This window comes from Ostrinia furnacalis, unplaced genomic scaffold, assembly GCF_004193835.3.
Source record: "Ostrinia furnacalis isolate ACB-3 unplaced genomic scaffold, ASM419383v2 OfSCF0780, whole genome shotgun sequence".
Classification (NCBI taxonomy): domain Eukaryota; kingdom Metazoa; phylum Arthropoda; class Insecta; order Lepidoptera; family Crambidae; genus Ostrinia; species Ostrinia furnacalis.
This window is the reverse complement of record NW_021131019.1, coordinates 1,375,909-1,520,087: the sequence shown is the minus strand read 5'-3', so window position 1 is coordinate 1,520,087 and position 144,179 is coordinate 1,375,909. Positions and strand designations below refer to the sequence as shown.

The following is a 144,179-nucleotide window of genomic DNA, read 5'->3' as shown; positions in this document are numbered from 1 at the left end:
TTATTACAAGAAGAAGACATTTATTAAAATATGAAAATCGTCATTTTCAACCAGTGTTCATTGAGAGTTTAACTTTTTTGTAATAAGGCACCTCATAATTCAGAACGATGTAGTATGAAAATAGACGCTGATAAAGCCTTTAGGATTGAAATAGAAACGCAGAAGTTGGTAAATTACTTTATTCTCAGATTCACTTCTCAACTTGAAGGATGATACAATGTTGCTAACGTTTAAAATTGACACAAAAGGTAATAAATAAATATAAATTTAAAGATATCGAAAGCGTTTGACGTAAATTCATTTTACGCCCCCAGATTTGTTGGTCCCGCTCCCCGTTTCCCGTTTGTCTCTCCATGTACGCGGCGTACATGAGTATACAGAGCCGGCCGCTGTCTGAACGTGTCTCCGCAACCTTCACACAGGAACGAGCGCCGCGGGGAATGCGTGAGCTGGTGGCCTCGGAGCGTTGACAGCGTCTGTGGACACCATAGACTTTTGAACCTTGCGTTATGACAAAGTTAATGACGAATGAACACGACATTTTTATGAGCAAAATCAAATCAAAAAGTATGTATTTTGTATAGGCGCATCGCACACGTGTAGTACACACAGTAACGTGTGACGCAGTAATATCCGCGATTCTCCACATAAAATGTGGCGGCTTCCAGACACCGGTGGCTGTCGCTCGCTTCTGACACTCTTAGATATGTGGCGGTAGCGCGCGACAGCCACCGGTGGCTGTGGTCGGTGGCCCATTTGCACCGATATTAAGCCAAGCAAGAAAAGTAAGTAAATCATGTTTACTAATTTGGATAATAGAAGGCGCTGTGCTGCGTTAGGTCGCGGTATTATTTGCTTTTTAAATTTTTCCGGCATTACATAATATACCATCCGTGACGTGACATTTTAATCTGTGGTGATACCAGTGATATAGTTCCAAAATACTGAACTGTCCTATCCATGACATTGACAGTGGGGCGCCGCCGTCAGTACCGGATCGCTGGTTCCGATTTTTGCCATGTTGGAAACCATACAGTTGAACGATGGTAGCGCCCCCCTGTCATTGAGTTTGGTGGGACAGTTCAGCATGGGTCATCTTTACTTACAAAGAATTTCTTCCCGCAGATATTGCAAGTGTGGTCCCTGGGTCGACTGAGGCCATGATGTTTTTGTTTATGATTCTTCAAGCGCCAGTCAGATATGAACAGCTGAAACATCTTCATCATCATCATCAGGCTTTATAGTTCTTGCAACTCACGAAGGCGAGTGGGCTTTCCTTGTATACGGGCGGGAGGCAGTGGTTTTAAGGCACCGCTCCCGTGCCCGGGATATGCGGTCAGGAAGGGAACTAACTCCCTAGTGAGCCTAGAGTCCCTATTCCCTAAGACACTAAGTCCCTAGAGCCCTAGCCCTGCCTAACAATAGATACTTAGACATAATAAGGTTTGATAGGAAGGAAGCTGCTCCCAGGTCGCCCAGGGCAGCAGCGTTAGGACGGCAGGTAGGCGGCGGGGAGCCGCTGCCAGCCCGGCAGACTCACCGGACTGATCATAGCGACGGCTAAGGGTGTCTTGGCCGCAGCGGGGGGAAATGAGACACAACGACGGACTGTTGATATGTCTAAGTATCTATTGTTAGGCAGGGCTAGGGCTCTAGGGACTTAGTGTCTTAGGGAATAGGGACTCTAGGCTCACTAGGGAGTTAGTTTCCTTCCTGACCGCATATCCCGGGCACGGGAGCGGTGCCTTACAACCACTGCCTCTCGCCCGTACACCTTGTGTGTGTACGTGTACATGCACATAACGATAGAGTATAATGTCTATCAAAACTTTTGCAAAACGAACAGTAGCGAGCCACCACACATGTAAAGCTCACTCGCCTTCGTGAATTGCAACAAATATTGTCTTACACCCGTATTCACAAACATTACTATGAACATTACACACGAACAATCACAGAGCTCTATTCAACGCTGTGCGTTCGATTTGCTGCTTCACTTAAGCAAGCATCGTTTGTGAATACGGGTGTTTGTATCCAATGCACGACCCTCTCTAATTTACCAGAGCAAAGGTGTTTTCATAGATCACAGAAACTAAAGGTAGGATGTGACAAGGGGGCGTGGCCGGTGTCGCAGCAATATGCCCAAAAACAGAACACATTGCTCGCGACAGCAATGATGACAGCAGCGACGTCATAACCGGCCCCAGACCATTCTGGGGGCCCGGTCCTCCCGTTATTTGTATACGAGCTTGAATAGACAATTTGACACCATTCCCCAATAATTCTAAATCACAACTTTTCTAAGACACTTCATTCTGGTCTTAAAAACTTAATTAATTTTAAATTACATACATGTAAATTACGATTTTTGGTCGCATTGTAATTGAAAAAAGTAGTTTAATTGAGTTGACAAAATAGTGACGTCACTTGCTTGTAGTGCGATACAAAATCTATGGGAGAGTTTCGTTTTGACAGTTTTAAAAAGTACGTCAATTGATTGGTGGTGTCCACATGTCTATTACACTTACCTTATTACAAATATCACAGTTGAATTGTGATTTCTGCAGATGGTAGAAGTTGTAGTGTTTCTTCAGGTACACATTTGACACAAATTTCTTTTTGCACTCCGGACACGGGTACCTTAAACAAAAAATAAGATTAAACACTTATTCGGACACACAAGGTGGACCGACGACCTCATAAAGGTAGCAGGAAGGCGCTGGATGCAGGCCGCTACCAACCGCGCGATATGGAAATCATTGGGGGAGGCCTATGTTCAGCAGTGGACGTCCTGTGGCTGAAATGATGATGATGACTTATTTGTGCATCACACATCAAAAAATACGATTTAGACTCCGCCTTCATCCGAAACTTTTGAATCGGTTTCGGTTTCGGAAATTTTTATTTTGATCCGATAGTTTCGGTTACGGTCACGAATATCCATAACACCCCTGCTGGTAATACCACAGAATAATAATAAGTACTACGTACAGAAGGTTTACTTCGCGAAGGTATTCAAAAAATGTATGCTCAATGTCATTAACAATATGGTGTAATTTAGCTTGTCTCAAGAGTCAAGCACCATTTTGTTGACAAACGTCAGTGATCGGTACTGCGCCGAAGCTATAGGGCTGACTTCGGTAAAATGATGTGACGTGAGGTGCCAAACTGCAGAAAATGGCAGAGGAAATGCATGATTAAGCATGAATTATCATGAATAATATTAACCACATTACCTCTCAGTGTCTTCTTGAGGTAACTTAAAAAAGAACATTCTGTGTTTTTATTATTATTTAGGCAGTTAAATACTGCATAAATAATAATAAAATGCACAGTATTTAGTACACCATTTTCTTTATTTTTTTCCATCATACACAAGAATACGCGTGCGTGAATCAATGCTCACTTGTATGTGAGGCCTTTTCGAATAGTATTAATCCAGTAGGGTGCCATTATGCTTGTTTTGTTTTCGATGTAAACTCGCGGAGATGAACAGGCCTGGTAATACTCACGCCCTCTCGGAGTGGTTGGCGCTATTCTTCAGATGGTTTCTGTATACGTATATATTCTTATACTGAACTTGGCACGTCACACAGTAAGCGAGTTTCTTGGCGAGAGCCGCGTTATGTGTCACCATATGGGATTCCAGTCGAGTCTTCGTTTTAAAAGGTTTGTTGCATATGTCGCAGACGAACTCTCTTTTGACGCCGTGGATTCGACTGTGAATTAAACAAAATATATTTCTTACTAAAGCCCGGTCCGTGAGCACGTAGAATTTTGTCCAATGACCCCTAGCTACCCATCCTTATCGCTCGCGCGTAATTATATTGCTGTCGCGACTGTGAGACTGGCACCCGCAGTGAGTGTGCGAGCGCGATAGCAACATAATTACGCGCGAGCGATTGAGCTGATTTTGGTTTTAAAATATTTGTCGTAGTCCAGGGTAGGTCTAAACGGTGAACAAATACGCGCGCGATATTGTTTTTCTGTGACAGAAAAAAATCCACGCGGGCGAAGCCGTGGGCAGAAAGCTAAAGTCTGGTCCGTGAGCACGTAGAATTTTGTCCAATGACCCCTAGCTACCCATCCTTATCGCTCGCGCGTAATTATATTGCTGTCGCGACTGTGAGACTGGCACCCGCAGTGAGTGTGCGAGCGCGATAGCAACATAATTACGCGCGAGCGATAAGGTTGGGTAGCTAGGGGTCATTGGACAAAATTCTACGTGCTCACGGACCGGGCCGGACCGGGCATTGGAGTGCCTGAGATATGGGAGTGGCACGGAAGGGGTGACATTGACATATTTTATTATTATGAAGTCTCGCTGGCACTGACTGAGTTAAGCATACAAAAGAAAAACGACAGAAAAGAAAAGAAAAGAAAGGAAAAGAAAAAAGAATTTGAATGACGGATCAATAAGTAGGTAATAGCGCAAGATCGCAAATTCGAATCTTGTTAGAGTCAGTAATTTTTACCTAACCTAGCTGTCCATCTATCAGCAGTCAACGTAAGCGAAAGGTCTCACGTTCGAGTCTCCTCAGAGACAGTATCTATCATACACCCGTATTCACAAACGATGCTTGCTTAAGTGAAGCACCTATGCTCTACTACGCTATGCGAAGTCGAACGCACAACGTTGAATAGAGCTCTGTGATTGGTTCGTGTGTATCACTCCGCCACTCAAGTATTGTCAATGAATAGGTTTGTGGGACTGTGCGTCCACGCGCACTGTGAGATCTCATAGTAATGTTAGTTACTTAGACTATCTGCTTACCTGGTTTCCTTGCCACAGTGCGGGCAGTGTAACCGCCCTGTAGCATCTGACGCGTGCGTGACGCGACAGTGACGCGACGCGGCCCAACCCTCGCGCGTCTCGTAAGCGCAGAAGGTACACTTGTATCGCGCATAGTGAGACCTGATATGTCGAGAGAGAGGTCCCTTGTTCGAGTACCGCGAGAGACACACGGCACAGGTGTATAGGTTACTCTGGAAAAGTAATGAGAAATAATTTAGGCTATAGTCTGGTGAGCACGTAGAATTTTGTCCAATGACCCCAAGCTACCCATCCTTATGCTCACGGAACGGGCTTTAGTTTCCTAAAAAAAAACTAAGTCCGTCAACAATTAGGTACATTATCAAAAAATACTGGTCATATTTTTATTTGTCAATCAAACAAGTTATTACGAAGTTATGGTGCGTTGAAGTTCCGCGTGACGTAACAAAGTGCTACGCTTTTAAGCACGCCTTGACGTCACGCGCCACTTATAGACTTTGGCGCGCTTTATCTCTTTCAATTTTCAATAGTTTGAAAAAATTAAAAATACATATCGAGTATTTTTTGATAAGTTAACTGACGGACTAATTGAATCTTGCTTTTTTACCCAGGAAACATCCCTCCGTTATCAACCGGGCGATATGGAAATTATTGGGGAGGCCTATATTCAGCAGTGGACATCCTGTGGCGTTCTGATCTTAAAAACTGTATTAATTTTAAATTAACTGTAAATTAGGATAGATTTTTCGGTCGCTTTACTCGCATTGTTATTGAAAAAAGTAGTAATTGAGTTGACAAAATAGTGACGTCACATGCTTGTATTGCTATACAAAATATGTGGGAGTCTCGATTTGACAGTTTTAAAATGTACGTCGGTGTCTAAAGCCCGGTCTAAATGCTCACGGCTCGCACACTCACTGCGGGCGCCCGTCGCACATTCGCGACAGCAATAGGTACAATTACGCGCGAGCGATAAGGATGGGTAGCTTGGGGTCATTGGACAAAATTCTACGTGTTCGCAGACCAGACTATATTAATAGTAATGCTTACTTGATTATGATTCTTCTCCAAATGTACATCTAAGTTCTCTTTCTTCGTGAACCCAAGCACACAGCTCTCGCACTTATATGGTATCTTCTTAAAATTGGGATGACTTCTCTTCTCTTCTCTAAGCTTTTGCATTTCTTCTTCAGTGTACACAACTACAGCGAACTTTTCATTCAATTCTTCTTCATTAAATTCAACTTTGACAGATTTTCTTTTGACTCCTTTCGCTTTTACACTTTTATGTCGCTCTTTTTTTACTGTAAGTTTAGGCTCTAATGTATCAGCATATACTGTTGGATTGTCGTTAATTTTAGCTTCGTTACTTGAAACATCATTAATTCCATCGTAATCATCATTTATTGACTCAGTATCATTATTTATATCATCATTTGCTTTGCCTTCATACATATCAATTTCTGAAGACCCATCGTTTAAATCTGATTTCTTAACGCTCATTAACTGCTTAATGTCACCCGTTTTAGAGTCATTGACGCGAATTTCAGACAACTCCAGTTTGATGTCAGTTTTGATTTCGATGTCGGACGTGAGAGGATCGGAGTGATACACGAATTTGAAGTCATATCCCTTCTTTTTAACTGTTGAAAGGTTGCTATAACATCTTGATTCCTCTGTCTGAAACGTTGACGTTTTAAAATAAAATTGACTTCATTTTTAGACGGCAGATTTTTTGTCGGCCGATACTTGGGTCGGGCTGTTATAGTCTGGTTTCTGAGCACGTCGAATTTTGTCCAATGACACCAAGCTACCCATCCTTATCGCTCGCGCGTAATTATATTGCTGTCGCGACTGTGCGACGGGCGCCCGCAGTGAGTGTGCGAGCGCAACAGCAACAAAATTACGCGCGAGCGATAAGGATGGGTAACTTGGGGTCATTGGACAAAATTCTACGTGCTCAGAGACCAGGCTTTAATCAGTCAGTATGGACATGTATGAAAGTGAAGAACGCCGCACTGACGGCTGACGGAGTAGCACGGTTCTGGAGGTCACGTACTGGAAAGATGGTGACCTCCACAAGGCGGACCGTCGACCTCATAAAGGTAGCAGGAAGGCGCTGGATGCAGGCCGCTACCAACCGAAATAGTGGAAATCATTGGGGGAGGCCTATGTTCAGCAGTGGACGTCCTATGGCTGAAATGATGATGATGATTGGCATCGGCCGATTCTTCATACAAATTAGAGTCGGGCCCAACTATCGGCCGACGGAAAGTCTGTGTCTGTGTGTTATGTGCATTTTTCCTGTAATGCGGATTGTGAATTTACATCAAACGTCGTCACTAGTGAGCGCGTAAAAAAATGACATTAAATGGCGGATTGTACAGCGCCCCTAGCGGAAATTTTCAAGAACTAATATTTTCATCGGCCGTGTGGTGACGGCAGAGTAGAATACATTTGTCACCAACCCCTACTCTTCCCGCGGGTGTCGTAAGAGGCGACTTAGGGATTACACATCAAACAGAGAACGGGCAGCAGCGCTCTCTGACAAACATAAATCTTTTAAACTGCGATCTCCAACCCGCCTGCCAAGCGTGGGGATTATGGCAAAACCCTCTACTATAGTGGAGGAGGCTCATAGTCCAGCAGTGGACTGTAAAGGGCTGTTGATGATGATTGATGATGAATATTTTCATATTTTTAACGTGCTCACTAGTGAGGACGTTTTGATGTAAACTCACACTAAGCCCTCTGCCTCTGGTCTCTATTCTGTGGCGTGGTCATCACGCTGCTGGTTGCGTTTGTGAAGCGTTAAGGCTTATAGAAAGTTAAAAAAAGCTTTCCGCCCGCGTGGAATTTTGTCTGTCACAGAAAAACTTTATCGCGCGCATCCCTGTTTCTAAAACCGGGATAAAAACTATCCTATGTCCTTTCCCGAGACTCAAACCATCACCATGCCAAATTTCATCAACATCGGTTCAGTGGTTTAGGCGTGAAAGCAAGACAGACAGACAGAGTTAGTTTCGCATTTATAATTATTACTATAGAGTAGATTCGTGTACAAATTAAATAGTGGAAGACGGGATTCGAACCCGCGTTCCTCGGATCTCGAAATGACCAGCACGATAGAAAAGTTCTCGAGTGGCGACCACGGACCGCATTACGTTGTGGGCAGGTCACTCGGTGCACCGACGATCTGGTGAAGGAAGCGAGAAGCACGAGGATGCAGGTCAGGACCGCGGTAAAAAAATTTAACTTGGAACACGAACGAAATTCAGCTGTTCAAACAAAGCAAAGTTGTAACGTAAACGGAGCGCGACTGCGCCTTTGCGTAAAAGCTGACAGAGGAAAATTTTTTCTCAAACGCATCACGAACATTTGCTGCGTTTTATCAATTTTAGTTTGAAACATAAGGTGTTCGAAATTTTTAATGGAAAGTGTCCTTTGTTTTGTCTTTACAAAACAAAGGATATATTTTATGCACAAACAAAGGTTTGAGCGTGAACTTTACCGCAATACCGAATTGCACTTCAGCTGGAATGAAATTGGAGCGTGACTGCAGTGTGGACTAGAGATGAAATGCGTTACAAATTAGCGTAATCGGGGCCTTGCCCCTTGTCAAAGTAACATTCGTGCGTGACAGTTTAGCAGATTAGGTGGGAATCGAACCCACGAATCTTTTATTCAGTATGACAAGAAAGTGAATAAAACGTCCTAACTCTAGGTCTAGTGTTTAACGAGTCACTGTCTGAGGTATGGGAGAAACATCAGCGAAACTTCAGATATGCTTCAAAAGACAATTACGGAAATTGGCGTCTTTTTTTTCGCGCGGGAGGGACCAAACGTAAGCAAGTTTTGTAAGAAATTGCAACAAAATAGCAACATCTTTTTTTATTGCGCTGATTCTGCTCCACCCTGATGGCTGGAGCCTATAATGGATGGTATTGTTTGTTTACACATACAATGTCACTATTTTGTTGCAATTTCGTACAAAACTTGCGCGCAGAAAGTAAATCAAACTTCTAATGCTCGTAACTCAGTTCAAACTGAGTTTAGAGGTATACATGTCATGTAAGTTTGGTTTATTACACTATTTTGTAATCAAAAAATAAGGTTTGGTCGATGGCCGCGCGAAAAAAAAAGACGCCACCTTCCATACAAAATCTGGCATTGCCATTTTATGCACTGTCACGTCATAATTTATGTCAGTGTCACACTTCCAGTATCCGCTCGCATACCTCACACTGACTGAGTTAGGCCCTACACCAGCGTTGCCAGACATCCCGATTTTGGCGGGACGTCCTGATTTTTAAATCAAATTTAAATGTCCCGCGCGGGACAGGCTCGGTCCCGCTTTTCGGAGAGAGACCGTCACTTCACCAGACTATTGTTTGAAACGCCATATTATTCTAAAGAATTATTTTTTTTATTTCGATTTTTTTGTCTTTTAGTATTCTAAAGACGAATTTAACGATATTCTGATTTAAAATATTATTTTTTTGTTAAAATACATTTCCTATAGCTACTTTTGCTATCTATTGTCACGTAAACGTAATTTTAAGTCAAATAAAAAGAAAAATATTTGAATACCTTTGATTATATATATACGTTTTTTTCTATGTCCCGCTTCTGACAGAAGAATCCCGCTATTTTCACTCAAAAAGTACCAAAGTCCCGACTTGGCGAAAAAAAAAAACTGACAACGCTGCCCTACACCTTTAATATCTGTAATGACCAAGTTTTAGCAAATAAAAACAATTCTATTCTATTAGAAATCAATCGACAAAATTAATCTATTACTTCTATACCTACTAATATTATAAATGCGAAAGTAACTCTGTCTGTCTTGTTTTCACGCATAAACCACTGAACCGATTTTGATGAAAGGCATAGAGATAGTTCGAGTCCCGGGAAAGGACATAGGATAGTTTTTATCCCGGTTTTTGAAACAGAAACGCGCGCGATGGTTTTTTTCTGCGACAGACAAAATTCCACGCGGGCGAAGTAGCGGGCGGAAAGCTAGTCTCGCACACTCACTGCGGGTGCCAGTCTCACAGTCGCGACAGCAATATAATTACGCGCGAGCGATAAGGATGGGTAGCTAGGGGTCATTGGACAAAATTCTACGTGCTCACGGAACAGGCTTTAGTATAAACATATTTTTTGTTTTAAATAATATTAATTTGCATCTAAGCGAGCCTGTAGGTAATGAGAAGGATGTCCTTTCCCGGGACTCAAACTATCTCTATGCCAAATTTCATCAAAATCGGTTCAGTGGTTTAGGCGTGAAAGCAAGACAGACAGACAGACAGAGTTACTTTCGCATTTATAATATTAGTATAGTTTGTATGCCGACAAGGCTGATCACGGCTTGAACACATATTATCTTGTTTGTACATCATACTGCTTACCTGTGTTTCACAAATAAATTATTTGAATTTGAATTTGAATAGATTTGATCAGGAGAACGCGGAGGCATTTGGGGCCCCCAAAACCGGATGCCCCTTCCGCCCCCCTGTTAGGCGGACTAACTGTGTAACATTAGAAAAAACTCAGCACTGGCCCATTTATTTTCCCGAAGCAGTGGTAGGGTTAATGGAACGCGTAAAAGTGCTCTTTCACTTTTCCCAGTGCCTATTCGAATATAGAATTAATTTTATGACAGCTACAAACTTTGGGCTCTTTCCCATGAGAACATCCAGTTTTTTGCAGGATCCAGTTTAGTATGTATATGTTTTATATTACTTTTCTTTCTTTATTCAGAAAACCAAAGCTCTTGTTTTATAACACTGTATCCTGTTTTGCTGGTCCAGTTTAAAGACAAAACTGCAATTTGCTAGTATTATTACTAGCAAATTGCAGTGACTGCAATTTTTGATCTGTTCTTATTTGCTGTTCAGTTTTGTCTTTAAACTGGACCAGTAAAACAGGACACAGTTTAATTCCAATTTTATAGAAAGAAAGATTTATTGCCATGGACATCTCAAAAGACAAAAGAGGTAAATAAAAAAAAAGCAAATAAGACAGAGGTGACACATAAAACACAGTGGAAAGAGAAAGTAAACTGAGCAGTGCCACCCTGTCGCACAGCGATGCCCATCACAATGGGACCCCACTCAGCATATGCTGTGGCCCCTTAGTGAAGAAGGCCACAATAATAGATGTGTTCCCACTAACAGCTTCCTATTCATTGCAAAAAGCAGTATACTATTGTGTGAACACACAAGTACAAAATGCAGGATCGTGCAAAACTGGATTGGATAGGAAAGGGCCCTTAGCCTAGGCAGACCACCGACTTTTAGTTAGCCAATATGATTTTAATTTGTGTGAAGAATCACCGATAGCAAATTGGTGTAATGTGCGCACTTTCATACATCCCCATACTGATTAACAGCCCGACCCAACTATCGGTCAACTAAAAATCGGTGGTCTACCCCTAGGCTTAGATAGCAAGAAACTGGAGTGAAATTTGATAGGTAGATGATTAATAAAAAAGTTTTTATACAATCATTTATTCACAATAATTGTAAATTTTTATAAAACTAAATTATTTACAGCTGTAGGTTGTACAACCTCAGAAGACTCACCAAAAAGTGCATGGTTTTCTGGGCTTGGCAGACTTGCAATTTGAATCTGGAGAACTTTAGTATTATTTGGTAACACTCCCAACAGATGACGCCATTTTTATCATACATTATCTGTAACAAATTAATAATATAAAAAAAGCTTTAATAATAGTATTCTTTATCTGTAACACTGGCTGAGTGTGGCCAATACATTATTATATTTCATAAAACATTTGGGGAAACCTTCCTTTCTTTGCATTCAAGGTTTATAAGGCCATACATGTAAATAATATTTAGTTTGTTTTGTTTACACTGTACTAACCTCTAAAATATGGATGTCTTCCAACAAATCCTTGATTTTTTCCTGAGGGAACATCCGACGATCTTTGCTCAGACATGCTTGGCAATAAAATACTTCCATTCAATGTTTTAATGTAAAGATTTGCTGCTTTAAAATAAATTTCTTTCATCAATACAAATCAGGCTGATTGGCATAATATTTTGGCATAATAGTTTGACAGATAGGGAAGCAGCAATGCATCTTTAGGGCAGTTTCATCGATATCGAGTAACTGTAACAGCACATTTTTAATTATTACAATAGGCTAAAAATGATAAAAAAAATCAATTATTTATCTGTCAGACGGATTTAGAAAATATTAGTAACTTTCTTAAATTAAATAATAACAGTACTATTATACATTCGAGTTGAAATGGCGCGTTGCGTCACGAAGCCTACAGTCTAATTTTTTAGAAATCAGCAGAAATGTCATCAAAAATGGCCAACTGACATAAAAATATTTTTAGTCTGTGAACTAGTGATGCGACAAAACCTCTCGTTAATCGCGAAGTGAAATATTGTAGTACTTGCGTATCATCGCCGGGTGATCGTCAAAATACTAAAAATATGCAACAAAGTCGCAACATTGAATGTGAACTGATTATGAAATTTTCGAGAACAGGAAACAAACTATACAGTTTGTTTGTTTGCATACGCACAGACGTAATCAAAAAACACACTGGACAGTAAAACAATCAATGATAATAATATCCGTAAAGTTATTTAACTTCAAATAGTTGCAAAAAGTTCTGTTTGACAGTGTTGCTTCTAGCGACATCTCGCGCGCTCAGTTCTTTGTTGCTCTATTCCGCTAGGGATGTAATTTAAGATGCGAAAATCCGCCAGATGGCAATACGTAGACGCGAGGTCCAAATGCTGTATGATTGGTTATTTTTGACATGACATTGACAGATATGTCAAAATCCACCAATCGCGCAGCGCGAGGTCCAAATGCTGCATGATTTGTTATTTTTGACATGACATTGACAGAGTCAAAATCCACCAATCACGCAGCATTTGGACCTCGCGTCTACGTATTGCCATCTGGCGGATTTTTCAATCGCGAAAACCCTCACTGAAAGAATATTTTTATTTTCTTTTATTTTATTTACTTATATAGGAAAATAAGCAATGGAACAATACGTAAGCATAATTGCATAAAAAAGTAAAATAATTTCGTTTAAATAAAACCGACTAAAAATTAAACTGACTCCGAAAAAGTATACCATAAATAAAAGTAGAAAAATNCCCTGTATAATCCAAACAAAAAACAAAACGATTGATCTGGGTTCCATACGTGTAGGTAGGTTCGAAAGCCGTTGTAGCGACGAACGTTGTTGCGATATTTTTTCCACTGCCTCATAGGTTCGAAAGCATAAAGACTGCAATGTAGTCACGAACGACGCTGTCCCGAAAAACACGTTTTCATTTTTCAGTGCCTTCGACTTGCTTGTGACTTTGATTTATTTGTCTTATAATTAGTTATCTAGTTTTATTCATAATTTTGTAAAACTAGGTATTCTTTAAATTAAAAATATAAAATTTGGCAATTTCCATAGGTACTATTAGGATCTTAAGAACGTTGTTTGTTACAGTGAAAACGTTTTTCGAAACAGCGTCGTTCGCGACAACGTCATTCGAATCCATAATATGTAACTTACGAACCTATGAGGCAGTGGAAAAAACATCCGTAAAAGCGTTCGTCGCTACAAGGGCTTTCAAACCTATGTAGGGGCCCGTGTCCGACACATTTACAAGGAGTACCTACATTAGGTTAGGTATTTAAAATGTGTTTTTTTTACAAATTAGTTCGTAAACGTATACTTGCTTGGCTTAAGAAACAAAGCAGATGTTGTCTTGTGCTTTGTATGTAGGTACCTACCGCTATGCACCACTGTATTTATTATCGCCGTTGGTTTATTTCCGTAGCATCAAATGTTACGAGTTACGGCTACGCGCTACGTCTACAACAAAGCAACAAGCATTTTATTGTAATGGACCTTACTACGTCACAGTCTATTAGGCATTGACAGCTAAACTTTGGCTGGCAGTGGCAATGGAGCGGCGAGATCTTGGCAGCCGAAGTGCAGTTTCCTCGAAAAGTTATTTGAAACCGCCCCACTTTTCAGATTAAGAAAGAATGGCCTATGATCGCGCGTGCTGCGTCTATTTTGTATGGATTTAAAGAATTCGAGATGCATGAAGACATTAAAAAAATCAATTTTTGTCGTGCGATAGTTTAGTCGGGCTGTTAATTAATATGAACATGTATGAAAGCGCGCATAGGTACCTACTACCGATTTGGTATCAGCCGATTCCTCATACAAATTAGAACCTGAACAAATTATCGCCCGATAAAAAATCTTCTGCGAAGGCTCTAAGGTAGAGCCAAGTCACTTCTGTGGTTGTGCCTTTAAATAAATAAATATCCCTAATGATTTCAGAAAGGAAAAAATGTACCTACCTACCTATTGGTTTCCAGTTTGGTTTGGAAAGTTAATTAAGTATTGGCAATCAATCTTATTTTGGTATGCGGTAATAAGAGTAGGTAAAGTATAATGTAGCAGAAATCAAGGTTTTGACTTTAGTTATTTTTATGTGTATAAGAATATTCTATTTGATAATGGCCGGGCTAGGCAACTATTTGAATGCAGGATGTCGATCACAATGAGTGCCATATTTACACAGGCGAATGCAAACAACTTTTACTAAGACAACTAACATCGAAATGTCAAAGTATGAAGCCTATACCTAGTACTTTGGATGAAGAAGTCTCAGGTAAGTGATTTGTCAACAGATGCAGCATACTAGTTCCGGAAAACCAGCCTTTAACGATAGCAAATACGACTTAAAAAACCTACTGAAAAGTTTACGTGCTTTTGCAGACGCTTTTTTCCTCCTTTGGTAGAATAGAAAGAGTGAACATCATACATAATTTATTCTTCTAACTCAAACTGGGTGGGACATCTCACGACAGTGTCTTAGGCATTTGCACAGCTCCGTCGTGACATTTATTAATATAATTATAGATAGTTGGGTAAGTGCCTATAATTATGGCACGTTTCCGAGTCATACCTTCCTACAAATTCCTCAAACGACACACCTTTCATTATGAAGTCAGCGCTAGATCTAGGTTCGGTTTAAAGTTTGCGCGCGTTGTCTAATGTCTTTATGCGTAGAAACATTTGAGCGATCAAGTATTCTATTAAAGGCTATGAGCTCAACGGTCGTGGAATACATTAGAAACGCGTGAACTTTATGCTAAGCTTCTATCTTGGGCCTTTTACGGCGGTAAGTGCTCCAAAGAATTTAATTTATGCGTTTGTGCGTGCAATTATTATAATAAATGCCGTCTCTATGATTACAGGGCTTATTGATTGTTATGAAAGCATGAATAATTAGTTGGGTAAGTGCTAGTTAGGAGCTAGACTTCAATAGTCGTGATTTATGCAAGTGATGTATGGACAGCAACCTACAGTATGGTAGGTATAAGATGATAAATACGAGTAACTATGAACGTATTAGTAATCATTCGACATTTCGCAGCTTTTGGTCAAACGCTTTTTTATGAAAAGTGATAATTGATTAAAACAAAGGTGTCTCTAGGTAGTCTAGGTAGATATTTACTAACTTAATAAGTATGTAATACTCGTCTATCTAGCCACTTGTCCTACGTAAGTATTCAGAATACTCTTGACTTGTACTCGACGTGCATTCTTCCTGCTTCGGTGCATAAATAAATACTCAAGAATGCACTTGAATTTCTATTAGCACTTCTATAACGCGTAGACAACGTGGAGCCGATCTTCTCATACTAAGTTTATTATTTAATTACTTACTACTATCTGTGCTACTATGTAGAATGTATCTACTGTTATTTCAATTATAAACCACTGTAGCTCATAATACTTAATTTACTAGACTAGAACTATTAGACTACTTGTGTAGGTAGGTACTCACTTAGTTGTATTTTTTCAGGATGAATTTCCACGGGCGAACTCAAGACATGGACTGAATTTGTTTCAGTTTTTATCAGTAATTTACACCCTGTATAGTCTTTTAGACTATTTTTAAAACTTGTTGATATTCTGAAACAACTTAGGCGGAAATGGACAAGAGACTGACTCATACGAATTTATTTTTATCTCATGACATAGACTGCGTTTCATCTCAAGTTAGGTTTCACTAAAGGTTATCTGGAATAACTGCCGGTTGATAATATTGCGATTAAAATTATAATACTTTATCCTTGAACACTTATTGCGATTAAATAAGATCTAATTTTCAACGAAATAAGCAGCGTAATTTTGCGTTGCTTTAAACTTTAAAGCTTTATTTTTTTCATTAAGCTGGTTGGCAAACAGGACGACGATTAAGCTGGCAAACTAATGGATTAAGATAATTTTCTAAGAAGGAAATAAATTATTTTCTTTGTCTTGCATATTCTATTATGTTTGTTATAGTGTTAATAGTGTGTAAAATCCACGTTGGTAGGTACGTAGATAAATACTTACAAAAATAATTCAATTAATCCTACACTGCACTGCCCTTTGCACTGCACTACAAACATCTTTATTTAAGAAAACTTAAATTTAATTTTAAGTCGATTGGGGCTATTAGGGGTAAGCAAAGACAGGATTATTAATAAACGATCAAAATTAAAATTTAATAAAAAAGTAGTGCGCGCATCATAAAGTACTTAGCACGAACCTAAGAAGCTTTTAAAACTTTGTACGAGTCTATGTAAAGTGCCTTCGCACAAGCTCATCTACGAGTAGGTACCTACTCCACTGTAGTTCTACAATACTTATAGCATATGTATGCTAAAGCTTAGCTAAGTAAGTAAAGTATAATTCAGCTGACGTGGTCACGTGGTAGCGATCTTCTATATACTTAATTATTATCTAACTACCAACAAATGAAGATAATGACGTGGATGAGATGAGTCTACCAAAACAAAAGTATCAGAATTATGTCATCAATCTTGTGACGATAGTTGTGACGTCGTCACTGTGATGCATTCAAATGCGGTTGCTTGATAGTGTTGTGCTTTTATAAGTTATTGGCTTTGTCGATTTTATTTCACTGGCTGCAGAAGTTATGGTACACAATAAAGCATAATAATTATAACATGGAAGAAAGCTCTACTTCAGGATTTGGTCAGAGGAGATCATGTATGACATGGGGATATAAAATGATAATATAGGTGTAGAGATTTATGTAATTATTCTGTGGTACATTCGAGATCTTAATTAAAACCACGTACCTGTGGTTTGTTTAGACTAGTTTTAAAAATAAGATAGCCTGCATAGTTAGTTACCTTACCTACTCGAAGCTCTAGCTAGCAGATACTTAATGGAAAACATTAGTTATGGAGATTGACAAATGTAACTGCTTACTTATGACTGTAGGTAGGCGTAGGCAAATTTTAAGTTTATGCGTTTAAAAAAACCTGTTTAAATTACGTTGTCGATTGCTTATCGATATTAGCAACTCTTCTAACGTCACTAATCCGCAGGCAGTTGCGAATCATCGAATCAATTGCGCGGGCTTACATCATCGAAGGATTGAGTCACGGTCACGACCTGCTCCTCTCAGATCCTTTAGCCTGTGGGTTGGTCTTTAGTCATCTACGATACTGAGCGACTCACTACTAACCGCAATATAGTAAACAATCATTTTGTCCACGCGTTCTGACGTTTAGCATGATAAATGCACTCTGTGCGATGCACACAAGTGCGTTGTCACCCCCGCAATTCCGGAATAGCTTGCCCTACTTACCTAAGGCATTAGACCATCTTCTAACTATAAAGGTGTAATCTGACACTGGAGTGCTAAAGAACATTAATTTATCGTTTAACAAGGCGCTACACGAGTTTACAGGATATCTTGAGCGCCACAATCGGATTCAAGGCTTACTCATTCACACAATCTGCGATAAACAGATTTGTGCATTTCAATTTTGATTTTTTTTTTTGTAGGAAATACTTAGTAGGTACTCGTACTTATTACTCGTATACTGTGCCACAGTAAAATGGTATAATAAGACGTGAACTGACCTCATCAAAACTCTACTTACATACATATGTTTCTACAGTATGTTTTTCAATGAAACCTTACTGAAAATTAATTTATGGTTTCTATCCTAGAGTGCCCTAGAGTGGAGAACCTTGAAGGAGGCCTTTGTCTAGCAGTGGATGTCTTTCAGCTGAAACGAACGAACGAACCCTAGAGTGCATTTGATGATTTTATGATTAATTTATTAAGAATGCACGAAACTTTTTTTCAGGACAATAAAACTTAGGTACAGATTAACCACTCGAACCACATTTTATGCTATACTTTGCTAAAATTACAGCAAAAATCCCAGTCTCCACTTTACGTAGTTGTCAAGTACACAACGATATTCCAGCGGCGCCTGGTAGTCGCCTATTATAACAGAGTTAAGCGATCGTAAAAACGTTACGCAACGGGATAATGTATGGCACAAGGTGGCATTTGTTCTTGAATGGAGTTAACCTTATGTGTCGCGGGAAATTGGTCCTTATTGCAGTTGGTCAGAGTTTATGAGCTTTTTTAATTTCAATGTTATCATTTGTTAGTTGTAACTCGTCTACTGTAGAAAAAATCGTTATAAATGTAGGTACTGAGCGAATGATAACATGATACACCTGCATCCAGATGCATTTAGACCACATAATATTTTAGTTTTATAGTTATCCTATTTTTTATTTCATAATATTATAAATGCGAAAGTTCGGATGTCAGGATGTCTGGACGTTTGTTACTCTTTCACGCAAAAACTACTGAACGGATTTTGTTGAAACTTTACAGTATTATTGTTTGTAACCCAGATTAACATATAGGCTATAATTCATGCCGATTTGTGAAACTAAATTTCACGCGGGTGAAGCCGCGGGCAAAAGCTAGTTAGTCATATAGTTACACACAAAGTAGCCAAAAACTTCGCAACACGTCTTTGTTACAAGTGAAATAAAGGTTGATTTGTTAACTTTTTGGCCACTTGGGTGTCACGAACTATTGGAAGGTCCACTCTGCTGTTTTCACCATTGGTATCTATTCAAGATTATTTCAGCCTTGAGCTTAATGAAACTTAATTAGCCTTGTCCTTTAATTGGTAAGCGAGCCTGTGTTAAACTGGTAAAGTTATTTTAACATTAACTTAACGTTACTTAGTTATTTGAAATGTAGTTTTTATTGTGTATAGGTACTTATCCGTAAATCTTAAATTGAACTTAAGCCTTCGATCAATCATAAATTATTTATGTTATGCTCATTTGAGTTTTTATTATTTAACACTTTATGCTTTGAATGTGTTAGGAATATTGATGTGCTAAAATTATAAGCAGACGTCACTTTTGTAAGATTTTTTTATTTTCCTATTAAATTAAGCTTCAAAGTTAACTTTGCCTAATAACACGTATTATGTACCTATGTCATATAACATATTGCAAAAATATGGTCTAAAAGGTGTAATCGTGATACAACATGCCTCAGGGTAATCATGCAGATTCACTTTTACGAGTATAATCTTAAATTAACATTACAGTTTCAAAATCACTTTACATACTTTACCATTTTAAGTTGCATAAAGTGACAATATACGGTACAGTCCTGTTGTCCCCCCTGGTTGGCTTCCCTAGGGGGACAACAGGACTGCATCCAATATTATGAGTAAGCTTTAATTCTAAGATAATAAAGTAGAGTTTAAAGCTTTTATTTACTTCATGTAGGGTTTTGTTTATTGCCTCTACACTAGAAACTCATTGTTAAGTATTTTTTAACTATGAGATGTTTGTTCATCTCACGTGCCTCACGATTCCTGCGTAAGTATCTATTTATAGACATTTATGATTATAAAAATTATGCGGACAAAAAGTATTTACTTTACAGTTTTTGTTATAAACAAAAACGTGTTAGCTTTATGTCGAATCTTTGGCTGTAAGTAAACATTACGTCATTATGCAATAGTAGAAAAAAATGCATTTTCAGTTTAGGTAAGTTATCTATCATTACTGAATAATATGTAGATAGAGTTGATAATCCCTCATAGGACTGATTTATGTAATAGGTAAACAACCACTTTTCCATTTTCTGTAGACATAACAAATGATCAATATCAACTTACTAATTATTGTGGAGTTATTTTAATATAAGTGGTTTTAGATTGACTTAGTACTGTAATTAACTATTTTATTTGACATCTAGGCGCATAAAAGTTTCAAAAGATTGTATCTCTAAATTGCATTTCTTGACATCATTATCTAACAAATAACAGTTAGGTACGTGAATTAGGTAGGAAAAACAATGTTAGATGCAAAACGCAATGTTACCTTGAAGTATACTTAATATTATAACTTATTTACTTTGATAAGCGCATGCTATGTTTTTATTGCTTTTGCATGAGGACTCTATATTGGTATTTAAGTTTTATTAAGGTGTCGTAACTTTAAACGGCTTATTGGCTTACATTCAATAAGCTTTAAGATGTTCTATAATCCTGTTCGGACGCACCTACCGCGTCTTTTCATTGGTTAAATGCCAAGGTTCTGAAAGACAAATCAAGCAAGGTAAATGACCAAATAATTATAGAGCTTTTTGAATGTATAAAGTTTGGTTTTCAGTCTTCCAAATTATATTTGAATAATGAAACAATGAAAAATTTTTGTAGGTCGTGTCGAAATATTGCAATTATTAGGTACTTGTTCATTCATATGCTGAAGTATCCATTTATTTATTAAAAATATATTTTTGTAAATAATTTAAAATAAGTAAAGATAAAGATTGTTTTTCAGTCTTTCAAATGATATTTGAATAATTGAAAGAATGAAAATTTTTCAAATGTCGTGTAGAAATATTGCAATTATGATTTGTTCATTCATATGCTGAAGTAAGTAACCATTTGTTTATAAAAATATGTTTTTGTAAATAAGAAATATGTTCTTTTATTTTATCTAGTGTGTATCTAATACAAAACTGTATCAATAATATTCCATACAAAATGAGGGGCCGTTCAAGTATTACGTAAGCACCAAGGGGGGGGTGGGGGGGTCTCTGTTTTGCTTATTTTGGATGACATGGGGGGTAGGGGGTCTAGATGATGATTACGTCATCGTTAGTTATTTACGTTTTTTCGGGGATTCCCGCAAATAATACATATGCGTAGGCACTCGCTTTGAGAACTGATTAGGAAAATTACCGTGCGCTATTCCTTACTCTATGTGTATCAGTTAAACCTAATATTTTCATGAATTTTCCTATTTTAAAAATGACAATATAAAAAACATTTAGTTATAACTAAAAATGTTTACGTAAGCATAGGGGGAGGGGGTAAGTGCATTGCTTACTTTTGATGACAAGGGGGGCGGGGGGGTAAAAAATGGTAAGAAATCTGCTTACGTAATACTTGAACGGCCCCTGAGTCATAATTTGTATCCGTTTAGTTTGCCTTGTATCATTAAAAGCATCGATTAGTTTATATTGACGGGTTGAATGCAATTGAGGGTTAAGTAGGTAGGGCACAAATATTTGTACAGGATGTTTATTAAGATTGTAAATATTTTACTAGAGTGGCTTATAAGTATAACCTAGCAAGTATCAATAAGGTAAAAAATTACGGTAGACGTGAATCGAGCTTAACATTATTTTAATTTAAAGTTACTTGTGGATTCAGTCGGTAGAAGGTGGTAGAGAGCTTTTTCACCGTTTACCGTCGATGCTTTTTCAGCAAAATGCGATGAATACAAAACATTTTATGGCTAAGCATCTTCTTTAATTACTAAATAGTAATAAGACAGATACCAATTATAAGTGGGCAATGATCCAAAATGCAAAAGATGCAAATTAAACCTACCCAACGTCAGAATTAACCCCTGGACACCTTGTATAAAATTACAATATGCATGCATGCCAATCCGGCGTGGAACTCATAAAATCCATTGAATTATAAGTATTATCATCAACTACAAAACAAGCCGACGGCTTAGAAACGCTTGCAATTTGTATCATGCGTTGCTAAGTTGCTATCATAGACTTAATTGAATTCCTATCTAAAAGATACGGCTGAGCTGAGTAGAATGAACGATTGAATTAATATTTCTGAGTATTAGGTACTTACTTTACTTACCTATGTGACAAGATATTTGCATTTTATAAAATCTTTATACCAAAATAATACTTAGGCTGAGTTGCACCACCTAACTTTGACCGTAACTATTACGTTAAAAGGTCTATTTTGTATGGAGTTTGACAGATTTTTGACGTTGGTAAAAGTTAAAGTAAGATGGTGCAACCCACCCTTAGGTACCTACTTACTTACCTTAAAAATAAAATTCATTTTAACTCTACTAGTATTTTAAGCAATTAGATTATGATTAAAAGAATCAAGAACCCTTAAAAGCACAAAAAAATACGAAGTCTTGTAATCAGCATTATGGGATGGAGATGGGAAGCTCTTGACATTTTCTAATTGCTGCCAAACACCTTGAGTCGACAAGCCCTTGCTTCCTTCATCTTATTAGAATTAATAACAAAAGTATACAGCTCAATTATTCGTTGAGACGCGACTCACAATGCCAGTTTTTGGAGAACACTTAGTTCAAGCATTTTGTTTATTTTCTTAGAATTAGCGCATACGAAGGTTAGTGTAGTTTATTTTTTTATGAATCGTTAATTATACTAAGATCAAACATTTTTAGGCAATGTTAAAAATTACCTTTTTCGTAAATATTCATAACGTGCTTAATAATTCAATAACAATTAGGGATTTATTAGACAGAAAGAATGGCGATGCCGCGATGTAGTCATTTATTAAATGGTTTTGAGGTAGGTAATAATATCAATAATCGCGTGTATACGGCAAATAACTCCACGTTAGTCTCATCGTATTCACATTAATCAAACTGTTAGAGACCTTGGTTAATGGATATCGAATTAACACCTAAACTATGAAGGCTAAGAGAAACACGGCAATTTGTTTTGTCAAACTTCTGTTTGCTTAATCATTAGATTATGAAAATATAATCTCGAGAATGTGTGGTGTGAGATTTATTAATGTTATTTTTGTCTATCCGGTTGTCGCTTGGACATGTTAATAGGTATTCACGTATGAGAACTGTTCTGTGTTGTTCTAGCTATGTCCGCAACATAGTACTGACTAGCGGCCGCCCGCGACTTCGTACGCGTGAATCCCGTTGTACCTCCTTCATCTATCTTACGCGGTTTAGATTTTTTCATACAAATGTTTTTTTCCGCTAACTCCCGTTCCCGTGAGAATTTTGCAATATCCTGTTGTAACTAAGCTTCAAGTTTACTAAGGTACCTGCATGCCAAATTTAAAGTGTCTAACTTAAGCGGTTTAGATTTTTCATACAAATGTTTTTTCCCGCTAACTCCCGTTCCCGTGGGAATTTTGCAATATCCTGTTGTAACTAAGCTTTAAGTTTATTAAGGTACCTGCATGCCGAATTTCAAGCGTCTAACTTAAGCGGTTCAGATTTTTCATACAAAACGATTTTCCCGCTAATTCCCATTCCCGTGGGAATTCCTAAGTATCCTATAACCTGCCCAGGAGTATGAAGAATAATTGTGCCAAGTTTCGTTAAAATCCGTCGAGTAGTTTTTGTTTCTATAAGGAACATACAGACAGACAGACAGACAGACAGACAGACAGACAGACAGACAGACAGACAAAAATTTTACTGATTGCATTTTTGGCATCAGTATCGATCACTAATCACCCCCTGATAGTTATTTTGAAAATATATTTAATGTACAGAATTGACCTCTCTACAGATTTATTATAAGTATAGATGACGACTGAAGCTCTATTCATGGTGATATCTTATGTGGTTCGAATAGATGCGATTTTCCAACAAAAATGTTATAGCCTGGGGCGCTGTTGACTGTACGCGTGGAGACCTTTTTTCAGTCTGATATCCGTACTATTTTCCAGTCAACTAAGATCTCTCAATGTGCTTCATAAATCGACAGAGTATATCAGCGGAAATTGGTTTGCCTACGTAGGCAACTAGAGAGATTTTTTTTCTGATGTCATTTTATTAAAAGGTAAAATTAATTATTTATTAAATATAAAATTAATTAAGTAAAAGTTGTGTGGATTGTTCGTTCAGTTTCAAACGATATAGTTAGTCTGCATATAAGAACGAACACGTTGCTGCTGAAGGAAATATAATAATATTCTTAACTGTTGACTTCTTTTGTTAGTTACTTTTACAAAATAAAGAAAAAACTAAAGACGTCTCTTTAAGTTATGGAATCCATCAAACTGAATTGACTACAACAGTGCACGACAAAGAAATATACCTACATGCAGCACACTCTTTCAGCAGTCAGACACTCTTTCAGCAGTCAGTTACTCGAGTAGACTCATCAGCCTACAACATAACATTTCAAAATGTTCATTACTGAAGTCATTTATAAAACTCCACGTCCCGTCTACGAGTATTACTCAAACTCATCCGCCCATTTATACTTTTCAGAGGCGAAATAATCTTTATGTCACCCCATTATCAACGTGTCACGTGTTCGAGAGACATGCTCCAGAATCCCAGCGTTTGGTTATTAACGATAGACAAGGCACACCCTCTCTCTAGATTTACAGCCCAGAACAAAGGACATCAATTCTTATGTGACATGTGAACTATGGAACTTCTCTTGGGAAAATGGGAACATTTGTTGCTAGTTGTTGGAATAGTGTGGATAAGATTAGATGAAATTGATTTTACAATGTAAATTAAGCTCCCTTGATATGAATTGAAAAGATATGAATGATAATTTTCTCTGATTTTTTTAACCTGAATTTAAAAAAAAATAATTGAATGTTCGAATAACTTATTATTTCGAGATTATATTTACATTTAACACCGGTCATATAAAATTGACTACCTACCTAGATTCCTGGAACAGCGATCTTGATTAAGCAATGTTAAGACAAATGACTGAAATTGAAAACTTATAAAGATAGAAGAACTCTACATTGACCGACGTTTATTTGAAATGTTTTAGCCTTTTAGACACAGTGATTTATTTCATATCTGAAAAACAAAAACAATCATAAAATAAACTGCATATTTTTCGTGGTGTGGGAGGAAGTTGCTTTGAACTTTTCATTGAGCTTTCAATCACACTGACGCGATGTTGTTACAGTTTCTTTGACAGCTGCCTGATTGTAACTATTCAAGTATAACCCCAGCAATACTATTGCCAACGTATTAGTGGTAACTTGTAGCGGCAGATAAATTGAAACGGCATCTCTTTGTCCTGTCAATATGTCAGCCGAACGCCTTCCAGTGTCAGGGTGATGAAACAATATGGCCCGTCTCTAGCACCGACTAATTATAAATAATAGTGACAAAAAGTTAATAGCTCAATCAATGTTTGCTTTAAATGTAGCGTCAGCTGTTTTGTACAACCAATCGGGATAAAAATGAATCTACTCGTACTATGCGTCGTCATAGCTTTTACTAAAAATAAAACATATTAAATAATGATCAATATCGAATCGTTAATAGAGACAATGGAAGATCGATGATGTCATTCGCATGCTCAATTAGTTACAGCCAGTATTTGGAAATTACTGACCTAATTTTATTTGCAATATTTTGCAAAAGGAATACCATAATATATCTTTAACGTCTCAAACTCACGAAACCATTATGGTGGCTTAAGACAATTTCCTCTCAACTAGCGTCTATCTTTGCATTCTCTCATATTTTTAACGTGCATGTGCATCGTGATACGGAAAATGAAAACTTTCCTTGAATTCTCTTGAGAAATTGGTTTTCCATAGTCACTTAATTCCCCTATTTCGACTCATTCAAGGTTTTTCATCACTGAGCCAACATTGTTCTCCAAAGTCCAATTTATTGGTAAGACGTAAAAAAACTTGAAAACGTAATAAACAGAACATAAGCAGACAGATTTTTACGCATTTATAATTTTTGTAATCAATACATGTTAGGAGCTAAAGATTCTAAGGCTGAGTTGCACCACCTAACTTTGACCGTAACTTGGACGATAACCGGTGTATTTTGTATGGAGTTTGACAGATTTCTGACGTTTGTCAAAGTTAAAGTAAGATGGTGCAACCCAGCCTAACATTTAAGTTTATCTTGACAGTGTTTTCGAGAAGCTTCGAAGACAAGTCAGTATCGCCGTGACAACTGCCATTTAGCGAGGTGTGGTCTAGCCTAGCAGCCACGCCTTTTGTTTGCCAGTAGATTCAACCGGTTACCTGTCTGAGGTTCGATTCCGGTGTTGGGTGAATGTACTGATTTCTTCCTTTTTGGGGTTCCGGAGGCAAATAGATATCATTATTCTTTCAGGAAGTGGTTATTTATGTTATTTTTATTGATCATCTGGTACGAGTATTGAAGTGCAATGCATCTAATTGTGCAGTAAGTATTTAATTTTGGCAGGGACTTAACACTACTTACTAATTTCTATTTAGGTATGTCTATTTCCTAATATTATTAAACCTTTAAAAATAGAACACTATCGACTACAGACTGAATTAATTATACCGTATGTGAGTACGTGAGCCAATTTTTAATTGAATTGAAACTAGTATAAACTGGAATGTCCCATAGATTTGGGAAACCCAGTCTCTACCACACCAATTTAGTTATTGACAACAAGAGTAAGGATTATTTTTATTCTACACATCTCATGTGGATCCCTGCTTTGAATAAGAATAACCCTTGCTTAATGGTTTATTGCTTTTCAATATGTAAAATTCAAATTGCTCTATGCTAATTTAAATTACCTAGAGCTTGGACTAGTTTTTGCTACGGCTCCACACACTTGTCTTCACGAAGGGTTTGAGCTTTCAGGAAAATGAAACTCTTGAAAAATTGTATGATAATCAAGATATCATTAGAAGATCTCCTTAATCGATTTCTAGAGCCTACTATTCCTAATTAATTTTAATAATTTTCAGATACGTCCCATAATAAAAAAAAATTGATCCATTCTGAACAAAGTATAATTCTAGTATACAAACAAACATTTTGCTTCTTTATTATGTACATACTAGTATTGGTTGATGTAAAGTCTCAAGAAATGGATTTAGGTGAAGGGTTTGGCTTTTGATAGCGATAATTACTAGAGCAAACACGCAAGTAATTGAGACAGGAAATTAAAATATTTCTATGGAAACTATACATATTCATTCAGTCTTGGGAAGGAGGTCAAAGATATTTACATAGGTAAATTGGCTATACCAAGCAGAAAATTAAAAACAATAATTTATACAGCTGGTATGTTTTGGTATGGTAACATAAAGACAGATGTTCAAGCTTCAGACATATATTTAACTACCAATTAAATAACTCTTTATTTAGTTTTCTAATTAAGTATTTTAAGCAATGGCCACTGAAAAAACTTAGTCCATAAACAAACGAGGTTCTCTGGCAGTGTTTGTCCCGATCACAACCGGGCACGGCCCATCAAGGTAAACCTTATAGCATGTTATCTAGATGTAATAGGAGCTGCTTTGCAATAAAAATGTATAGCTTAAAGTGCTGTTGATGGTATAGCAGTGTTTGCCCCGATCACGACGGGCGTGTCCTCATCACCCGCGAACCAATGCAGCGTCGCTGATAGTGCCAATTATCGCGGGGATTATGTGAGACGCTATCTTGACATTTCCGACGGAAGGATTGGACGGAATCACCATTTGGACACCTTACTTATTTTTATCGTAGTCTATGTATGGTACGGTACAGGAAAAGGTAAGTACCAACAAAAGTATAGGCAACGTCAAGTGACGAATAGTCAGGCTTAGTGTGAGTTTACATCAACCGTCTTCACTAGTGACTGCGTAAAAAAATGACATTAAATGTATGACGGATTGTACAGCGACCCAAGCGGATACATGCCTACTAAGAACTTAAATCTTTATAAAAATTTTGACACGCTCATTAGTGACGACGTAAACTCACAGTCTCACACGTAACTTTTCTCGAAGCCCTAAAGCTCGTAAAATCCATTTTCAGGACTAATCGTGCCTGAATGTGCATCATTTTCAAAAAAATCCCTTATCTACTCACCACATCATGTTCGGACGAGTAAGATGTGTTATGTTTAGTAAGAGTACGAGTTTAGTACGAGTACGAGAAAGTACGAGTATATTCCAAATGGTTTCATACCCCCACGAAATTAGTGAACCTAATAATACTTCCTGAAAAATTACTATTATAAAAAGTATTTGGCTCTACAGTAGAAAAACCAATAGTGACAGATGTTATAGTTGCATCGTAAACAGTAGTTTATCGAGTAGGTATATCTCCTCAACCACCCACAAGATGGACCGACGACCTCATAAAGGTAGCAGGAAGGCGCTGGATGCAGGCCACCAACCGGCGTTTGTGGAAATCATTGGGGGAGGCCTATGTTCAGCAGTGGAACGTCCTGTGGCTGAAATGATGATGATGATGATTATGATGATCTCCTCAACCAATAACGAGTCGTTAGTTATATCTGGCAGTAGATAATTATTTATTCGACGTCTTATATTTTGAACGATCAAAGGTTCTTTTTGTTTTATAAGAATTAAAGTCCACGATGATCAATTATGAGTAACACGGAACAATAACATAAATATTTTCGTAATCTTTTCTCGAGCAATGCCCTATAATATTGAAGGTTAAACAAAGTTAAATTCTATTGAAATAAGTACGACGTCGCTTTTGTCTTGAAATAATTACACCCGTAAAACTTTTACGGTAAAAGGATTCATAATGTAAGAAGTTTGTAAAACTTGATTGCACTGTTGCTTGTAGAATGCAGTGAGTGAAAATCATTAGAAAACAATAGATATTTTGTACGTACGTACAATATTTACATGAAAATTACTATTTGTTAAGAAAATAAATTGTAAATGCCAATCTACTAAGTGACGAGCATCTACAGAACTCTGTGTCTACACTGTGCAGAACGATTCTGTCTTCTTACAATTTTGTTAACTAAAAATTTAAATTTTGACGAAAGGTCATGGTTTACCTTAACAATAAATTAAGTGGTGATTAAAATCTCAATCAAATTGTACAATAATTGTGTCCCTGCTGAAAAATGCTGCGCAACGTAACTCCAGTTTAAGGAAAACACTCGAGAATGTGTAAGTTTCAGTAAAAAAAAGAAAACTGTATAATTCAAATCATATTTCACCGACAACATAAAGACAGACGAAACTATTGTGTTTGAGTTCATTACATGAGTAATCGTTTCATTAATTATAACTAAATTCATCGAATTTAGGGTTTTTCCAAAACACAGGAAAACTTATATCAAAGCAAATACCATAGGTAAAAATCTTACCTTTTTGCTTCCTATCAATTAGGTACATAAAACTATTCAATAAAACTATAAATTAAAATCTTATCAAAGCCTACGTAATAATTATTACCAAATATTAATAATTTAATTCATGTAAATTGACATCGATATCAAATAGTGCAATTACGTGTCTTTTTATCTTTAATCTGTTTCCGATATCTACAGCTGTATCTTATAATTAATTAGTTATGCTCCAAAATCATAGTAAAACCACAGATTAATAAGTGAAACTATTGGTGTTGAAAAATAATATTAAAATGCTTATGCTCATAAGCGTATGGTTTCCGGAAATCTTCAAAGCCTTTGCAAAGCTATGAACGCTTATATGAGTTGACAAAATAAGAAGACATTATCGTCTGATTTTAAGCGACTCTATTTAATTAGGTACTTTCCATCACATAGATTCCATCAGCCCAAAGCTTCTTTAATTCTTTATCTACCTACTACGAATCGGTATTCGTGCCTCGATTAAGTTTCTTTTGTGAAGTAACGCCTCTGTTCTGTGGCTTGCGTTTACTGAGATAGAATCTTTTTAAAGTAGCTACGATAAAATTAAATAGTAAAAAAACTGTGAAGTTTATTTTTGCTAGCACTTTTCAAGTTGTATATTAGAAACATGTTTTGGAGACAACTCTACCATTCCTGATAGTAGGAATGAAATAATGTTGGGTGCCTATAGAGGCTCATAAAATCTGAATGTTATAACTGACACGAACAGTAAAATAGCAGAAGTAGATAAATAGAGGGACATATACCTATTTAACAAGCGGTCAATAGGCTTGCTTGAATAAAGTAACAATCGACCAACATTGGCACCGGATTTTCTATGCCCATATGCGCATAACCATAAGTACTCGCACGAACTCTAGCTAGAGTTCTTGCCTTTAAGTGGTTTAAATTTAAATTCGCTGGCCATCAGTATGGATAAAAAAACGAAGTAGTCTAGCCACTTTCGAGCTTAGTCCGTCTTAAGGCGTCTCTTAACAGTCCTTAACTGCTCGTCGTTTTAAATGACTGAACAGTTTAATTACAAAAGTAACTAAATAACAGCGGAAGTCTGACAAATTAGTGCTAATCCCACCGTGAATTACATAATTAAGTTAAGCTGTTTACACATTCAGTATGGCCACACTTTATCTCACATTGATAACGTCGATTTAATACGTGCACCATTGAGAAGCCGAGTGGGTGCGCCTTTTAACTCGTTATCTGTTCAAATTGTGCTCATAGTCAACTATGATTTGAATCTATCATTCGTAAATAGTCTTCGTTATGAATAAACGACTATAAAATGACTCTACATACATAACGAAATGTTCAATTTCACGTTTCCTTAATATCAAGTTTCGTAGCAAATCTCGTAGCAAAGCAAATAACTTAAAATAGCAGACGAGTTTTGAAATGATAAATCTTTATGAGACGTATTTCAAATGAGTTGGAATTCATATAGAGTTCCGTCTCGCTCTTAATCAAAGATGGCATTGTATTCAGTTAACGAAAATTCAAACAGCGCCCGTTCATAATGTTCGCGCGCAACTTAAACGCGTCGAAAGTTTTGAAGGTTCTGGCAGCTTCAAACATCTGGCAACACGCAAGCCGCTATCGATGGAGAGATTATTGATGAATTTACAGCTTGTATCAAATTCTCAATCTGTCACACGATATTGATATCAGTTAAGTTTTATCATAAACTTTCAGTTAGTCGCGAATTGAAATGCCTCCTGGCGAATAATCTATCAATGAAGTCTCAGCCAATGGGCGGCGGGTATGGCGTGATGTGGCGAGGGCTTGGTTGGCCGGCGATGCCGCGATGTCCTATTTTTAGCGGAGCCCGATATGCGCGCGACGCGGCGACGCGTGCGCGAGTGTGCGGCGCGCGGCTGTGTGCGTGTGTTGTCGAGGCGGCTCTCTGTTTACCGCGCGGTTGTGTGGCCGGCTCGCGCTCGCGCTCACGTGTTAGTCGCAAAATCGAGTTTTCCGGCGACCGCCGAGCAGCATTAGCGTCCCATGGTGTTTTTCTTTCAGTATATCGGTGCTAATTCGTGCCGGAAAACGAAAACATTCGGGAGCCAGCCGCTCGTGCGTTGTTTCGGCCGGGCTCATAAAAAATTCAGTGTTTTCGGTGGATGCGATGAATAAATTTTGCAAATCGAGTCTGTGCGTCGAAAAGGTCTGTGAGAGCTATGTTTTGATCGGCCGGCGAGTGGTGGATGTGCCGGGTTTTTCGGACGCGGTCCGCTTGGTGCTCCTGATCCTGATTTGCCTGCGACTGCGGCTGTGCAGGGTATACCGGCCTCTGCTGGTGCAAGGATCCTGTCTCTACCAAGACTCTCTGGACGCCTTGGGCTCCTCACTCTGCACGTGTTAAGGTACGTACCCGAAACTTGTCCTTGCTCTACGTTAGCTGTGATCGCATTTAAATTGATTGTGTACCTACCTCTCCGCATCTTGATGCTAATGTGTGTATATTCTATTCAAATACTAAGCTCCATTATTTTGTGTTTGGCTTCTTCGTAGCGATTTGTTTGACTTCTGAGGTGGCTCTACATTATGTTTGCTAAAATCTGCTTATTTACACTACCAATATTCCGATAATATTACTACTACTACTATAAAAAACAATGTTATCTTAATTAGGTAGCTTCAATATTTATAACCTAGTTAGACTAGGTTTGCCAGGAAACTAGTCCATAATGCAATAAAAGGACGCGATAGGTGCGTAGGAAACAGGAAGGTCGTTTTTCCGTCGCTTTCAGCGCGTATCAACATTAAACAGCTGTCAATGTGTTCGGCTTCACGCCATACATTTATTTACATTTCTCTTTCGCGCACTCGTTTTCGGAATTACGTAACGCATTCAAATGCGAATTTTATCGCAAGACGCGCACGTATTTATCTTTTCGGTCTATTGTTTTTATTATTCGCTCATGCAGTTTTTATTACAAGACCACACTATCAAGTGGCCACTTAAAGATAAATAGGTGCCTAAACGTTTATAATTAAAGAAAAAGGTTTTAGTCAATGTAGAGTCACAACGATAACCACCTCTAAAAGCAATTGTTACAGTTAATCATAATTAAGCAACTAGGTATAAATATTGAAAACAACTTTAAAGCAAATAAAAGTCATAAAACGTGTACATTTGCAATCTAACCGCACAGTATTATAATATGTCTACGTGTTACTTCTAGTCTTAGCCCGGTTGAAAACAGATGCTAACTAGAAATGTAGAGTCAAACTGGTTTCATTAGGATATATTTTTTATCCAACTTCCCATTTTTTTAAACACAATTGCCGTTTACAAAAAAATTCACGGTTACGTGAATTTATTAATCACAAGCCACAAAAACTTTATGTAAATTAACAGCTATAAATAACTTCAATAACTTCGATCGACAGTAACAAACCTGTTTTCCCATGATCTTCTTTTAACTATTAAAAAACAAAAGAGAAAAATGCAAAGGAGTTTGAAAGGGCACACGGATTTAAAAAAAATCCTTGCAAATCTTTCAGTAGGTAAAAATATTGTAGAGATTGCCTGAAAAGAAATGAACTTACTTCGGAAAACATTCAGTTGTCGGTCTTCAGTTCGATATTTCCATGGTCATGAATTCTGACACCAAGATGAGCAGTTACCAAAATCTAGGTACGTGTACATAATTAAAGAAGAAGAAATATTAGGTTTAGTTTTAGAGTGCCATTTATGGGCTGAAGAAAATTTATTCTATCGCAAATATCGTTGGGTTTTGGATATTGTTTTCTCAAAATGTATTTTTGTAATAAATTAACCATTAAAATTAAAGCTTTAAAGCCCTTACCTACACGCGAGTAATACCATACAAGTAACGTTTATTAATTTAAGTTTATGGCTCCAGAGGTATATTAATTTAAAGTTAATTAACCACGGATGTTTAAACCGTAATTAGCTGCGATGTTGCATCAATGGAATATTTTTTATTACAAGGACTGTCGTATAAATTGGTAACTAAAGACCATAAATTGATTTTATATCTGATAAAGGCTGTAATAAAGTTGTGTGTTATTAATTTTGTTAAGTTAATTTTGTTTAAACTGCATTCGAATTTTTTATTTTAACTGCTAAGTAGTCTTATCGCTATCAAATTCTTTATTATATTTAAGTTAAGTAATGTATGTAAAAACTGCTAAAACTATAAATGATTGAACAGCCTTGTCTACCAGTTAACTTAAACTAAACTTTACTAAAATCCAAGATTAACAGCAAGATTAGATACAATGCAATATTTTATGCAAATTCTAACATTTGTTTGTGATATTTAATATTCTTTTGAAGGCGCTGACGGCCGGCTCAGGTTAATAAATTAAGGACCGTAGAAGTTAACATTGCCATTAGTTATTAAATATGAATATTTTAACATTAATTTAAACAATAATTAAGATTTTGTGTTCCTTTTCTGGTTTATTTATATTCTAGATACTTATACTAGTGCTTAAACAGTAAGGCTGGGAACATCTTACTTTTTGTCAAAAGTCTTTCAAACTCCATACAAAAAACCCCGGTTATGGTTAAAATAAGGTAGTGCAACTCAACCTTACTCTTGCAGTTTTAGGAATATGACAATTTTGCATGACCTGTATTAATTGTGATGCTTGTTAACTTTATAATCTAACTAAAGTCTCAAACGATAAGCACAGGACAATAATTGTTTTTTACAATTGCTCAGGGTTAAAATCTTTTTGGGCAAATATTACGAAAGTTATTCACTCTTAAACTCTGGGCGAAGGTTAAAAGGCCTAAAAAGTGCGGTTTCAAACGAGTTTTGTGGGATATGATGCCAGTACTTATTGAATGAACTTTTTGAGTAACAAAACTGCATTAAAGAAAAAAAACATATCAACCGAATTAAGAACCTCCTTCTTTTATTAAAGTCGGTTACACATAATGGCGATGGTGCATTACGAAGGTTAGGTCCTTTATATATTATGTTTGTTGCCATATTGTGTTATGTTATGAAATAGGGGAATCCCCGAAAGGATGCGATGCTAAGGCATGAACTTGGAGCATTGCCAGTATTATGTATCACAGTGGGCATAATTATTATGGGTTACTCAAGGTGTTAAAAACTTAAAATGCCTATTTGTAGAATAAATAATAAAATATTACCTAAGGTTTATGTTGGGATTACTTGGGATGTATTACATAAATCCTTTTTATATGGGACAAAGGTAGTTCCACTACTATAAATTGTAAATTTTACCTTATGAGCACTTCATTACCTCATGATTTTTAGCTAACCAGGCAGACAAGAAAAAGCCTTTTAGCAACAGATGCTTTACACTTTGTAGAGTCAGATAAATATAAAATAAAGTCAACCTAATTGTTGGTGATTGAAGTGACAAGATAAATACGTCTGTAAAACGGATCAGACAGTTGGCAATTTTAAAATCTGCATAAATAATGTTGATATAATCGAATTAAAACTTACAAAATACAGCCGGCCGATTATACAATTATTGCGAGCTGCATGAATGAGCTACACCCACGCCCGAGGCGTTTTTTATAGCGACGAATGGGCGAAGGCATAATTGTTTATACAGTCTCAGTTCCGATAGAGGTCGCATATCGCCAGATGCCACTGTGCCTTGCCTTCTTATTGTGTAAAAAGACGACTTATTAATTTGAGGAAAATTCAGCCTGCAATTGAAATAAGAACGTTACGGTTAATATGAAGAAGATGAAATAAGCATTAAATGCAAATATAATCACTGAAAATGAAATTTAAGGACTTTCCGCAAGTAGGTTAAACAGTTAATTTCAAAGATAAATGAAATGATTCAAACGTTTGATATAATAATCGTCATAGGTCTAATCTAACATTTATAACATTGATAACAATCATCAAATTGATAATCTTTATTACAATTCTACGATATTATCTGTACATTTTGTAATGTAGGCACTAGGCTGAATAAAAAGAAAGGAAAAGTTAAAGCGCTAAAAATACAATCAACTCCAAAATCTAATTTATTGGGCGGTTAATAGAAAGAAATCTGCAAAATGCAACGGAGTAATTTAAAAATGCAAGCAACAGGTCCCGCTTTGAAGGTGCTCGCAGACGATAAGGCAGAACCAGTCAGCACGAACCGACAAGGCCTCCACACAAATGAATGGATGTTAATTAGTACATGTTTGTTTTTAACACTTCCACATTTACGCACACACCCACAAGCTCTCTTGATTAGAACACACACACGACAATTGACCATCGTAAATGTCTTTTACTTAACAATGTTTAAAATACACCCACACATTCTGTAAACGTGTTTTCTGCATTAGAACTCACGAATTCACACAGATTCGAACAATAACACGATAGCCACATAGTCGATTTCACCTTCACACATACGATTTCGGTAGGTGTTAGTGCGGTCGTGAGAATAAAATGTACAAACTTTTGTTATTTTTTATCGAAACTTCAGCACTTAATCACTTCCTACAGCTCAAAGGGCGGAAGTCATGCGTTTACAGAAATAATAAATTAACGCATTTGGTGTTTCAAAACTATGTGTTTCTTTAATGCCCTTGACAGAAGGTCAATTGGGCGTGTGCTTTTGTAGGAACTCGTTGCGACATGCGCATCACATTAGTAACAAATCGAATATTGTTTGTGTTTTTTGCTGTGTGCTCGATAATTTTCGAGTGACTGCTGGACATCTCGAGTAGGTATCGCGAAGGACGATCGACTCCCACGCACTCGAGCTTACGTGTCGACAATCGTAACCAATACAATGATCAATATTATTTTTAATATCACATACTTCGTAGCAGCAATAATATTTTTTTCGTAGCAACACCATTAATGCATTTTTTATCGGTCGAATGATTAAGTTATCGACTTGTACAATTAATCATATTGCATGACTCTATTGTTCTGTAGCTAAATTAATTCACGGCACTAAAACATCTCGCTTCAAGCACCATTATGCAACAATAGTGAACCGTGATAACCTCGTGCCTTAGTATGGAAATTAACACTTTTCTATACATTTAAAAAACCCTAGTATTCATAATTTGTGTACTCTATATCTTCTAAAAGATTGAATACGATTCTTTATATTGGCATAAAAAATAACAAGTGTAGGCAAATAAACTGAAACAGTGTTTGCCTAGTGGAGTCCAAGACATAGTTTTTAGAATTTTTAACCGCATGTATGTTATTTTATTTACTCAAAAACCGCAAAGCAAATTCTTTGTGTACCTACACGAATGATAGCACTTTACCCAACTAAAAATCAGTGTTTCAGTCTCTTAGGAATATAAGTCTTTGGAAAATTATTTTCACGCGGGCTCAGCTAGTCTAGTTAATAAAATTATGAATAGACGATCTATTTAGTTAGATCCTGTTACAGGAAAATTTACGTTCGTGACTCAGTAATGTGTTACTTAGTGGAATAATATTTGTGTGTTTATTTTAATATTCATAATTCAGGCATTTGTCAGTCAGGTATTCTTGGGTAAACAATGAATTTGAACGTAAAGATGCGAGACACGCCGTACATTGTACAGCGGCCATTGTCGAACAAAGAAGATTCACCTTTGAAACAAGAATTTAGGATGAAAAAGTTAACGAACTTTAAGAATTAAAATAAATTGATTTGTGATTGAATAACAATAGGTAGCTGTGCGAAAAGTTGACATTAATTTTCATGGATTACGAGCGTACTTAGTTGCGATTTTTCAAATTGATTACAGGGCATGTAGTTAGGTAGATATTACATATATCGTATACTTTGTTATACGATGTGGGGCGACGTAAACGGACTCTCGGATAAGGTTGTTTGCGCTCAGAGCCAATATTTGAGATCTCAAACGGGTCAGGCGGAGACGCACACGGCCATTTGCAAGTGCAAATTTCCAAGATAAAAATAATCTAGGAGCTTAATTAAGATTAACTGATAGAGATACGACCAATAAAACAGTTTGTGGAGTTAAAAACGCAACGCCTTGTATTACCCACTTGCAAACCAACCGAGTACAGTCATAAAAAGTAACCTTGAAGAGTCGTGTTTGGGAAGAGTTTTTTGGCCAGTCTGCTAAAGCATCTTTTTCATTTCGATAAGTACAATTTTAAAGTGGATCGCTTTGAACTGGCACATTACTGTCAGTTTTTTGAAGAACACTTTATAGTACATATACAAATTAGGCTAAGAATTCCAATAGAATTACAATAAAAATAAACATATTGATACTCGTAAGCTGTGCTCTATATGTATGGGCCATTCTTATTCTTACGCATTTTTGTGTGAGATGTAAGAATAGCATAATTATGTTTTTAAAGAAAATCAGTGCACTGTATATTAATTTAATTAGTAAAATACCTCTATTAACTAGGCCCAATATCATTTTCATCATAAAACTATTAGAAGAATATTAAAAAAAAGTTACAAGTCCAAAATGTCACGGACCGTGTAGTGTGAGATTCCCGGATTTGGACATACAATATTTTTTTCTGAAGAGATGTTATGTTATTTTGATAAATATTACAGTAATTATCCAAGATTAATACATGTTATATAAGACTGTTAAAATTTTATATCAATAATAATTACCATTTTTGATTTTGAACACCAAACATTGTGTGAGCAGTTTTTGTGTCACAACCACGTGCGCCACTTTAAATATGCGTAACTCGGTAAAAAACTATCTTTGATATTGACATCCCTTGCTAAGTTTTTTTAGAACAGTAACATTGTCATCTTATTAGATTTGCAAATGGCTGAACGTAGTGAGTGAGCCGCAAAAAATTATTTCCTATTTATTTGAAAAAAGGGACAACCATAACACGTCCATCCCGTGTACGGTTTTTAAAGGTAGGTATCAATGTCACGCTATTGTATAAAACATAATTATGTACCTCATGCAGTATAGTTTCAGATAATTGCACAAGATCTGCTAATTCACAGATAGTTTTTTGGATATATCGGACACGTTCCAAATTGTCACGGCCATGGTATTAAAAATGTGTCACTACCGCAAACTATTTAAGTACATGGTCGTGACATTACAACGCGTGGTTGTGACATTCTATTTTTATTATTTTAATAGTTTTTGTTGTTCTGCTAAATTATTTTGTGTATTGTGCAATTTTTAGGAGTAGCCTTTTAGTAAGTGTACTTATTTTTCGCTAGTATGATTTTCTAGATGCCACGAAGGAAAAATTATTGCACTTTCTCATTTCTGCAGTAATATCAAATTTTACTGAGACAGCTCCCGGTAAAGGCCCTGCAGAGGTGGTCGGAGTTGTTTTAAAAGGAATTGCTATTAACCATATTTTTAGTGGTACGGTGACTATGAAACATGTTTAAGTTGTCAAAACCAACTGTTATGTGAATCCTACAGAAATCTCATTTGATACTCAATTAGGTACCTACTGTGTTTAAGATTTACTAATTTGTTAAGCATATTATCATATTGAAACCATGTAGGTAGCATATCTGAAGCATGATCAGATAGTGCCAATAATAAAAAGTATTTTTTTTTATTATCTAGTAGATATATTAACTACCTGACGGTATTTTTGATCTCAATTTTAATTAAATTTTTGGATGTTCAGAAAAAAGTACATATTACCAAATAACACCTTTGTTGATGAAACGAATTTAGTGTATTTTATTGTTAATCCATTTAAACTATTATATATAAATTTAACAACATAAATATTATTATTTACAGTAAAAATGTAAAACTGTCACATCCGTGTCATGCAGTGTCACAGCCGTGTTTACGTAGGCTATTTTGTTTCATTTCCGAGGGCTTTAAGGTTGTCCATATACATCAAAAGTATGCTTTTGGTTTATACTTTCGATACACATCGCAAAAAGTTTAAAAAAAAAAACTTTAATTTAAAAAAAAAATTGGCACAAATTTAAGAATGGCCCGTATAAATGCTCCTAAAACACATAACTCTACATAAAATAATCTTTGTTTGTTGTAACTTTTCAAATAAACTCCTGAATTCCTGCACAATATTTCGTTGAACAAAGATTATTCCTTACAAAGTCCATTTTACTGCAAAGCTCAAAGGTCGAAATAATGTCACTGCATTTTTACGATTTGCACCAGTCTGGGTTATAACTTAGTAGTATGCCGGGCGCATCGTGCGTTCGTTTTTTACTTATTGCGTTAAGAATATGATGTTTGTTTTTCAGAGAATCTTTAATTTGAATGACTCAAATATTTTTATAAGACGTTACATCCGTATGTGTATAGCGATATTTTTCTAATATTTTAACACTAAATAGTAAACTGCCTTCAAGCGTTGCTGCAATTATTTATTATTTATTGAGTTTTTCACACTTCAATAGATCCGGTTAAGCTTCATATTATTCAAAAGTTAGGTGAAGGTGTTAATTGAGATTGTTCAATGACGATTAAGTTTTAAACTCAATATTTAGCGTAGGTAATATTTCAATTATGGATATTTTGTAGAAATGAAAATCGAGTTGAATTTTTGAATTTTCAGACGGTCATCGTATTGATAGCGAATTCCGTAGGGCGATTTCCATTGCTAAGTTCATGTTTTACCATCGTTCATGTTTTTATGTCCATTAACATAGAATACATCAGTGAAAATGTAATTAAAAAAATGTCTCGAGGAAAATTCCACTGATTGTCCATTCAGAAACGTGATATTCATTAATACTAAAGTATAGTTTTCGGCAATTTAATATCCTGTACAAATCACGGTCAAGATAAGTTGGAATTTGATTAAATTATTTGCCTCGTTTCCAGCGGTAATCAGGTTACAGGTCGCGGGAGGAATGCGCCATACTTATTGACGCTTCTAGGCGTAGTGCAATCATTAGCCTTGCGTGCTATTTAGATGTCCCGAAGAATTGTACATCAAGCCAGCTGTGGGGCATCTTGTCCAGTCGTAATAGGGACGATTTTGCTATAAAAATGTGTAGTGTGATATGCTGTCGCCTGTACCGTTCTCGAGTGTTCAGCTTTTGAAGGTACATATAGCTGGATTGGACATCAGGTCATTCCATCCATGTAGGAATCTCATCTCACTCATAAATGTCATCTTATACTAGCAGGTGTTGTGTTGAGAAGCTAAACTTACAACTTTATGTAATTCTTTTTATTGAGCAGGGGCCCATTTAAGATAAAACTATTTTATATGAAGGAAAAGAGATTACGACAAGTAAAGCATACCTGTATGGCCATCTACTACCTGCCACCAAGACCCAATTTGAAGCTGACTCAAGCCCATCCCATGTTGTTTTCTGCCATCAAGGCTACAAGAGGGCTATGATTATACCAGTCTTCCAAATCGATGTGTTGTTTATCCAAAAACAAACCTTGCTCTACATGTTCAATTTTCTAATTGCGTTTGGCAATATCGAAAACGATTAGCGATCGGGCCTTGTCCGAGCGTGTCTCGAAAAGCTAAATTGCTAATTGTGCGAACATGACCCTGCCGCCAATTTGGGTCTGGCTAGAACTTAGCAAGTAGCTTGGTTCAAGGGCGGAAACATGCGAATTGGGCTGATGGTAAATGCAATCCAAATTGATAGACGTGTCCTAGAAATATAGAGTTGCCAGTCACCTCACTGCAACCATACATTTTATTTTATTTACCCGAAAAATTAAGTTAGGCTTGATATTGAAACCGTTATCAACCACTCTTTTAGATCCCTGAATGACCGACCTTGTCTATTGTTGATTTTTGATTAATTATGTTAATTAAATTTCAACACGTCGGAGTTTCGAATCATCCTTATTGTCATTTGTGTTGTATTTTGTAACTTGTTACGTTGAACTAAATTGAATTTAAGTAACAAAACAGATGCGATCGTGATATCTTCTTTAAACTGCTTGAGTGGTACTCTCATACACTGAGTTTTGTAACACATTGAAATGAAAACGGGTCACACATTTAACACAATTCGATTGGAAATGTTTACTTTTGTTTTACCTATGAAAAATAAGTATATTCTTCTTTTCATATAAGTAATCATATTTTTTTAGACTTTTATGCACACATCTGTTTAATTTTGTTAATAAATTATCAATAAATTATAATAAAATTACACAAAAAAGTATAATAATTATGAGCTTAATTTTTTCTATTTGCTAAGATAGAGCGAGCGATCAAGCTCCCGCCTCACTTTGCTGTTATTGACACAAAATGTTTACAGCAATATTTATTATCATTTCACATTGTCTTGTCAGGTCTGAAGGCTGGATCCTTTTGAAAGTCATAGGCAAGTAGGTCGCTACTCGCTGCTTTTCAAATAGGCGTGATAAAACTGTCACCTTATACCGGCAAAATTGGCCCATCAAAGGCACCGTCGTTATTTGCAATTGATTGATAAAACGAACCTTATCAGTGTCATTTATAAAAATAACGAACAGTTTCAATATTTATGAAGTTACATAATGTATGACTGTAGCTTTAAGGCCTTCGTTGTCTAGTTCTTTAAGTAAAACTAATGACTCCCACTTTCATTCATAGGTGGAGGAACGTACGCGACTGAAAAAATACTTTGTGTAATTTCAATTTTGATTCAGCATTAGGCAGAATGGACAGATTTCAGGACATGTTTCAGTAGTTCATTAACTGTATGTATACTCATTAATATAGGTACTATGCTGTAACTATGGCTATGACCTGTTATTAAAGACAGCATCGTAGCAGAACACTATGAATAAAAAAATTGCAAATAAATATATTTCCAGAGACTATCTACTGTTGTCTCTACATTCCAGGCCGGATTAAAGTCAAAGTAAACAAATCACTATTGAAAGAAAACAAAAGATAGCTCTATAGAGGCGCAAGTAGGTCGCATGATAGCGTAAATAATATGTTATATTGCATGTAGTGATAAAGTCACCGTATGAATGCACATCAAACGAGCCGCGACTGGCAACGCGCAAATTTTGTACAGCCTGAGAAGAATGCCGCTAATGACGCGAAATGCTCAGCTTCGTCGTTCGTGATGATCGTTTTATATCGCTATTGCCAGACTTTTGGTTTTATTCCGCTGGAGATGGATATTAGATGATTTGTCTTGAGATGAGAATTTTTGGCATGTCATTTTTCAACCTTATGGTATAGTTAAATTATGTGTGTGTGGGCGATGTACTTTCAGTTTTAATATTCCTTACAAAGCTTTAGGTAGGAAAAGCTTCGGTCTGATCACGAAATTTCCTGTTGTGGTTAAAAACCATAAGATATCAAATGTCTAGAAATGTTAAAAAGACAGGACTTATTAGCAATCAGGCCACATAGGCGAATCTTTGTTAGTTACTCTATCTAAAGTTGGTATTCGGCAATAATTCCATCAGTAATGAAGTAAATAAAACTTATCATCTGGGCGGCATTGGTCAAAGCTCCAATCGAGCGTAATTGGAAAGCGTCAGAGTAGGCAGATATGAAGCTCCGAGTGGCTAAGGTCGCGATAGCGCTGCACCGACGTCTGAATGACAATTTGTCGACTGGATAAGACCTAGTTTACACTCGTCACTAATTGCTGATATAAAACGTAATTTCAGCTGTATATCAGCGACAGACGGATCTCACGGATTATTCAATAACTGGCTCTATCCGAAACAGCGTGTGGAAATTGTGTATGTAGAGCCTCAGTATTTCTAGTCTCAGTGTTTACATTGCTTGAATTTTCGTCATTCAGATCTCTCGTTTTATAAAGTTACGTGCAAGAGAAGAGTTCAAGAAATATCTAAATTATATCAATTTCGAAAGATGTTCGTGGAATTCACTCCAATTCTAAGTGGCTCTGGCCCAAATATATTATTTTTTCTGTAGAATTTACGTAAGCGATGATTATATTTTCCTAGCTCTTATAAGAACCACAGAGACAAAAAAGATAAAATATAAGTACAAAAGACCTAATGCAATCGCAGGGCCGAAGGAAACCCACGAGCTGTGACCCGGCGCGTTTGATAACCCCCCAAATTGGGTCGGAGCAAATGTTTGTTGATATCAAGTGCAAGGAGTGTGATAAGCTTGGCCAAGTAACGCTCATAAACCAAATATGTACTTATAGTACACGCCAATAGACTTTGGTCATTTGTAAATATTTTCCATAGAAACCAAAGACTATATATTTCATTCAAGAAACGGAAGAGAAGTTCGGCTCAGCACACCTTGTAAGAAGTTTTTGGTTGATAAAGATGCTATTTGTCTCAGTTATCTCAAAATTGTTTCACTTTGCAATATAAACATATTATGCTTTTATCAGTAACTAGCAGTGCCCGCGACTTCGTAAGCGTGAAAATAATTTTTGCTCTGCACCTATTACTCGTAGCGTGATGGTATATAGCCTATAGCCTTCCTCAATAAATGGGCTATCTAATACTGAAAGAATTTTTCAAATCGGAGCGGTAGTTCCTGAGATTAGCCCGTTCAAGTAAACAAACAAACTCTTCAGCTTTATAATATTAATATAGATTCTAGTAATCTGGAGACAGACAATTCTGTGACAATGTTATCAGCATTTGATTGTAAGGTTGCTAAAGTCTATTGGCTCGGAGTATACAAATAAAAATGTAGGCTCGTGTGACCGAAACTTATTTATGCTAATATTTATATTAGTTTACATAAATAAACATTCTTATGATTCTTTGTAGACATTGAGTAACTGATTCTATCAATCAACCAAATAAAACAACTTCTATGTAGGTAGTATAAACATTACAAACGGTGTAGTGGTTTAGTAAATAACCCATGAAAGATGTTTGAAGTCAACACGAAAACCTACGAGTTATTTTCGGTGGCTCTAAGATGTTTTGGCAAATACAATATTAACTCAAACAAAGTCGTGGACTTAGCCATAATACTTAATTAAACTTATATCCAATCAAAATTATAGTCATGTAAACCATAGATGAGTTGACGTAAGCCAATCAACATTTATTTAGTAACGCTTAATTTGTTTTTTAAATTAACAATTACAAATAAAATAAATCAACCATTTATGTTATCATAAAATCATGATTGACTTAGTCGTGTGCAGGAGTGGCCCATCACTTTAAAGCTCGACTACCTTGTCATTTTGAAATTATTCCGCTGACATACGAGTAATTTCAGCCCTGCTAGAGAAGGCTGTTCAACACACGTTTAGAACAAATTTTAACATTCACACACTGTTTCGATAAACACAAGGTCATTTTAACCAAATGTTCTTTCAAGTCAACACATATGGAAATTCTTGCATTTAAAAGTCGTTTCCGATGTTCTGTTGTTTCGATTAGATAAGACTGTTGTTAGGTATGTGAAACAGAATGTTGTGTTGTCTTTAGAACAGAAGACCAAGGTCTATGAGATTTTCTTCATAGAAGAGAAAAAGAAAATATTAAATAAGTAAATAATTAAATCAAATTAGCATAAACGTGCGTGCGAACTATCTGCAAAACAAATTATGCGCGATAAAACAAGAATATAATTTCAATGTGTAATTTTTTATAATAAGATGGTAAAACTGATAATACTAGATTTTAGCCATAACACCATGTAAATGATATTACTCGCAAAGAACGAACGAGTGGTTTTTATCTCGAATAAGAACATGTTACTTAATAAGCACCATATTTAAATAAAATCCAAATAAGTGACCACAAAACTCAAGTTAACTATAATAATATTGATTAACAATCGATAAAGAGACAAACCGTGGGATTGAGTTATTTTATTGACACCTTAAATATGTTAATAAATTAGCATTCGTTTTCAATAAAAATGTAAAGGTGAAAGATCAAGTTGACGTATAATCTTATACCAGCACTAAATCTTGTTAATTTTAAGTCCCTTTACTAAAAAAATATATTACATTCCTAGTAATATGATATTCTAACCAACCTGTCAGGCTAGTGTGGGGACTCGTGTAGGCTAAGGCTGAGTTGACCATCTTACTTTAACTTTGACAAAAGTAAAAAATCTGTCAAACTCCATACAAAAAGCCTAAGTCGTCCCTTTTGCCCTTGCCGTCCTTTTGCAGTGGAGACAAAATGACCTGATGATGATACAGATATTGAAATTACAAATTAAGATATCCAGCTACCAAATAAATAAATAATCTTTGATGACGCTGTTTTAGAAAACAAAACGTTACTTATAATTTTGCCGTGGCGAATGCCTGTCAGTGGCTACGCCATCAGCCTAATTCTATTAGGTCCCCGGGGTGCGTGCGGCCGGTCGGCAAACATCACGCTATTTGCTAGTCTAATTACCGCGGTTTCCTGCTAACGCCGAAATGTTTCATCTATTTTACACCTGCGTTGTTAAATTATAATTAATTAGTTGTTTCACTGGTATTAGTTCTCCTTTAATGTGCCTTGTTTTATTTTTACAATTGCCAGTATTATCTCTGTTAGTTATTTAAAAAATCTAGTTAAATAATGCGAATAACATTATTTATTTGTAAGTTAGACTCTATATTTTTTCTCTATTAAAAGGCACAAGTTGATGCTTATTGATTTTTCTGTCATCTTTAAAAAACTTGAAAATTTAAAAAAGTTACGAAAAATTCTGAAATTCATGTCATTATCACTACAAATCTTTTGATGTAGGTCATTAAATTTTACAGCAGTTCCTACGGTCTTCGTCTAGGTGCGAGCTATGTCGCAATTGTTAGCGTTTCTGTCACTGTCCCAACGGTTCTCAGAACAAATGAAATGCAAAGCATACCGGTACGTCAGAGCTTTTATAGCGCTAAATTATATGTTCCAAAATACTAACTCGGTCACTAATGTTACATAATCACACCGCGCATCGTTGGATTCAATGAATGAAACCAATGTAAGTTACCAACGAGTTGAAAGCGATTAAGTGTTTAGCTACGGAATTGCTGAATTTATTCAATGGCTATTTCAATTGTTTGTATTTTGTTTGTATCTACTTCAAGGTTTCACATTTTTACTCATTTTGTTTTGGTAAAGTTTTAGTAGTATTAAAACAACCTTCGAAAAGTTATTTTTATGTAATTCGAATACCTTAACTTACACATAACTATTACAAAACAAAAACACTATAAAACATTGGTTTTCTTTGAATTTTTGAACTAAAGACATGTTGCAAGTTAAATTTGAATACAAATTACATATTGTTTAGCCTCTAATATCTTCGTTTGTTTATAAATTTGTTGTAAATCATCTCAACACATCCAAATCGAATGTTAACGATGTTTTTGTGCGAGTTTTCAAATATAAATTAGTCAATTACCTATAAATAATATTATTGATATCTATTTATGACAGAAATTATAGATTCTGATGATTATAATAATCCGAATTCCTTATATCTTGAAATTCTTTGCATGATGCGTAGGCAAGTGTAGATTACATTAATATAGCCAGTTTAAAAAATGTTTTAGACTGTCTGAATAAGTGACACCTGACAAATCAACGATGAGCAAAACAAATGACTGTGATAAAAGAAGTCAGCGGCAGAGGTTAGTGTTAATAAAACAAAAATAACGAACCTTGGGCCATTATTTAATTTTAATGCGCATATCGGGTGCGCGCGTTTGTTGTGACACCCACAGCTCTGCACATGTGGGCTTTTTCTCAATGAAAATAAAATCTACGCGAATAAAAAAGAAATGCTCTACAAAACTATTTCTTACTTGATGTTGGCCACTGTTTTGAGAGAATCTGCTGCAATAAGATGCATTTTATGGCCTCTAATGCCATCATGAAGCTGGAGATTTTGGTTATTGCTTCACTAAGATATTAATACTGATTAATCGTGCCCACTAACCATACCAGCAGAATACAGAGCATAGAATCTTGCAGGTTGTAGGTGAAAATGCAAATTAATAAGATGGATCATAAAGCTAATAAGAGCTTTTTTCTTAATGAATGTCTAGTTTTTACTTGAGATTTTACTTTTGTAAGCAAAATCTCTAGTAAAAATCTTGTTCTCTATATATTTTTGTAGGTAATTAGATAGGTTATATTTTTGACATAGGTTCTAGGTTGCCTTCGCTTTTAACATTTGACACATTGCACGTGGCCAATAAAGATATTAGGTGTGTTTTCTTAGTTTTTCTACATCCTGGCATGGCGCTGTGCCAGTATTGAATTTTAAATCACTGACTTGATCCACTAATTAAATGTAAAAGCACGTATGTATCCAATAATCACTTATTTATTTTGTCATTAGTGTTTGAATCACTTATTTATTTGGTTAAAAAAACGTTTAATTTAATGTAATTACTTTTCAGCTCTAGATTTGAACTTCATTAAAACATAAGTTATCTCAATTTGTCAGGATGTGCCAAAACAATGTAGAAAAGACTCTAAAAAATAAAGATTATGAATAATTCTGTTTAAAAAGTAAGTTTAATTACTCTTAAAATGCATGTCAAAGAAGTTTAAACAAAATTGCTACTTTAGTGTTACCCAAGTCGCAACTGTCGTCAAATAACTGGATTCTGTTTAACAATGTGTCCAAACTTTAATAGTAGCTAGTTAACAGTTCAATAGACTTGCAGTCAGGTGTAACTTTGGGTGGTCTTACTATTGGCAAGGGGCCAGGAGTCAAAGGTGTGAACGTTGGGAACTATCGCGGAGTTTCAAGCGTATTATCGTAAAAAGTCCCACTGTTGTTGCTGTTAAAACTGGCATACGCCCGTAATTACAAACATTAGTATTAGGTCTCAAAGTGCGCGTGGACGCACAGGGTCACACACGAACCAATCAGAGCTCTATTCAACTCTGTGCGTTCGATTTGCTGCTACACTTAAGCAAGCATCGTTTGTGAATACGGGTGATAGTGTTTGCACTTTTCATTCCAACTGATAGCGACTACCATAAGGTAGAGCGTAATGTCTTGTATGATATTGGTTCTATTTAAGTTAAAAAAAAGTTTTAAAAAAGTGTTTGGGTTATATAGGTAATGTGTTATGAGTAATAAAGTATTCCTTTTACGAGTATGTTGCTTACACTCATATCAGTTTAATAATAAAAGTTAGTTTTCAATCTTAACGTACGTAAATGAATGCTGAGAAGATCATCTAACATAACATTAAAATTATTTAAATAGCGAAATCATTTGATTAACGACAAATGATAGCGAAATCATTTTGATTCAGATTCCCATTCCAGAATCTCACTCTAATTTTCGCGTCTCTACATTTGATTTCATATTTGCGATCGTAAGCGATAATCACACGGCTAGTTTGCATAATACAGGTGCGTCGTGGTACCGGGAATGAGTCCACTCCATCATACGGCTCGTGTGCCACGCTGAGATATAGGCTGTCGCTCGGTCAATAAGGAATGCTGTTCATTATCTCTCACTGTCTTTAATTAGGACGGCGAAATCCAGGGTTGTGTTTATTTGTAATCAATATTGATGCCTAGTTAATTCATGTAAAATATTTATCGATGCTGGATGGTATTGAACATTTTGGTTAAACTTTTAGGCAGGCAAACTAAAGAGTTTGTTCGAACGCGCTAATCTCAGAAACTACTGGACCGTTTTCAAAATTTCTTTCACTGTTGGATATGTTACGTGATTCCTGAGTGTTATAGGCTATACATATGTATATGTGCCACGGGCTAAGGCGGGGCGGCTAGTCTATACTAAACAGGCAAAAATGATTTTCAGTATCTTTGTAAGATAATCTCTGAAATTACTGAAACGATAGTGAAAATTGTGTCACAAGAAAAAGTCTACAATATTTGAGTAACATAGGCTTTACAATAAAGTCCACTTGTCCAAAGCTACGAGAAAAGCTAGTATAGTACTTAGGTACCATAATAACAACGAAGTGTTTTCCAAAAGAAAAACTACACAACTAATGAACGTCCACAGAGTAAGTTGTAACAAGAATCTCGTTTAATTTCATAAAGCGACGTAACTAGCCATATCGCGGTATTAATAAAGAATTGAATGATGTTTCCCGCGTCCTGTGGCGGCGGGCAGCGCGCCAATCGATTTGGGTCGGCGCTCGCGATCGCGATTTTTTTCATTCGAAAAGCTTTGTTTACAATTTTTATAGACCAAACAATTGTGTAATTTGTAAACTGTAAACTTTACGCGCTGATTCTTGATAGATTTTAAGTGGAGAGTAGTTAGAGCTTTGTAAACTGAATCAAATAAGCAAACTCTTTAAGAAAATGCTGAATCAAACGAATCGTAAAATCATTATCTCAGTTTACACGTTATTGTTAGAATATGTTTTGTGTTCAATCGACTGTAAATGTGACTTATCAATTAGGCAGTCAAAATCATTAGTCTTGTTAATGAACAAGTCTAAAATTAACAAAAACAGTGGGATGATGGATTCAAGAAATAAATCATTTTTAAACGTGAAAGCATTACGGAAAGACGTGGAACACATTGTCCAAGTTAATTTGTTATTGGCGTGATTTATCTTGGTTTTTTTCTGGCAATCCATTAGTACAGTAATGAGTTTTGGTTCCCTTTGACATAATAGTGCGCGGGCGTGTTGCCAGCACGAAAACAACAAATAATTGTTAAAATATCGCTCGGGTCCGTCCGGCAGTTATTTATTCCTGTATTGGATTAGGCCTATCGTTTATCTTAAGCACATTTTCTGGGCTTAGCCAAATTAAAATTGTTTCTGATTTACTAAAAGCAAAATTGCCTGTAAACAAAATGTATTTTTGTAATGTGCACTTTGATTGATCTTTGGCTGAGCTGCACCACCTTATTTTAACCGTGACTTAACCTTAACCGGGGCTTTTTGTGTGGAGATTGACAGACATTTGACGTTTGTTAAAGTTAAAGTAAGGTGGTGCAACCCAGCCTTAGTAAATTTAAATTCATGAACGTGCCTTAAATATTTAAAGATGTTTACAGAAAAATATGTTGACTCTGATTTAATCTGTTGCATGTGATTCAATTGTTACTACAAACTAAGGTATATCCTATAATCTACTAGATGAGATGATAAACTAAATATTTCAACACAAATTATTATTTATTTAGATGCTCATTGAATAATTCACAAGGAATTTTAAAATGTTCTGTATGAAAATTCGATATATCAACGTTGTTGACTGACATTGGTATGACTTTGCTTTGCCTTTGGCCAAACGGGAATCCATTTGGTTTTAAATCAAAATATAGAGTGTCTAAACCAGACACATGAGCTATAACTAAAGGGGAATGCCCTGTATTGTAATCAGAAACACGATATCATTATGTTATCGAAAACGTCAGCTGTGTATGATACTATTTGCTGAGAATGCACATTCGCTTCTGCACTTGTTTACATTTCTATGCATTCTCGTTTCATAACCATATGCCAAGTGCCAACAAAGAATTGCTGGAATCTTTACTAAGAATTCGTAGTGTGAAACTCAAATATCATGTAACATTCTTGTGTGATTTCTAAGTAACAGTCGTGTAAAATAAACTCTCATGTTATAGGTAAATAAGTTAACGTTTTATTGTTTATGTAAATAATTTTTAATAAATATTTCATTAAGTCTCTTGTAAACCAATTTCCATCGCATAACTACAACAACCCTTTTATTGTTTTCAACTGCTTCTATTATAGTTTACATGGAAAAATAATGGCGAACATGATTTCCCATAACATTAAAAACGTATTAGAGAAATAACCATGAAAATGAAACTGCAAGTGGTAATTATTGGGAGGCCATCAATTCTCTATTAGGCCTGCACGACTGACTTGCAAATTATAATCGATAAGCCTGAAGGTCATAGTTTGACCGTTGGTATCTTAAAAGCCTGAGTGCAGAATACTCGATACAAGGAAATGGATACACTTAAGATTACGATTGAATCGAATGTGTTTACCGCAAACCGCAAGGGAGCCGGATTCGATAAAAAGGTGTACGTTACTCCAGCTGGAAAGTAGCTCCTAGAGTGATATGAGTAGAACGTATAATTAGTTCCCAACATGGTGTAAATGTGCGCCGAATTAGAGATTAGTGCGTGCTGTCGTTTTGGTACAAAACGAAAAAAACGATTCCTGCTGGAGTAACGTTGTTCTAGCAGGAAAATTCTAAACGAATGATCGGAAAGAGAAAAACTGTGTACGAGCAGATAGCTTATATTTGTTCTATTATCTGAGCTGAAAATGTGATTTGTGCGTCTTCAGGTTTTCGAGATATTGCATTTCCTGCCAGGGTAACGTTTTGCAGAATGCTCTATCTCAATAACCGTTATATGTGCGCCTATAGAATAAACACACACGAGTAGCTCTTGATTTGTGCGTATATGTGAAAGAAACATGTTTATGAAAATATTTATAAATATCAAGTAATCGAGCTTTCTTCAAAATCCGAAAAAATCATGTAGCGCCTGAATAACAAAACATACAAGCTCACTGAAAACTGTATTCGATCCTTCTTAAGACGTATTATAACCATAGAAAGTTTCAAAAACGCACATTCATGGGTCATTGAATAATATCACTAAAAGTAATTACGACGGAGCTATAACTTTGACGTCAAAATACAAGGAATCAGCTANTTATGCATATCTTTTTTTAAGCGATACATTCTAAGTTGAATATTGTATTTTATATTTGTTCAATAAACGCTCTAATTATACGGTTAACATCCGCTCATCTTGGTGTAGCTGATTCCTTGTATTTTGACGTCAAAGTTATAGCTCCGTCGTAATTACTTTTAGTGATATTATTCAATGACCCATGAATGTGCGTTTTTGAAACTTTCTATGGTTATAATACGTCTTAAGAAGGATCGAATACAGTTTTCAGTGAGCTTGTATGTTTTGTTATTCAGGCGCTACACGATTTTTTCGGATTTTGAAGAAAGCTCGATTACTTGATATTTATAAATATTTTCATAAACTTGTTTCATTCACATATACGCACAAATCAAGAGCTACTCGTGTGTGTTTATTCTATAGGCGCACATATAACGGTTATTGAGATAGAGCATTCTGCAAAACGTTACCCTGGCAGGAAATGCAATATCTCGAAAACCTGAAGACGCACAAATCACATTTTCAGCTCAGATAATAGAACAAATATAAGCTATCTGCTCGTACACAGTTTTTCTCTTTCCGATCATTCGTTTAGAATTTTCCTGCTAGAACAACGTTACTCCAGCAGGAATCGTTTTTTTCGTTTTGTACCAAAACGACAGCACGCACTAATCTCTAACTCGGCGCACATTTACACCATGTTGGGAACTAATTATACGTTCTACTCATATCACTCTAGGAGCTACTTTCCAGCTGGAGTAACGTACACGATAAAAAGATTGCACCTGCAATGATTTTTCAATTATTTCTGTTTTTGTTTTATGCATTGTTTGAGAATATGGCATTAGGAAACCGTTTTAGTAGAGACAACACCCAAAATATATGCTAGAGCTGCTGAAAAAATTTACAATGAATTCAGAACTTATTTAAACACGATATTGTGTGTACCTAAATCTTTTTTCCATTATAAAAATCCATAAAAAAATAAGAACATGGTCAATGATTTTTTTTTCTTTAAATCAAAATAGCTTAACAGTAGACCAATAGAAGTCTGAAGTAGAGTTCGTAAAATGTTTAAATAATAAATAACTTAGTAATACGCCAGCGGTGTTTTCTCAGCATACGTAGATCTAATTCCAAGACTTAGTAGCTAGTAGTTTTTACTTTTCTCTACGTATCTTATACATACTATTTATATTTATTTACCTGCTGACCTGCTGTAAAGCAACGTGATTCTTAATAATGCCAACATTTGTTCATTTTGAAATCTGCGGTTTTAAAATCTAAGAAACGTTTTTCCTCTAAGTCAAGCACGTAAAATTTACATGGGTATTTCTATTACAATTATATGCAAAGTTATATGATAACAATAGTAATGTAAACGGCCGCTGACAGTAAATTATTTTCTTTTGTTTTTGTAATTGAATTGACAAAGAAGAATTTAATTTTAAACGAGTGTTAAATTTAAAGTAGGCTAGGCTGTGTGTGATGTGTGATAAACAAATTGTAATTTTGTTTCTCGTTATAATACTACCTATTGTAATAAAATTATAAATAGGTACACACATTACTGTTATTTAACCTGTACTACGAAAATATTCTAGTTAATAACCAACCAATAGGTGTTTTAATTCAAAATTAATTAATCCATCCCGTTTTATTTAAGGTTTATCAATGCATTGGACAGGATATATATTTTAGGCATTGTCTACAGTTATTTTGTTGTTTCAAACATTAATATTAGTGCTTATTTCCTTGGAAACCAGGAAAAGTAATAAATAGCATATTTATTTAGGTACAGTAAATCAATGTTTGGAAAAGTTATAACGGTATTTGTGACCGTCATAGGTAGCAAGAAATAATGTATAATGCACTGAGAAAAACAAATAAAAAGTATTATACAGTATTTCAATAACACCTATATTTTCTGATTAAGTAGGTATATTGTAAATTAAATAAATCCTACCTAGACACGTCTCAATCTTGTTGTCGAATGGCAATATCGACGACTAATGTAGGGCACGTTAGTTTTCAATACGATTGAGCCTTTTCAAGAAGCATTTATTCTTTTCGTATACTCAAAAATGCAAACAAGCTTAATAAAATTAATCAAAAGTTGTAAATATCAGTTTTACCACACATTTTTAGTATAAGAAAGGTAGTAAAGTACTCCTGCTAAGTTTTTCATACAGAAAAATCAGTGCCTCTCTTCGCAGCCGGTCTAAGAAAAGCCAGTTGTTTTGCGTCTCAAATATTCATAGAGCGTGTTTGTTTTGATTTTGTTCTATTCTCTATTGGAACCCTTTGTTCTATACGTTTGTCTCATTGCGAACTGAAAACATTGCTCTGTTATTTCGTCGCGCCTTTTGTAAGAGATTATGTGGCGTTTGTTGATGTTAACTGTTAAATACCTCGTCTAAATTAAGTATTGTGTCTATGAAGAAAGGATAATAATATATCTATAAGTTTATTAAATTGTTGCCTTGAACGTTTAAATATTTTCACGTTCGCAACAAATGGAAACTTTCTCTTCCAGCATACACTTTTTCAGCTCGATGCGTTGGGCCTCCGAATATTACCCTGTATTACACTCAGATACTATGATTTGATCGTAAACTATGAATTCAATTTCAATGCACAATATTCATTTAATGTGTTGGTTTAATTTTCTAATGCTCGCTTTCACCATCAATCCCTAATTTTTAAGAGACCGCTATGAAAAAATATATCCTGTTATGCGTTACCATAGGGGTCACTTAAAAATTAGGGATTGATGGTGAAAACGGGCACCAGTCTAATGTAAAGACTGCAGAAAACAATTCGTTACAAAGTATGATGTCAAAGATGAATCAATATACTTACCTAGGTACTTGATAAATTAACTAATATAAATCTAATAGCATTGATTAATAGTCAGTCAATCGAAGTGTAATGTCAATAAGATTAACGCTTTATAAAACGATTACCAAGGTCAGTAATATTTATTCAATTATTTTTCTTGAACATTTTCTTTATTTTTGTAGCGCACATTAAATTATCAGTGGCAGATGCCATCAAAGTAACGACAGTATTTTATTATTGCCCTATGATATTTGAGAGTGAACTATTTCGTTAATGGGTTACGTCTGTTGCTTTTTATACTTTATTTTAATATCCTCTGATGTTTGACGTGTTGAAAGAAAAAAACGTTTCTCATGTTTCAATGAGAACAAGCGTCCGGCTAGTTAGCACTTGTAACGAAATAGTTTAATTAAGCTAATTTCATTTTTCATGCTGTTCAACAGGTGCGATAACTGGGTGGGAAGTATTTATATCACTCAGAAGTTCACTGAAAGATTTATACCTTATTAAAATATCTAATTAGGTCTGTCGGTCTGTCAGTTCAGATACAATCAGTAAGTAAATAGTTGTAATTGTATTATAAGAAAGTATTACTACCTAATTGAAAATTGTGACTAAAATATTAAGTGATAATGAAATCACAATAACAAGTTCTTAGTCACAACATTTGTTACCTATCGAACGGCGACACCAAATTTCGAGCACTTCAAATTAAAATCGAGGAAAGTCTGAAATAAAATTGGAACTTAATTAACAGTCCGCTAGGGTATGAAGTGAAATGCAACAGCTATTTGAATTAGCCAATGAGAGGGAGTCGCGAGTGGAGGCCCCGCCCACACTAGATGCGCAAACGCAACGACCACGGTCACGGAATACCTATCAACAACCTGAACTAGGCGAAGAGGTAAACTTATACATTTATTAGATACATTGCATAATCTACCTGTGTAGCCGAGTGCCCCTTGCCAATGTCAAATGTAACCTACTTCAGAAGGTATAAGTACGTCTTCTCTATTTAATGTTATTCATAGTTGTCTACCCGGTGTTTCAAATTAATTTCCACGGATATTGTGTGCGTTATTGCATAACGAACTAAAAACCGGAAAAGGTCTCTTGATACTTGTTTAATGCTATCGTTATGACGATTAGTTACTGTCAGTGTTTAAGTAAAAACATTTTTTTTCCATGAGAATTTTGGTCGTGAGAAATATTGTTAATTAATCAATATCTAGCAAGGTGACCATCTGACCTTGGTATTATCTGTGGCAGATGAATCGTGCGCCGAAAGCATAAGACATGCTTCCTGTGTATACTCGCAATGACCTAAATGCACTGACAAAGTTTGTTTGACCTAGAAATTACGGCGTAGACGGCTGTAGGCGTCGCTCCTAATGGATTCCCATTGCACTGGGGAATATGAATTTTAATTATGTTTTCAGCTCGCTACGTTCGCGACGTTTCATGAATTTGCATTCTGAAGAATGATTCATTAAGTGCAGTTTTTGTGTAATGGCTTTCAGTATTGCTTCCATTATCAAGTTACTTACTAGAAATAACAAACTTAAAAATATAAGGTAGGTTATTTTTAAGTTTGTTATTTCATATAATAGATATTTATTACAATATAAATTCTATTAAAAGAGAACTGAAAAAAATGAAAATATGGGCTTTATACTATTGCTGTTCAATATCTAGGTCAGACGAGCTTCCATAATATTAGCTAACTGGGTAATACAATTATAGATAAATTATTTACTAAAAAGTTCACATTGAATTTTATTAACGTTAGCTTTAAAGAAAAAAAATTTAACTCAAAAACCTATCGCGAGTCTTCTCTAATATGCCACTTCCAATGTGATTTTAAAAGTGTCTACTAAAGATAAATAACAAACTGGTTGTAGTTGCGTGTGTGCAAGGGCCATAAATTCGTTATGGACACCATAGATGGGCTGGTGGGCTCGTAAACGAGAACCAATCAGACTAAGGCGATCGATAGCTCTCCGCTAGTGCTGTGCTGAAGCTAGATTTATCTCACTGTACGATGAAAAACTATCGAGGTACTCGTGAAACTCCAGACGTTTACTTCTTCATCTTATCGTGCCGACAACAAACCTACACAGTGTCACAAAACTCCGCTACAAGAGTGAATGTTACTTGACCTTTTTATTTAGTTATCGGGCAATAACTTAACATTAAACTTATGTGTAAAATGCTAAGCAAATCCTCTTTTGTTACAGGTAATTTATCAGCACCAGAAACATTGTAAAATTGTAAGGGATTGTAAGTTTTTGGCATTACTTGATTTGATTTATAGATCTAGGAATATAATTTATTAATTCCTTGTGAGATAAACCGGTTTATCTAATTTAATTATTGCTCATCACTAGTTTCGCTTGAGGCATGTAAGTGGTATGTTCACATTAATTACTTTGAAGTATTACTGCCAAGATTATGTTTTGCCTTTGATTGGATTACCTCATGAGTAATTGTGAATTTATAGTAATGTAATAAACTTCTTGTTTACTATACCTGTATGATATCAAACTCAATAATATGGATTCATAAAGGTCTGTGTGAGCGAACGAATTTCGTGCGAATCGACTACTAACCCGAAGCAAGTTTTAAATAGTTTTTTTTGTTTGTGTATGATATCTCTAAAATGTCTTTTCCCAACGCATTTTTTACTTTTTAAACTAAGTTTAAGGTTCTAAAATTGTGGAGGTTAGTCGTAATTTCTCACCACTTGGTAACAGCGTTTTTGAAATGTAAGTCTTGTGACTATACCATTATAGCAACGCACAATCAATTAGTATACCTGTGCAAGAATCCACCAACGTTTAGAGTACGATTTGTGTGATTTCGCATTCGATTTAGGTATACCTAATTTCTTGAAATGTTTTGTATGTGGTATTTTAAACTACTTTTAAATCTTACTATAGACTTGTTGAAAATCCTTTTTGTCTTACATGTGGGCTGTAACAACTTAGGTCAGAACCCTGGTGTCAGATATTATTATAAGAGATGGCTCGTGATATTGAAACTATAAGTTACATTCGATTTTTGGCACCAATGAACGGAATAATACCAAACACTAGTTGTAGTAGTTGAGAAAAAACTCAGTCTTATAAATTCTATCTGGGGGTTACGGAGGTCGAACGTCAATCATTGTGGTATATTAACACAACTATTCCGACCTACAATTATATTCATACGTGCCCAGAAACGTTAAGAAAAGAGCTACGAATTTACCAAAAACCTTGTCCACAATCTGTCGCAAATGATAGAAAATAACAAAGTACAATGAGAAAATCTTGATAAAATAAATAATGTTATCGCTAGATAAAAGGCTTCCTCAATTCGTTTCGGGGCTCAGGGGCGGGTGGCGCGACAGGGCGTGGGCGGCAGGACACGCGCGATATAGGTCACGATCTCTACGTGAATATGTACCAAATCACTCTTTCATAATACGAGTACCAGCCAAGCATGCCGATGAGGCAATGAACTTTTGACACTTGTTGTAATTTGAACACTCAGATCATATTCGCTTTTTGTTTTAGCGTCTGGCTAAACAAGTACCCAAGTCATTAATTATAAATTGTCTACCGAAGACAGCACAGAGTTATACTCTTTCATAGTTTTTGCTTCAAAAAAGTTTACAAAGAGCCAATATCCACGTGTAAAAGTGTATTTTTTAGCGTGATTATATTATGAAGTTTTGTTGTAATTTGTAACTGTCAACATGTTTTGGCAACAGTCTGCAGATAAAAATATTGTGTTGATACGAATTTTCTTTAATTTGACAAACATTTTGTTCATTGTGTACTAAGGAAGATAAGATAACCTTTTACTTTTTTTTCAATTGTATTCCAGTTTTACAGGATGAATAAGTATTGTACTTTTTTAAGTCTGATAGTCTGAGAGAGCTTAGTTGTACCATCTTCATACCATCAAATCAGCAGCTCAATGCCTAAGTGTCGAAACCGGGTATTCGTGTAAACAGTACAAGTCAAATAAATCCATAAATCAAACGGTTAAAGCAATATTTACGTTACCCGGATACTGAAATAACGCGCGACACGACATTACGCCGGCCATCGCGATATAAAAAACGCTGTTTTATATCAAAATATACAAAGTAGTTTTGCCTGTCAACAGTTTTGTCTTTATTGCCTGGTAATATCGTTGGTAATAAAATTAATGACATTAAATCCCAACTATAATATTATAAATGCGAAAGTAACTCTGTCTGTCTGTCTGTCTGTCTGTCTGTCTGTCTGTCTGTCTGTCTGTTACGCTTTCCCGCTTAAACCTCGCAACCGATTTTGATGAAATTTGGCATAGAGATAGTTTGAGTCCCGGGAAAGAACATAGAATAGTTTTTATCCCGGTTTTTGAAACAGGGACGCGCGCGATAAAGTTTTTCTGTGACAGACAAAATTCCACGCGGGCGAAGCCGCGGGCGGAAAGCTAGTAATAAATAAAAGAAAAAGGTATTGTTAGGCTGTAACATAACTTAATATTAAATTCAAAGAGTTAGTTATTTATCATACTGTTGACCCTTTTTCAACCCACGATGCATAAAAGTTGAATTACAATATTTGTATGTAGGTATATTCAATTGATCTGGAAAAGTTAAAATAGGTGACTCTACATTTTAGGCAACATGTAATGGTGTTCCTAAGGGGCATGTAGGTATTAACGCACGCTACAAATAAATGCAGTCAATGCTTACGTAACACAGTAAGACATGCAGATTTTCTTGTAAAAATCTCAGTATTCATATCAATGTTATTTATGTATTGCATACGAAGCACAATTAGCAGTCAACTACCTTAGGAAAACCTTTTTTGCTAAGCTTTACAAGTTGTGAATAATAAGATACACAAATTATAAGTAGGCAGCTAAAATTATGCGCCGTTAGGGAAAACATACATAATGTCAAGGTCATCCTCAGTTTAATGTCAATTATGCAAACTTGTTTACGTAGACGATATATGTTAAACACACTTACCTACACTTGTTTATTTATGCTCTTCATGAATTGTTCACACGATGTACATAATTTAACCTGAAAGTACAAGATTTCGGTATCAAAACTCAAACTATTGTTATCTTGTTGCTGTCGATACGGCCTTCTTTTCTTTTTAAACTTTTTAGCGGGGCAAAGATCTTGGGAACCGGTACTGCGCCTACAAGACGAATTCGAGACTTGGTGGCATTTGCCAAAATATTTGTGAGCAGTTTTGTGAAAGATCATTTTGAAACATACGAAATAAAAGAAAAATTAAGGCTGTACTGTTGTGTTTTAAATGTACAACTTCTATTGTAGATTAAGTAATATTATAATATATTGCCTATTTTATTTCATTTATTTACAACATAAGGTACCTAATTGTTGAGGATTTACTTATTATTCACAACACATTGAACATTATTCCCAGCAAATTTTATGTTTTAACACAAGCAGGTAGTGTAGGTACATTCACAAATATTTTTATGTGCATTTTAAACAACATTTCGGAGTAAGCTTTCAGAAAGCACAAAAGGAATTTAATTTATTGCTATTATACGCCCACCTGTATATATCGCCAAATATCGTTGGTTGAATGAAATGTCGCAAAAGGCTTTCGAGTTCCGTTATACCTCCTTGGGTATCGTTGTTCATATTTGCGTATTTAAATCGTTTCTTCCCATATTAAAATGTTCTTTATTTGGACAATGAGCGCTTTACATTACAGGTTTTCGAAAACTATAGGTATAATTTCTAGATTACAGCTAACTTTCAGAAACATAAGTATCATCTTTGTATCTCTACATTTATAGTTAATTTAACTATGTTATCATCATTTATCCCTAGTCCTGTAGGACATAGTCATTACAAAATGCAACCTACTGACTCCGATCCTCGAATTTGTTTTCCAACAAGTCACTTTCCTTCTTGTTTAGTCATTTATGTATAATTTTATAGTTAATAACAACTTATTTCATTGAGGAAAATACGAGTGACATACTGACCCACAGAGAAAGACTCTTGGCGTTTCATGAAAGAAACAATGACTAGTAAACCGCAGAAAAGATACCAAGTAGGACTTATGTCATACATTTGCTTACACATGTTATAAAACAACGGTTTAAGAATAAATCACTAATTAAACAACCAATTAAAAAAAAACATTTTTAATTATGATATGCCCAAAAATGTAATGTTTGACATTTTACGAATTCTTAAGGAGGTTGTAAATCAGATGATCGTTGCATATAATTTATTTATAGATTGGTTTGTCGTTAACTTTATAGTTATTTTTATAGTGTCCAGAAATGCTGTTGTTTGTTAGAAGTTCGATCCTCGAGGTTAATAAAAAACAACCGACAGCAAAAAAAAACTGTGATGGATGTGTATTATTAAAATTAAAATAAAAAATACTATAGATTAATCGACCAAACCTAAAGTTTCAAGGCAGGTAGCTATATCAGATTCAGATTTATTGCCATCTTGATAATTCAGTAGTTTTGCTATATTGCATCATTACGAAAAGGTCTATAAAAGCGTTGAAGGCGTTTGTTATGATGCCGACAATAAAGAATAGTTGCGCACAAGACGACAATTGTGGAGCGCATGTGCTTCACCATAATTAAACTAGTGCTTTGTGAGTCCAGGTATTATCATTTTATTGGTTTCCTGTCGTAAAATGCACGAGGTCACAGTAACAAAGTGTTCGTGATCAATAGTTGGCTAGTGCAGTTTTCCGTATGCGCGGGCGTGGCTGTTTGACTCAAAAATTAATAAATCTCCGGTATTTTTAGCGCTTAAGTGCATGTTTGCGTTATGTTTGGGTGCTAAATATAGATGTAGGTTTTGTTGTTTGGCAAAACAGTCAATAACAAAAGACCTACTGATATGTCTACATTTGTAAGGCTCCAGACGCGTTATGTTTGATACAGCGAATTAAGGAACAGAACTGAAAATGTAATACTTAAAGATAATAAATATATGCCCTCAAATTATCCTTTAAAGGAGTATTAATAAATAAATATACTCCTTTAAAGGATAATTTGAGGATAGAGGCAAATACGATCATTTTCTCTGCTTAACTATGGTTGGAGAGTTCTACAGTGAATCTCTACGTTAGGTAGCTCTTCCATTATATTTTTAGAATATTTGTTTGTGGGATGTATCATAAATATTAACTAGCATAGGTATTGTGAATAGCGTATTATCATTTCTATACACTACCTACTAGTCGTACCTAATTTTTTGTCTGACATTTGCGTCTGACAAAAGGAAAATAAATTCACGTTTGTTAATATTTTGTCGTGTGTTACTAACTTGTAAAACCATAAATAACACCAATAACTAGTTATAAGTTATGTAAAATTGTGAAATAACGGATTACCTTCGAATGTAAACAACGGAAACGGAAAGAATCGTCGTTATTTTTCTTAACAGTTTAAGTATGCTAATTAATGTGCATAGAGAATTTTATATAAGATACAGTCTTGAAGACGTGCTCGTATCAGATCGGCTACATCAATCGTGACTGATCACCGAGCATTAAATGTTAATAGTAAACATATAAATCGGTGAAGGTTGCGGTTAAGGCTGTGAACAGACTTGAGGTAAATAAATTATGACGAATAAAATACTCTCACAGAGTAAATAATTCTTGTAAGATGTACTATTTCGGGGAAAATCCTATTGAAATATAGATAACTAGCGGCCGCCCGCGACTTCGTACGCGTGGATCCCGTTTTACCCCCTTAGGGGTGGAGTATCGTAATATCATTTTTAGCGGATGCCTACGTCATAACATCTACCTGCATGCCAAATTTCAGTTCGATCCGTCTAGTGGTTTGGGCTGTGCGTTGATAGATCACTATGTCAGTCAGTCAGTCAGTCAGTCACCTTTGAGTTATTATATTTAGATACATATACGACATAATTTAAGAAATGTAAGGAACAGACAAACTGAAAAAAGCTTAAAAATTCAATTAATTTGATGAAAACGAGAAACCAATTCCTACACATTTTATTTTTCAATAGTGGAAAATTAAATATAGAAGGTAAATTTTCCGTGGAAAAGTACTGAATTCAGTTCATTCACTTTTGGAACTTAGTATTAAGTAATGCTTGATGCAATGTTTCAACTCATGGATACTTTTTTAAAGATTTGTTATTATTTTAGTTTGTATTACAACGTAATATTGCCTGATAAATTTTGAGAAATCTATATAAAAAGCACCCACACCTTTTTTTTTTAAACTAAATACCTACCTGTCCAGTTAGTATTTAATTTTATTTTCAAGGAAAACAGGCTTGATATCAAATTAATTTTGAACTGAACTGTTCATATTTACAACATTCACTGAATTAATTTTATCTTTAACATGCATTTTCAGGTCGAATTGTAATAATTAACCTTTGATTTTCCTTCCGCATTCAATCGGAACGGTGATAGTGTCTATCTGTATTTTGTTTATTTAATTAAATGAATACTTGTTATTCATTATTAGTATGACATACCTACATAGATTGAACTTAATACTAATTTAGGTTTGCTATAAAACGCGTTATTTATGCAATTCGTGCAAATTATTAACTTTAAAATTTTAAAACTATAATATATATACTTATCTGTAAGGGTTATTTCGGGTCTAAAACAAAATTATTGTTGATTCACAAATTACCATTATAATATACGTAGGTAGGTATGTAGATAATATCAGACCAACCTAAGCAATTGACGGCTCTGCGGAATTTATTTAATACTTCCAAATCTCTTTCTCAATACTAGACTCTACATCAAAGCAATAAGAGTGATGAAAATAACGAGTTTCGTGGGTGTATAATTCGCATATGTGCTCAAAATGCAAATTTTTGTCTAGAGCGAGCGACGGACCCGTCCGACATACAATGGGTTGCCAAACTTCCTTTGTTCCCTAAAGATTTGACTGTAGTGGCGCCGTGCCTTATAAGTATCCACGTGTATAGATAATACGACGTCCCAGAGTAGATAGCGCAACAGGATAGAGTTTTATGCCTAAATTATCCATACTAATATTATAAAGGTGAAGAGTTTGTTTGTTAGTTAAACGCATTAATCTCAGGAACTACTGGTCCGATTTGAAAAATTGTTTTTGAGTTGGATAGCCCATTTATCGAGGAAGGCTTGAGGCGATATCACATTACCCTACAGCCAATAGGGAAAAGCAGTCAAGAAAAATGTTGCGAAAGTGAGAAATATTATTCAAACTATTTTCATGCAAACGAAGTCGCGGGCACAGCTAGTTTAGAAGAAATTGTGTAAGTCAGTAAAGTAGGCTTTTTATGAAAATGCAGTTGGCTCAAAGAAGTTTTGTCTTTACATTGAAATAAGCCAGTTACTATTATAGTAGGTACATGAGTAAATATAAGCTAACTTAGTTTATTTTAATGGTGTAGTAACCTGATGCCCGTTCATGTTATAGCAAACATAAAACATTGTGTTGATTACAAACGGTATAAAATGGCAATTAATATGCAGATGCTCACCTGTTTTTATATGTTTAGAATACTATCGAGATTTCACTGTTATTAAACGAAGGATTATTCTAGGCACTATTCTAAAAATAGCAAGTAACTAATCTATTAATAATCTAAAGCTCGGTAGTAATTTTATTCAAGGTCTACTGTAGTGAGATTATATGGCACGCATTATTTAAAATTATTTATTTTTTACCAGCACGCATTACATTGTTGAGGTTACCACAACAATGGCTTAGAAAAAACAAGCAATGGTAGTAATACAGGCAGTCAAAGTATACATACATTATTTATGAAGGCTTAGTGTAATAAGTTCATTAAACATTATAATACTAATGTGTATAAGAAAAGCTACGAATAAGTTTTAGGAAAATAATTACTTTAATTTATTAATATGTATAAGAATAGATCATCAAATAAACAAACACATTTTACAATGGGCCTAAAATCAAACTCAAAGGTTTTCAAGCAAGACGGGTAGGTATTGTTTGTTATTATTATTATTCATCTGTACATTCGTTCATTGACTACAGAGACGGACAATGTATAATAAATTATTATTTACGTACGTACTTTAAAACCATGATGTCACATGATTTCTACACAAAACAGCTACAAAATAGTTGAATTAACAGCTTTACAAACAGCACACGTAGGCAGACGCCTCAAGACAAAGAGTGCATTCATCAATGTAGAGTTAATAGGCATGACAAAACAGAGCTTTTTTATTTAGATCGAGTTTTTGTTATTGTAGAAAACAGTCAAATAATCTTTATCAAAACCAAATACGGCAATGGTTTTTATGTAATGTTTTTAGTCCGTCAAATAGCACCAGGAAATCAACTTCGCTGCTTCAATCATTTCCTAAAGCATTTCTACATCGTAAGTACAACTGTTACTCCGAAAAAAGTTAGGCAAAAAACCGGTCAGTCAGCTTTTAGTCTATGGAGTGCGGGTGTGTGCGGCGAACACACCCACCGACGCCGAACCGCCGAACGTTTTTGCCACGAGTGTCAAGGACGACCATTCGGTTGCTATGAGCGCGCGGATTCGGCTTTCTTTGCCTTTGCCCGATAAGTTTAATTGGTTTTGGGATTATCTTGCTGGATACGCTATACCGACTAATAGAATCAATTGAAAGCGTACATGCGTATGCCTAACGATTTTCAATTAGCTTTATTTAACAAACGAATACTAAAACTATTCTAATTAACTGTATTATGAACACGCACAGGCACGGTGTCTCTAATTTAATAGAATAAGTATACCTACCTAATCAAGTTCCTCAAAATCAATCATGACTTTCCAAAAATAAAATTATTCCTTACTTTTTTTGAAGAGCTCGATAAGTCGTCCTGAAATCTGATGAAGTCTGATTTTGATATAGGTATGATTATGAATTCTTGTTGTTCTAGTTGACAGCTCATGACTCTACATTTTTGTAGTAGTCTACGGCTTGATGTGCTCTAGTCGGTAACTCTATTTTCGATATTGTATTCCTCTTATGAAGTCTGATTTTTCAGTTGTCGAAAAAGCTAAATAAAAATCAATCAACAGTATGCAAAGTGAACGAAAGTAAGTTAGGTAAAGTTAAAACAAGATTCTATAAAATAAATGCATTTTTCGCAATAAAAATAGCGCTGATAAGACGTTGTTTTAAGGTTATCGAAAGAATAACATACATTATACTTAAGTAAGATAACTGGCTAGGTACTTACTTAGTGCAGAAAAAAATAAGCAAAATACTTTAAGTTCATTTACAATTTCATTGTGTTTCATTAATGCAAAAAGTAAAACTTACGTTAATTAATAATGTTTACTACACGTTTAACAAACGTTAGGTACTTTTGAGCAACGAAATAATGCAAAAAGTAAAAAAAAAATGCAATCTCGAAAAGAATTTAAGATGGTAAAATGAGTAAATTTTTGTTACAAATTATACGAAAAAACTAACACAATAGACATCCATCTTGGAGCACAGATTTGGTCCGCGTAGACAAACATCGAATTTCTACCGCCCACGCATTCTTGAATTTATCTTGTAACCACTTAAGGTTAATTTTACGACCGCGTTATTGACCTTAATAGTTCGTAATTATCTATGCCTAAATAAAATCAAACGGACGAGTAACACCGGTGCGGGTTTGTTAGTCATAATTAAAAAGTTAAGCGGTCTCCAGTCAGTTACGAACAGATTTCATTAAGCGTGTCCAATCGGTAATTATCTGTCTTACTTTCGAAGAAGAGCTTGTTCGATATTAATATATCTTTTAATTTAAAGATCTAGAGATTTGCAAAAGCCGCATAATTTTCGTCTTGACGAGATACTTGACTGATATACGAATACTTAACCCTTCTATTGACACTGCGCTATTAATATTGACAAGCCGTTGAAACTATGACACCTATTACGCCCTATACTAGGGTGACCACATTATAAACATTTTTAAAGGACGAATTATTAATAATACGAAGCACAATAGGTAATTATTGTCTACTATATCCATATTTATTATGTTATAAATACATAATAGCAATTTGGAGGTGACAAATCTAGCGATGTCGTATCAAAATATGTAAGTACCTACAATAGGTACGAGTGTACATGAAATATCATTCATATTAATAAGTGGGTTATTTGAAATATTATTTTCATAAACCACAATCGCATTTCGCTTTGAATGGTTTCATTGGTGAAATCTGTGTTTTAATATTTACAGGACAGGAAATTAGGCTGTACATTTTATTGCAAATTTATACCTACACATAAAATGCCATTAGTTAGATGACTAAGTACTCGATTGTATAAAAAATGTTAAATAATAAAGATCAAATAAGCGAGTACTCTACTCAATAACATAACAATTGACATCTGCATGATAAATGACTCTACTTTAATCAATTCATGAATATTATGAACAAACACGTCTATCTGTGTAACTATTGTCAAACCATTAATATGTACATTCATTTGTGACTACGACAGAGCTAAGTTTAGACACGTCGAAAATAACTTTCAAGTTTTATTTAGGCACATGACTGTTATTTATTCGCTTTAAAGCTTTCTGAAATAAAAAAAAATATTCTGAATATATCTTGAATATTGCCTGATGTGATGTTAATGAAATACACGCACAAATGGCAACTGATGAGGAGGTTTGATTTTCACAGCAACTGAATTTTGTCTCTATTTTTTTTAATGAAAGTAACTAATGCAACCCTTTCAAGTAGGTTGATTAAATGCTTTTGTTAAAAGTGTTTACTTACAACTCCCGCGGTGTACGGGTGTCAAACTAGAGTCCCTAAATTGACTGTCTGATGTATAAAATATTGTTATCTTATCAGTATTTCGTATTCTCCATGAATATTGCACTGAACACTGAACTGCCACATAAAAAAAGACTAGAACGTGCAGTAACCCTTGCCATGACCCAAAAGCCCTTGTCGAGGCGTCTGATTAATAGTGTCTGCACCATGCATATTCCTTTTCTCTTTTGGGTATTAATGGTTTGCTCAAAACCATTAAAAAGGAACAGGGTGATATCTGAGATGTACTCTGAAATATGGCGTGTTATTCAATATGGCCGATAATGAGTAAACTAACTATATTGTATATCGTGTGGGATGTAGCCTTTTCAAGACTTCAAATGCATTTGATATGGCTTATGAATGACTAAAATATATTACTTGCATGTAAACAAACTCCTACCGACAACCCAAAATCCACGAGTGAAAGCAGATTTATTAGTTTAATATCTCATAATTTTGTTGTACGTCGCAGGTTTGTATCAATCAGATATCTAGTGCTACAAAAACTATAGTGCTTTGTAAGGCATTTAAGCCAGGATCTAGTCTGTCACTGTCAATCGCGAATGGCAATTTTTTAACCACCAATTCAGTTCGTAGAGATAAACGGTTTTATTAATAGTCNCTACTTATATCGCCAACCTCGTGTGTTCCCACAGAACACCCCCATGGTTGCTATAAGTAAGTTTATTACCAATAAACCAGAGCCTCGAACAGATTCTTCATTTTTTCATAACCTCACCTTCGTCATCGGATTCCGGTAAACTGATTATTTTCTTTTCCAACCGTCGAATCTTTTTCAGTAGAGGAAGTTTATGTTCTCCTTTCCTTTTTATTTCCATTATTTCGAATATTCAGTACAAAAAACACTCTAAATAACAAATTTTTCACGACCGCAAACGTGACGCCATTAAACACGGAAAACCGAATGAGTTGACAGGTATAGATGGCGTGGTGGGACCTAGGTACGACTGCGTTCAGAAATATTTTATTTTAGCTTTAAAATTGTGTGACGCCAGAGGATGTAAGCCGGGACTACACTAGTTATCTTTCATCATCGAGGACGAGACAACAACGAGCATAATTTAAAATTTAATTAACTAACCCTTTATAAGGCAATGCGATATTAGTCCCACTATATTCATGACCATAATCGATTGTCTTAATTTCCTCCAAAAAATAGATGACTCCGTTAAATGGTTAAAGAATCCATTCATTGAATGGCCCAAACTAAAGAAACTGTTAATTTTAAAAACTATAAAATAACCCAAAATACTTGTATAATTTTCTCGGAAAATTTTGTTCAATAGGCGAGAAATCTTTATGTAGAGTAAGAGCGGTTGTTAAGTTCTAATCTCACGAAACTCGTTAATCTCCTCCTAACGCAGGCATGTAGTACTTAGCACATTATCCGTTCAAGGACTCTATTAACTAGATAATATTAGAGCAATAAATTACTTCGCGAGGTATTAATAAAACGTAGAGTTCAGCAGGTTTAGAACGACCACCTTAATAAAATCACAGCTTAATCTAACTTTAATAATAATTTACAGTAAAATAGACCTTTCAATTTACCGACAGTAAAACAGTAAAAGAAACAACAAAATTTAGTAGGTACCAAGTAAAAAATAACGTGACATGTTGAAACACGATATTTTTTAAAGAAATATTGAAACAATTTTTTTTCTAAGAAAAGCTAGTAAGCACTAAAAGCTTTTTTGTTTGACGGCCTGCGTTGTTTACAACATAATATCCTAATCACTCTACCTGAAATACTGAATAACAAATCACACAATTAAAACTGTGGAAACCAGACGTCTAAAACTATACGGTTCGTAGCATGCCTAGTACAATCGGCAACATAATTTATTACCATAAAAGTTACTACGAGGATTACTTAAATTAATATTTTGTGTGTAACTTTGATAGGTACAAGTTTACTAAACAGCTGTGAATAACAATTCCTCTTTAAGCTGCACATAAATAAAAACACTAAACAATAACACACATATTGTGGATTAGATGTTACTAAATTAAACTTAGACTACTGGTAATAATTACTAAGTACGCACGCAATATCAAGAACGTAATATTTATTACCTAATATAATAGACCTAAGGGTGGATTCGACCAATCAAGAGTAAATATTATCTCTGAATAAATCGTCACTTTTGACATATTTCCCATACTGAAACTGTTAATATGCTAGTTATACCAGAAGTTATTCTCGGATATTAGTTATACCAGAAGTTTGGTCGAATCGGGCCTAAGTGTGAGGTGTACTAATTGAGAATAGCGCAAAACATACTTTAACGATAATGATTTTGACTGTACTTGCTAGCACCGTTTGGCAGGATAATTAATGGTCGGCTTTATTCACCTTGAGATAGAGTCGACATTGTCGGATAATCGCCCTTCGTTCGCGGACAGGCGTCAGTAGGGTTCCCTCCCTTCATAAATCTGGTAGAATAATCGCTCGTATCTTGAAATATTGTTACGTGAAAAGTGAATAAGCTTACAAGTTTGAACAGAAAAAGTCAAACATTTTTGAAGTGCTATATTTTTTTCTATTGTAATTTGAGTAAGGAACCTAAGATACTGCCTCTTTCGTGGAAGACCATTAGTCTATTATTAATTTCAAAATACGTTAGGTGGGCCATAAATTGACAAATGGACCTTCAACCAAAAGATTAATCTTCACCCAAGGCTGAGGCTCTAAACCGCGATTTTCATCTATGTTTTGGAAACTATGACTAATTCTTTCAAGGCTATTTAGATAGTACCTTCTAGGAAAGTAAAGTAGCGAAGACTTTGAATATTCTTTATAACTTCTTGTTGACTTAATTTAGATTGTCCCACATAATCTATATCTATAAAAGCAAACGTCACTGACTCACTCACTCACTCATCACGAAATCTCAGAAACTACAAGTGCTAGTAGTCTCAAATTTGCATGGGGGTTCCTTTTAAAACGGTGCTCACTAAGACGGGATTTTGCAAAACTTAATTTAATTTATGCCCCTTAGGGGTAAGGGGGTAAAACGGGATCCACGCGTACGAAGTCGCGGGCGGCCGCTAGTTTATAATATCAACCTGTTAGATTTAATTTGAGTGTTCAGTAGAGTCCCCTAATCGTACTTCGCCGCTTTTTGTCGACAAATTTTGATTAAAATATGTTATTTCCGGCCGCAGCTGCTGCACTATTGTTTTGTTGACGTTGAAAAATACGTCCTTCGCTACAGACGAGTAACTATGAGCTCTATCTATGGTTTGTTTATTTTTTTATACATGCCTCTAGCGCATTAGGTGTATGACGTGTATTAAGATAACACCTAATTGGGTCAGAGTTATTATTATTTTCATAGAATTCAGAAGAAGGATTATTCCCAGAAATGATTTTTGAAGGAACTAGGACGACTTTTACTCTTCTTTTTTATTTCAGTTCTCTTGCAACTATCACTATAAAACAATTATAATTATGTGTCTGTATGACCTACACGAATAATTTAAGACAATTAAACGTGATAACGTGAAAAGAGTTAGTAACGCTACATTTTTATTGACACCGATCCTGCGGTCTCAGAAAAAGTTCAAAGTACTCGTACCTAATAAATCCATTGGTTGTCAGCTGGATACGAATAACGTGGAACAACAGTTATAAGTGTGGAGATTCGTAATTCGATGCAGTCAAAGAAAATTTATCTTCGAATATCGGATATTTTATTGCTTATTTGGTCCGAACATTTTTTTCCTATTAATCCTTTTTAGAGTTGTTATAATGTTTTATCATACAAAGAGTACAATTTTAATGTGGCTTCATTATCATTGTTATTCCAACGTATAATAAATTATTCGATTTACCTACGACTCTACAAAACATCTATAAAAAAGATAACGTACTGTGGGGATAATAAATTGCATATAATATGTACATTTAAAGTGAAGCTATTAAGCCGACACGCGTAGCGCTACGCAGCGGGCGCGGTCAAAACTAGGTCACCCATTTCTCGCCCAAGCTCGGGACAAAAAGACCAATCAGCCTTCACTTCACTGCTCGTTAAGCTGTTCTCAAACGACACTCTCGACCCTTTTCTTTTAGTCCTCACCAATTAACTATCCCTCTCACACTCCCAACACCCAATGCGCAAGACAGAGATAACCGCAAAATTTTCAAGAAAGCTACGATTGTTAAATGACGCAGTTGCATTACCACCCCTCTTGGGGACGCACTCACTCACTATATTGAAAACTAAAACAAATTCGATATGGTTTGGTACTTAGGTGCGCTTGAGACAAGGCAGTTTATCAAGAAATAATTTTAAACCTACGCGCTTGTAGAACGGATACATTTATATTTTTCTTTTTCCTTTTCGGGTGCGGACGTCCTACCTACCTGTGGATTTGCATATTCGATATAGAGGTGTTTACTGCTGCCCACACCGCTTGCCTTATCGTCCAGCTTTGCATTAAGTATAAACAATGTTACGACCCAAATGGAGAAGTCCATTCATATGGAATGAAAGCAAGCCACATTTATGCCAGCTTCAGTAACACTAGCCAGTAATATCCTCCTATCCTATACGCCGCTTTCCAATCGTCTCCAACGTTTCGTCTTGGACCATAAAATCATTGGCAACTTGTGTGAGTTTGCACAGATGTGTTTAATTTGCTCAGTAAATAGTGGCTACTAAAAGATTTAACATTGCGCAAAGCCGACTGAACACCGTCGTTTGTTTTTTGCTAGACGACAACTTAATTATCATGTAACGACTGTGATATTTAACCTCGTGGTAATAAGGCACGCACTTTAAAATGGTAGCGAACATTTTGTCCATGCTTTTCTAACAATATCGTGACCCTGAGCGTCTTCGTTACTCTCCGTAATTCTGCGTTTACGGCACATTTTCCTCACACTCCGCGAGTGGAATAAGTAAAACGGTCCCCGCAACTAGGTTACTCTGAGTTGGTGCTTTATTGTGTTTACGTGCCACAGATATGAGATATACAGGCCGGGTCAAGGCGTCGGACAGCTTTCGACTGCGCCAGCTATATATGGAACTTGCAGATTTAGCTTCTGTTTGATCGCAAATAGGTACGAATGAATGTGCCTGTCACGAACTTGTTCGATTATGCGACTCGACACCTCAATCCCCACATAATGTTGTCTGATCTACTGAACGCCAGAGTCACGGCGATTTTTTAATTGCTTAATCCGTGCATGTCCTTGTCCGTCCAGCAGCAGCCGAGTGTGATATGCGGCAAACAATGGAGCGAGACGACACGCCACGCGGAAGAGCGTTAAAATGCGTCGTAAAAAGCGCGCGTAGTTTCAATTTTATGACTCGTATTCAATTGGGGCCTGTAAAAAAGCGTTTTATTGGAGTCGCATCCTGGCCGCGAGGTCGCGAGATGCCCAGATAGCTCTAATTAAAAACTCGCTGTGTGCACTCTTGCGAAAGCTACGCCCCTTCCATAGGCCAATTGCGACACTGCATGCCCTTTACTGAAGTGACCAAAATTGTATGTTAATGATACATAAACACTTTTTATTACCAAAATGTATGCTCATATTGAATTTTTCGTTGTTGCAGGTCGAAACAGTGAAACGAACGTTACCCGTGAAGACTTCTTATAAAGAAGACATATACATAAGTGCCATTCTAAACCAGATTACCATAAGAAGTGATAATAGTCTCATCTAGTGATAGTGTAACCGTGATATAGACTTAGGTTAAGGTGCTAACACCGATATTTTTAGTGTTGAACGTGACCAAAAAGAAGCAAAACTGGCTCCGTACAAAGATATAATGAACTCATCAAGTATGAGTTCGACAGTGCCCACGATCAAGTGCGAAGACACTTCGCCGTCGCCGACCGCTGCGCTGGGCGACGGGGACTCCGGGACCTACAACCTGAGCGTGAACGTCAACCTCAGCAGCGCCATGATGAACCTCCTGTCCGCCGAGACCGTCAACTCTACCACCCTAAGGACGCCCGAAATCGTCAACGATGTAATCACCATGACCAATCCCTTGGACCAGTACAATTACAACGATAAAAATTCCAGTCTCAAGGTGAGGCACTGTTTACTTTTTGCTGTTAGTATAATTCGTTAGCCTGAATAACACTTGAATTAGCTACCGCTTAAGTACGAGTAGGTAGGTACTTGGTGCTGAATATGATGATTAATTGAAGGTAACGTGGAGCGTGTCGCAACTGCTGCCATTGCGTCAACAGCCCCTAAAGATCCTGCGGTTTTGACTGCAAACAATCGAAGCAGATTCCCTTGTACTTGGGTCACATAGGCGCCTGCGCAGCTCGCATACACAATGAGTGTTGAGTTGTTGCCAAGTATCCGAGTGGTGCGATCACGTGACCGGTGCTCACTCCCTCGTTATAAACATTGGATAATACCCTCTTGGCGCCGATGCAACGCATGAGGTCATACACCTTAGGTAAACTACTTATTTACACGTAGAAGTGAAGCAGACTCCTTGGCGCCAAAGACTTGATATCAGGTTATCTATATATAGATATCGCGCGGCATGGCAGTTACATTATTTGCTGTGTAGATTATTTTCGCATCGCACTATCATACAGTGAATGAATCTCATTACTCTAACATATGAATGGGCAGAATTCAGAGCGTAACAACAATGGGACAAAGGATTAATTATATCTGATAATAAACATTGTAATGGGCCGCATACAGAATTAATAGATGCTCCTGATATTTCCAGTCATTAATATTTATAAGGATAAGCGCTGTGTAATAATAAAATACTGCAATCAGCAGGTTAAATACGACCGGACATCATGTTTTTCCTTCTTTTTGGTGTAATTAAAATTAATAAAGTAAAATTATGCATTTTAGGACTCATTCGAGTAATATTTTCAATTAAATATCAGAAACATCTTTGATGAAGATCAAATGCAGTTTTTGGTACTTTATTTGAGCAATTTAATTGGTTATAGTCGGTAGTTAAAACAAATAAAATACCGCAGCCAATTTTATGCAATTTAAACATTTCAAAGATCCGCTGCAACAATTAAAACGGACGAGTGTGGTCAAAATTCGTTTTGGGTTGCCACTTATCAGATGCTACAGTCTTTTGTTTCAATGGCTTTGTTTGGGCACGCTTACGGCAGTGACCTGGAAACTGTCCCATTAACTGTGGAGTACCTACCAACTATACAGCGAACTCATTTCCCTTCCCGCAATTATACTCTGTTGACCAATCGACAACTACGAGCAAATCTATTTTGATCTTGATTAATTCCATAAAAAATACACGGACGGCATAAAATATAGTGAAGCTTTGTCCGTAATTATGCAGTTTCTCTATAATGCACCAGTTATTATTCCTCAACTCCTTATCCAAACATACTTAGGTACCTAGTAAGTTAGATTTTTTTAAGACAAGCAATAATAATCCACTGTCTGGCAGGTAGAAACTTCCTAATTACATTTAGCATGCCCTGGAAATTCATGAGGAATTGAGCTGGAAGAAATTAGTGGCCTCTATCCACTTTTCTTTTGGTCAAATTCAGTGAATCAACGACAAAGTATAGACATGTAAAAGTTTAAAACTAAAGGATCCACTTACCATTTCAGGGTGCAAGCGGCAATGACTCCAACTCTTCCATGTCCAACGGTTCTTCAGCCACCTCGCCTGCATCAGGAACCCCACAAAGCATACAAAAGGTGAGATAATTCTTCTTCTTCTTCTTCTTTTGTTGATGGCTCATCACCATGGCTTGTGGTTTTTCGCCACTGTGGGCACATTGTTCCGCAACAATTTCTTTTTTTTTTAGATAACAGAGGTAAAGGTTATGATAAACGTAAGGTGTGTGTTGTTTACTGTACTTTGAAACTTCTGATATGATAAGAAGACTATTAACAGGTACCCCTCTTAGTGCATTCCAATAAAATATTTAAGAAATGTATGGTGAATTTCACATTCTATACCACAATAATAAAAACCTCTAAGTCTCTACACAAGATTGACGGCTTTTAAAACCGTTTCAACGACTTGTTTTCCTGAATAAAATATGCAAAACATAATTGGGATGATTTGATGTTCCTAAATAGATTGGTTATCAGCCAAGTAATAAATTAAGAAGTCAAATCGAAATAAGTTTTCTGTTGTGACTCTACGCAGTTAAGGCGTGATTCTGCTAATTTATGGGTATAATTCAGTTAGTTAATAAACCGCGGGTAATCAATAAATATTCATTAGAATGTTTAGCCGCAAACTGGGGCAGTGGGTATTATGAGTCTGTTTAGTGGGATTTTTATAAAATTAATTGAAAACTTTATTGTAGTTTTATTAAGTGACTACGTGACTTTTAGCATGTATGTAACATGTAGTATCAGGATATGTACTATACATTATTATATTCTAATGAGGGAAAGGTGGTAAAATCCCTATAGGATTATTTTATATTAATTAATTTATTTTGTTCTAATCATGGTATGGGTACACTAATGTCAAGGAAACATTTCCTGTTAAATATTTCTTTCTACCCATTAAACAGTATAATGCTTTGTTTTTTACTCTGTAACAAGCGCTCCTTATCCAATTTGTTTTTCCGCGAGTTAACCAGTGATTAAACAAAGCATGAATCAATTGATTGAATGCTGACATTTTTTCTGGGGTAATTACAGTTAATGCTCTGCCAATCTAATGTGAAGCCATTGAATGAGATTTCCATTTACATTTATTTAAATTATGCACATTTATGATGAATATAGTAGACCTTTGCCTACATTGCGAGATGAACAATAGGCGGACGCTAGTAATGTGAGAAAAATATTGCATTATAATATGGAAGGCGGGTTCTGCAACTACAGGTTAAGTCTGGGTTATCTAACCTTTAACTTCCTGTGAACTGGATATGACTAGAATTTATTAATCTAAAATGTTAGAATTTTATGTAAATCAGATCCTTCAGATGCGTTAGTTTTGAACTGTTGGATTTTTACCGTCTTGACCGGCTAACACTCGTATTCACAAACCATGCTTGCTTAAATGAAGCAGCAAATCGAACGCACAACATTGAATAGAGCTCTGTGATTGGTTTGTGTGTCACCCTGTGAGTTCACGCGCACTGTGAGACCTCATAGTAATGTTTGTGAATAGGTACGGGCGTAATTCGTAGTGTATTGTCGATGATACTGAATAAACATTTTTTCTTTCTTTCTTTCTTTAATTCTTCTCCTGAGCTTTGAGCTACATTTTGCGATAGTTGCTTTGGTTGCAATTTAAGAACTACTTAGGTACCTAATTGAAAAATATTTACACTATAAAAATTCATCACTTAAACTGCGTAGATATCTGTAGCAGAAGTGGTAACAGTTGAATAAGCAGATCATCATAAATGGATTCACAATGGAATGGTTTCTTATTTTTTACATCTTCAATCGCCATTTGTATGATTATAGCTATTAATGCAATTTAAATCGATTTAATAGTACCTACTTACATAAATCTACTTAGTCAATTATAGAATGCTAATGATTTAATAGTAAAATAATTACATTCTCACGTTTATAATACTAGGAAAAGAAATAAGTTACGTTTTTGTTTGTTGCCTTAGATTTTTTGTGTTGTTAATTAAATTACCTACTATGTAGAGTTCATTAATCATTTCTCAATCGGACCATAAAATTGCATTTTTGAGATGTAATTAAAAATGATATTATTATAGTAAGCTACACTGTTCAATGAATAATAATAAAGATTTGAACCCAACCTTGACGGGAACACTCAATCAATAGTGACCGTGAATTGTTGGTAAAACAATAAAAAATCTTAGCCATGATCGGTACTTTATAATTATTGTAATTCTTCTCTATACCTGGTTCAAGGTAGATGCATATAAACACATCAATCTTAATTATAGTTATCTTAATCAATAGTAAGTGTTGAGCTTGAGCCTACGCGTGATCCGAACCGTCAATGTAAATAAATATAAATTGAGATCTAAGCGGAAGTATGTAGGCAGATGATGCGTAGATGAATGAAAGGACGTTACTGGAATACTACATTATATTATGGACGTAGGAAATAGAAGTTGTAGCTCAGTAAGGTACTCCGGAAAATAAAGGTAGAGACGCGTGATGGATGGAAATTGCTATGAATATTCTAGGTTTAAGGGCACAAAAACATATTAAGTAGGTATATTCTCGTTTTTGTCCTAGCCCTCGATCAAAATTTACAAGATAATATTATGACTTTGGGCATTACTTTCATACTTTTGAGCTTTTCATCTAATAGGTACTCTGGAGTAGAAAACTGTAATGAGTTTACTTAATCATTAACTACAGGCTCATGCAATATCACGTCAGTCATGCAATAAAATTAAATGTTAAGTATAAGTAGCTGCTATATTTCGCAATCGCAACTCATTCGGGACTGGACATTTGTTGAGGTCTTACATCGTATGCCTACACATGACCCTCTAATCTGGTCTTGAGCTTAGACGACCCACCTGCATAGGATAGCTCTATTTTGTAGTACATACTAAGCCTGAGTTGCGTTGCACCATCTTACTTTAACAGTAACTAAGTATAACAATAACAGGCGTTTTATGTATGGAGTCTGACAGACTTTTGACGTTTGCTAAAGTTAAAGTAAGATGGTGCAACGCAGCCTAAATCTGTGATGATAACTAAAGAATTGTAATAAACCTTTGTTTGTCACCTGTCATCCGCTTTGCAATGTAGGGAAGTCGAACCTTAATATTTTCGAACTCCTCCTAAGTTCTTCTGATTAATTTCGTTGCGGGTCCAATGACAGTTTAACTTTCCCCCGGGACAAACTTGACCTTCATTGATTGGGTTTGTATGGCGGTCAAGCTGTAGATCCTGGCTACACAGGAGTTGTAGTGGTGGGAACGAGAGGTGGGAAAAACTAAATAGTTGTGTCATTGTTGCAGACATGCTCGGACCTCATACGAGCAGGCTTGAAGATCTCCATCGAGTCGAAGCGCAAGATGTCGGGCAGCGACACCGACGGCGGCTTCAAGCGGCTGAAGAAGGAGGAGAGTGACGACGACTACGACAGCAGTCATACCCAGACGACCAAATCTGATGGGGTTAGTTAACCACGATATTTTAACCAATTACAAAGGAATAGGTTTTTGATTCAGAAGAGAATAGTCTCAGGGAACTGCCATTCAACAAGTTCAACTAAAAAGCAATAAAATTATTCATCCGTCCACCCTACACATCATCATTTCAGCCATAGGATGTCCACTGCTGAAAATAGGTCTCCCCAATGATTTCCATATTGACCGGTTGGCAGCGGGCTGCATCCAGCGCCTTCCTGCTACCTTCATCTATCGAAGGGTCAGTTTAGCAGACCATAATTAAAAAGTTCGTGGCATCTCCCATTTTCCCCCATTCGAGATGGGATGAAGAAGATGAGAAATGCCCAAAATCCGTCCTACACAATTAATTGTAGTTTTCAATAGCTAAACTTCAATGCATCAGTAAGGGACTGACTGATATTTACGCAAATATTACACGCAAGTTTAAAAATACTAAATTGAGAAAGAGAAAATTAGAATGTAAAAGCGTTGCTTAAAAACATAACCCTCTTTCTGGCGCAGTCGGGTAAATAGAAGTAGGTAGGTAAGCACCAACAATTTTAGGATAAACTTGATTTTTTTTCTTATTCGCGTGTTAGGTAAGTCTTTCATTTGGACAAGACAATCCGTAATATTTCATACATTGAATAACTCGAAACAAGCACAGTACCTACTGTATGTAGACCGTGTATTACCTAATAGGTATGTGTTTATCTGGCATGATAATTACATACAAATTAATGAGACACTAGGTACAAGTAATTTCATAAGCCGGATGATACACTCAAGTTGAAAAGGGTGAATCAGTTACAAGTTAATTAAAATACATAATAATATTCCTTTACGAGAAGTGTTCGCCTCTGACCGAACGTGGTCAACGAGGATGATTGTAGCTTCTAATTCACAATTCTAGTAATTATTATTCATAATAGTTCTAGTTGGTATTGTTTTCTCACGCTGTTTTCATTCAAAGAATAACTAGCAATTGAGAAATATGAATGAATTTATTTTTTCCCCTTTTTATCCCCGTCGACCACTGAACTGTTATGGTGAGCCAACTCCTAACAAAACAAGCATTTTGATTTAGCTTGGTAGAAGGGGTTAAAGGTAACATTAGTAATTTGTGCTCTATTTATTTAAAAAAATAAAATAGTCATCTGGTGCAATGTTTAAATGACGCAAATGGCAGTAATTCATCATAACTTACGCAAAAGAAAGTCCATGGTGTGAGTTAAGCATAGATACGAGTACCTACTAGTTAGGTAAGAAGACCGTGCTTTCAACAAAATGCCGCCTGTGCAGTGCAATAAAGAGTGCAATACACGCATGTCAAAGTCAAAGTCAAAGTCAAAATTTCTTTATTTGTTTAGACTAATAAATAGTTCTTACAAATCGTCATATGCTCTTAAGGAGCCTCTACATGTCTCATAATCTTTTTACCCTACCAGCGCTTCGAGACCAACATTTGGCAAGTGCTGAGAAGAAGCGCCGCAACAAACTCAGTCACCTCAGTTCTTCATGTCATGTACAGTTAAATTGCACCATCATCAAGTGCAAAGATATTTGCAACTGTAAACTCCGTCCAGGAACCCTTGCATAGATTGCCAGCCGTATCTAAACTAGCTTTTACCGCGACTGCCCTTGCATTTTAATACAACGGCATCATTGAAGTTTTATGAGGTTACTAAGAAGGCATCGCGAATGCGCGCCACCGGTCGTGACTGAACTCCCCGATTTTGAAAGTAATATGAATATGACAATGAGAAATTATCCAGTGGTTACGAATAACAATCGGCAGGATGCGATATCCTCTTCCAATTTACATTTCCGTGGTTTAGAACTGTTTAATTGATTGAATTAAATCAAGCATTTATGAATGGAACAGAAAGTCCGGTAACATGTTCTTTCCCAAACGATTAAACATGGGAGTTTGCAGATGCAAACAAGTGACACTTGGTAGATCTAGGTAAAAGCCAATCTATTGCCAGTAAGGATTTCCTATTAGCAAATACCAAGGATACAAAGCATTTGAGAACCGCCCCCTTCCTACCCCTCTTGGGTTCGTTGGATCTTTACATTTTTCTGGCCAAAAAGTTCTGGAAAAGCAATTACCTACATCTAAACATTACCGGATGATGAAACGTGTAATTTCTCCGAGACCTTTATCTTATTCTGTATCAAATTACTAAACGATTTTATTCTTATTTATTCCAGTTGACACCAGAAGACGAAGAGCGTAGGCGGAGGAGAAGAGAACGGAACAAAATAGCCGCGACCAAATGCAGGATGAAGAAGCGGGAACGAACTGTCAACTTGGTGACAGAGAGCGAGGTGCTGGAGAACCAGAATATAGACTTGAAGGCGCAGCTAAAGGTAAGGAGCAATTAACAATGTTATAAAAAAGTTCTTTGCGTTTAGGTCTGGATATAACGGTAGAAGAAATTTAAAGCTGCCTGCAAATGCAAATATTTTTTGTCCTTCATCAGCAAATGAATAGGCCTATGTACAGTCGCAGAATGAAAAGGTTCGTCACCTTAGTGTCGGTTTTCGCTTGCACTAGGTCTAAGTACTGTAAGAGTCAAACCTGCCAACATAACAGTGCAAGAAACAGTGCTGCTAACATTTAAATAAATATGACGTTTGCTAACAAATAAGGTTTTGCTTGTTTATTTTTCTATCCCATCAGTGCAATGCAATGATGACATTGACCAATTTGACAATAGTTTTTTTTATTTAATAGAAATAATAATGGCAGGTTGAACCAACAAGAAGGTTTTAGTTTATCAATCATAATCATCTTCTTGACAAGATAAATCGTCAAACAACTTTGATCTGAATAATTTTGAACTTTACTGACGAACAGTTAAAGATTATTTTCTCTACTCGAGATTATTCTGTAACATAGTTTCAAAAGGTAATATTATGTGCTCGCGATTCGTTGAAGGAATCAATTTGAAAACTGACGAACCTTTTCATTCCGTGACTGTACTATGTACCATGCATGAAAGAAAGAAAGAAAAATATTTTATTTAGTACTAGCTTTCCGCCCGCGGCTTCGCCCGCGTGGAATTTTGTCTGTCACAGAAAAACTTTATCGCGCGCGTCCCTGTTTCAAAAACCGGGATAAAAACTATCCTATGTTCTTTCCCGGGACTCAAACTATCTCTATGCCAAATTTCATCAAAATCGGTTGCGAGGTTTAAGCGGGAAAGCGTAACAGACAGACAGACAGACAGACAGACAGACAGACAGACAGACAGAGTTACTTTCGCATTTATAATATTAGTTGGGATCATGCATGTCACCCTGTCTAATTATAAGAGTTAATAGAAATGTAATCTTAAAGGTAAAACTTTAACAACATCGTTCTTCAGTCTTATCATGATGCAATGACGTCTTACAAGCACAGAGCCATTGAAAAACTCATTAACAGTAATGGGCTGAGAATGTCTTTTATAATTACTATTTATCGTAATCTCTCAACGTGACACGAAAATCGCATTTAAGTATTTTTGGACGTTTCGAGGATAATTTCGTTCAACTGCTAATTAGCAGTTGAACGAAAACGTTAGCTTAACTAGTTAATCAATAAGGAAATGCTAATGAGGATAAGGTTAATCATTTGGAAATATCTACAAAATAATGTTTTAAATTAAAATTATTCGGATGAAAAATGAAGGAAAATGTCCATTACAAAACTAACCTACCATAGATAATATTATGAACACTTACATTATTTTTTCCAGGACTTGGAAGTACAAAGGCGGCAGTTGATGGACATGCTATCAATGCACAAGGCGTCTTGCAACAAAGAGAACAACTCCACCACACGGCAGTCGCCGCTCACATCTTACAACTTACCAGGGACGTATGAGTCGCCGACCACTTACCCAGCCTCTGTCGAGACGTCTCCATACATCAGGCCCGAGTCAGCAAACATCCTCGCTTCCAGCTACACCTGCGGGGTCCCATTCAACAACGACTCGTCCATCGACACAGTCTCTTCCTTAGACACCATCTACATCCAACCGCAAATCGTCGATGTAGACTACAACAGGCCCGACAGCGTCCTCAGTCTTCCTCCCAACTCAGACGCAGGCTACGCCACAACCGACGGCTTCATTCCCAAATCTACCAACCTTCTTGTCCCGATTGACCCGGATCAAGAGTATTACGACCCTGAAATCAACTACAATCTTCCTTCTCAACAGTGCCATACCTACCCTGGCACTCTCACCGATTCACAGAGCAAAATCAACAATGGCCTCAACGATGGATGCCTTGTCTAGCTGGAAGTCAACATCCATTCATGTTTTGTCGGGTCCAAAATTTATTTTTGACATGTATACGTATATTTTAAGCTTCGGAGTTAAAATTAATTCGAAATAGAGTATCACCGTTGACAACTTTACTTTTTATATCTCAAAAGAATCGTGGGAAAGCAGTTCAGGATTTATAAATACCTTGGTTATTGTATCTACATTTAAAATTGAAATAGATGTGCCAGAAAGATGTGAGGCGGGGAATTTATTTCGAAACGAAAACGTATGTCTACTGTGTAGAACAACAACATAGGTTAATGTGGTTGGTGCCTGTCCTGTATCACATAAATTAGGTGCTAGTGTTGAAAACTATTTTCACAAAGTTAATAGGTAGGTACTGCATACAAATTTTAATGAGCGGGAAACTTCCAACAATAATAGTTCCGACATCATATTTTAGTTTATGTATTTATTTCTCGATATTTTGTTAATTTTTAAATTGTGTTGTGAAATAATTTCGAGTCAGTGTCTCGTAGGTAACACTCAACTGTGAAACAGTCCGGTAAGTAGGTATTTCACATAATATTTTAGTCTTTTAACATTTAACCTAAATTACCAGATTCGTTTTATGTTTTAAGTTCTATAATTTTGCTTTGATCTGTACATATTATTTATTTGAGATCTAAGATCTGATTTTTGTTGATGGTGCAATGGTTGATAATATTCAAGTTAAGTTTAGTTGAGATTAAGCAGAAGAAAATTATTTTATTTTATAATACGCTAACGTTTTACGTAACGAATGAAATGACTTAATAATATTCTAAACATTTAAATAATACATCACATAATAAACTTGCAGTACAATAATACAGTACCTCCTGTTGAAATTCCGATAATATATTTTATGTTACAGAAATATATACAGACGATTTAATATGTATAGATACATTATATAGTTGTAAGACGCTTTAACTCATAGTAAGTCGTGATATAATTTAGAAGTTAGTTATTATGATTATGGCCACATTACATAATTGTTATAAATATGTGTTTATTTGTATCATGAGTACTCATATACGGGGACACATATTACTTATTTTATGAAAGAAATGTATAAGAAGTATAAATGATTCTTTGAGCGTAACGTAATGAGTGAATAATATACGATTGTTAAATGATAATGTGTAATTTATGAATCGCTTGTATAATTTATGTATCCCGGTATAAATGTATGTAAATATAGATATGTAGCGAGTAAAATAATGTTTAGAAATAGATATCGAAAACTAACTGTGCGCGCCGAATGCGATTTACTTCCATTACAAAAAGTGCCTCTTTCATTCACACAAGATATTTACATACTAACTATGTATTACATTTATATTTTGTAAGAATTTTAGCTGCAAAGGTGCGTTGCCCGAGCTATAGAAATAAATAACTTGGATGAAATATATAAAAATTAATATAAGCCTAAATATAAAATACAATACTTGTTTAATGTGCCTAAATGTAGGTAATGCTACTTTTAAATGGGATTTATAAGCTACATTTAATCACAAATGAACACAGTTTCAGATTCATACAATATTATGTTACATTTTTTTCATTTTACGATAATTATTGTTATTGAGTAACTACATTTTATTTTATGTAGAGAAATGTAGGCATGTTACTAATAAATATAAAGCTATGTCCAGTAGGGTGTCCCGAAATATCTTTTTTTATATTTTCGCTACACAAGACCCCTCAAAAGTTGCGTCATAAGATGTAGATTACCGTAAAAATAATTAAAAAAATATAAAATTATGTCTCAAGGGCTCTACCGGCATTTTTATGTCTCAAAAAATCACTTAATCAGCCCTTCACTGTTGGTCATCTATTATATTTTTTTCACAATTATTTAATTTTATTTTGTAATAACAGTGGCAGTTAAACCCTAAGATATGATTTGCAGGCAATGACAGACTGTTTCCAGTGAGGAATAGGTTTGGTTCGAACTAGCAGAATTCATATTTTGACTTGTTTTTCTCAAATTTTCTACTCCTTCGGCGAGACTGTTGGTATTATTTTTGTTGAGGTTTTATTGCAGTAAGGTATCGCACCGCACTTTTTTATTATAATATTACATACTTTTAGCATAAATTTAACAAAAATTTAGCAATTTATGGTGGTAGTATACTTTTTGATTTTTTTCAGGTAAAAACTACCTAGCCAAAAATCTTTATAATATTATATTTAAACAGAATACTAATTGACATGTTAAATAGTTTTAGCATACTATTAAATATAAATAACATTTATGTACGTTACATACACTTTCTAGCTGAAGTTTTTGTTGTCTACGCAGTTTTTTATCAATGGTGAACTTCAACGGAAGTAAAAATATATTTTTAGTTNAAGATGACGGATATCTCATAAAATTTAATGCTTATCGTAATCTATATGTCAAAACGCAACTTTTGATACCTCTTGCGTAACCGTAGCTCAAAAAAAAATTTTTCCCATACAACGACGGGACACCCTAATGTCCAGTGCCTATTATGGGGATTTCAATGATATAAATTGTTTCATTCGACGTAGTTTTCAGTAAAAATAGTTTTTTAATATTGTTTTTGACGATAACAACCAGTGATTATTTGTAGCTTATGTAAATGTACTAAAGTTATGGCAAACGTTGCAAGCTTTATGTTTACGACTTATTCCAGCATAATTTTTTACATTGAAATATTGCGAGTGATTAAATAATATAAGCGTAAGATAGTTTGCCTAACTTTATAAGATGACGTTATTGATCAGTGCCTTCTGCGTACCAGATCCTAGTCTATGACGACTGCCCGAGCAGTGTGCGAGTCTTGAATGAGCATTTATTTTTTATTGTTGGTAAATTATTGTGATAAAAGATAAAATATATAGCAACAAGTTCTTGTTAAACATGAACTTTAATATTGTTTACCAAAAAACGCAAAGAATTTCAAAACATATTGTGTATCTACATGACAAAATTCTTCTTTCTTACTTTAGTGTGGTTCTTAAGGTTCGCTTTGTGTGTTATATGCCTTCGCAGTACTCTTAAAATAAGATTAACTACTGAAGGCATGGGTTCGTGTAATATATTGGTAGTTCCGTCGATGTTCAGGTATACAATTAATTTCAAAACTAATGAGGATCAGTACTGTTGTAGAAAATTCAATAAAACTAGTATCTACGTTAATCTTTAAGACATAAGAAAGATATATCTTTTTGAATTATCCAAATCGGACCATTACTTACGAAGATATTAAGTAATAAACATAGGCCGTTTTTGCCGCTAAAAGTCAACGTGCGCAAGGCCGCGTGACGTCATTATATCCGAATCGAGCGCAGCCGGCGTACTAATGGGATGGAAAATATTTTTTTCCGGCTAAACTATCAGTTTTAGAAAAAAACTTTTAATAACATTTATTCTTCAAAATAAAGTAACCTATCGACCAGTAATTTTTAAAAATAAAAAGTCATAACCAGTTTCTAGGGCTGGGGGGAGGGGCTAGCCTTACCCAGCTTATGGCCTGGGGGAGGGGGGGGGGGTCAAGTCATACCCAGTTTCTGGCATTTCTGGCATGGGGGGGGGGGTGTCATACCCAGCTTCTGGCCGAAGGGGAGTCATATCCAGCTTATGCTTATGGCCTGGGGGTAGGGGCAAGCCTTACCTAGCTTCTGGCCTGGGGGGAGGGGGAGGGGTCAAGTCATACCCAGTTTCGGGCCGGGAGGGGGGGGGGGGGGGGGGGTAAATCATACCCAACTTCTGGCCGAGGGGGAAGTCATGCCCAGCTTATGACCTGGGGAGAGGAGAGGGGCGGGGTAGTCATACCCAGCTTCTAGGCTAAGATTAAATAGATTTTCAGCACGGAGCGGCTGTCCTTTCCTGCAGCAGCTGGCCCGCCCATGGGAACGGCGAATAGATAGGTAGGTGCGTAGGTTTAACTCAGAAAAACTAAATAACAGGTAGGTATTATTAAGTTTACATCGAAATGATTTTCATAGCAATGTCTTATTGTTAGAAGTTATACCTTATTGTTAGAAGTAAATAAATTAATACTTATACATTTTTATATTTTACTTGGAAGAAGATATGACTCTAACAACACTTATGTACACTTTATTTGAATAAATCGCCAAATATACCACCGCGGAGACCCCAATCGCGTCTCTGCGTGCCATTGAATCGTATGAGCGTATGGATTTTTTGCGTTATTTTTCACAATTTCTATTTTTAAAAATTACCTATCGATAGCTTACTTTATTCTGATGAATAAATGTCATTACAAGTTTTTCTCTAAAACTGATAATTTGGCTAGAAAAAAATATTTTCTATCCACGCAGTACGCCGGCAGCGTTCGGATCGGATATAATGACGTCATCGTCCCCGTGCCGGGCGGTCAGTGAACTTTTTTAGTAATTTGGCCATAACTTCGTCAATTTTTGTCGTAGAACAAAAATTTTTGCACTGTGTATTAAGGATTTCTTAGCCCTATAAATCTGCATTCACAGCTAAAAATCGAAATGATCCTCATTAAAATTGTCGAAGACTTTTCAAAAAATGTTGCACCAAGCTTCTGTGATAAATGTGATACTAAATTTTAACCTATTCAGAGCTTTGATCTAAATTTCTATATTCTATAAAAATATCACCAATAATAATGAATCAAGTTTTTTTGAACAAGTCTGTATATTTGCCAGAACATTACATTATCTGTGGTGTCAAATTGTTTTGTACCCAGAACCGTGAACGTCTTATTAAATATATTCCCCGCGCTTTTGTGAAAACTCAATCTGATTCCAGTGAGACAGAGATCTTTTTCATCCTGTGCAATATTTTAAAACTACGCCTTTGATTAAAAATCAACTTTAAATTTATCCAGTTACGAACTATTTTTAAGCCGTAATCGTCTACTTGCTTTCGTATATTGCAGCTTATTTGTTATGTAAGGTGTCAGTATGCATCTAAAATAGGAATGCGAACGTGTTGAACTTATTCTAGACTATCTACTTAATTCATGTCTATACTTCCAAAATTAGCGTTAGCCGCGATAGTACATTACTATTGCATATTTGGTTGTAAGCTACATTTAGTATTATGTATTACTGTTTGTTTCATATTGTTCGCTTGTTCTCAACCAGTCACACTAACGTGTAACACTGTAACTCGTTGGATAAAAAATCTTTATTTTTACTTACCTTCCCAACGGTTCACACATCATTAAAAGGTACATTTAATGCAGCGGTGCAGTAAACAAAATAAGATCAAAATACTTAATTTATAAGGCTTTTTGTCAGAAAATACCGATTACTGTGTGACCTATCGGGAAGATAAAAGTACCTATCTAAAGAAATGTCTTAAGGAGTAATAGTGTAACTTGATAGATTTTTTTCCCCAACGAGTCAGTGTTACAGTGTGACTGGTTGGTAACAAGCGATATTGTTACTACATGATAGATATTATTACTATGTTTCGTAATGTCATACTTTTGCAAGTACTTTTTATAAGTCGATTGTTATATCTTTTGAATAATTGTATAAGCTATACGCTGTTTACTAATGCTTTTGTAAAAGTTTTGTCCATGTCATCTTTTACATATTTTGAATAAAATATACCTATTTATTCTAATTTTCAAAATAAATTCACTTGTCACAAATGATAATATTATTGATGATTACTGTTACCATTATTCGGCTTAATCTTTTATGAACATTGTATTAATTGAATGGTTCTAAAATTGTTACCGACCGTAGGTTGTATTGAAAGTGTTGAAATTAATTTTTGTAAGTGTTGTAAACATCACCTGTACCTGCTTCTTGAATATAAATATGTTGACAGTCAAAGCAAAATTATTGCGCTTACATATTGAAAAATAAATCATATATTGCATAAAATATCTTTTATTTATAACATACTACATACCCGGATATTACCTATAGTCCTACTTATAAAAAAATTAAATGCCAAACTTGTGAAGAGTTATTAATTTGGGTACTATTAATTAACATTGAAATAAAATGCCTTCATTACAACTTTGATATCGTTTAATATCACAATTAGAGTCTCATAACAAACATTAAGACAAGTAAACGCTATTCCGCGAGTTATACCGGCCTTTGACAATTTGCCTGTCTAAATAATATTGTCTCCGTAGACCGATTCCGCGGGTTCACACACGTATGTGCTAACATTATCGCGTGGGCATTGCATAATATGCCTACGATACGAATAAAACATTAACTATTTATATCTTACATTGTCGTACAGCGTAGCATAATACGCTGAACTAAAATAGTACCTATTAACGCGTAAATACAGTCATTTTACAGGTGCACAAATTCCAACCAGGGGGATTTGTGTAAGTTTAAATCAAACGTATTCGATATCGACTGCGTAAAAAATGACATTAAATCTATGACAGATTGTACAGCGTCCCTAGCGGATACTTTCTAACTAAAACTTTTTTGAGGCCCTCGATACGATCGAATACGTTTGATGTAAACTCACACTAAGACCCCAGGTAGGTACTTTACATAGCATTCTCGAAAAGTCTTCACCAAAAATCCAAAGAAAGTTGTAAACAAACGTTGCATATTTGCAAGTAACCAAAAGGTTAATTTTTTTAAAGTGAAGGTAAACTTTCGATCAAAGAGAGAAATCTTTTCGAAAAATTACATTTCGATAAATCAGAAAAAAACTGTATAAAATTAAATATGAATTCTTCATAATATAAAATGTCATAGTCATTGTGGTTTTGGCGAATGTAAAAAAAGTTATATTGCTATGTTTGCGAAGTTAAAATTTGTGCACCTATAGAAACAACCTGCATAATAAACCGCAGTATGTCTATACTATTTAACTTAGAACATTGAACACGTTTTCTACGAGAAAATAAGTAAACTAAAATAATTTGAGCAGCGAGAGATAAGATTTAGTATAGCGAATTTAGTGAAAATTATCAAATTTTAATGGAAAAATATGAAATACACGGCGATAATTGAAAATTTGATACGCACACACGTTGAGGTTGGCTTGGTTGATCCGTTTTCTGAAGGCGTTACCTGAAAATTTTGATATAAATTAGTTTCAGTTACAGGCGAAAGAGCTTAAGCCACATCTAAGTTAGGCCATTATGCGACTTGTGCTTGCCAATTGTGGGGTTTTACTAGAAGTATGATGTAAAAGCAACTGAACTTTAAAATAATATATTTATTTATTTACAGTCGTGGTCAACTAATTAGGGACAGATAGAATACTAAGCAATACTAAGTGTTCATATCCTATTATTGTGAGCTTCATTCAATATTACTGGCTGTTACTTTGTAAACATATTGACTATCAAGTACTCTATTTAACAGAATACAATAACAACAAAAAAACTTACTAACTTAATAAAAAATCTTAATCAATGTACATGAATCGGTAATTATGGTACGGACGGTCTGGCCACCTAATTAGGGACGGTTAAGTTTTTCCTTCTAAATTAAAAAAATAAAAAGTAATAACTTTTATTCTGTTCATTTGTAATTTCGGCGTCTATTTGAAAAGCGAATTATTCTCTATTACTCATCAAATTATTAAAGGTAATGGGCTGAAAGAAAAGCAACAATGCGCTAAGTTATAATCCATATTTATCAGTGTGGATGGCCATACCAGTAAATTGCAGATCATCTGAAATGTTCCAAAAACATGAATCTACGATGCAGTGGCTTATTTCAAAATCATGAAACCACAGAAAGTATGCCTAGAAGGAAGAGGCCAATAAAAACAACCCCACAAGATGGATCGCAGAATGGTCACTCTCGCAAAGAGAGACCCCTTTAAGGGTTCGGTTCTGATCAAGAGCGAGATTTTTGGACCAGAACCGACTGCTGGAGTATCTGCGAGGACCGTCGGAAGGCGACTGGTGGAGGCAAAGCTTGTAGGAAGAGTTCCTCGAAAAGTTCCACTACTGAAGATGGAACACAAAGAAGCAAGATTGGCGTTTGCAAGAAAGTATGGACATTAGGCTTTTGCTCAATGGATAAATGTGCTGTTTTCTGATGAAATCAAGATAAATCTTATTTCATCCGATGACAGACAATACGTGCGACGACCTGTAAAGTCCAAAATGATACCAAAGTAAACGAAGAAGCAGGTGAAACATACAGGCGGCAAAATAAAAATCTGGGACTGTTTTTCTGGACATAGAGTGTAACCTATAAAAAGAACTGAAGTTAAACTTGAGCAATTCCAATACAAATAAATATTGGAGAAAACGATGCTATCGTATGCTGAAGAAGTCTTACCAGTCTCAAGAACATTTCAACACGATAACTACCCAAAACATACCGCGTACTCTGTTTAATAATTCCTAGCGCAACAGTCAGTGACGGTACTAGATTGGCCCGAAAACAACTCAGACTTAAGCCCTATAGAGCTTATGGTATGGAACGAAGGAAAAAGTTGCACCTCAACGTACTGGCACTAAAAATCAGCATTTCGTGGCATTTAATGGTATTTGGAATAATATTTCTTTAGAAACCTGTAATGATTTGATTGCATCCATGCCGCGCCGATGTCAAATGGTTATAACCAACAAAACCAACCATATCTTCTATATATATAAAAATGAAACCCGTTTCGCGTTGTCACGGCATCACGTGTGAACGGCTGAACCGATTTCGATAATTCTTTTTTTTAAATGTTTGTGGAAGTCCAAGGATGGTTCTTACGGAAAAAAATATTAAGAAAATCTCTACGCTAAGGCGGTACGAAGTTCGCCGGGTCAGCTAGTTGGTTATAAAAATACGTTTGATGATTTTGTATGAAACCCGTTTCGCGTTGTCACGGCATCACGTGTGAACGGCTGAACCGATTTCGATAATTCTTTTTTTTAAATGTTTGTGGAAGTCCAAGGATGGTTCTTACGGAAAAAAATATTAAGAAAATCTCTACGCTAAGGCGGTACGAAGTTCGCCGGGTCAGCTAGTTGGTTATAAAAATACGTTTGATGATTTTGTTTTGTATTCTATATTTATTAATGAAAACTTTTTATGTAATAAAGACTTATACAGGATGTTAGGTAAATGGGTATATGAGCCGACACTAGCCCATGTTAACATGGTCATATAAATGGTATGGTGAACTCAGAAAATTTATATCTTCATTTTTATTATTTAAATTTTCATACAAATCTGAATTAATAAAATTTATTTTGTATGAAAATTAAAAAAAATAAAATCATGATATCAAATTTCTGACTTCACCATACCATTTATATGACCATGTTAACATGGGCTAGTGTCGGCTCATATACCCATTTACCTAACACCCTGTATAATTTCCAATTTATTTACATTTACAGTGAAAGTGTTACGTGTCCCTAATTAGTTGTCCATCCCTAGGTCAATAAATGTGTAGGTGGCAATGATTTATTTATTTTAAAAATATTGATCGCAACTAGCTAGTTTCTTTTCTGGCCTTTAAATATTTAGAATACTAGCCAAATTACTTGTTATTAATAGGCACAAGCTACAAAGCCTCGTGAAGATTTTTTTTGGGACTGGAGAGACGGTCTTGTGTTTTAGTCATATAACGTCCCTAATTAGTTGACCACGACTGTATGTTTAAATACTCGCAATGGGCTAGGCAATTAAAGTGTAGCTCGCAGTAGCCTAACTAGTCACTAAACTTAACTGAAGCAACTTTTCTAGTCCCAGCAGTATGATAGTAGCTTTATTAAAATACCCTTATATTTTATACCCTTAAGCCACTACTTGATGGGGTGGGTGGTATCAGCGAGACGACTCCCAACAACGTAATCTGAATTTTTGAATGTTTCTATCCCTCACAAGCAAGGCGAGATACCAGTATAAGGGACAGTGACAGAATATAGCTAAGCTAATTATGCTTTTGTTAGGAGTTTGTGCTATACAATATTTAGTCCAACGTTGAAAGGAATCGAACTATCGAACGCTGGGACGCTTGTTCTCAACGACCCACACCCAAACGAGTAACCCTGTTAACAGTTGGGAAAAAATTCCCATCGAGTCACACTAGTACTGATAACAAGTACCTTTAATATCAGGATATTTTAAGAGCTTTTATTAGAAAGAAACAAAGTACAAAATACATTAAAAATCAAAATAATTAAGTAATCTAAAGCTTACAGTAAGAAAATACAGGTTAACGAATAGAGGTGTGACTGGAAGGGAATTTTTTTCCCAACGAGTAACGGTTACTTGTTTGGGTGTGACTCGTTGAGAACAAGCGATTCCGACACCGTTGGTCTATTGTCGTCTTGTGTAATAGTATTATTGACATAAAAGATGAAGCTTATTTACCACACTTATGCCCGTTTTCACCATCAATCCCAAATTTTTAAGTTACCTCTATGAAAAAAAACTCCTGTTATGTGTTACGTTATGGGTTACTTACAAATTAGGGATTGATGGTGAAAACGGGCATTAGATCGTCTAAATTAATTACTACTGCTACGACATGCAATACAAAGTAAAATAAAATAAAAAATCGGCAGCAAATATTACACACAAAAACGTACAAAGGACATTGCAGTTTGGACCTTAATCCAGGGCAAGAAGATTTAAAATGTGGTACTTTTGTCATACTCCATAATAAGGTATAAACTGCATTAGATTTTACAAAGACATTAGTTTCATATTTGCTGCGAGATTTTGAAAAGGTGAGTGAGTTAACCAATATGGCCCAAGCGATTAGTTGCCATTAAATAATAAGGCGAATGGGTACGAATAAATGAATTATTATTAATAGATGGAGTCATGGTTAGGTACAAAATGGAACATATGCGTACGTTTTGAAGCCAGTTTGATAGCTCGCATCGTCGCAACACTGTCACTTCACACGCTGGCGACAAAAGAAAAATATATTTACGTTTTCATTCAAATGAACTTTATTGATCTATATAAGAGTTCATTTTAGATCGATGAAAATTTAGTTTTTATGATGTTCAAAATAATAATTAAGAAATAAACGGTAAAAATTATTAATACAAATATAGCCTGACCAGGAACATAAAAACCCTCGCCATGTTGCGGAAAATTAATGGTACTAATTTCTTTTAACCCGGCGTCAATGACGCTGGGTCATATTGACCCGAGGCATTTTCAAACGTTCATAATTTTTTTTTGCGTCCATTTTGTGGTTCGAGCGTTCGTATAGCTGGAGATACAACCTTCCTAAGTCCATTCCGTTAGTTAACTCAGTGTGACTCCGGTTGCGTAGCGAAATAAATAGGCTTCAAATTAAAACGGGTCATTATGACCCGGCGTCATCGGTGGCGCGGTGATTTTGTGGCTTACTTCTATTCCTTATTTTGTGTTTAGTGCTAGCTTATGTTGTTCTTTTTTAAGTTTTAGTCAGAATTACTTTGTTAAATGACCCAGCAAGAATGAAGCGCTGCTAGAAGAGTCGGATTCCGAGAGTAAAGAATTTCAGGCTGTATTAGCCAGAACTTAGGAATGGCAACGAATGTGAAAAAGACGCAAGTAATGGGGACTCAGTCTTCGGATAATCTCGACCTTGCATTAGTACGACGCCAGCAAGTGCGTCATGCCACATTTATATGCCCAGACCATTTGATTACATACTGCACCAGTTGCAGCAGTTCCATGGCTCTAAATGATGAAGTAGAAGACTGATCTCATTGTATCTGCATATAAGAAGTTGATTTTATCTCTTTTTCACCATATAACATTGTTGATTGCTATAAATACTAAAAATCTTTACCAAAAACAAAAAAAATTAACTCGTTGTGTTTTTATACATAATTTTTACATGTTTTGTTTAAAAATTTATAAAAAATTGATTAATATTATGTATTAGTTTTATTTTTATTTTATTATCTCAGTAAATAACCCTATAAACATAGACAGTAATTAAAATTAAGATTACTTGTTCAATTTCCTGAAAAATGATCGATGAAGTATGGGTCAATATGACCCGGGGTCATCGTCTTTGCAATTATTTTCACGTCATTGGCGCCGGTTTAATGGCAACAGTAACTGAAAACTTCATTGACATGTCACCTTGCATGTCAGTCTATTGCTGTCAAAGTGTAAACAAACTTTATTTTAAATGTGCGCAATTGATTTTGTGAATTAAATTGCTAAAATCTTTTTATAGTCGTGAAAGAAAAGTGGTTCACAATGTGTTAAAGTATTTGTCGAAGAGAAATACTAAGGGTTCGGACAATATTTTCATTGAATAATGTTTCCGACAAAGGTTGTCAAATTGACTGACATGTTTATCGTATAGTACAGTCAACTATGAAAATTAGCTGTGGTTTGTTTCAACTACCTATTTTAAAGTTTTTTGTCACTTTTTAAGTATTGAATTTTATGGAATTGGGAAAGAAGTACCGAGTTTGAAGCGTTCATGAGCAGACATTGTGATTGAATATTCAAGTTCAGAATTTGATTATTGATGAATAATAATAAAATCCTACTTGCTCGATTGATGGTTTCATTTAATTTATTTAAACTAGTTTACCTATAATATAATATTTTTTTGTTAATTTATGAAAATATTAAATTAGCCTATAATCCTGAATCCTGATACATAAAGTTAGCCTATTAATTTAATTACAGGTACGACTATACCCAGTGTTGCACTATCAAATGCAATTGACGCGCCTCTATGCCAGGGTTTTTATGTTCCTGGTCAGGCTATAAATACACTTTACTAAGCACATTTTTTCATTCCTGAACAATAACAAAAACTGCCAAAAATGTACATTTCTAAAACGATGACCAACGACTTTTTGATAAAAAAAAGTAATTACAATTCTTTTTCGAATAATTTAAAGGTAATTTTTACTTTGTTTCAATTCTATTATTATTTCAAGTCCATTATTTAACATTAACAGTTATTGTAACCTAATATCTATTTTTTTATACAAATATTACTACTTTCAAAATCACAATGTATATTTTTGGCGCTATCTTTACCTACTCTACCTACCTACCACATTCACACATAGAAAAAAAAAGGAAACTTACCACTTAGCTCTTTTAGACCAATCCTTAGGCGTCCAGTGCAGACATTTGGGGTCGATCCGTAACATTCGCTTCTCCATTGCCTTTTCGTGTTGCTGTATCGTTTCCTAAAAACCATTAGAGAAAACATCACATGGAAAGAGAAGGCAACTTAAAAATAGAAAGGGACAACAAAATAATAAAAAAAATACGACAAGCCATATCAAAAAGAAAATAAATATTAAAAAATAAAGGAAGCAAAAATAAGCATTATTCGTTACTAAAAAAAAACAAAAATACAGGATGAGGTTATAAAAAGCCCACAACTAAATATTTCAATAATTTAAATCACACCCTTCGGCAAATACACCCACCTGATTGACGGATATGATGTACTGTCCCTTGTAATAGTTGATCAGATTCAAGTTTTGCAGTGTGCTTATTACATCTTCTTTTTTTATGCTGGTCAATTCACATATTTCGCTGAAAATTTACAGATATAGATAAGTTATGATGATATACAAAAAACACAAAAAAAGCTGAAGTTTTTTTTTTATTGTGGACAAGGAGGTACGAGTCAGGTTAGCACATGAAGGATTTTGTATCATTTATACAGGGTGATTTTGCAAACAGTTGCTAAATTCTTAGGAGTGACTCAGAATCAGTAAATTAAGTATAGCCTGACCAGGAACATAAAAACCCTGACATAGAGGCGCGTCAATTGCATTTGATAGTGCAACACTGAGTACAGTCGTACATGTGTTAAATTAATAGGCTAAATTTATGTATCAGGATTCAGGATTACGGGCTAATTTGATATTTTCATAAATTGACGAAAAAATATTATTAAAGGTAACCTGGTTTAAATAAATTAAATGAAACCATCTATCGAGCTAGTAGGATTTATTTTATTATTCATCAATAATCAAATTCAGAACTTGAATATTCAACTGCAATGTCTGCTCATTAACGCTTCAAACTCGGTACTTCTTTCCCAATTCCATAAAATTCAAAACTTAGAAAGTGACAAAAAACTTTAAAATAGGTAGGCCTCGCCTTTCTGTCTGTCACTGGGCTCTAGTCCTTTTTTGACGCATTAAAAATAAATCTATGGCGACTCACAGGCCTTCGGCCTCGCCTTTTTCTTCGATAGCTGAGCCCCCCTGCATACAATTTGTATGGAGAATTTAGTCCCTTTAGGAAAACGGGTGAACGCTTGGCGGCCATCTTGGATTTCCAAAATTTTGCATTTTTGCCTTAATCTGGACCATTTTCCGCGCCGAACCCCATTTTTACTTTTTTTCTAACTTCACCAAATCCCGTAAAACAATTCCCTAAAACCACCCATGTCCCAAAATTTTGAGTTTCCGTAACTCCCAGTGTTGCCAGGTCATCGAGCTAAAAATGGTCAAATGTCATTAGTTTGACCTATTTGCAGGAGGCGTCATCCAAATTTCTGACCGGAAGTCGGTATTTCCATTTTTTACATTTTTGGACCAAATCTCCCAAAGTATGGCAACACTGGAAATTTTTGGTTTACCAATCAATACTCCTTGACAAACTACGTAATCGCTTCATACAACTCGACTTTCCCAAATGTTGCCAACTACCCTAAAAATGCATTTGAAAAATCAGAAATCTGAAACTTTTTACAAAATGGCCGCTCACTCGGTCGCCATCTTGATTTTCTGACATTTCGGATTTTTCCCATAATCTGGGTCGTATAACCGACCAAACCACATTTTTGGATTTTTTCTGCCATATCTCCTTCTGTCCGTCCTTAACTTTAAAGACACCCATGTCGAAAAAAATACTAGTTGAAACAGACTACAGCTAATTTTCATAGTGGACTGTACTATACGATAAACATGTCAGTCAATTTGACAACCTTTGTCGGAAACATTATTCAATGAAAATATTGTCCGAACCCTTAGTATTTCTCTTCGACAAATACATTAACACATTGTGAACCACTTTTCTTTCACGACTATAAAAATATTTTAGCAATTTAATTCACTAAATCAATTGCACACATTTAAAATAAAGTTTGTTTACACTTTGACAACAATAGACTGACATGCAAGGTGACATGTCAATGAAGTTTTCAGTTACTGTTGCCATTAAAAGAAATTAGTACCATTAGTTTTCCGCAACATGGCGAGGGTTTTTATGTTCCTGGTCAGGCTATAAAAGTGCCTCGATCACCCTGTATAAATAAATAAATCATAAATCTTACTTGATGGTGATGATAGGTTTCTCGTTGTCTCCCACTGGCTTGCTGTGCATCAGTATGTCCAGGATTGTCTGTGCCCAGTAACTCCGGTACGACAACAATCCCAAATCCGACAGCGGTTTCTCGGGGGAACCCGTTTTGCCTTCGAACTTTGATAATTCGTAACCTAAAAGTAAAAAAGAATATTAAATATTACAGTATAAATACTGTGCAGTATTTAACTGCCTAAATAATAATAAAAACACAGAATGTACTTTTTTAAGTTGCGTCAAGACACTGAGAGGTAAATAAGTAGTTAATATTATTCATGATAATTCATGCTAAATCATGTATTTCCTCCGCCATTTTCCGCGGTTTGGCACCTCATGTCACATCATTTTACTGAAGTCAGCCCTATAGCTTCGGCGCAGTGCCGATCACTGACGTTTGTCAACAAAATGGTGCTTGACTCTTGAGACAGGCTAAATTACACCATATTGTTAATGACATTGAGCATACATTTTTTTAAATACCTTCGCGAAGTAAAACTTCTGTACGTAGTATTTATTATAATTCTGTGGTAAAACTAATAATAATGGTGAAAGAATCATGAAAATATCTCTACAAATACAAAAGTTACACATAACAAAATTCGCGCCATTTTGATTCGAAGTAATCAAGTCATTCGGAGAGTACAAACAAACAGTAAATCACCCCTGAGCCCCGATTACGGTAACTTTTAACGTCAACAATCCAGACACGCTTCTCGATTCTGCGATACGATTGGTCGTTCAACAGCGTACGTCAGCTGTTTTGACCAATCGTATCGCAGAATCGAGAAGCGTGTCTGGATTGTTGACGTTAAAAGTTACCGTAATCGGGGCTCTGGTCCAGTGCTGTTGACAGATCGTCGTCGAACGTCAAGTAGCGGTCGCGGTCTTTACTCTCCTGACTGAGTCTCTTGACACTGTCAACGACACTCATAAAAAACAATAGATAGCCAGTTCCTCCGTGGTTGAGGATTCCGGGTGAAGCTCGTTTCCACCTTCGGCCTAATCGTCACTTACCATCAGGTAAGATACAGGCCAAGAGCTTCCTCGTAGTGGATAAAAAAAATACTTACTAAATTCTATAAGGAGTTTTCCATATCCTTTTCTTTGGTATGGAGGTAGTGTTAATATACATGCTACATTGTAGTCTTCCGTGCTCTCTTTCTCTTTTGAAAAATATCCTACTATGTGAAAACCTGCAGAGAGAAAGCAAAAGCTTATTAACAAAAAAGTTTAAGACACATCTGGAAAAATAAATTATAATGACCAGTCGCAGGTTGAAACCCGCAGTAGACAAATCTGAAGCAAAAACGTAGGTATTTTTGTCACCATCTTATACTACTTAGCAGAGCCAGTTAATTAATGTGCCTAGTTGTGGGCTGGCTGGCACATTTTTTATTCAAATAACTATAAAAAGATTCCTATAAGATGACCTTTTGTCTATGGTACAACAGACATCAGTAACTAATCCTCATCACAAATGACTTTTTAATCTAAATTACCACAATAGCATACCTCTAGAGTCAAATTCCGTCATGACGTAAAATAAGAACGGGTCTGTGTCATAATACAATGTCTTGTGGTCGAGGAAGAGTTTGGCGAGCAGGCAAAGGTTCTGGGCGTAGCATTTGTTCTTCCGTCCGTCTATCTCGAAGAATGATATGCTGCCTTTCCTGTATATTTCGTTGCCTGGAGGGTGTTTTAGTTTACATTTGATCTGTAAATGTAAAGTTTATAACATTAATAAGGTTGACAAATTAGATAACTTAGTAAAAACACACTGTTACAAATCTATGCTTGAATCAGAGTCAGACTTTGATTGGTTAGTGAAATTCATTGTTTGTGTTATATTAACCATAAAATTATACTTGAAACAATCAACGACAGTATGTCTAGCGATTACTTACCAAGTGTCTTTCCAAGCACTTTTTACTTTTTCTATACTTCAAACAAAATTCGCAGATATAAATACACGGTAAATTGACCATTTCCTGAAAATGTAAACATTTATTTTTGTAATTCAATAATTTCTGTTTCTTGACGAAGATAAGTCACAATATTAGAATTACTTTTTTAAGAATCAATCTTTCATTTAAGACACTTACTTGAGGATAAGGTGCGAAGTACCAAGGCCGTATCCTATGCCGTCCAAGCTCAATCATTTCTATGTTCTTCATTCTTGTCACCAGGTCGTCATGACCGTGGGCGACCATACTGCCAGACTGCCTAGGTCTAGCCGTGGGAGTGGCGGCGCCACTCGCTATCGTGTCGCCTGTCTCGGATTCTGTTGCCGGTATGGGCTCTGAAGGCTGTTGATTGTTAGGATATTCAGTACAAAACACTTTTCATGAGGTCAAGAGATTAAGGTAAAGAGCTTCCACGTTGTGGATAAAAAAATCTTGTCATAATAAATGTTGAAGTAAATATCGACAATTTCTTAATCATGATACGGTTACCAACTAGTGCTCAGAACGCGTCATGGTTTTTCTTCTAAAGCCCGGTCTGTGAGCACGTAGAATTTTGTCCAATGACCAAGCAACCCATCCTTATCGCTCGCGCGTACGTAATTATGTTGCTATCGCGCTCACTGCAGGCGCCTGTCGCACAGTCGCGACAGCAATATAATTCCGCGCGAGCGATAAGGATGGGTAGCTTGGGGTCATTGGACAAAATTCTACGTGCTCGCAGACCAGACTATAGCCACAACGCGTCGTGAGCGTTTTCATAGGAGCCTTAACATGAAATTTGAAATGTGGACGTTTTACAGTGACCACAAAGCTATGGGAGCTGTTATTTAGCTCAATAATATTTTTGGTCTTTGATCAAAGTAATTTAAGTCCAACCATCCAAATGTCAAGGAATATTGATAGGAAACTAACCTCTATATCCAAGGAGTTAGCCTTCCGTTTCCTGTTCATCTTTTTCTGTAGCGCTGCAGCCAGTACCGCGCCTCCGTTGACAAGCGATGACGTGTCATGGGTAAGCGTGGGGCTGGCGGGCCGCGATATAAGTTGACGGGGCTCCGGCATGCCGCCTGGATATGTGACAAGTGCTATTGTAAGCGTGTATTTGAGATCAGGTCTTAATGGCGACATTGTAGACCAAGAAATAGATCGAATCGATCCACGAAAACGCGCCCCACCATTCTTCCGCTAATGTTTGAGTGTTATCAGTACACACTATTAATCCATGAGTGCACACGCACACTACAATAATGACGCTCGATTTGCTCGGATCAAACTCCCCGCAACCCGCGCTTCATTCGACCAAAAATTGGTGGGACGCGTCTTCGTGAATGAAACGATCTATAGTAGTTTTAATTTTTTACCAGTTATAGTACCTTACCTGGAAGTTTAGCTTTGAAACGTGGATTTGCAATACTTAACTTTACCTTAAAGTCACTAGACTAAATAATGCTGCACTAGATCAAGTTAGTTGTCTAATTATTGAAACTACTTTTTATTGAAAGAACCGAAATATTTTATTTTATTATTATTGCATAATTAGAGAACTACAGGAATCTAACTTTACATTTTATTGGCTTGATTAGGTACATGCAGGAATTAATTTTAGAGTTCAAAGAAACACAAAAATACTATTTACAGACTCCTAGAAAGCTGGTAACAGTTTTCTACTTACCTCATTATTAGAATAAGTAGGTATAGACTGTTAGTCGATTTTTTTGAGTGTTTCCTTGTAAGATTTACTAATTAAAGTAATTAAAAAGAGTGAAATTAACAATATAGCTCTACATAAGTAATTGTAATATTAAGAAATCACAAGGTAACACACAAGTGTAAGTATGTTCCCAAAGTAAACCAATTAAGTGATAGACATACAAAATCTCCAATATGAACAAATAAAAAAAAACGTTCACACAAATTTAGATAGAAACTGAACATACCATGTGCAAGTTTTTGTGTGGAACCATTGAGTGCATTGCTAAAGTGGGCTTTCTCTATTTTGGGCTGAGCGGGTTGGCTCACGAGGGTGGGTCTAATGCTATTGCTACTAGACTTCTGGCTTTCGTTGCAGACTGTATCATCTGCAGACAAAACATTACGTTAGCGGTCACTTGGAATATAAATTTCAATCATTTCCAAGCTTCGTATATCTGTAAAATTACACAACATAAATCTAACTAAACATTGAATACAACCATGGTATATGTGTGCCCAATTTTGAACAAACTAGCATAGCAATACATTGAGTGAGCCTTGATCAAATTGAAACATTGTGGCTTTTAAAAAAAAGTCAAAATAAAAACAGAAATAATTTTGAAGACTACAGGCATGCATATAGAAACCAATAACACAATTTTTAGAGTGAATTTTAAAAATGTATGGCATGCTTTCTATAATTTTGTAAAAAAAAACTATTTCTATGCATGCTGTCGTCCAACACCCAATTAATACAATTCACCTGTAAATATAACAAAACGAAAATAAAACTACCTTAATAAAAAGTTGAAAAACTATCATGTTTCTTTTTAATATTGAGGACCATCATGGTAATAAAAAACAACATGAAACTATTATCCTTTTAATTTTTGGAATATTTATAAAAACAATACTTTGCATGTTATTCTCACTCAAAAATTATCAGTTTACTAAATAAATTACCATGCAAAATCGCCAGCTTAGGTTTATAAAAATATGGAACTTTAGCAGTTTTAATAACCTTCAAATAGACCATTTTTAAAAACTGGTTTTAAGCTAAGTATTTACATCATTAGCAGCTAGCCAGTTAATTAGTATAAAAACAAAATATTCCAATATCAATTGCATATTTTTGGTTGAATTTGCTTGTCAAAGTTTACTGAGATTCAACTGAAGTGAAACAATAATGTTGACACCTACTTTGGACGTAAAAAACTAAAAGACAAAAACACACATACTAATAAAAGTAGGCATCACGCCACCTCCTGAACCAATGTGAGTCTTCTTCGGTGTGGTGGTGCCTCCGGTGGGCGCTCCATCCCGGCGAGGGAACTGGACCTTGCGTGTGTCCAGCCATGACTCGCCGACCCACTCGTCCAAGCGTTTGTTGACTGAAATAAGCAGTAATAAATAACTCGGCTAAAATTGCATATTGTGAAAGTTTTAAGGTTTATGTTGCTTTAATATTAATTTAAGATTCATTTAAACTCGTTTACATAATTGTTTCTTAATAAAATAGTAAGGAATTACATTAAAATGTGTTTATTGATTGACACTCCTCAGTAATCAAACCCGCGACAGTGCTACACTGCGAGTTTTCGCTCAGCATTGTTAAGTGGTAAATAAAATTGCCAAAAAATATTTACTTACAGTCAACATAGTGCACATAGTATCCTCTCTGTCCTCGACTTTCCTTGATGCTTATAATTTCTGCTAAAGGCCAGTCGTCGCCTCCTTGCATACGAACAGGCAAACGACAACCTTCCACTAAGGATGCCTGGGAGGAAAAATTGAAGAGTGACATGATCACAACTCGTTGATATTTTTATTCTAACAGAATTATAATAATTACTACATACCGCTGAGTCACAAAAAGTAGTGAGTTCATCGTCATTTTCGTTCATTTTACAGAAAAATCACACGACAAATTGTTTGGTTTGTTCGTCAACTGTCAATGTCACAGATGCTTTTTCTTTTTTAAATTGTTGTGCACAGATTAAAGAATTGACAAATAATAAAAATGCCACGGCTATAAACACGTCAAATTGAAAAAATACCACGGCTCTAAACGTCAAAGTCAATGATAAACTGTGTGTATCAAGCTTTAGTATTTTTTTTACCTGGAAACACTGAATTTGAAACATAACCTCAAATTTTGAAATTTGAATGTAAATGGGGGAGGATTTTCTAGCAAATATTATTTAAATTGATCCATAAAATACTGGATCGCTGTTGTTTTATTCCACAAAAATAATATAAACTTTTTAAAATGAATGCCTCTCAGGAAATGAGTGAAGCCGACCAAATCAAAACTGTAAGTACCTATTCAATTGAACAAAAACATGAGTAAAACTAATAAATTTTAAGTAAAACTAGCCTCAATAATCATTAGTTCCAACCGTATGTTTGCCTAATCAATATAATTATTTAATTCTTTATGTTTAAAGCATTCACCCAGTACACTTGATTACCTGAAATTACACTACATCAACCAATGACATCAACCTTAAAAACAAGCTGTAATCCTGTAATCTGAATTTAACATATTCCTTTTATTTTATTTACAGTTCAAAGACTTCCTGGTACAATACAACAAGCTGTCAGAGATGTGTTTCAACGACTGCGTACATGATTTTACCTCAAGGACTCTACGGCCTTCAGAAGTAAGCACTTCTAATAAATCCCAACTAATATTATAAATGCGAAAGTAACTCTGTCTGTCTGTCTGTCTGTCTGTTACGCTTTCCCGCTTAAACCTCGCAACCGATTTTGATGAAATTTGGCATAGAGATAGTTTGAGTCCCGGGAAAGAACATAGGATAGTTTTTATCCCGGTTTTTGAAACAGGGACGCGCGCGATAAAGTTTTTCTGTGACAGACAAAATTCCACGCGGGCGAAGCCGCGGGCGGAAAGCTAGTAATTCATAATGTTTATGGATTTTTTCAATGAAGGAACAAAAGTAAATGTAAATAACAGTGTTTATTAGTCTATATGTTAAACCTGATTATAACCAAAAAATATTAGATACTCATAGATACTGCGTCTTAGATGTAATGATGCATGTTATTATTCAAAAGTTAATCTTTACACTCTTTATTTTCAGGACAAGTGCACCCTAAACTGTATGGAGAAGTATCTCAGAATGAACCAGCGAGTGTCACAAAGATTCCACGAATTCCAGATGATCGCCAATGAAAACATGCTTGCTTTAGCACAAAAATCTGGCAACCCCAGCTAAGTGTAGTTATTTTACATAATACAAGTTGTATTTATTTATTTTGTTAGTTTGTTTTCCTTAATAGTGTTGACTCAAATAAAAAATGTTAAATAAACCTGTATTTAAGTTGGAATGTTTGATCATAAAAGTTTGGTTTCCTCCTTAGCAAGAATGTAGTAGGTAGGTACTTTGAGTAAGATCATAAAATTGGTAAGTTGTTATACTAACTCCCAACCTGTTGAGTGTCAGGATTAAAGAATATCTTGTTAACAAAATGAAACCAAAGTATTTTGTTAAATATGTCTTATATTAGGTTATATTTATTTCACTATCTTCGCAGTACTGAAATCAATAGTTTGAGATTGCTGTGTGACACAACAACCATGAGAATGTTCACTTGCTATCTTGTTTATTATCCTGTTTATTATCTTGTTTACTAGGCCAGTTAGTGTCAGTCTGACAGAGCATGCACATGATACTCTTCTTCGGGCAGGGCTTGTAGCACCTCTGTTCTGGTGGTGAGAAGTCCAACACAAAGGATGATTGCGAGCTGGTGTAGTCGAAGTGGTAATCGTTGAATTTGGCTTCCACGCTGAATTTTGCGTTGGCTAGGTTGTCAGATTCATCGGTGTTTAGAACGTACTTCAGTGGGTATGGGCCAGACGGTGCATTGCTGATGTTAGAGGGTTTGGTTGCGATGCTGTACTGCCCGCCATGTCTTATGACTCTTATAAGGGGTTGTCCACACGGGGGGGCCTTGCAGCATGAAGTAGTGGAAGGGCAGATGGCCACGCACTTCGGCGGTGGAGAGCAGCAGGGCTTGGAGCATGGAGGCCGCGAGCACGATGAAGGACAAGGGGCGCATTCCCCAGCCTTCATACAGTTGTGCTGCTCTATCTTTTTGAGGACCTCGCAGGATATGTGGCCTGGACGCCAGCCGCATCTTAGCTGAAAGAAGAAAGATGGTCATTTCATCATTTGGTTATAAGTATACCTACCAACCAATCTCGATTCGGCTAGTACGACACCGACATTGGTCTATTGTCGCTCTAAATTGTTATAAATTGTCGTCTTTTTATACCATTGACATTTAGCAGTATCAGTGCTAACTCATCACTCAATCCCAAGAGTATTTGTTATGGTGCCTATTTTAGTAATTTCTTGTAATTAAAAAAGAAGTTAAATTACTTGATGTTCAGGCGCGTCCCTCGCGGTGTAGAGCCATCCCATGTGTTTCGGGATGGGCCCCGGCTTTACTTCCTCCTTCTCCAAGCATCTGTGTTTCGGTAAGTCGCAGCGGCCTAAACAGCTCACTGAAGATTTGTTTGCTGAAGAAGGAATGTTCGTAGACTTATAGTGAGAGATTATAATAATTATTGTCGTGTCAAGGAGGAAATGTTCTTCAAATTTTGAGGAAGGTCAAAGTATAATGATAGTCGAGTCGAAGTGGTATTAATTGATTGCTTATTATTACTTACATCGACCAGGTTTACAACAGCATGCCATATTTGCGACTTAGATCTGTAAAAATAAAGATATATTTGTAATTCCCTTTCTTCCATCAAGCAAATCTTTTTTCTGAAATTGCCGATTCAACCCTACAGAAAGGTTAAGAATTCTTGTCATCCAGGAATCGAACCCAGGACCTCTGGATCGAGAGAGTCTAACTCTAACCACTCGACCACAGAAGCGTTATTGTGATTTCTAGTTTCGTCCTTAGCGTAAGTCACCAATACAGCCTATCGCCAAATTCACAGTGGTCAGTAAGTTCCTCTTGCTTTAAAACCGATATTAGTAGCCCGCAGGGTAGTAGGGTAGGGAAGTTACGATACAGAAGCGCAATAATGTTCTTACTTACCTCTTGTGTAGACGTTATGGTAGGTACAACATTTTCACCCTTGTCATGTTGCCCAGCAACTAACTGTGGTGGGATTTCTCTGAGGCCATTATCCTGAAAAACTATTGAGTAACCGTATTTTATTTTATGGATTTTTGAGTCACATGACAATTGTGAAAATGCTGTGACATGCAGCTATCATGTGTCTAAAGTTTTCGTTTGTGGAACACTCCTTTCTTCGTCTATTTTAATCAAGCAGAATAAGATCTTTTTAGATTAATCTATGCAAAAATGGTCTTGCCGTAAACCAATGCGTGAAACCATAGCTTGAACCCCTATTTTCGAAGAAATACATTCGTCTTTTCCTCTTTTTCTTACATAAATCTGAAGTTAATGCCTTTATTTGGCAAATGAAGGCAAAGTATATAAGGCTCCCTCGAATTGCCTCGAATATACTCACCCATGGCTCTATCAAGAACTAAACTACTTAGCTTTGTAGAGATCGGGTTTCTATTTAACCATTAATTTGCCTCTACCTCATGAGTCTAATACATATAGCTAGGTACTAGTTTATGTTCACCAATGTTTTCAATTCTGTTGTTGTTTACTAACTTCAGATTCAAAAATATTATACCAAAAAACTAGACTTAAAATAGGTAGCTGTGATTTCGCGTTATTAGTTTCCAACTCAACGATATTTTATTGCCTATAAACTCCTACCACATCAAATGATCTGTCTGCGAATTTTGTTCTTTGGGTGAATGTACTCTCCCAAGGTTATGAAATTGCCTTAGATACTGCTTCACTTGATCTCTAATCACGAAAACATTACCATCGGTATTATACTTTATGTATTTTGGATTCTTGAATGATATACCATCAATTTCATATAAAAATTTAATGCTGAATTATTAATTTTGTTTTTTCTTCTTGTTATTCATTGGTTTCTTAGTCTCCTTACGGGATGAAGTACAACAGAAAGCTTTAAATAACAAAAAGACTGCAGTGAAGAATACTGCATACACCGCCATGGTGTCCAGATAAAGGTACTGGTATAGTGGGACGGTGGCTGCAGGCGTCCTAAAGGTATAGTTTCCATTGCGAGCTGCGTACTCGATCCAGTACACCGCTGAGTTCATAGGAGACACTGGACGGTCATGCCACGCTTTGGAACGCAGCTTCACTTGTTCACGGAATCTGGAGAAATGAAAAGGTTCTTGTAGAAAGAAGGTAATGCAAATAAGGTGTTTGTCTCCTAACCAAATTCTGTCCAATCTTAAAGTGTGTTCCTTCTTTTCTCCACCAGAATTGGTTGGTAAGTGTTCTTTTTGACTTTTCGATGTTGGTTCCGTAAAAAAGTTGTTGTTCAAAATATCCCCTTTTGCATGGGAAAGTTTTTTAACACTTTGTAATACAAGTATTATTCATAGTGTTGCACAATGGTGCAATTAATAAGAGTGTCTATTTATACAGTTGTTCACTCTTGTTCTTTGGCCGAATTTCGACTGTGTGTCATTTCAATGTCAATGTAGAGGTAATTTTTTTATTTCTTTGTTTGTGTTACTTTACTTATTTGTTAATTATAACTGTATTGTTCTTTGATTGTTGAGTAATATTCGTCTACAAGGGGTATTCTTCGATAGTTGACAAGGGCAAAATGAGGTCAAAGTTAAATATATTATTGACGAACCAGCATTCCTTTAACTTAGCAAAAAATAATGTTTACTATGTCACAACACTTACTTAGGGTTCAGGACTTTTCTGAGACTGGCAACTAGATTCTCTTTAGTCAGGCTGTTGATTGGTTGGTGGACTCCGAAGCCGCTCTCCTCGATTGCCGCAGCATTTGCTGGCTGGTCACCAGTTATGGGCATGGCCACTATCGGCACTGCAAAGTGGATTGCCTCGGTTGTACCACCCATGCCACCATGGGAGATAAATGCTAATACTTTTGGATGCCCTGTAAGTTAAATCGTAATCAGTTAATATGAATTTGGCTGAAAATTTTAAGATGATAATTTTGAACATAACTTTGAAGCAAAATTATAAATAACAACTAGGTATACCTAATTTATTGACAAAACCTAGATTACCTTAGTTCAATACAGATGATCTGTCTGAATATCTTTAGACATAATGACAACACGTATTAGGTTGAGTTGCACCAGCTAACTTTGACCGTAACTATAAAGTTAACCAGTGTTTTTGTATGGAGTTTGACAGATTTCTGACGTTTGTCAAAGTTAAAATAAGATGGTGCAACCCAGCCTTATTCATGCTATGCTAACTTTTATGTCAAGCATTCGATTTGCTCAATCTTAATAATAACATTTTAAATAAGCAATTTGTAGGAGTTTTCCTAACGGATTTCGTATTTTAATAAATCGACAGTAAAAGAACAGCTTAATAGCCAATTAAGATTGAATATTTAAATATTGAATCTTTTATCGGTTATTTACTGCTGGGAAAACACTACACACACAGGTACAGTTGGTAGACAAGAAAGCGGATCTCTGGTAGAGCTTTACTTATTATTCTGAAAAATATATTTAGAAACATACCCAAAATATCAACTTGAGGTAACCAATTCCCAATGTAAATTTTCTTTTTATTTGCCAATAAGTCCAAATGTTTTTTGCTTAGCTGGTTAAAAGGTTTTTTGTCTAGGGTCGTCTTCTTATCCCATCTCCATATGAATCTTTGGGGCAACTCTTCAATAGTGTCTAATATGGCCTGAATCTTTTCTACGGATGTAAGAGAAAGGCTCACTGTTGTGCCGAAACTTAGGAATATCACGCCATGTTCCGCTTGTTCCACGAAATTTTTTAATTCCTGAAATGATAGAAAAATTAAAAATAAACCATAGCTGCCGTAGTTTTATAAATTGTTCTTATTAGTCTTATTACCTATTGTATTAAGCGTCGTAGACCTAGCTTTTATCCGCCCGCGTAGTAAGGTAGAGTACCAAAGCTATTTATTAACCTACCTATATGTAGATAAATTACGTAATCGTTTTACCTATAATACCTAGTGAGTATTGCAGTTTACGGTGACTCAAGCTCGCCTGTTGTGAAAGGAATCTAATACACATAAGTGTATAAATTGCAGGTAACACTTAGGTACTACTACTATTGGAAAGATAAAAAATTGCTATAAAAACGCAGTTTAAGATCGTAGATAATTGCGAGCCAATATAAGTATACCTAAGTTAATTAAGGCATCCGTGGTTTATGTAGGTTAAGTAAGGAGAAGATTTTAGTAAATCTTTAACTATCCAGCTGTTTACACAAACCTAATGCCAATATTCTGTAAGATATCTATCTTATATTTTTCAGTAGCTTTTGGTAGGAGCTTTTTTAACCCTAGATAGCTAACCTCCGTCGATTCGACGGGCATTAAAAAGAAATAACGTTGTAACTTTTTAATGTCACGTCCAAACGTTTTGTCCCGACTAGCCAACTCACAGGCCCGGGAGTCCTTTGCAGTGGTGTAAGCAGTGGACAGGTAAGTTTCATAGTTTTTAAGATATTTGATCTTTGCCCGTCGTTTCGACGGATGGTTAGCTTTACCGTAAGTAATTTAGTTCGAGTGGCCGCATACATTTTTTTAATAAATTTGAGATTTTTTTAGATTTTCGTCTTGTTTTCATTAAAAAATGATAAAATAATAAATCTACTACTATAAGAAGTTACTAACGATGCCCTGGATGCTAGTCCTGACCGTGAGACCGAAGACTTTCTGGTGGAAGATGATGTGCAAAGTAATCATAATTATCAACCATCAGATTATGAGGAAAGTTATGTAAACCCACCACCAGCCTTGTCTTCAGACGTGGAACGTGATTCGTCAATTATTTCAAATACCGTTCCCTCGGAAATTACAAAAATCAGCATTATATCATATCAAAATATGCGGTAAACATAAAGTTGATTTTTGTGTCACTTGCGCTAAAAAGAAAAAAAATATTTTATGATTTTATTACTTTTAATGTTTTTACATACCATATTAAGTCAAAAAACCGATTATTATATTTAAGATTTTCATTGATATTGCATGTCAAAGTGGTTACTTACAAAGTGTTCCAATTTCCTTAGAGGTCTAAGAAAAAATGTTTTAATTTAATAAATAAATAAATAAGGTGAATTTAAATAATGCACATTTATTCACAAACATATAAAGGAACCAAACTGTAAACAAGACTTAGATTTTTTAAATTACTTCGTCCAAAAAATTATGTTTTTAAAATACCCGTCGTTTCGACGGATGGTTAGCTTAAACAGGGTACGCCGGAAGGTTAGCTATCTAGGGTTAAGCACAATTAGGTGAATCAATTCTAACTAATTAGAGAACAACACCTCTACATTTTGCTTTATCTAACCTAGGACGTTCCATTTAGTCTAAATAAATATAAATTATTGACTCTTACCCCAGACAAAGGATTCGGTTTGCCGACATGAAATCCACCAATTTCGACCACATTAGCGGGGTACAAGGTCGACCCAGTCAGAATATAATGATGGTTTAGCAGCAAAAACTTTATCTGCCCAGCCAAGTCTTCCAGCGGCGGTATGTCGTCATAGTATTTAGCTAATTCATTCTGATTTGATCTCTGACTTATGAGATAGTATAGAGTCTTAAAATATGCGTCGAAAAACACTCTTTCCACCCTTTGGAATAAAGTTGGTTTCGTTCCCCCTTCCAGAAAATGGAAGGAAACGTACGAAGGATTGTTTGGGATTCCCAATCTTTTGTAATGCCATGGCATCAAGACATGCGTGGTTATTCCAACCACGGGAGCTCCTAACTTGTACGCTATTCCTAATGAACAATCACTATTAAACTGTTCAGTTAGCACCAAATCGTATTTATCTTTCCTGTTGACAAGTTTTTGTACATCCTTATTTGCTAACATCACTTCACAATCGTTTTTGCCGCTTAGCGCTAAGTACACTCCGACTTCAAATACGCCAAAGTATGACCTTTCAATTTTCACAGCATCTTCTACAGAGTCATTGTTTTTTTTTGGTATGAAGAGGCTTACATCGTGATAGTTCTTTGGTGGGTTGTCGTCTGGAAAGTGGGATATGACGGTAACATCGTGTCCTCTCCTGGCTAGTTCTTCCAACAGGACTTTGATTACGATAAAGTGGCTTTTACCATCATAAGGAAATATGCCGAGGATTTTGATTGCGTTAGTGGTGTATGCGAGTAGGCATAGTGTTGTCAAAAAATGATAGCGCATTGTGCGAAATAAATGCGCTCACGCGGCCCGTCTGCACAGCTTACCGGCCGGACGTGCACTGGCGGGCTGTAACATGACAGGTTGGGTTGTTGGACCGCATTCTAATTAATAGTCATTGTGAATTTCATACAATACCACATCACTTGAGCATACATTAGACACAACATGGACGTAATGGTAAGTTGTTTTTACGAATATTTTCAGGTAAGTAGGTACAATTTTAAAAACGGTGATGGCTGCCTGGAAACTTACAATCCCAAGTCGAGTCGAGTCTTCGAGTCCCATACCTCATTCACAAAAAATGGGAATATTGGAAAAAAACTATTTATGAAGTTAATAATACCTAAGTACCTTTATCCCATTTACGATTTTGCAATCTAGTAGGTACTTTAGTGATACTTTACCTACTTGTTGCTAAGCACTAGAATTCACGAAATGATGAATGATTGCTTTGCGCAAACTTAAAGGCGCGAGACCTACTGAATCATTTGCAATGCATAAACACGAGTATCTAATTGCTATAAGTTAAACTGGCTAAAAGCCAATAAAAGTACGACTGAAAAGTAATATGAATACTTTTAAAATGACTCTTTAATTGGTTTTTCACATTCTTTTCTTATCACTGAGCGGTTTCTTAGTCATTGATTTCATGGATAACCTTAACGCTATAATCAGCAAAGTCACTCCAGTGAGAAATGCTGCCAATACTAGAGCGATGTCCAGATTGATGTACTGGTACAGTGGAACATCAGCAGCAGGCGTTCTGAAGGTAAAGTTCCGATTACGAGCTGCATACTCGATCCAGTAAACCGCTGCGTCCATGGGAGAGAGTGGACGGTCATGCCAAGCCTTTGAGCGTAGCTTCACTTTTTCACGGAATCTGAAAAAATATTCTCTTTGTAGTACATAATAGTCAACGTGTTATGAAACAGCTATAGTACTAATCATGTGCTATTTTCGAAAATGTCCTCATTGGCCTAAAAATTTACTTACTCAGGCTCCAAAACTTTTCTAAAATTACTAATCAAGCTCTCTTTAGTCAGTTCATTGACTGGTTGTTGTACTCCGAATCCACTTTCTTCGATGGCTGCCGCGTTTGCTGGCTGATCTCCAGCTATTGGCATTGCCACAACGGGTACTCCAAAATGTATGGCTTCAGTCGTACCACCCATACCAGCGTGAGAGAAAAACGCTAGGACTTTCGGATGACCTGTAATTTTTTTAAGTCAATTAATCGTTTAGCATTCCTAGGTTTTTACAAGTTTTTTCTGAAGGAAAACTTTCCGTCTGCCCAACGCGGCAGACGTAAGGTATACCTATTGGCCAAATGCTCCATTTGCCTCTGATAAATTGTAGAAGGTAGTGTTCCTGCAGCCTGAATTACCAGATAATGAAAGGAAAACTTACTCAAAATATCCACTTGCGGTAGCCAATTTCTGATAAAAGTTTTATTTCTATCTGCTAACAATGCTAGATGTTTTGGGCCTAGCTGGTTGAACGGTTCCATCGTCAGTGATGCTTCCTTGCTCCATCTCCAAATGAATCGTTGAGGCAATATTTCAATAGCATCCAAAATGGCTTCTAGTTTTTGTAGGGTCATCAAGGAAAGTCTCACGGTTGTTCCGAAACTTATGTATATCACGCCATGTTCGGCTTCTTCCACAAAGTTTTTTAGGTCCTGAAATTCAAGTTTTATAAAATTTCTAAATTTCATATTCTAACACTCCAACATAATAGCAACAAAAGTGGCAAGAAGTGCTTATCTTAAAACATTGCCGCTTATGGTTGTAAAGGGTTTAGTTTCACTTTTGATTCAATGGAATGATACCTACTTACTTTTACGAGTTTGTTATATTACGAGTATTATGTAAGTACATAATGTTTACCTACTACTAAATGCTTTGCTTTTCATTGTTTTTCCGGGAAATAGAATCAATTTCATCAATTGACCTTTTACGCATCACCGGTAGGTGCGGAACGGAACTTTACCTAAATGAACTATTTTTTATGCCAAATCTTTAAACTGAATTGGACCATAGTTCAGCTTAAAGTTAGGATAGTAACTAGTGAAGGTAGTAGACATACTTTTAATAATGTTAACAATAAGCTTTAGTGTACCTAAACAGTTAAAATTAATAATAATAACTTGTACTTACTCCAGACAATCTGTTGGGTTTCGAGACGTGAAAGCCGCCGATTTCTATCACATTCGGCGGATAGAGACTCGATCCCGTCAAAACAAAGTGTTGGTCCAACAGCAAAAACTTTATATCACGAGCTAAATTTTCCAACGGTGGTATATCATCATAGTATTCTGCTAACGTCCTTTCATCTGCTCTTTGAGCTATGTAATAATATAACATTTTGAAATACACATCAAACACTGCACGTTCAACTCTTTGATATAGAGTTGGCTTCGTTCCGCCTTCTAGAAAGCGGAAAGATGTATAAGAGGGATTGTAAGGGACCCCAAACCTTTTATAATGCCATGGCATCAACACATGCGTGGTCACTCCAACTACTGGTACATCGAATTTGTACGCCAGTCCCAATGCACAGTCACTATTAAATTGTTCAATTAACGCAACATCGTAATATTCCGTTCTGTTAATAAGACCCTGCACTTCCTCGTTAGCGACCAGCACTTTACAGTTCTCATTACCACCTCTTGTCAAGTATATTCCACCTTTGATAACGTTCAGATATGATCTTTCCAATGTAGATGCAGATCTTCTTCGTCTACTTTTGCTTTCTTTTGGTATGAATAGGCTGATATCGTGGTAATTCTTCGGTGGGTTTTCTTCTGGAAAGTGTGATATGATAGTAACGTCATGTCCTCTTCGCGCTAGTTCTTGAAGCAGAACTTTGAAGACAATGAAGTGGCTCTTTCTATCGTACGGGAAAATCCCGAGGATCTTGATTGGGTTTGCTGTGTATGCTAGTGCAAGTAGCCACAATGTAAATGCCAATAAATTAAAATGCATCGTATGCGTTTGCGCCTGCTCTCTGCGCAGTTTACTGGTTGAATGCGCGTTAAAAAGTACATTTTAACTGTCAGTCTTTAGTGTTGTCATCAATCAGTGTTGTGCGACATTGGAAAACTTCCCGGAATCATTTTTTTACTCAAACTAATTTATTTTGTTTCCGCAGCGTAGTACAAGACAGCTTGGTAGTATAATACAATATCTTTTGAGAGTGATATCTCTTTGGGAACTGCATGCAATAAATTGTTTTTACAAAGTCAAAGAGGCTGACAAATAGAATAAAAATATAATTCTTATTAAAAATCTTTAATATAACCTAAGGATAAGATGCATAATATTTGGACCATTTTTACAAGACTCAAAACATACACCAGATGATTAGATAAAGTAAAGTAATAAAGTTAACATTTTTGACAGAGAATCGGTAGGCACGAGATTGTGCAATGATTTGAGAGTCGTGATGTGCTTAAAGATTTGTGATTTTCCACACTTTGAATTTCACACGACACGATAATAAAGTGCCCACGATATGACCGTTAAGTGTAATTTTCTAGAAAAAATCTAATATTTACATATTATTTATTTACTACCAGATCTTAATTGTCTTTCTTAGATTTCTTTTTAGTGTTAGCATTCTTAACTACTTCTTTGCTTTTTCTTCTACATACAAGACAGCACAAGAATTTTAGTACATAAAAACTAATGAGAGAAATTAAAATGAATACAGCTAATATATCTAAGCACCAAAACTGGTAGAAGGGGACGTGGACAGTGGGGGGTACAAATGTAAAGTTAGGGTTTCTGGCGACGTACTCCGTCCAGTAGATGGCGGTGTCCATCGGCGAAGATGGCCGGTCGTGCCAGACTTTCGAGAGGCGTTTCACGTTTGCTCTGAACCTGAAAAATAAAGATTGTAGTCTTTTACTCTACATTATAGGCTACTATGATACTAATATCTATGTAATACAAAACGGAGCCTTTGAGTCTCAAAAAGGAAATATTGGTAGAAGTTTACTAAAGATACACGCACGAAATCATTCTTTGAAAGTATGTATGTGTATCTAGGAATTGAACCTAGAAACTTAGTCGAAAGATTGCAGCATTCACGTGGTGGTTGGAGTCTGATTGGCATGTGATTTACTTATGTAGGTAATTTTCTTAACTTAAATTGTGTGTAAGTATTTACAATATTATTCTGAATCTTGTTAGGTACCTACTTGTTTGAATAGTGTACCTAATTGGTACTACCGTTCTATTGATAAATAAATAAATGGAACCTTGGAAGCTCAACAGGATCAACATTCCGTATCCTAAAAAATACTTACTGAGGGTCCAGAACGATTTTGAATTTCTCAAGCAGCTTCTCTGTAGTGAGCTCTGTAGTTTGAATTTGCACTCCCATTCCACTTTCTTCCATTGCAGCTGCGTTCGAGGGCTGGTCTCCGAAGATCGGCATGCCCACTATTGGGACGCCGTGGTAGATAGCCTCCGTAGTCCCGAGTAAACCGCAGTGGGAGTAGAACGTGACTACATTTGGGTGAGCTGAAAATATGGGAAAAATTGGTTGAGATGTGGGTAGTAGAGATGGTAGTTTAAAAGTTAGTACTTTCATTCATTGCTAAATATTCAATTATTTTTTATCCATAGTCATAGTAATAATAACTATTATCGTATACTAAAGTATCGAATATTGGGCAATAAATGAATTTAAAAACTTTGAATAAGAAATTGGAGTTCAAAAAACAGTAGTAAAAGAGGTGCTTTAACAGTTTATTTGTGTATTAACCACAAAAAAAACTTTAGTATTCTGGATTAATAGTAGCTCGACAACGTACTTTAACTTGATTATATTTTCGGATTAGATTAGGCAAGACGTTCAAAGTCAATTGTATACATCACATGATAGGCTTATGAGTGTTGTAATCTAATAATTGACACCTGAGAGATTGTCTAGTTATCCACTTGTTGAATTGGAGCATGAAGGTGATTGTACTACTATAATGAATGTAATTTAAAACCGTATCAGATCCAAAAAATATCAGCATAGCATAGCAAAATGTATAATGTTCGAAGGGGCTCAATCTCACATAGTAAACATAATTAAAATACATAATCAATTATCTTAAATCTTAAAAATGGTTCTCCGCTCTACATGTTGTATAGCGATTTTCGTAGTTCCTCTACTACGAAAAGATTTATACTACGAAAATGTTTCGAATCATCATCATTTCAGCCACAGGATGTCCACTGCTGAACATAGGCCTCCCAATGATTTAAACATCGCCCGGTTGGTACCGGCATTCCTGCTACCTATGCCTTTTTTCACGTTTCCAATGCAATGGTAAAATATTTTTTTACTTAAACCGTACTTAAGTAGTTTATAGACTTGACTACTATGGTAAAATAATCTCGCTATTATAGTTAAACCTTGGGAAGTGGTTTTATGAATGCATGCATATTGCATTTAGATGTAGTGTCGTAGTCGTAGCGTTTTATACATGCTTAGAATTGTATCGTTTCTACCGCAATGGTCGTAGCTATTTATTAATTCGTTACACGTACATAACTACGAATACCTACGCCTACGAAACGTAAGACTGGCAGATCTTAGTTTACATAACACTCATGTTTTTGCAATAGGCTGCATATATTTATTTAATTACACAGCAACAGACAACAAGTCATGTAGATACTGTTATTACTTTATTATGTTTCTGTTTTGAGATATAAATGTCTTAAACCATTATACATTATTCGTATGTACGAGAATTATGTATTAAATTGAGGCATCATTATAGAAGCAAAACAATGCATGGAACCGTTTATTTAAGATAAGATAGGATAAGATATTTATTTATTTGCTTAAAACATGGTATGCATAATTAAATATCGGTGTTACATGTTGAAATGTGCTCATGTTCTGCTTCATCAAAAAATGCATGCAAATATTTTATATACAGTAGCCGAAATCGAATTAATTAGAAAAAAGTTCAAAAAAGATAATGTAAAATAATGTTAAAAGTAGACAATGATAAAAAAAATATATTCATTTTATATTTACATATTTCTTTAAGATAATAATATCATGTAAAAGGTTATCATTATGTAAAAGACATGATTTATGTTGAAGTAACAATAGGTACTAATTGCCTGTTGCAGAGTAAATTACTTGAGGTAGCTAATGTAAATAATTAAATGCATCTGATCCATAAAAATAGTTAAGAAGACCAATGTTATCATGGAGTAGATAGATATTACATATAGGTACTTAGGTAAATTTCAGATGACATTAGTTCACAATGGTCTGAAAAGAAATATGATTCTGTGTTCGAAAGCGATTAGGTATTGAAATGTACGAGGTATCGTGTATCTGCATTCTTTAGATAAACGTAGGTAGGTTTAATCTATATTTATAAAAGCGAAAAGTCAGTGACTGATTGACTGACTGACTCACTCAAAACGAAATCTCAGAAACTACAAGTCCTAGGAGACTCAAATTTTGTATGGGGGTTCCTTTTAGAACGTACTTAGGTGCTCACTAAGAACGGATTTTACAAAACTCCCCAAGGGGTTACACGGGATCCACGCGTACGAAGTCGCTGTAGTAATTTATTACAGCTACTTATTTGTTATGATAACGCGTACGTAGATACCTTTATTTGTTCACGCATCCTTATCAATATCATTGAGTGGTGTAACATAATACTGATAAGATTTCTAGTCTGTCTGTCTGCACTTTATCTAAGACTTTTTGCTGACTAGGTAATTTAATTATTTAAGGTAATTAAAGCACGTTATTTTTAGTACTTGGCTAGTCATTCTTATCTATGATAGTTAATAAACAGATTTTACCGGTAACGTTAAACAAGGAGGCTTATTTTGTTGTCATTCATCAAGGTGCTATGATTTTGAACTTTGGACATCAGATCTTCGTGCGTTTTATGATGATTAGGCGTTAACCGTTTTTTCTACGGCTTCCAAAGGTCTAAATATGATGATTTTTTCTTGAGATTAAAAATAATATGGGTATTTTAATATCATCTATTTTTAACATAGAGCGTGGTCACGTTACGTACTAAACTACATTTAATAAACATAGTTAATCCTATATCCCATCCTATTGCCTAAGAGCTTGATTTGAGTGACAACCATTGGTAACAGTCGTCTGTATCTGTAACTGGTATCTGTTACCAACTATTTATTTACGAGTGTAAATAGGCACATAGCGAAAGGTGAATGTGAATAAGTAAATGACAAAAAGACTATCGAAAACTCACCTAAAATATCATTCTGTGGCAGCCAGTCAGAAATGTAAATATTCTTATAGTCTCCTGGTAGAGTCTTCTCTTCCCACTTGAAGATCACTCTCTGTGGGAGCTGAGAGAGAGCTTTGGTGATCGCTTCCAGTTTGTCCCTTGGCGTTGCTGCAGCTTTCAACATGGATCCAAAGCTTACGTAGATGACGCCATGTTCTGCTTCATCTATGAATTTCTGCAATTTCTGAAATTCAATTATACAATGAATTCTTCAATGTCAATAGCATAAAGTCTACTTTATCTGTTTGTATAAAGTAAGATTCAATTTATTACAGTGAGATAAAGGGGTTATACTTATTAAACATCTCGGAACCTCTATTTGTATGTACAACACATATTTCAAGATAACATTATCTATCTACTATTTATGCGCTTTCAAATGATTAACGGCTTGGTCTAGAATTAATTCCGTCATAATAAATACCAACATGTAACTTAGGTACCGATATTTCTTTAATTAAACATAATATACATATTTTATGCACCTAGTTATAGAACTGCTTTTGAAGATTAAAATTCAGTGGAAACAAGATGTACATAAAATAATACCTACATAAGTACTCATTTTAGCAATGTCATAGATAAATATCAATATTCTTTCATCGTAAAGAGCTAAGTACTTATGTATCTTTTTGAAACAAATGTTGATCATTGAAGTAATATTACTACGTATAGAACAGACATCGCGAACAAAATATGTACAGTGCGGGGTGCGGGGCGGGAATTTGACGGACAGCTGTCAGTCAAATCCATGACTATCAAGTTTCATAATTTATGGCGATAAAATCTGCACCAGAAAATGTCGTACTTCATTGATAGGATTGCACGAATAGTGACGTTCCTGCGGTCGCCTCATCATAGACATTGTGAATCGATTGTGAAAATAAACAAATCGGCTAAATTGTGTTAAATTTTCATGGTGCTCAATAGCAAAAAGGTTCAGCTACTTACATTATTTTCTTTTATTATATTGTGCGTTTCCTGTAATGTAATCTAAGCTCCCCTCCCTTAGACTAAAATTAGCCCTCCTAGACAAGTGACAAAACGTAGCAGTTGAAACATTCGAAATCACTTCGCTCTGCCGTTTTTTGGTGTTAGTTACTTCACTCTGTGATGCGATTTTAAAATTACAACTGGCGATTCCGAATTCACAACTGAGGGGACTGAGGCTAATCGTGTTACTTGTGCTACAAGTGCGTATGGGCTTCATACTGATGCTTAAGCCATTAATTATTTTTCTTCCCGATTAAAATCTAATGTAATCGATAATCGCCTTGAGAATCGTTAACTGGTATTTTCTAATTCGATAAAAAAATTACCCATCTCTAGTTTAAAACTGTCATCCAACAGCGCACGAAATATTATGAGTTATAGATAATGATACCATTACAGAGGCGACACTTCGTTTACGTTTAGTTTCTGCCTATTGAATTGGATACTGTAAGGAAACATCGTCATCATCATTTTAGCTACTGGACGTCCACTGCTGAACAAAGGCCTCCTCTAATGATTTCCACATCGCCCAGTTGATAGTGGCCTGCACCCAGCGTCTTCCTGCTATCTTCAGTCAGTCCATCTTGAGATTTTAGAAAAATTCCCACTCGTCACGGTAGGAACAAAGCTAGGGATGACCCACGCCTTCATTCCAGAACCAATAAAATAACTGAAAGTCAGAAACTTTCAGTTATTTTATTGTCTCTATTGTTAACTAACTCAGTGGTTGATTACACGTATAATAGCTGTGAGGTAGAAGTTACGGAACTATTCCCACCTCTCCTTTTCACCGCTGCATTTCCTGTGTAGCTAGCACGTAGACTAGTTGATTTAAAGCCAAGGTATATCAGTTTTTAGGTAATGACTTAGTGCATCTAAAAATGTAAAACTTTCTAGTTTTTTGTCACATTGAAAAATCTAAAAAGAAGCATTATTTTTTTTACGTTCAAGTGTTTCTAAAAAATTTAAATGGAAGCTTTTGTTGACAACGTATTGCTTACTTTTTCAGCTGTCGAACGAATCACTTTTATACTCATAGGTCCTGTACATCGGTAGATTTGGTAAATAAATGAATCCATCAGGACTCAGAAACTAAAAAAATTAAAATAGCTGTAATTTTTTAATACTGGATTTGTCGATTAAATTTATCATATTATTGCGCCCTAACGGGTCGGACACTGGTGACCAGACACACTGTACAATTATTATAATTAGCCTATCTCGTGAGCTAGGTGTCAATAATTAGGGTGATTTACTTACTAACCAGTCGCATACGAACAACAGCATTGAGATTCAAACAAGTTTGATCCATGATGCCGCACGACTATTGTGTGAGCCCACCCGTACCCCAAGCTTATTTAGCTTAACACAAGGGGCTGGACGGGACTATAAGTAATTTGTGCAATACAAAGTGCTTATATCTTTAAAAAAATCTTTTTATTGCTGTATTTATCCTTCCTTTCGTATACTAATTTATGCGTCAGTGTCAAGTCTGCGATTTTTATTCTTTGAAATTTTCGTAAAATGGCTGCCGCCGCGGTGACGCCTTGTAATTAACAAATTAAAATTAAATTAGTGTTTTAAAGTGCATAAATGTACAACTTAATGGTAAAAAGTCATTCCTTGATTTTTACTTAATATGTATCTGGAGTTATTTGAACAGTATTTTCATCTATAGGATGGCATATTTCAAAAAACAAAACTGCACTCAAGCGTGTTGTCACAGCAACCGCTGAGCACAAATACTAATTGAATTTCGGTCCATGGACCTGTTTGCGTGCCAGAAACAGTCTAGTTGACATGTCTTCTCTAGTACGTATAACTCAATGATGTTGATAAGAGATATCAGTAACTGACACCATCATCACAAATGTTGCGATGCATTCTGTTGCATTTATAAATTATCACTAAGGTGAAAAGTGTTTTGTTGCCAAATCCCGTGATAGTGATTGTGAATTTATTTGTTGTGATGTCGTTATCAGCATCATCTTTGGAATAAGTACTTAGATGCAAAAGGAATTCGCAAGTCATCGTCATTCACTCACTATTTCCCTTTCCCTTTATTCGACCCACGACAACTCAACCCACTCATTATTTTTTCCTTACTCAACCCAATTTTGTTCCTTACTCTACCCACAACAAATTTTTAATTTTATGTTCCTTATTCACCCCAAAAACATTCCTAGCTCAACCCATTTTAAAACCACTTTAAAAATATAATATTTTTATGTACGGTTAGAATAAAAATATATTTTTTAGAAATTTAAGCTCAGTTAACTTTTGTGTTAAGATCGTTCTATTAAATAAAACTGCAGGAATTCTGATACAATAATATATTTGAAAAACGTTTTTCACAAAAGGACACAAATCAAATAATGACTAATTAGAATCTACTATAAATCCACTATAAATCTATTATAAATCAAACGACTGTGATTTTTTATTAAATCAATATAACCAAGCGATGGCGTATAATTTTTTCCCTAGACACTTGTTCATGAATGTACAAATATTTCAAATAATACAATGTATTTTATCTTTTTTTTCAAGCGGTATGAGATGACAAAAGAAAAATAATAAAAGTATTCATGTGGACAGCTAATCCCGCGGTAAAAGTTTTCAGCCTCTTAATTTGTTTATGTATTTACCTTAAAATAAAATAAAATCTTTGATATATTTTAGTTAATCAACATAATTATTCATATCTATCATTTTTTTATGTAGGTGATGTTTTTTATTTTTTTTTATTTAATTATAAATCAATTTTGTACATACTAGTATGTATTTATCATTATAAATTTCTGAAAAAACAGTAAACGTTGTTTTGCTATCCATACTTATTTTTGGTATATTTACTTTGGGTTGAGTAAGGAATGCATTTGGGTAGAATAACGAAATTATGTAATGGGTTGAGCTAGGAATACTAATTTAGGATGAGTGAAGAAATGGGTTGAGTTGTCAATGTTGTCATGGTTGGTTGCGTGATAGACAGAGTTACTTTCGCATTTATAATATTAGTATAGAGTATAGATTCATGGGAGTGTAGGCCAAATTCTCCAAAACAAAGTAAGGAAAATCCTGTAAGTAGTGGAAGCTAACTGTAACCGATCATGATGATGATGATCCTTGAAGTTGAAAAGCATCATTTGTAATACCTACTAACTGTACCTACTAGGAGTGATGATAGAGGGAAACGATAGCAAAGTATGGCCTTGATTATTCGCCACCACACCATGTGTTCATGATTATAATTATTAATGATGTACGACAAACATTAAACTAACGAGGATACTTCCTTGTTTTCTATGGTAGTTTACTATTACTTAGGACTTGGCATTATTATGCACATTTATTGTCCTCTTACGTCATTGACTTCTTGAAATATTTTTAGTAATTATATAATATTTCATTATCTTTAGCGCCAAAAATAAGCCCATATCTGATTTCGAGCCTCTCAGCATAAATAATGAACGTTTGACCCAAGTGGATTCTGAAAAATACCTCGGACTCATACTTGATAGTCGATTAACNCTGACGACACGTGCTTATTTTACTCCGGCAGTAATATGACTTCTATTGCCAAAGATGCACAGGATGACCTAGATTTGCTAGTTATTTGGTTTCAATCTAACTTACTAACTTTAAACATAGCTAAGACCAATTTCATTATTTTTAGCGCCAAAAATAAGCCCATATCTGATTTCGAGCCTCTCAGCATAAATAATGAACGTTTGACCCAAGTGGATTCTGAAAAATACCTCGGACTCATACTTGATAGTCGATTAACTTGGAAACCACAGATCGAAAAAACCCGAGCAAAATTATCAAACCTAATGTCTGTCCTGCGCGGTAACGTACACTGTTTTCCTACGTCCGTCCGATATACCATTTACAATGCATTGGTAAAACCCCACCTAGATTACTTAATCGAGCTATACGGTTGTGCTGCTAAAACTAACCTTAAAAAATTACAGACCGCTCAAAATAAAATTATAAAATTGCTGTTTCATTTTGACTTCTTAACTCCAACATCAGAAGTTTATAAAAAAACCGGACTTATGTCTTTGTCCCAAATATATAAATACAATACATGTATACTTGTACGTAAAATACTAGCAAAGTATATTCATACACAAATATCCTTTAATATTAAATCACAATTTTCAAAACGTTCCCTACGAAAACCCAATGACATCCAATTGTTAAGACCCCGAACAAACTATGGTAAGAAAAATGTATTGTATGAAGGGGCGAAACTGTATAACAAATTACCTAATGACATCAAAGGCACAAAATCATTCCTATCGTTCAAAAAAAAGGTTAAACTTTATTTCATGAGCCAATTCTCGGAGTTTAATTAAATCTGTTAAAATGATAATTTAATAATACTAAAAATGGTTGAAGCAAATAAAATCAAAATAACTTTAAAAAAAAAGTGACTTAAGTACAACATTCTCATAGAAACTAGAATACGATACGTAATTGGACCTGTCGTTACGAATTATAACTACTGTTTTCTTAGTGTACCCACGAATGGCCAATATATTAATACTCGAGTGACTGCTATTGTACGCGTCTGCTTCGTGCAAAAAATATTAAAATGTAAACAATTAAAATTGTATAAACTTTAAATAATCTATAGTTTTAAGGTTAATTTTGTATTTCTCTTGTAAGTGAATGTAATTCTTTTAGAGAAATAAATGTCTTAAACCATTAAACCATAATTAACTATTTAATCAAGTGTGTCTACTGTCTGCCTCTTCGTCGCTTTTCCAAGAAATAAAATTAAATGTTACCTAATAATATAGAAAATTATATAGCTTTTAAGTAAGCGGAAATGACAGTTTTGTCCATTATTATGTTAGTAGGTACATACCTCAGGCAGTGGCTTTGGCTTAGCCACATGGTATCCGTTGACCTCCACTATTTTTGGGGGATACAAGTTTACTCCAGACAAGGTGTGGTGGGTATACACGAGTTGGACCCTAATATTCTGGGCCAGTTCCTCGAGGGGCGGTACATCATCGAAGTACTCCCGCAATGTGCTCTCATCTGTCCTTTGGCTCGCATACTTGAATGCGGTATTAAAGATATTGTACACTATAACTCTCTCAATGCGTTCGAATAGAGACGGCTTTGTTCCACCACTCAGGAACTGCGTGGAAACATACGATGGGTTGAACTCCACCCCAAATCTATTCAATTGCCACGGCATCAAAGTATGCGAGGTGAGCCCGATCACGGGAGCTCCCAGTTTGTGTGCCAAACCTAAAGAGCAATCACTGTTAAATTGTTCCACTAGAACCACATCAAATTTAGCTTCAGATTTCCACAGTTTTTGGACATTGTCGTTGGCCAACAACGCTTTGCAGTTGTCTGTACCGGTACCAATCAGGTATACTCCAATCATGATTAAGGTAAAATACGACTTTTCGACGGGTATAAGCCCTTCCACTTGAATAGATGTTCCGGCTAGACTAATATCTTGGTAGTTCTTGACGGGAGTTTTCTGTGGGAAGTGTGTGATGACCGTGACATTGTGTCCTCGTGCTGCTAATTCTCGTAGATAGGGTTCGAACACGAAGAAGTGACTTCTGCCTTGGTACGGGAAAACTCCTAGTATGTTTAAGGGTGTGACTTCATTGATGAATATCGCGGTTAGTATTGTGATGATAGTCGCTGGGAGGTTCATGTTGCCGCTCGTGTGAGGCGGTCCGCGGTGCGCGAGCGACTGACAACGTGTATGATATCACTTGCGGTTGTTACTAATTTTATCAGGCAATCGTAAAATAGTTTCTACGGCGTCATGAATATTTGCTACGTTTGTATCGTTTTCTCATACAATTTTGATTGAATCAGAGTTAGTAAGTAAGTCCACTTTCTGATCGTCATGTCTCTTGTCTGTTTTAGGAACGTAATGGTTTCAAATTACTGAAATACTGCAAGTTGCAATTTGCTGTTACCATTTGCAAGAAAGAAGTTTTTGAGATGGAAACAATTAGGTAGGTACCTCAAACTAATCAATCCCCCGCGCGTGTAGGTAAATGTGTAAATAAGGTGGGTTTACAGGTCAAGGTCAATGCTATGGCACAGTAGGTAAACAAACGATCGTTGTTAATTTTCTAAGTCCACTTCCTCCATTGTAACGAGCCTCCTTCAATTATTTCGAAAATCTTCAAATGTATTATTATTAAGTAAGTATTTCACTCAAAATAATTTTAATCCTTTGAAAACTTTTTCCAGTCGTAACATATTGTTACAATTTTTCGCATATTATGATTTCGTGGGCTCTATTTCACCTGCTTAGGCAATTCAATTTTTTTAAGTTATTAAGACACTAGCTTTCCGCCCGCGGCTTCGCCCGCGTGGAATTTTGTCTGTCACAGAAAAACTTTATCGCGCGCGTCCCTGTTTCAAAAACCGGGATAAAAACTATCCTATGTTCTTTCCCGGGACTCAAACTATCTCTATGCCAAATTTCATCAAAATCGGTTGCGAGGTTTAAGCGGGAAAGCGTAACAGACAGACAGACAGACAGACAGACAGACAGACAGACAGACAGACAGAGTTACTTTCGCATTTATAGCATTTCGCATTTATATAAATGGTCTGATAAATAAAAATATCTTTATCTTTATCTTTATCTTTATCTTTATAGTTGAGATTAGAGTTCCTTAAATAAAATATTAATGAACAATGATGATAACTTGATTGCCTAACAGCTTATATTATTTATTCAGTGGTAATGCGTGTGTCTAGTGCGTCCAAAGATTAGATTAGATAGGTAAATGTTATGTTCGATTTGAGCGTATAGATGAGGTGTGAGCACATATGTGTCGCTTAACTTCAAACTCGGATAAATCCAATTCTAAGATTTTTTGAGATTTTGGTATCAAATCAAAGAGAAAAAAAATATGTTTTAAACATTTTTATCAGTCGTGTATAAATCAGCGTGGTTCTTGAGAAATAAGCCGTTAAAGTCGTAATATTTTATATAAGAGAGATAGATCCATGAGACATTTTTTTTCAAACGTAGCTAAGTCCATGAGAGCCAATCAGGTAATTGCGTTTCTTCAACATGGCCGCCAGTTGACGAAAACTCAGCGACCAGTGGTATCATGCGCTCCCGCTTTTTATTGTTTATTTGCGATATTCAGACAGTTCCCATGGATAATTATATTAAAATTGTGTCACCAATTGCGGGCTTTAGCCGCAAGCGGCTTAATATAAAAGTTCGCCTTAGGAAAGAGGAAAAAGCGAAAACTCGGTAAATTTGATATACCTATCCCTGTGCGTAGTTTGGAATTTAGAGTTGGCACTAGTGTTGTGTTAACCATTTTCGATTATTATTTTGTCCTTCTATTGTTACAGAATATTTTGGACATAAGTATGTTTATGATATACCTAATATTGACTACATTTCTTTCTCCGATCTTTGTGTAGGTATGTTCATGTAAGTTTTAGAATACTTATAAAACATGCTTTGTGGAGTTGGGTCGTCTGGATATGTTTTGCAGTTTTTTGCTAAATATAATAAATAAATGTAATTATGTGAAATAAAATATTGATCTATTGAAATGATTTATAATAAACTTACATTTTTTTCCTTTAAGTTAGGGGCTGGAAACGCACTTTAGCCAATTGGGTATAATGGTCATTGTTGGTGGAATTGAAATATTATGTATTATAAAAAATGCTTAATATTGAAAATGTGATAGGGCGACCAATTCACGAAGAAGAAATTGAAGAAGATGACTGAAGAAATATTGAATTTTGTTTAAAATAATTAAATTGGGTACTTTCTTTTTCTATAAAATAATAACTAGATTTTCTTATTTTGTTTTATTGTTCTATTCAGTTTGCTGCTACAAATTTGACTGTCGATGGTATACCGCGATTTCGTCACTACCACATCCCTAGCTCTAATCGTGTTTTTTCATAACTTGACAAATCCGAATCTATTAAATCAAAACTCTATAAATCCTCATTGCGTTTTTTCAAAGTTGGATAAATTGCATTCCATTATATCAAATGAAGGTAAATCCAAACTAAATATTAAATTTTTGAGAGAATGCGTGATTTAAATACTGAAATGAATAAACAGGATCATTTTCTTCAATAGTAGTGTCATAATAAAAAAAAGACTGCCTTTTAATTCATTAAAATAAGACTATAAACACTTTTTATTAAATATCTCCGAACAGGGTAGAGTGGATTTATCCGAGTTTGAAGTTATGCGACACATATAATACCTTGAAGTGAATACCAAACAATCGATGAATGACTCATTTTTGTCTAGTCACTCTGACGGAAAAAAAGCCGGGGAGATATACCCGTTAACCCCTCTAAGCTAAATAATTATGCTTGTTTTTTTCTTTATTAGGAAAATTACGATTAGGTTCACCACATTAGTTCCAGCAGGCACCGAACCCTCGTTGCTCTTATTGATTTTAATTCCGTCAGTCCGACACCAACATCGTTGTCATGGGCTACTGTCACTTTTAAAAAACTTTATTGTGCAAAAGGTGGATTTAGTGCTAAAAGTATTCTCCGCCAGTCAGTTAAAGAAGAAATAAATAAAACAATGGGATTCAAAAGTAGATGTAGGTAGGTTCTTTGTTTTAATTCGCAGTTTTTTTAAGTTCCCAAGTTGTTGTCCTGATAAAAAGAGGATTCTAGGCTACGGACGACAACGGCACGTTAAGCCATTCATCGCCGTTTCGTACTTATGTAAGAAGTACCCACTCAGACACAAGGTTATATTTGTCGTAAGTAAATATCGTCTCTACCTCTATTTTAATTGTAGGTATGCTTTATATATGGCATAGATAGGTATAGCACTCTATTGAAATATGAAACCAATGTAGGCCTTATGGCTTGAATTCTGGGTCAAAATGAAACACAAAACTTGTAAATAAATTAGTCTTATTAAGTACCTACATATCACTCAAATTTCACCCTCTTAGATCTCCTCTCCTCTGAACTAGTTTGAATTTCATTTTGACAACAACAGCAACAAAGAACTGATAAAATTTTGTAAAAAACATAGCACAGGATGTAAACCACCAAGGCTATGAAAGCTAGTACATCCAGCTGTAGTTGCTGGTACAGCGGAAGGTCGGCAGATGGCGTCCTAAGGTTTGGCGCGCCGCGGTAACGAGCTACGTACTCCGTCCAGTAGATGGCGTTTTCTAGTGGAGATATTGTGCGATCATGCCAGATTCTGGATACTTGTTTGGCGCGTTGTTGGAATCTGGAAATAAAGATTTTACATTAAATATCTGTAGACTTGAGTTAACACAGAATTTGGTAGAGCTTTTGAAATTGTAGAGCACAGTGCAAAATTAATATTTATGTAGGTAAATAATATGTACTGTGTTCAAGGGGTTAAATAAGTTTATAAAATGGGCTATTTTGTTTGGATGTGTGAATGGACTAAAGACATTATAAATCTCATAACACCTACATTTTATTGCACATTGCTTACGTCATTTCGTAAAAGCAAAGTAAGGCAGCGTAGGTAGATAAGTTTTGTGATACAAATTCTCGAGAAACATAATACACAGGTACCTAATATTATACCTTGCATTTTTAGCGGTTATTCACAAAGTATTATTCTTTTACACAGTCTTAATTTTTTTCCACATTATTGCCTTTCTTTGGGAGATTTCCATTACCGCGATCAAAAATAGCCCCTGTAATAATAAAATAATCATAAAGATTCAGTTTTCCCTACGTATTTCTGATTCCGTAATTATCGTGAAAAAAAGCAAAATTCAAAACGCCTACCTATCTTTAGGAATAATAATTTTACTAACATATTTGAAGGCCCCTCGTCACTCACCGTCGTATTTGTCGTAAACATGTCACAAAATTAGCTCTACTTATATGGACTTTTTTCAATTAGTGCTTTTATTATTCATTTATTTGACTTCTCATTTACTTATTTAAATTAAACTTATTGGGAATGTATAAACATTTGTATGTAAGAATAAGATTTTTACGAGAACACTTACGTGGGGTCTAAAACTTCATTTATAGCGTCCAAAAGGTAGTTCTTCTTCAAGTCCTGGTACGACACGATGGAGGCGATTCCAGCGTCCTGCAGAACCGCTGCGTTACCGTACTGGTCTCCGAAGAGTGGGATGGCCACCACTGGTATACCAGCGTCGACGGCTTCTATCGTGCTGAGTATACCAGTGTGGGAGATGAACACTTTCACGTTGTCGTGTTCTGGAATAAGCAACGTTTGTATTTTAAAATACTAATAAAATTAATTATGTAAATTGGTAACGACAGTTTGAAAGACGGGCTATTCTTCTTTACGTGGATGCATACCTATTTATCAATGAAAAGGTAGGGATCATTCAATTAAATAATGTGGGTTTACCTAATTTGCTTTACTTATTTAATTCGTTCATTAAGTAATAGTTAATTAAATAATATGGGTTTAACTGGCTTGCCTTTAATACGTAGGTACTTTCGTTCATTATTTAATACTTAATTAAATATTATGGGTTTAATTGGCTTTAATTACCTACTTTGCCTTAAGTATAGTCATGGTCAAAAAATTAAACGATTTTCCGAAATGAATTATAATTAAATTTGAATGGACCCTACGTGTTTAATTACATAATTAGATTAATTTTATTATATGTAGAGCATATTGCTGTCAGATGTTATTGCCAAATCATTTGCCAAAGATAAAAACGAGTCACAAAAGAAATGCATCGCTTATATTACACATAAGTTATCTTTTCACTAACTATTACTTTATCCCATGTATGCATTTGAGTGCAGAATTTATCTAAAGCCAGATCTGCATAGGATGCTCCTCTACAATCTAATTAACGCCTTATCCAATGCAAAACCCCGCAATTTTGTTTTCACTTTAAACACTTCATTCACCGTTCACGTTCACTCTATAGTTTAATGAGTACTTACTTAAAATGTCGTATTGAGGGAACCACCTCATCGTCATAACGTTCCTCGGCAGCTCCAAACTGCCGCCGTCCCATTTCCAGAGCACCCTTAGAGGCAGTTTGCTGAACGCTGATAACATCTCCTGTAGTTTATCCTTGGGTAGCGTGGAGTCTTTCACTGTGGAACCCAAATTGACGTAAATAACGCCATGTTCCGCCTCGTTTATAAACCTTTCGATTTCCTGAAATGAGCAAGCAGTTAGTTTCGGAAAAGAAGTGTTGGAGGCGTTAAATGAAATGGGGATTTAAGATAATTTTGAAATGCTTAGTATAAGGTATTCTACCAGTTATTAGGGTAGATAAACATATTTGATTGATTTCAATAATGTAGAGTCAAAAAAACAATATGTAGAGTCGCTACATCCTTTACGCAAAAGTTTTATAAAAAAATAAGTTGCTTTTAGGTATCAATATTGTTAATTTAAATGTAAATAAGAAGATAAATAAGTTGTATGTTTTAACTTTTTATTCAAATTGTATTCTCTAGCAACTTGTAGGTACTCGTGTATCGTGTCTTTAAAGTAGAGCTGCAATAATCACTATTGCAATATTAGTAGGTACGTTCAAGTAAATCAAGATTATAATGCTGCAGTAGATGTCAAGCTTCTTGCTTGCGCAAACAATGCAAATAAACAAGTCACTATCAGCCTATCAGTGTACAGTCTTAAAATAATATTATGATTGTTATCACCTACCTACATGGACAATACATGAGTCTCCCTACACTAGTCCTACTAACTACGCTCTTTCATATTTTTTTACTTTTAACCACATATTGTTTTATAGAATTGTTAGACAATCAAAAAACTAAAACTTACAAAATAACCCAGCTCATTATGTTATTCTAATTATGCGCGTTAAATTATCAGAGTCAGACAATCCACATTCCTCTAAATAACTCAATTCACGAGTTTATTTTAGGAATACCATCGCAAATTGATGGTATTGGTTGTATTAGTAAACCAACGATAACATCCCATAACCTTGGGGAGAACAAATAAAAACAATGAAGCAAGCTACGAAACGATGACCTAAACTGACTGAGGTCATTGTGACGTAGGTAGGTTCATCATTCTAATTTAATATCAGCCGTCCTCCCAAGGTCAAACTTGTTTTTGTTTTTGATGCGATTGTATGGCTACTTGTAGGTATTATCTATCCATTTGGCTTCATTCTCGCACATTTTAGAACATTCCTTATCTATACCCACCTACGGTTCTGTAATATATTCGTGAAACTACAAGTAAAAAAAATATGTGACATCATTTCTTAACTCAGAAGCTGACACATTACTTACCGTCGGTATAACTTTCGGTGGCCTAACGTGTATTCCTCCAATATCAATAACGTTATCTGGCCTGGCAATACCTCCGAATATCGATGGGTGTGTGTTTACAAACATCAAGCTAGCGTTGGAGGCTATGCTCTCAAGAGAAGGCAAACTGTCCCCAAGGTATTTGTACAGGTACACATGATCGGTCACCTGTGAACCGACGTAGTACACCCAGTTCGTTACGTGATACAACACATAACTCTTCAGCCGGTCGAAGAACCAAGGCTCTTTGCCGTAAGGGAGCCCGGCTTGGGTTACATACGCGGAATTGAAACCGATGCCCAGCCTGTTGTACTGCCATGGCTGAATCGGTTGCGAACTGAAAGCGATATATGGTGCACTCAAATTCGCGGCCAACGCCAGAGCACAGTCACTGTTATACGATTCCACTACTATCACGTCGAATCGAGGCCGAGTCCTTATCATGTGGAGCACGTAGTGATTGTTCATAAGAGTCTTGCAGTCGTCGTTGCCGGCTTTAGTTGCAACCAGAGTCTCGAAGGGCACTCGACTCACTTCGTTCACGATCACTGATTCGTAAGACAATCCCTTGTACACTAACGTATTTTCACTGAGTAACACTTCTTTGTAGGTTGCCGGTGCATCTGGTTGGCTGAAGTGGCTGACGAGGGTGACATCGTGGTTTCTGTTGGCGAGCTCGTAGAATAGACTTTTGTAGGTGAGGTAGTTGTTCCGGTCCAGCGATGGGAATATGCCCAGTATTCTGTAGCTGGTAGTGGTGTAAATTGCAGCCACGAAGTAGAAGACGAGCGCGATGTTTTGTGCCATTGCGGCTGCGACGCGTTCGTGCTGCTGAACAGTTAGATGGTCACTAGGCGTGAATGGAAGCCGGCTTGCGTGGTTATCTAATAATAGAGGTAGACGACATGAGGTAATCGTTCCGTTGACGGCGTGGTTTCGTAATAATCAGAAATATTCGTGAGTCTGAGTAAGCGTCATTGATCGTGACCTCGATTTGCATCGGAAGCGTGCTCGGTTCGCGCCGTCAAAACGCCTACTGAACATAATACCATTTCTCTGGAATGTTTATTTATGAGTTAATTAAATAATGACATGCACTGATATGGTTCAGTCGAATGCATTGTGTGATAAAACGGCCGAGTGACCTGACCTACCCCTGGGAATTTATTGTTGATGAGGACAATAGATTTTCTGCCTGATTTGTGGCAGTAAACACTTACTTAATGAGTGACAATCAGTTAATTACGATAGCACGCTCTTTTACTTGGCATGTTTACTTCTTACAAATAACAAAAGCAAATCGATAATGGCAACCAATATTAGATAGTTAATTCATACGATTAAAGTAGAAGGACTTTATCAGAACACACACCTAGATAAGAATTCGAATAATAACTTATGGAGAATTGGAGAAGTCAGTAACGCACAAACCACGTTGTAGAAAAGTTCATTACCATTTTTTCACTAAGGTACCTTATCGTGTTTCTAGAAACTTCCACTGACACGCCATCCATGACGTCATGTCTAGGGGGCTTAGTGTGACTTGTGAGTTTACATCAATTAACGTCTTCACTAGCGACAGGGTAAAAAAAATCATTAAATGTACCTATGTATGACGGATTGTACAGCGACCCTAGCCTAGCGGATACTATCAAGAACTAAAATCTTCATAGATTTTTTTGACGCGTTTACTAGTGACGTTCGATGTAAACTCACACTGACGCCCTAGTTCCCTTAACCATTCACGGAAAATTATTAAAATAATAAGTAATATTTTATGTAAGATGAAATAAATGCATTCGGATTCCATTCCTGAGTGTGACATAAGATAAAAGATTGGTAATAAGTTACGACCTGAGGTTACAAAACACGTCAAGGTGCCGTCCAAAGTCTATGATGCATTACACTTCCTTCGTGCAACGAACATGCATGTTCGGGCGATACGGAGTTTAAAAATAAAATGTTTGGGTTTTTGTCAATACATTCAATAACAAAACTTATTAAATGATCACTGTACCTAATTAGCACTAGTAGGTTTAATTACAGTAAATTATAATCATACCGCTCACATGTTCCGAAAACATTGCATCGCTAATATTATGCCAGATGTTATGAAAAAATTGGATCACTGGTTGATTACGCAGTAATTCTAAAATCCCATAACTACGAGTATTTCATAAGTCCTACGAGTATAGCGACAATTTAAAAAATTCAAATCGTGTATTAAGAATTTTCACGCCTACGAAGTTATTTTCAACCCACGACCTTCAGACCTTTGTAGGCACAAGAAAAGTAAAGGAAGTTTATCAAAGAATAAACGACCCAATACAAGTATGTTCCACTAAGAGCGATCTCAGCTTAAGTAATAAGCTATTTGCTCTTATTTGCATTACTCATTTCACAATACGTCAATTTTGGAACTACATGAATTCCAGTTTAGCTGCTGACCCTTCAGGGTTCCATGCTCCGGCACACATGTTGCTCGCAGAAGGAGCCAGCAGACTGGAAACAATTTGGCCGCTCCAGCCGGTTTAGAATACGGAGAAACAATGCCTATTGATCACTTTACTGTACTAATTATACTAATTAATGTGGTGTACGTAAAGATGTTTCGACATGTGGAATTAGAGGTTCTTACGCCACAAGTTTGCTAGTTACGGGTGTTGATTTTTATGCAATACGCGCATAATATGAATACGAACAATTCTTTAATGTATTTTGTAATCAAAAATTTAGTTAATAATGTAAAAAACAATTTATAAATCCTATGAGAACATTTTCGACTTCTACGCGGACGAAGTCGCGGGCAAAAGCTAGTCAATCAATAAAGCGATAACGATTAAAAGTTCTTGTTTGCTAATGTACTTTTTATTTAGGCACTTACATAAAAATACGAATCTTTGTTTAGCAACAGTTCTAAGAAGCAACTCGGGAAATTGTAAACCCTTTTTGCCTCTATTTGTAAGGCTTACTAAAATTCCATACCTACATGTATCTTATCTTATCCTTATATTATGTAGGTATAATCTTCAACTACACAAAGCACTTATACAACATTAGCTTGCAGTGATTTATTGAAATGTAAGACTTTCATAATCGCAATGAGTTCAACAGTCTGAAATATGGAAATCAAAAATCTGAAACTATAATCAAGTTTTGCGACTCCAAAAGCCGTTATCTCCCGTTTTATCTCGCTAATAAATTACTTAATATTATTTTTATCACTCAAAACAGGATTAAGCGTCCAAAGGGTCAAGTCACACTGAGCGATAAACTGACAGCCGGGACAAACGAAGCTACGGTTACATAAACTGGGCCGTGGCGTTACCGCGACGAGACACTATCGTAAGGTTTCCTTCGCAGGGCTGGCAATGGTGTGGTTAAATATAATAAATATAATTATTCTGCGGTCTGATCAACCATCGCCATGGTTAGGATTACATACGGACCGTACGGTAATGAAAGCAGTGATTCTTATGTAAACTTATGGGTGCAGTCAACACAGTGTTTTTGGTGAATTGAAGTGGAAATGTTTTCAAATCAGTTGCTATGCTTTTGACTTTAAAGTAGGTATCTACCTTATCTTAATGATTTCAAGAGGTGATATTTTTTGCTCATTGTATTGCATGGGAGAAGAGAGTGATGGAAAATGTTAAATAATATTGTCAAGTAAGGCAAGTTATTTTAGAAAAGCCAGAATTTTAGTCCTTATGTTGTAAGAAGAATTTCTCCGTCTTCTTACCTGTTGAACATACATAGAGTTCCGCATTAGTTTACCAGAAAGGGCAGCCTTGGCAACTATTTTTAGTGATTTTTGCACCGTGCCAACCCTACGGATTGATAGAAAAAGTCCCAGACTGTTTGGATTAGCAGGAATTATGGTCTTTTCGCCGTTGTTTACGTGTACTTGCCCTTACATTACACAACGTCAGCTCTGTCTGAAAGCATGGATTTAGATGCTCCCGATAAAGATGAAAATCTGGGCTATTTACATAAGAAAGTAATTTGCGTACCTACATTGTTCCAACCAAAAAACTTAGAACAGGCCGTTCTTCGTCAAAAATAGATGTTTAAATTAAAGTTACCTACCTACATAGGTAAACCAATCGCTGAAAGAACGATAATGTTTTCAAAAGTGATACAATAAATTGTGTAAAATAAGATTTTTGTATCCCATTTTATTCAGTGTCTGTTTTTCACGTTTTTATTTTTGTTCCTTAAAAAGACGTCGATTTGATTACTTTTTGGATCCTTGATTCGGAGCATATTTTGTATTCATTCTTAAGTTATTATAATTTTTCTCTAAAAGCAACGACACACCAAAAGTCCTAACAAACCTCATAATACAGACCCTCATTCCATTATCAAGCAACTTCTTTATCAGTGGTCCACAATAAAAAGCCTCTGAAAAAGATATCTCGGGATCCGAAGGCTGTCTATTATATTCGCATTTGTAAAAGGCATTAGTCTGAACCCTCGACAACATAAAAATGTAATTACAAGGAGCTTCGAGCCACTTAAATATAGATTTACCCTTTGCAGCGATGTGATAGGGCCGGAGGTGTGAGATCGATCACAGACTAAATGCATTATAGACTACCATGGAAATGTACTACGCCAATTTGGGTATGCATTTTATTAAGATGAATTTGAATTTTAGGAAGTTCACACTCAAGTTCAATATTTAATTAAAAGATACGATCAGTTAAAAGGAAATCTAAATAACTTTGCATGGACCACACGATTAGACAATCGATTTTTATATTTACTCATGATGCTTGATTGAATTTTTTACACGTTTTCGTTTATGTTGATGTCAATACATAATAATAAATACGTACGTAATGAGTGCATATTAGATACTTATTCACAAATAAGCCTTCTCTTAGCCTTTTTTAGTGATTTATAAAATCTAGGCTAATGCATAAAATCTATTCTAAACTGATATAGAACCTAAGGCATCTTTTTGGCTAAGTTGTCTGTGCAGAAGATCCATCATATCGCGATTGTGCCCTGCTCAATTATCCCCTTCTCCAAACTGATAACTTGATTCATTTCTCAGGTCGGCGAAACCGATTTGTTTATTTTCAGGTGCTGCGGTTTTGTTGGCAGATGTATTGGAAGAATTAACGCGATTTTGATGGATTTCATCGGATTTTCCTAATACATCGACAAATACAATTTGTTCAGGTACCTACTATGTTGTTTGTAGTATTTCTTCAAGTAGGTAGCTCTTAGCACAGTATTTTTTACAGTAGGTAATCTTTAAATTATTGTTAGTCAGTTAGTAATTCTTGTATGATGAAAATGTTGTTTATTTGGTAAGAGTTATTGTTCGCGGATCCATGATGCGAATGTAGTGACCCTGGAGAATCCAGATGGCAGGTTTCGCTGGCAACCATCGCGCGGCGTGAAGGAGCTGATACCGATCTGAAAAAACAGTTTTCTCTGGATATTAGATGTACCTACTTCATAAAGACATCACGTTAGTTTATTATACCCATAGTTGTTTTATACCTTTTGATGCATGCACAATATTTACATGAGTGAGTATCTTTGAATACTGGCTAATTGTAACCATACTACTTGTCGTACTAATTACGCAGTTTGCAAGGTATAGATCGTTTCTTCCGCAAAGACGCGCCCCACCAATTTTTGCTCGAGGGAAGCGCGGGGTGCGGGGAGTTTGATTCGAACAATCCGAGTGTCATTTAATGTAGTGTGCGTAGAGTGCACTCATGGATAATTTAGCGTGTACCGATAACACTTAAAGACATTAGCGGAAGAATGGTGGGGCGCGTCTCAAACGAACACTAGGTACTGTCTATTTAATAATTACATGTTCAATCCTTTCAGTGGTTACTTCAGTCGCAACTTAATATACCAGACTTTATGTGACCATTGTCGGTATGAAATTGTGAACTCAAAGCTAATAAGTAGAATAGGGATGTTTCCTGGGTCAAAAAGCAAGAGTTTTAATTAGTCCGTCAGTTAACTTATCAAAAAATACTCTACACGTATTTTTCACTTTTTCAAACTAATGAAAATTTAAAGAGATAAAGCGCGCCAAAGCACAGAATAAGTAATAGTACAGGCCAAAGTTCATAAGAAGAGGCCCGTGACGTCCATGAGTGCATAAAAGTGCCGCACTTTGTGACGTCACGCGGAACTTCAACGCACCATAACTATGTAATTATTTGTTAGATTGATAAATAATAATATAGGTGTCCAATATTTTTTGATATTAAACATGACGGCCTAAAAATTTTTTTTTAGGAAACTAGCCTATTGTTGTAAAACTTACAAGCACCCTCCTGTTATTGACAGTAGCGACCAAAGGTCCTCCAGTGTCCCCGAGACAGGTGCCGACCCCACCAGCGCCGCTGGTGCACATATGACTGGGCTGGATGACGCCGCCGTACGTACTCGCGCACTCGTCGTTAGGTATCACCCTCAAGTTCACGGAACTTATCATTTGGGTCAAGCCGACGGAGTCACCTGGAATGGTGAATTAGAATCCACAAGTAAGTGGGTAATTCCAATCAAAAAGGAGGAAAGATAAAATTTACAGTAAAAGGTACAGTTCTTCAGGTGAAGTTCTCGAAAATTAAGAAAGACCATACAAACAGTCATCAAATCATCAGTATTTTAGTTTTTACTCTCCATGCCAGGAGGATGATCTTCTATAATTTACTGAGGCAAAGGGAGGGAGGGAGAAGGATACAAACCAAATTCCCAAAAATACGGAAGGTACGACTAATTCAGGAAAGGGTATTTTATTTAATATTGATATGAGATAGTTACCATCTCTAGTGATTCCAAATCCGGAAGCTAGACCAGTTGTCCCGACGTAATTACTGTATAGCTCACTACCCGTGGGTAGGTTGATCGGTTGAATGAACACTGAAAAGATAATTATGAAGGTAGGTTAGAAAGTATCATCATCCTAAAAGACGTCCTCTGCTGTCCAAAAGATTTCCAGATTGGGCGTTTGGAAGCAGCTGCATTCAGTATACTTCTAAATATCCGAAAACAAACATCAACTTACAAGAAAAGCTAATCCTGGGGATAAAGACAACCGCAACGTCATTAGCCAAGATCCAGGGGTTGTAGCCAGGATGCATAGTCACACCAGTGTAGACCACTCGAGTGCCGCCAGCGAAGAGGAAGTTGGAGCCGACGACGACGGTGATGGAGTTGGCGATGTTGTTGCCATCGTTGTTGCAGTGAGCTCCAGTCAGGATCCGAGTGTCGGAGATGATGGTGCCTCCGCAGACTGAGGTCTGGATCAGCCGGAACGTGATGATGAGGCCGGCCTGGATAAAAATGATAAGACTTTTAAACTTCACGATATAATTAAAGATAGTAGGTATAGAGAAGAAAAACACGAATACAACTGATACATACTTTTCACTGTAAATACAATCAACTGTTATGATGTCTGATTGCTATACAATTTATTGTAAAATATGTATAGTGCCTCACCCCGATATTTACTTTTCGTTCTATTTAGCTTACATAGAAAACTAAATTTGAGATTTTATACTGAACGAAGAACGAACCAAATTACCTATAAAGTGTGACTAACCTGGTATGGAACTGCAGCGACAGTGGTGGTCGAACCTCCAGCAACTCTTTGCTCATTTTCCGCTTTTCTTATCCTGTCTGCTTCATGCATTCCCACCTTTAAGTGGTAGTCATAAACGCCATTATCCGGCGGCACCGTCTTTCCCAAAGCACTGCATGCTAAAAGCAACAAAACCAATGAAATCCCGCGCATCTTCGTTGCTGATATTCGCAACAATAAACCAAATTACATCATGCACCAATTTTTTATGAAAGGCATTAAAATTATCTAAACCGATTAATCATTTATTAATCTTTTAGGTTTAACAATGAAGTTTAATTCCATGCGATTGCAATGGTTGCTACGAATTCTTAATCGGCAGATTTGTATTTAAAATTGTTATGTTATGTATTTGCTAATCAATCTTATATGAGTACCTCTCTATCTTCTAAATATATAAAAGGAGAAACTGACTGACTGACTGACAGATCAACGCACAGCCTAAACGGCTAAACGTAGGCACTTGAAATTTGGAAGGGACGTAGTTTAGGTACCGTAGAGGTGCACTAAGAAAGAAATTCCCGAAATTCCCACGGGAACGGGAGTTAGCGGGAAAATCCTTTTGTATGAAAAATCTAAACCGCTTAAGTTAGACGCTTGAAATTTGGTATGCAGGTACCTTAGTAAACTTAAAGCTTAGGTGCAACAGGATATCGCAAAATTCCCACGGGAACGGGAGTTAGCGGGAAAAAACATATGTATGAAAAAATCTAAACTGCGTAAGATAGACGCTTGAAATTTGGCATGCAGGTACCTTAGTAAACTTAAAGCTTTGTTACAACAGGATATTGCAAAATTCCTACGGGAACGGGAGTTAGCGGGAAAAAACATTTGTATGAAAAAAGTCTAAACCGCTTAAGATAGATGAAGGGGGTAAAACTGGATCCACGCGTATGAAGTCGCGGGCGGCCGCTGGCTATCATCTATCTATATTAGGGTGGTCCTTATTTTGCGACTTTTGAATTATCCCCGGGGCACTTTCTCATTCGATTATATACCTCTAAATATGAAATTAGCTTTTTTTGATTTTTTTTTGTTAAGATTTAGAGGTCGCTACCAGCTGTCAAAGTCCGTGCCGTGTGGGGACGGCCGTNAAAATACCCAATAAATAAAGGTCAAACAAGGTCACGCCGCCGACGCCGCCGCCGCCGAAGTCAAAAAGTCGGCGCGCCGCCGCCGACCAATTTTATATCGGCGCCCACCTCTAATAAGTAGTGCTTACTTATTGTCAAAGTTGTAAACTTGCGATTGTTAAAGTTTCAAGAGTCTTGTGATTCAATTGACTCTTTCTTTAAATGTATGGATAATTCTATTTTGAAAAATGGTAAACCATTTAAAGAAGTACGTTGAACCACAAGCGATCAGAACTCCGAGGAGAAACCAAACAATACAAACAAGTTTCTATCTACCATGAAATGTGTAATCACTGAAGCGAATGTTATGGCCCAGAAGTTGTAACTTTTCACCTTTGCATAAAACTGCATTTTTTAACAAACTTTCCGAAGGGGACTCGTTGTTACGACCATGTTGATATTTTCTGTGGGTTAGAACTTCCCAGACTCGTAAATAAGACTCATAAAGATTTGCGCTAGGGGTTTTTTATAAATCGTTTAAAGGTTTGGGGGTTTCGGTTCATAAAAAGTTTCAATTAGAGTGCTTCAGTGCCGCACGCATTGATTGGATCAGAGTTACTTAAGTAGTTGCCAAAAATAGTTATTTACATAAAGGTGCAAGGTTCTATGTTTACTTAATGGTGTTACACTACTCGTACCTACTATAAATTTAAAAGAGTGGACTTACCTAGTAATTTGTGGTGTAGGATACACCGGTGTACACCGTTCAATTAAACATATTTTTGGAAGACGATTTGATTTCAGATTTCGTAACTAATTTCCTGTTGTAGATTTGTTATCTAATGTTGTTGATGGGTCTCCAGTCATGTTTACCCAAACTTGAAAGTCAAAGCTCTAGATGAGGGTAAGCTCTGGAGGCTCCGGTAAGTTTTCAAAAGCGCTTAGCGCCATCCCGAGCGGATATCGAGATTGTAGTGGCATGGCTAAGTCAACTTGCCACAGGCAAAGTTTTAGGGCTTCTTTGAATTAGTAACGTTAAATAGCAAATGTAGCTAAATTGAAATAAGTCCAAACTTGGTTTTGATCGCTTCCTTAATGATTTTGTGCTAAAAATTTTCACGACATGTGCCCTTACACTGTGTCTGTTTATAGGCTTAGGTAAATTCACTTTGGTTTTATCACGAGCTGCCCAAATCAATGTCTGAGGTTGATTCTACACCGGCTTGCTACGGTAACTTTGTTGGGCATTTTCAAGGGACATTTCAAACACAATCACCAACCTTTGATTCTCCACTTTCGGGATCTTCTGTCTACTAAAAGGGGTAACCCTCATCAGATGCCAGGGAAATAATATTCGACCAAGAAATCAGAGTTGGCTACTTTACCTGCTTGCATCCGAACTTGGGGTCCGAACCGCTTCACAGCTTCCACCGCAAGCACAGCTGACGCTTGATGCAAGCCGTGCGCGAGGAGCTGAGCCAGTGTGGCGGCGAACGCCACGCCCCACCCCCACCCGCCTTCGGGGTAGTAGTGGCGCGTGAGTGTAAGCAGCTGCCTCGGGTCGAGCTTCGTCTGCCGCGTGGGCGCACCGCTCGCTTCCAGCACTAGCGGCAACGACCTCGTGCGGAGCAGCGGCGCGCCGCCCGACGACCATGACTCTTCCATCAAAGCGCGCGCGCATCATGTGCCGACCGCATCACCGTCGCGCGTACACACTCCCGCTCATGTCCGAATATCCATCGTCACTAAACTTTTGTATGATTTAACCTAGTTTAGTATGATAACTGGTCTGGAGTTTCGTGGGTTCTGTTAAAAGTATAAGTATGAGCCTATTGCATTTGCGTAAACCTGATCACTGTTAGTTAACTTATCAATCAAAATTTAAATAAAACCTTGGATTTTATCTTTTGGAAGTGTACATAAGTAAATATGTACTTTTGAAATCTGTCAAATCCCCAATCTAATAATTCAAGAGACGAAAATAACTCTTCCATCAAATCGCGCGCATCATGTGCCGACCGCATCAACCGTCGCGCGTACACACTCGGGAGCTCATGTCCGAATATCCATCACTAGATTTTGTTTGTTGAGTAGTTTAGTGAGATAACTGGTCTGGAGTTTCGTGGGTTCTGTTAAAAATAGTATTGTGAACCTACTGCATTTGCGTAAACATGATACTTGTAATTAAAAATAAGGTATTAATATAAATAAGTCGTCCTTTATTTATTTAGGACTAGATAGTTGGATGGAAGACTTAATATAAACTTCATTTCAGCATACGAATCGGTAATATTCAAATTGCAGCAAATCCTCAATCAACTAACAAGAGACAAAACGTGCTGATGCTTCAAATGTGAGGCTCACATCATAGTTTCAGGACTAAGCTTTTAATTACAAAGGCCTCTGGCGATAAATTCCCTACGAACAATGCGAAGTAGTTTATAAAACAGTATTGAGCGCGATACTGACATACCCGCTGTCCCGCTGTGCCATGATTCTCTGATGCCGGGAGGCGGATTCGGCCCGTACTTACATAAATCTTCGTGAGCGGCATGTCAGTGCCTTAACGCATTAAATCTTAGCGAAATTTTACGCAGACTTTACCAGGGTTTACGAAGATCGCCCTACAAAGTTCCAAATTAATTTTCGCTTTAATTGTAAATTTATCAAGGCTGGCCATTGAGGGTTTTCGTATTTTAAATGTGTACATAGGCTGATGGCTTTTGTAAATCAATAAAGATTACAATATTTTTTTTTGTTTTTTAGATTTTTGTCGATACTACGCTTCCACGCAATCTATGCACATGTCGTGGCAGCTTTTAATTAAGGCTACACTATAAACACGTATTGTTTTCTATGTTTTTTTTCCTGTTCATTGTGTATGTCTTGTTAGCTGTCCTTAAATAAATAAATAAATAAATAAATATGGGCCAGAAGATAACCGTCCGGGATTTCATAATGTAAACGAATTATCTTTAGTACCATCAGTAACTAGTAGTATTTATATTTTGACCTGCACTTTATGAAATGGTGAGTAAATAACATAATTTCAGCTGATTGTTAATATACGATTATTGCACAAGTAAGTTCTACAATATTATATACCAATTTTACCTTGACAAATG

General features: G+C 35.9%; 9 protein-coding genes across 14 annotated transcripts in view; 2 read left to right on the top strand and 7 right to left on the bottom strand.

Annotated features, from left to right (window-relative positions):
- LOC114350092 (uncharacterized) overlaps nt 1–11,919 on the bottom strand; it is a gene marked incomplete at its 3' end in the record, with an annotated part of 17,134 nt that extends 5,215 nt beyond the window's left edge. The window contains exons 1-8 of the mRNA XM_028300739.1: nt 11,663–11,919; nt 11,362–11,472; nt 5,825–6,454; nt 4,775–4,986; nt 3,513–3,719; nt 2,529–2,640; nt 1,107–1,208; nt 306–476 (exon numbers count right to left, since the gene is read on the bottom strand). Coding sequence (XP_028156540.1) covers nt 306–476; nt 1,107–1,208; nt 2,529–2,640; nt 3,513–3,719; nt 4,775–4,986; nt 5,825–6,454; nt 11,362–11,472; nt 11,663–11,761 — 1,644 coding nt within the window. The remainder of the gene's footprint in view (nt 1–305; nt 477–1,106; nt 1,209–2,528; nt 2,641–3,512; nt 3,720–4,774; nt 4,987–5,824; nt 6,455–11,361; nt 11,473–11,662) is intronic.
- A 19,165-nt stretch (nt 11,920–31,084) lies between these two features.
- On the top strand, nt 31,085–83,877 carry Atf3 (Activating transcription factor 3). Its single transcript, XM_028300660.1, has 6 exons — nt 31,085–31,424; nt 72,771–73,253; nt 74,795–74,884; nt 78,121–78,279; nt 80,488–80,646; nt 82,020–83,877. Exons 2-6 carry the CDS (start codon nt 72,987–72,989, stop codon nt 82,560–82,562), a joined length of 1,218 nt encoding a protein of 405 aa, XP_028156461.1. The 5' UTR covers nt 31,085–31,424; nt 72,771–72,986; the 3' UTR covers nt 82,563–83,877.
- A 4,700-nt stretch (nt 83,878–88,577) lies between these two features.
- Nucleotides 88,578–103,437, bottom strand: Tip60 (Histone acetyltransferase Tip60). Of its 6 annotated transcripts, none has more exons than XM_028300654.1 (14): nt 103,327–103,437; nt 103,118–103,244; nt 102,706–102,858; nt 101,713–101,853; nt 100,688–100,842; nt 99,914–100,117; nt 99,716–99,799; nt 99,324–99,525; nt 98,882–99,004; nt 97,783–97,945; nt 95,921–96,029; nt 95,571–95,674; nt 93,365–93,417; nt 89,578–89,612 (listed from the first exon to the last, which is right to left on the bottom strand). In XM_028300654.1, the coding sequence occupies exons 1-13, from the start codon at nt 103,369–103,371 to the stop codon at nt 93,411–93,413; spliced, it is 1,617 nt and encodes a 538-aa protein (XP_028156455.1). In that variant the 5' UTR covers nt 103,372–103,437; the 3' UTR covers nt 89,578–89,612; nt 93,365–93,410. The 6 variants fall into 6 exon arrangements, with proteins under 6 accessions (XP_028156456.1, XP_028156458.1, XP_028156455.1 ...); XM_028300656.1 differs by having other exon boundaries at nt 95,571–95,662; XM_028300658.1 differs by having other exon boundaries at nt 102,730–102,858.
- A 141-nt stretch (nt 103,438–103,578) lies between these two features.
- Tim9a (translocase of inner membrane 9) lies at nt 103,579–104,744 on the top strand. The gene is made up of 3 exons (XM_028300661.1): nt 103,579–103,781; nt 104,035–104,130; nt 104,572–104,744. The coding sequence occupies exons 1-3, from the start codon at nt 103,737–103,739 to the stop codon at nt 104,704–104,706; spliced, it is 276 nt and encodes a 91-aa protein (XP_028156462.1). The 5' UTR covers nt 103,579–103,736; the 3' UTR covers nt 104,707–104,744.
- A 247-nt stretch (nt 104,745–104,991) lies between these two features.
- Nucleotides 104,992–106,947, bottom strand: LOC114350077 (uncharacterized). Its single transcript, XM_028300724.1, has 4 exons — nt 106,544–106,947; nt 106,164–106,206; nt 105,874–106,013; nt 104,992–105,633 (listed from the first exon to the last, which is right to left on the bottom strand). Exons 2-4 carry the CDS (start codon nt 106,189–106,191, stop codon nt 105,079–105,081), a joined length of 723 nt encoding a protein of 240 aa, XP_028156525.1. The 5' UTR covers nt 106,192–106,206; nt 106,544–106,947; the 3' UTR covers nt 104,992–105,078.
- A 448-nt stretch (nt 106,948–107,395) lies between these two features.
- On the bottom strand, nt 107,396–115,026 carry LOC114350091 (uncharacterized). The gene is made up of 8 exons (XM_028300738.1): nt 113,921–115,026; nt 113,172–113,442; nt 112,758–112,974; nt 112,372–112,644; nt 110,949–111,771; nt 109,084–109,354; nt 108,266–108,482; nt 107,396–107,719 (listed from the first exon to the last, which is right to left on the bottom strand). The coding sequence occupies exons 1-8, from the start codon at nt 114,746–114,748 to the stop codon at nt 107,434–107,436; spliced, it is 3,186 nt and encodes a 1,061-aa protein (XP_028156539.1). The 5' UTR covers nt 114,749–115,026; the 3' UTR covers nt 107,396–107,433.
- A 78-nt stretch (nt 115,027–115,104) lies between these two features.
- On the bottom strand, nt 115,105–125,798 carry UGT42A1 (UDP-glycosyltransferase UGT42A1). The gene is made up of 4 exons (XM_028300694.1): nt 124,934–125,798; nt 119,026–119,248; nt 116,074–116,290; nt 115,105–115,645 (listed from the first exon to the last, which is right to left on the bottom strand). The coding sequence occupies exons 1-4, from the start codon at nt 125,747–125,749 to the stop codon at nt 115,345–115,347; spliced, it is 1,557 nt and encodes a 518-aa protein (XP_028156495.1). The 5' UTR covers nt 125,750–125,798; the 3' UTR covers nt 115,105–115,344.
- Nucleotides 125,799–128,981: 3,183 nt separating this feature from the next.
- Nucleotides 128,982–133,419, bottom strand: UGT44A1 (UDP-glycosyltransferase UGT44A1). The gene is made up of 4 exons (XM_028300721.1): nt 132,337–133,419; nt 131,002–131,221; nt 130,074–130,290; nt 128,982–129,310 (listed from the first exon to the last, which is right to left on the bottom strand). Exons 1-4 carry the CDS (start codon nt 133,159–133,161, stop codon nt 129,001–129,003), a joined length of 1,572 nt encoding a protein of 523 aa, XP_028156522.1. The 5' UTR covers nt 133,162–133,419; the 3' UTR covers nt 128,982–129,000.
- A 3,551-nt stretch (nt 133,420–136,970) lies between these two features.
- LOC114350078 (collagenase-like) lies at nt 136,971–140,172 on the bottom strand. The gene is made up of 5 exons (XM_028300725.1): nt 139,943–140,172; nt 139,403–139,670; nt 139,159–139,257; nt 138,659–138,852; nt 136,971–137,784 (listed from the first exon to the last, which is right to left on the bottom strand). Exons 1-5 carry the CDS (start codon nt 140,132–140,134, stop codon nt 137,683–137,685), a joined length of 855 nt encoding a protein of 284 aa, XP_028156526.1. The 5' UTR covers nt 140,135–140,172; the 3' UTR covers nt 136,971–137,682.
- Between the last annotated feature and the right edge of the window lie 4,007 nt (nt 140,173–144,179).

Bases quoted from the DNA above. Each gene is read 5' to 3' on its own strand.
- UGT42A1 (XM_028300694.1), bottom strand. From the start codon at position 125,749: ATGAACCTCCCAGCGACTATCATCACAATACTAACCGCGATATTCATC. The intron at 116,291-119,025 runs GTGAGTTTTCGA...CCATATTTTCAG, and splicing joins GCCACAGAATGATATTTTAG to CTCACCCAAATGTAGTCACG. The intron at 115,646-116,073 runs GTAAGTATTTTT...TTTATTTTTCAG, and splicing joins AAAATCGTTCTGGACCCTCA to GTTCAGAGCAAACGTGAAAC.
- LOC114350091 (XM_028300738.1), bottom strand. From the start codon at position 114,748: ATGCATTTTAATTTATTGGCATTTACATTGTGGCTACTTGCACTAGCA. The intron at 113,443-113,920 runs GTAAGTACAAGT...CTTGAATTTCAG, and splicing joins AACCCAACAGATTGTCTGGA to GACCTAAAAAACTTTGTGGA. The intron at 109,355-110,948 runs GTAAGAGTCAAT...CTATCATTTCAG, and splicing joins AACCGAATCCTTTGTCTGGG to GAATTAAAAAATTTCGTGGA.
- UGT44A1 (XM_028300721.1), bottom strand. From the start codon at position 133,161: ATGGCACAAAACATCGCGCTCGTCTTCTACTTCGTGGCTGCAATTTAC. The intron at 131,222-132,336 runs GTAAGTAATGTG...TGCTCATTTCAG, and splicing joins CACCGAAAGTTATACCGACG to GAAATCGAAAGGTTTATAAA. The intron at 129,311-130,073 runs GTAAGTGTTCTC...CTTTATTTCCAG, and splicing joins AATGAAGTTTTAGACCCCAC to ATTCCAACAACGCGCCAAAC.
- Tim9a (XM_028300661.1), top strand. From the start codon at position 103,737: ATGAATGCCTCTCAGGAAATGAGTGAAGCCGACCAAATCAAAACT. The intron at 103,782-104,034 runs GTAAGTACCTAT...TTTTATTTACAG, and splicing joins AAGCCGACCAAATCAAAACT to TTCAAAGACTTCCTGGTACA. The intron at 104,131-104,571 runs GTAAGCACTTCT...CTTTATTTTCAG, and splicing joins GGACTCTACGGCCTTCAGAA to GACAAGTGCACCCTAAACTG.
- LOC114350078 (XM_028300725.1), bottom strand. From the start codon at position 140,134: ATGCGCGGGATTTCATTGGTTTTGTTGCTTTTAGCATGCAGTGCTTTG. The intron at 139,671-139,942 runs GTTAGTCACACT...ATTTTTATCCAG, and splicing joins TCGCTGCAGTTCCATACCAG to GCCGGCCTCATCATCACGTT. The intron at 139,258-139,402 runs GTAAGTTGATGT...TTATCTTTTCAG, and splicing joins CCCCAGGATTAGCTTTTCTT to TGTTCATTCAACCGATCAAC.
- Tip60 (XM_028300654.1), bottom strand. From the start codon at position 103,371: ATGAACGAAAATGACGATGAACTCACTACTTTTTGTGACTCAGCG. The intron at 101,854-102,705 runs GTATGTGTGTTT...TTTTGTCTGCAG, and splicing joins CGTGATGCCTACTTTTATTA to ATGATACAGTCTGCAACGAA. The intron at 100,118-100,687 runs GTTAGTTTCCTA...AACAATCAACAG, and splicing joins CTAACTCCTTGGATATAGAG to CCTTCAGAGCCCATACCGGC.
- Atf3 (XM_028300660.1), top strand. From the start codon at position 72,987: ATGAACTCATCAAGTATGAGTTCGACAGTGCCCACGATCAAGTGCGAA. The intron at 73,254-74,794 runs GTGAGGCACTGT...TTACCATTTCAG, and splicing joins ATAAAAATTCCAGTCTCAAG to GGTGCAAGCGGCAATGACTC. The intron at 78,280-80,487 runs GTTAGTTAACCA...TATTTATTCCAG, and splicing joins AGACGACCAAATCTGATGGG to TTGACACCAGAAGACGAAGA.
- LOC114350077 (XM_028300724.1), bottom strand. From the start codon at position 106,191: ATGGCATGCTGTTGTAAACCTGGTCGAT. The intron at 106,014-106,163 runs GTAAGTAATAAT...TTCCTTCTTCAG, and splicing joins CTGTTGTAAACCTGGTCGAT to CAAACAAATCTTCAGTGAGC. The intron at 105,634-105,873 runs GTAATTTAACTT...TTCTTCTTTCAG, and splicing joins GGGACGCGCCTGAACATCAA to CTAAGATGCGGCTGGCGTCC.